General features: G+C 55.9%; 1 protein-coding gene across 1 annotated transcript; it reads right to left on the bottom strand.

The window, feature by feature from the left end:
• Positions 1 to 2,810: 2,810 nt before the first annotated feature.
• ARHGAP26 (Rho GTPase activating protein 26) lies at positions 2,811 to 104,358 on the bottom strand. Its single transcript, XM_030957789.1, has 23 exons — positions 104,205 to 104,358; positions 87,033 to 87,128; positions 86,069 to 86,130; positions 85,672 to 85,743; positions 84,239 to 84,340; positions 82,196 to 82,306; positions 81,874 to 81,978; positions 81,140 to 81,269; positions 80,786 to 80,886; positions 78,362 to 78,456; positions 69,981 to 70,059; positions 54,852 to 54,888; positions 50,028 to 50,093; positions 49,259 to 49,333; positions 44,856 to 44,943; positions 43,733 to 43,791; positions 42,902 to 43,007; positions 29,876 to 30,035; positions 28,378 to 28,516; positions 23,953 to 24,106; positions 8,054 to 8,164; positions 6,077 to 6,168; positions 2,811 to 4,185 (listed from the first exon to the last, which is right to left on the bottom strand). Exons 1-23 carry the CDS (start codon positions 104,356 to 104,358, stop codon positions 4,097 to 4,099), a joined length of 2,283 nt encoding a protein of 760 aa, XP_030813649.1. The 3' UTR covers positions 2,811 to 4,096.
• Between the last annotated feature and the right edge of the window lie 14,045 nt (positions 104,359 to 118,403).

Raw genomic sequence — 118,403 nt, 5'->3', positions numbered from 1 at the left:
GGTGGGCAGGCCCTGGCACAGGGTGCCCAGAGCAGCTGTGGCTGCCCCTGGATCCCTGGCAGTGCCCAAGGCCAGGCTGGACAGGGCTGGGAGCACCTGGGACAGTGGGAGGTGTCCCTGCCATGGCAGGGTGGCACTGGGTGGGATTTAAGCCCTTTCCAGCCCCCTGTGGCAGGGAGATGCTCACCCAGTGGAACCTTCACTGCCAGCCACGTTCCAGCCCTTCTGGGACTCATCCCCAGAGCTCTCCCATCCCCTGTCCCTCCTGCTCTGCTCTTCACCCACAGCTGGCTGTGAGCAAAAGCTCTGAGCCCTCTGCAGATATTTAATTATCTGCTTGCTGGGGTAAGCTGGGTCCTGGGGCAGGGCAGGCCTGGGGGAGCAGCTGATGGGGGCTGTGGGAGGGAGGGGTGGCAGGGACACAGCAGGGACACAGAAATCTCCTGTGGAGATGGGATTGCTCCAGCTCCCCTCACTCCCAGCTCCAGGCCCTGTTCTGCCATCCCCACCTAATCCAAGCCGGGCTGGTCTCCGGGGCACCCGGCTCCTGCAGACTTTTTCCCTTCCTGCCTGCGTCACTGAGTTTAGAGCCCAGGTGTGATTCTCTAGACCCTTTTGTCTGAGGTTTAGAAGCAGAATAAGCTTCATTAGCAGAAGGGAGGATTTACAATCAGTAATAGGTAGGTGCTACCTTGTGAGCTGTCAGCCTCGTGCTAAATTACCTGCAAACAATCAGCTCCTCACCCAGAGAACAGAGCTTTAAACGGCCATTTCTCTAAACACCTCTGCTTTTAATCATTATTTCCCAAAAGCTAAACATCTGAATTAGCCCAAATACACAAACTGTAATTGCTTTGAGGTTTCTGGTTCGTTAGGAGTATCAAACCACCACACACTCACTAACATGTCTCTCCACCCTCAGGCTCTGGCTCTGTGCAGGGGACTTCCCTTCAGCTGCCCCAGATCCATCCCTGTGCTCTGCTGCTGCCCATGAACCAGGGCTGTGGCCTCTTCTCCAGGCAGCCAGGGACAGGACAAGAGGAGATGGCCTTGAGCATCCCAGCCAACCCCAGCGCAACTGCAAACCAAACCCATCCCAACCACAACCCAACACTGAACCCAGCCCAACTAATCCAACAACCCAACCCACTCCCAGCCCAAACCCAAACTCAGCCCAGCCCAACACCAAACCCAGCCCAACACCAAACCCAGCCCAACACCAAACCCAGCCCAGCCCAATCAATCCAACTGCCCCCAAACCCAACCCAAACTCACTGTGTGTTTGTGGAACATCAGCCATTGATGTGAAACATGGCAGGGCTGCACCAAGAGATTCTTCTGATGTTAGCTCCAACAGCCATCATTGCACCTTCTCTTTTTTTTGTGACTGACCAGGGGCCATGGGAGAGGCTCAGCCCACTGGCAGTGTCACCACTCAGCTTTCGTTTCATTTTGACTGATGATTTTAATACTAACCATCAAATGCTGCGTCAGGCTGGTTTAAAAAATATTTCCTACCTTTAATTTCTCTTGGAACAAACCAATGTTTACTACAGTATTAAAGCTGGCCCAAAATGGGAACATTTAGTAAGCGTTCCAGACAAGTTTTTCTTTTTGGAAAATTTTAATTAAAAAAAAATATTCCACTGGCTCTCCTGTAAGAGCAATAACTTCTGCCTCGGGTTGATTTCCTTTCCTCCAGGAGACATCTCGTAAATACATGTGTGTGGGACTTTTGTTCCCAGAAACTCTCTAGGTATCACATCCAAGAGCTCCCAAGTGCCTCTGAAAAGGAATTTACTCTGGTCTCAGAGTAACTGGAGTATCCAAGGAGCCGGAGGGGGACCCTGCACTGAGAGGTTTTGTGGGGACACGGTGGGAGCAGCGTGGTGCTGCTGCTCACACAGCATTGCTAAGCAGGTCCCCAAACAGCCTGTCCCCAGATAATGCCTTTTGGAGGGCTCTTGGCAGGTTTGCAATTCCCATCCATCCCCAGCACTGCTCCAGCAGCATCCCAGCAAGGCAGGAGCTCGGCACAGGACAGCTACAAACACAAGCAGTGCTGACAGATGAAGGATGAAGGGTTTTTTAAAACCCTTTCCATCAGCCCTCCTATCCCTCTCCCAGCCCCAGGGAGGGGCTCTCACACCCACCCCAGGCACCCCGAGGTCCCAGCCCCAGCCACGGAGCAATGCTGGGGCTGGATAAAGCCTGGCCTCAGCCTAAGCCAAGGCTGGATGCAGCCCAGCCCCGTCTGATGCCAGGGCTGGATAAAGCCTGGCCTCATCCCTGGTCTCAGGAAAGCCAAGAAATAGCACAAAAGTTGGCTATAAAATCCAAGGATAGAGATGAACCAGCAACGTGCTAGGGAAACACCGGATTTTATCCCCAGCCTTCTTCATCCAACACCTCAGAGCAGAGACCACGAGGCAGTTTGGGGACCTCACCCCTGCCCAAACCACACCAGCCACCTGAGGGCCCAGAGTGTTCCCCAAGGGGTCAGAGTGCTATGGAGAAGGGGTGATCCCATGGGAATGAGCTGTGCCACCCACACTGGAAAGCAGGAAAAAAAATTAGTGCCTTTTTCCTCTTTTTTTCCCCAAGACAAAAGCCCAGGAAGTTTAATTACTGTGGACAAAAACGTGAAGAAGGCTGAAATTTCAGCTCCCTTCTCTCTAAGTGACACCATTGAGAGAAGGAAGCAGCAGCTCCAGGCTGGGGGTCGGGGGCTTTGGAGCCTCTTGGTGACCAGCCTCAAATGTCCTTTGCTTCTCTCCTTACAGCTCTTCTAAAAATATCAAATATAGATATTTTCCTCATAATATTTTAAGATACTCTATTTATACATTAATCCTTTTAAAAATAAAAAGTGACACATACAGCAATTCAGTCACTCAGAGTCTTTAAAACTGTTACAAAAAGCCACGACATCCATCCCCAGCTCCACGGCCTGGGGGCTGAGACTTTCTTTTTATAAAATATGATTCCAGCTCTCAAAATCCCGGCTCTGCAGCCAAACAGGGCTCCTTCTCCCACCCTCCCACTTCAGCACGACCTGGAACAATGAGGGGTTTGCACTCCCACCCTGCCCAGCCCTCGTGGTGTGTCCATGGAGGCAGGAGCTGGGCTGGGGCAGCCAAAGGCTCCTCCTGGCTCTGCACAGCCCCACCTTGGCCACACCAACAGCAAGGATGGAAATAATTCACCTGGCACAACCAGCACTGCACAGACTTGGCACGGACGAGGCTGCAAGCAAGGGGGGGCTGGAAAACAAGGCTGGAGAGAGGCAGAGGCAGCTCCAGCAGGGCCTGGGCGCTGCTGGGAGCACGAGGTGTCTGTACAGCGGGATTTGGGAAGGGCAGGTACCAAACAGCCAAACAACGGGAGTGGGGTTGGTCTGGGGCTGCAGCAGGAGGGCAGCACGGGCTGCTCACCTCGCACAGACTGAGGGCTCCCCCACAGAATCAAAATCCTGGAAATATAAAAGAGTTTGAGTGGTTTGGTCCAAAGCATCCTCTCTGCAGTGAGCAGGTGCCAGCTGAGCCCTGCCAGCCCTGGGCTCTGCAGAGCCCACCCGGGGCTCACTCTTGCCAGCAAGAGCCACCAGCACTGTGATGGCACGAGGAGGGGACACCTGCCAGGGCTGCCGGCCACCACGGGGGCTCAGCCCCCCTGCCCTTCCCCTGCCTGCCCAGAACTCCCTGGCAGCACTGAGAGCTGTGCTTGGGGCTCCAGGGAAGCACAGGGAGCGCAGGACTCCTCCTCGGTGGGACCCTGCAGGGTGGGGGCCCTGGGCTCCCTGGGAATGTCCCCCTGCAGGAAACCCCCATGGGGCAGCTCCAGCCATTCCCAGTCTTCAGCTCGGCCCCTCGGAGCACTTGGCTGTCCCTGGGCTGGTTTTCCATCGCTGGGATGTGCATTGAAGTCTCTCCATCTCCCCAGGAGCCCAGCAGGGCGAGAGGCAACGTCTGATGCACACGAACATCCACAGCGGGCACAGGGCTGTCCTCACCCCGGTCACACGGGGGCACAGGGGCCTGCAGGACTGGCCATGGATACCATGGAATGCTCAGCAGTGGCTCTGTGCACCCCACAGTTATAGGAACTCCACGTAGTTCTCAGGGATCAGTCCTGTCTTGCCGTTGAGGGTCCCTTCCAGCCAGCCGGGCTCCTGGGATGGGTGAACTGCAGAGACAGGGGAAGGGCACGTCAGACCTTTGGTTTGGGCTCATTTTTAAGGGAACTAACAGAGGTAAAGATGGTCTCCAAGGTCCCTTCTGACCCAAACCATTCCATGACTCTGTGAACACAGCAAGGGGCTCAGGCAGCTCAAGTGCTCTGTCCCTGCTTCCCATGGGACACCTTGGCCTTTCCTTCGCTCCTAACACTCCCTGGGGCTGCCAGGCTGAGGGAAGTGAAGCATTTGGGATAAAAACAGGGGCTCAAGACTTCCTCCTGCTTTGAGCTAAGATCTCATGGAAGTTGGAGAGAACGTGCTCAGCTCCATCACAGGGTAACTCTGCACATCCCGCCTTGGCCTGGGCCCAGCCTGGGAGGGAAATTGCATTAGGGAACAATCCCAGTGGGAAAGCAAACCCTGCAACCTGATTGTGTGCAACCAGAAACCTGATCAGTCCTCAAAAGCCTTTCCTTATTCAATCAACCCCCAAAAATTTGCTGATTGTGCAGGAGGCAGGCCAGGGCTACGCCTGCAGGCAGAGGAACATCCCCCCTCCCACAGCCACGGTGGGAAGCCCGTGCTCCAGAGCTCCTGGAGCTCCCTGGGCTGCTGTGACTCTGCAGCTTGGCCTCACTCCCTCCCTCACTCGTGTCTGGGTCAGTGAACTGGAGCTCTCAAAGTGCCACTGTGCTCCGTGGGTGCTGCTCAGCCCCAAACCCCAGCTGGATCAAGCTGCTGCTCAGCCACGTGCAGCCTCAGAGCAGCTCAAAGTCAAACTGGAGCCTGGCTCTGAGTGTTGCCAAGACCCCTTTGCCTTCACTGGGGTTTGAAAAGGCCCTTGATCACAGCAAGAGTTCCACCAAGCCGGGCTGGTTCTACCTCATGTCCCCCAGCCAACGTGAGCCCCGGCTGTGCTGCTGAGTGACTGGAACACGCTGTGTACTTTTTCCCCTGAATAATCCATTGATTTTTATCAGCAAACATAATGTATTTAATTCAAACTTGTTCTCCTCCTAGCTGCTCTGATTCCCACGGGCCCTCAGAGGGGAGACCATGTTTATTTATAAGATGACTATGGAGCTGCTTTGGAGAAGGATTGTCTTTAATTCACATGTATTCATTCTCCTCCCCTTTCTGCTGTGTTCGCCTCTATATCCCTGGGCAAAAACAGTGCATGTGGTAGCAGCTTCCCAAATGACAATGCTTAACATTTAAAAGCCAAGAATGACTTGGAAAGAAGCAAAAAGTCTTCTCATTACACTGGGATTATAACTAAGCCAGAGCTGCTCAGCTCCATGGGCCACAAACTCTTGGTGCAGGAAACACCAAATCTGAGTTCATTAGTGTGGTCTGAGTGAGCAAAGCCCACCTGCTCCAGCGCTCCTATCCTGAGGGAAAAACCACACGTGGCTTTCCCATCCCCTGCACAAAGCATTACAGCAGCTACCCCGAGTGTTTCTGGTGCTGATATCCAGAATCTCATCTCCCCTGCACAGAACAACTCTGGGAATGGCAAACGCTGGGGCAGGCACAGCTCACCAGGGTCTCCCTGAGCTTAGGGGAGGGGTTGGGAGGCACGGGAGGGTTTGGAGGCCAGGGGGTGTGCAGGGCCTATGGGACAGGCTGGGAGCAGGGCTGGCAGTGCCTGATGAGCCCAGGGGGTGTGCAGGGCTGGCTGTGGCACAGGCTGGGAGCTGAGGAGCCCAGGGGGTGTGCAGGGCCCGTGGGACAGGCTGGGAGCAGGGCTGGCTGTGGGACAGGCTGGGAGCAGGGCTGGCAGTGGGACAGGTTGGGAGCAGAGCTAGCCCAGGCCTGAGGGGCCCAGGGGGTGTGCAGGGCTGGCTGTGGGACAGGTTGGGAGCAGAGCTAGCCCAGGCCTGAGGGCCCAGCACTCACCGTTGTCGAACACGGTGCCGGCCGTGAAGGAGAGCTCGGAGTCGTGCTCGGCTTTGCAGGCGTAGAGCGCGCGGGCCTTGCGCAGAGGGGAGCTGCAAGAGAGGCACCAGAGTGGGCACAGGGCCCCCCACAGCCCTCACAGGGCTGGGCCCCTCTGCTGGGGCTGCTGCTCTGCTGGGCTACCTTGTTGCCCAGGAGGGAGGGAGGGAGACAGCAGCAGAGGCTGAAGGCTCTGGGGATGAGCCACATTTCACCCCAGTGCAAATCCCGGCTGGACTGGAGCCCACACTGGTGCCCAAACAGCACCAGCCCAGCCCAGGGGTCCCCTCCTCTCCTCTAGGCTGGAGCTGGAATGTTCTGTATCTGAGAGGCCATCGCTGACCAGAGGTTGGCACAGAGCAAAGGTGGCAGCAGGTGCTGGCACTGACCCACTGCCCCTGGAACTGCTCTGCCAAACCCATCCAAGTGCAGCTGCAACCACAAGGACAATTTCACAAGGAAGAATTAGCACTTGGGGAAGGTTATTTCAAAACAAAAAGACAAGCAGGTCCGTGAAGAATTTGCAGCACTTCTTTAGAGCCTGTACCTAAAGGTAAAAAAGATTTAACAGCCATTAGATTTTGCTGGAAGTGTCAGTGTGCCCACGCTGCAGGGGAGGGAATCGGAGCAGGGAGAGCCAGGAATGGAGCAACTGCTGGCAGAGAGAGGAAAATGAGGGACCTCAGGGCTCCTCAGGCACAGCACCAGCACACAGAGCTGTCCCTGCACCTGGAATCCCCACCCATCCTTCCCAGCTTTGGGCTGGAGCAGGGCTGGTGGAAAGCTGGGACACTGCCAGGCTGTGGTGCCAGTGCCAGTGCCAGTGCCAGCCCAGCCAGGCCCTGGCCACTTGAGCAGCCAGACACATCCAGCACTGCTGCTCAGCTGGGACACGGCCAAGGGAAGGGAGGAAGTGCCCCAGGAGCTGCTGGGGTGGGGAACAAGGTGTCACCATTCTCAGATCAGTGGTTTACCAATTTTTATCTTTCCAAGGACTTGAAGTTCCGAGTTCCTCGGATGAGCCCAGGGAAGCAGCAAGGCAAGAGCAGCTCCCCTTCACACCAAACTCCAAACCCAGGAGCTGGGAATGGCTTTGGCTTTGCTGCAAAGAGAGCCCTGAAATGGAGCTCTCTCTTCTCCAAATTCCAGCTGCCTGACACGAGCAGCTCCCAAACACTTAAAAACCAGGATGGGCAAACAATTCTCTCACTCCAGAGGGTCCTTCACTGCCGAGGAGGCACCGCTCCCATGGAGTGCTTGAGACCATCAGGTGGAAAACAAAAGGAATTTCCAGGCTCACAGTGCACTCAGGGCACGATGGCATCGCTGGTGCCAAGGGCACAGGAGCCTGGGCAGTGCCTGCTCTGGTGCCACCCCAGGGCACAGGGGGACCCCACGGGGCTGGCACACAGCTCAGCCTGACCCACTGCTCTGGGACTTGCTGGGAATCCTGCCCTGGTTCCTCTGCAGCTTCCAGGAAGGGTTTGCTCCAGCAATGCCCAAGGACCTTTAGCCTGGGCAGAGAGCAGCCTGTGCTACCCCGTGCCCACACCCTCCTGGGATCCCAGACAGGCTGTGGCCGGAAACCCAGGGGTGGCAGAGCTTTCCAAAGGCTCTTTACTCCTCACAGCACACTTCTTACCTGTTGCAGAGCAGAGCAAAGCCAGCACAGCACTGAGCTGAGCTGGGCCCAGCAGTGACACCGAGCACAGCTCCTGCTCCCCTCACCTGGGCTGCAGGCTCCAGCCTGGCTCGGGGTGCTCCAAGGGGCTCTCCTGGGGCAGGAGGCTTTGAAAGCTCCCCTCTTGCTGAGTGCACACAGCTGCTTGGGAGGGCTCGAGCAGGATGCCAAGGCAAGGGGAGTGAAGTGGGGGAAACTGGGGAAATCCAACAGAAACAGCAAAAGCAACAAGAAGCCAAGCGAATTGTGCAACAGACCTGATGGGGGATGAGTCGCTGGACGTAGAGGAGGTGGGCATAGGACTTGATGGCGCAGAGAACATGGGCCAGGACGGTGAGAGGGGTGACGTTGGGCTTGGATTCTGAGGGCTGCAAGACATAACCAGAGACCTTATCAACGTGCCAGCACAGCAACAAACAGCAACCGAGAGACACACAGACGGCAGCCGACGATAGCGAGTGCCTTGGGGATATTCTGAGCGTGAGACACAGCTACAGAATGAGGTGCCAAGACCTTGGGAGTGTTTCAAGGCAGGGTCTGCATTCGTCTGGACAACAAGAGCTGGATCTTCCAGTCAAATCCCACTCCATTGCCCCGTCCATGGCACCTGGCACCCCGTGTGCTGCAGCACAGCCACTTACCTGCCTGTGCTTCCCCCAGAGCTCCCAGAAAGAGCTGCTGGTATTTCTGGTCGTTAATGATGCCTGCGAGCAACCTCCACCCCCTCTGTCTGTCACTTGTGGTGCTCACACATTCAGTGTATAAAAATGGCATTGATTTTGTTCTCCATGTTTTACATCCCTTTTTCCCCTCGCGCTGATTCCTGAAGCCACAGCTGTCAACCGGAGCTGAATCGAGTTACTGAACTGGTAATTGCACACAGAAGTTTTTGGGTCCTTCTAAACTGTTCAATTCAGGTCATTCTCAAGTTCACAAAAAAGCAATTATTGTACCAAAATAGCAGCTTGATTAATTTACTGCTTCTCTGCTTAGCACTCATTGGTATTCCCTACCTAATTCAGATTAGAAACTCCATCCCCGATAAAACACCAGAAATCTCTCTCCACACTGCAAGTGCCTCTGTAAAAACAAGAAGTCTTGTAAAAGCATCATGACTTATGTTTTCTCCTTGAGAGAGGAACAGTACCTCTGATCACACAGGCCTGTGATGAGGTGGGGACAGGGCACAACCCCCAGAATTCTGTCCTTACCCCTGAGCTGGGGTAGAGGGAAGGGATTCAGGGAATGGTGGCTCCAGAACACGTGGAGAACCTCAGCCCTGCAGGAGTTCAGACCAAGGTTTAACCTTCCCCAGTGTCCTCTGGCTGCCACCACAAGGGGATATTTATGACATGGATGCTTTCCCCTTGGAAATTGGACCATCTCTGCTTAAGGCCAAACTCTTGGCCGGACTCCTTGCAGAAGCCGTGTCACTGGATTCAAGAGACACTGATTAATTCCCTCTGAAATTACAGGCGACACCTTTATTATGTCAGAAGATTACACATATAGAGAAATGGATACAGTGAGTGCAGCATGACTTCAACAGAGGCTGGAAGACATGGAATGCTGTCAGGCAGGCTATCATCCCCCAACTGCTCTGCTAATAATCATCACTATTTAAAACAATCCTTCAGCATTCTATCATAAAAACCGTGCATCCTTTGAAAAAGGAGTTTTCCTTGGTCTCTACCAAACCTGACAGCCATTGGTACTTACCAGAAACTCCATCTATCCCCACCCCTAATGGGAGGTGCTACCAAGGTCACAAATCACCCCAAACTGCCAAAATTAACCCTTTAAGCACCACTTCTTTCAAAGAGATGCCCTAGCAATTCCCTTCTCCAAGAGGAACCTGGCTAAGGTGAGACTTGGAGGGGTGATGAACAGGTGACCAAAATGTGGCTGAGCCTGTCCTGCTGAGAGTGGCCACCAACACCCACCAGCCCTCCCAGCACTGTGGCTGTGGGCAGCAGGCTCGAGGTGCAAGAGGCCATGGCACTGGGTGTGCCAGCATGGGATGGGCACACTGTCTGCCACCAGCCCTGGTCCTCTCCACTGCACAAAGGAAGGAAAATCCAATGGTACAGGGCTCCAGGACTGGAAATTGCTACTGCACTTTTTGAGATGAAATCATGGCAAAAGAATGCAGCTCTCATTTCTCCTCAAGGCGCTGTCATCGCTCCACCACTGCGCTCATGCCAGCGGGGAATGCAACCAGCAGGATCTCAGAGTTATCAGGGAAAAAAGCCTGAAAGAACCAAGACTTGGGCCAGCCTGAGAAGTCACCAGGAGTTTGGAGTAGGATTTTGGTGTCTTTGGATCCTTGGTGCCACAGAAAACACTGTGCCCAGCAAACCCATGGAGAGAGCAGGTCACTAATTCCAGTGTGTGCATTGGGGTGTGCAGAGCACCCATCAGGTGCTCACAGAGGAGATGAACATGGTCCTACAGTGACTGAGCTGCTCTGCAAGTCCTTCCAGAACATTTCCTCAAGAAGAACCCATGGACAGCTCAGAACTCACTGGAGCTGCTGCCCAGCACCGACAGACCCTGGGGTATGATGGATATGAAGGGTTCACCTCCCTCCCATGAAATACAGGTATTTATTTTCAAGCTGCTGCTTGAGTTTCACCTTCCTGAGCTTATGTGACTGCCAGACCCAAGTCCTGCCTCGCTGGAGGTGTCAGTGCACAGGAGGGAACGGGCTATCCTGAGGTCTCTGGCGTTTTGGAAAACAGTTTTCTTGCAGGATCCAATTTCCTTTGTTTCTCACAAAAAGAGCAGAGATGGTGAGAGGCTGAGGGGAAGTTCTGGCAGCTGCCTGCAGGCAGCAAATGTCAGCTGGATGGTTTTTTTTCCTTCTTCTTACTCAGGAGGGCTTTGCGAGGGGCTCTTCCTGTTGGGTGCACAGTGGAAACAAAACAGAGAAAATTGCTAAGAACCAAAACCATCAGAAGCAGGAAACAAAGAAATGGCTCAAATTAGTGTCTTCCAAAGTGAGAATGGACCTTTCCCTAGCAGAAGCAGCTCGGGGAACTCCACAAGTCTGTAGCCCAAGGCATCCTGAGGCTCTTGCCCTTCCTGCTGGTCTGACTGTGCCTTGGAAGCAGTGGCTGTGATCCCACTGGGAGGGAGCTCTGCTGGGCACGGGCTGGGCAAGGAGGGCACTGTGCCACAGCACCTGCTGGGGCACCTGCACCTTCCACTCCATGTGTCCCTCTGGCAATCCCACTCTTCCAGCAAACACAGTACTTGGAAATGAATTTAGGAGCTAAATCCTCCTCCCTGCTTCCCGTGCCGGCCGTACACGCTGCCTTTCCCATGCACATGTTTAGTTTGCTGCCCAAACATGTGAAAAAAAGCAGTAACTCTTGTTTCAAGACTCTGCTGGAGTTGCTGGAGGTAAAAAAAAAATGTTTGTGCTCTTTTCTCCTAACCTGCCTCTTTCATTGCTCTTCCTCCCCCAGGCTGCCTCTGGCGCTCCTCAGCCGGCTCAGGTCCCCAGGCATGTGCAGCTCTCAGAGCCCCTCGCAGCAGGTCTCCAGACAACTTCTGCTGCTTTGATCTCCTGGCCGAGAGGACATCAGCTCCACTTCAAACATGTTTACAACCTGTTTATTTTTGTGGAACTCGGGGCTATTTCTGCCACAGAACATCTCAGAGCTATGGACAGGCAGAGCCCACTGATGCATTCCAGTCCTTTCATGAAATCACCTCCAGAATAAACAATATTCCCCTTCTGACATGATCAGTACCTGACTGCAGAAAAATACATCAAGGACCACCAAGCCCTTTGCTCCCTGATCTGTTCCTATAGAACAAAGCTGCGGAACATAAGGTTCTTCTCAAAGGTAACAAGGAAAAAGAAAATTACAGCTTTATGTAATGCCAGAGCACTTCAGCTCTGCTGAAACAAGGACAAGACTGCAGCTCACCAGCAGCCATGGCTCTGTTGCCTAAATGAAATGGGAGGCAGCCTGGGTTTGGGAAGCTGATGGAGCTCAAGCAGTGCAGCAGGTCCCAGCAAAGCCTGGAGTGATGGATGGGCTCTAGGAAGCAGCTCCTGGGCACCCCTGGCAGAACCACCCCAGACCTGACCACCAGCTCACAGGGCTCCAGTCTGGCAGGGCTCTTCTTGTGCTTGGTACTTTAATGCAAGAAAAATGATGTTAAATTCTCTGCAGTGTTACTCTCTGAGAAGCAATGTTGCTGCATGCTCGTTTGGGTGGGAAAAATTTAAAGAAATTTAAAGAAATAAGCAGCTGGAATGGTCTGTGGTCAGTATCACTTGACCAAACTGATCCAAAAAACCTCAAATTCTTCAGTACAGACCTTCCCCACATCTCCATTTACCAGTTCCCCATCTCCATCAGCACAGATTTCAGGATCTTCTTTCCAACAACACGGACGTGTCCCTCTGTAATCCTGATGACACCCAGCACATGGGTTTTCTTGTCACTTTGCTGCTTGGCTGATTTCCCGTGTGAGGGAATATCTCCCTGCTTTAGTCATTTCAGAAACCATCCAAAAGCTTTTCCACTTGACTAAGAGAGAGCCCAGGATGAGTTCTGGCTCTGGGGAGGAGCTGCTGTCCCACATTCCCATCTCCGGGCGCAGACGGATGGTGCTCGATGGTGCAGAGGGAGGAGGTGACAGGTACAGGATTCTGGCACGGAGCTCAGAGCCTGCTGCTAGTGCTGGAGACAGGGAGGGAGCAAGCAGAGAGTCAGCACTGGGAGAATTCTCAGCATGAGCAAGCGCTGCAGGCACTGCAGGAAGGAAGCTGCAGCACCAGCCTGGTGCCAGCACAGGTGTCCTCACGCCAGGTGAGCTCCAGGTGATGGGACATGGTGACATCTTAACAGGGAACAGCGTTTCAGTGACAGCTGCACAACTTGTTTGAACCAGACAATTACAGTACCATCAGCAGACTACAGACCCAGCAGTGGCTGCTCTCACACAGTGCCAGCACTGGGACAGGCAGGGGGAGGTGGGGCAGGGCAGGGAATGGAGGCAGCCACAGCTCCACATGAACCTGCCTGGACAGGACCTGAGTCACAGAATGACCTGGGGCTGGAAGGGACCTTAAAGCCCATCCAGTCCACCCCAACCTCCCACTGTCCCAGGCTGCTCCAAGCCCTGTCCAGCCTGGCCTGGGGCACTGCCAGGGACCCAGGGGCAGCCACAGCTGCTCTGGGCACCCTGTGCCAGGGCCTGCCCACCCTCCCAGGGAAGGATTGCTTCCCAATATCTCACTCCACCTTTTGCTCAGCAGCTGCATTTTCTGCTCCATCAATACCCTCCTCCCTCTTCCTCTCTGCCCAAAAGGCTCTCAGCAGACTCAAAATCAGGCTGGAAGGTTTTATGTTGAACCGAGTGCTTTCAAACTGTGTTAAAGCTCTTAATTATTAATAGAAAAGTTGTAATGTGGCAGCAGGGAGCCAAAGCGGCAGTTTAGGAGGGAAGTGTTGGTAAATCAGGAGCCAGTGTCTTAGTCATGGCTTCTCCATCGTGCCACAGCTTCTAACATGAGATAATGCTGCAAGGCTGGGTGCATTAGTCACCAACAAATTCTGTTTGCAATTAAGCAGAACTCAACAGCCCTCCAGAAATCTCACTCCTCTCTGGCATTCAATGCACTGCAATCTTACATCCCCCTGAAAAGAAAACTCTCCCATCTGCCACCCCAACAGCCATATGGGATCCTTGGAAAACGAAGGAAATTAAAGTCCCTGTGGGATCACAGCTCCCAGCTCAGCTGTGGGGGGTTTGGGAGGATCAAATATTTGAGCTAAACACATCCTGTGCCCCGGGCGGCCCCACGGCGCTGCTGAGCTGGCTCTGCCAGCCACCAGCAGCTAAACGGAGCTGTGTGGCTGAGGGTGACCTCCTTTTGGGAGCTCAGAGCTGCAGGGAAGGGGGGGATACAGAAGGACGCTGTCCTTGCTGCCAGCCACCACCACCTGCCCCGGGGAGGGCAGCCCTGACCCCTGCCCAAGGCTGCGGTGGGTCCAGCCCTGCAGCACCCTCCCCGTGCTGCCCCAGCGCCCTGGGAGCTTTGGGTGCAAAGTGAGGAAATTTGGTCCTTGTTTCCCCAGGCTGAGCCCTCCTCTGGCTGGCAGACCCCAGACGGCCCAAGGCAGGTGATGGGGGATCCCCTGCTCTGCCCCATGTGTTCCCAGGGGGGAAAACAGTGCTCTGCCACCCCCAAGGAGGGCACAGACCTCGGGATGGCAGCAGCAACGCCCCCCAGGAGCTGGCACTGTCAGCTCCCCAAAGGGAGAGACGTTCCTCTCACTTTTTAAGCTGTTTCTGGAAACGACCAGAACAGTTGTTCCCCACTGTAAAAAATTCATTCCTGGCTAAGGAATATTCCCAACATAACTTGATAGGAGGCCACTTCCAGGCTCAGATCCTAACAGAAAACAAAGACAGCTCCTCTGAGCCTCATTAGCACCACGGGCTCAAACTCTCATTTTTTAGTGTGTAAATCTCCTCCCTGCACGAGGAGCCAACACTGCCCACGGAGAGCACATGCAGTGGGAAAAACAATGGGGATTACTTGGGCCTGAGAAGGTGATTTAAGAATAATGGATGATTAAAGACAATGCATAATAATTTTCTGCATTTTCTTGGTTTCCTTGATTTTGTTTCGTCCGTTTGGCCTCATGCTGCTTTGCTCGGCAGCATTCTGCACACACCAGTTACAAAAGCTGATCAGAGCTTTTCTCTGCAAACCCCACAGACCACAACACTGAAACAATCCAACTTGATCATATTTATCAAAAGAAACACCATGTTAGTTCTGTTCTTTCTTTTTCCAACTTTTTTTTTCAGTTGAAACCACCAAACTTTGTAATAACATTTTTGCCTCAGCAGCTCTAACCAGCAAAACTCTCCTCCAGTGTCACAGCTGGGAGGTGTGAGCACCACAACCCTCCCAGTTTACTGGCCCAGCCTCAATTTCTCTCTCTGCCATCAAGCTGGACATGTAGCCTTGGAGAACCTTCCCAGTAATCAAATACAGCAAAGATTAATGCATTCAACTGACTTTTTTTCTGGTTAGCTATTTTTCCACTTCTTTCTGTGTGCTTTCCCAAATCTCCCTGCGCTGCACCCACGGCTGTGCTGTCCAACCCAAGCTCCCCAGCAGTTCCCTTCCCAGTGCCCAGCCAGGACACCTTCCCTGAGGATCCCCCACGCCCAGCCCAGGGCACAGTGCCAGCCTGGGGACAGGCAGGGGACTGTGACAGCTCTGGGGCTGCTGACAATGTCCCAGCTTAGCACTGCCCTGTCACCAGTGTCTGCACAGCAGCCACGGGATTGGGTTACCCCCAGGTGAGGGGAAAGCAGAGGCCTTGCAGCTCCAGCTAATTTAGGAGATTAATTAGGCACAAGGATCCCCTTTCAGAGGAGACACGATGTCTCTGTGAGCAGCAGCCCTGCTCTGCTCAGTCCCTTTGGGGCAACTGTCAGCCTTCTGCAGGGAAAGGGGAAATGGGATGGGGTGGGAGGGGTGGCCCCCGGGGTGGTCCCCATCTGAACCCTGCTCACGTCCCCTGTGCCAGCCCAGCTCCTTCCAGACAGACCACAGGGAGCTCCGGGATGCTTTCAGCACTCCCAGTGCTGTGTGGTGGGGCTGGAGTCCAGCACTGCCTCAAAAACACCCCAGAGCTGTCAAAAGACTTACAAGGGAGAGTCTGGGCCACGTCCCCAGTTCTGAATTTGACCTCCCTGCAAAAAGAGGAACCAGAGAATGCACTTGGCCGTTTCTCTACTATATTTCACCTGAGGTGACATTTATAGGTGGCAGGAAGACCTAATGTACCATCACTCTGCTTTCAGCAGGCTCAATGAAAGGTTTGGCTGGGCTCACACTTGAGATTCTGCCCAAAGGAAACTCAGACATTGACTGAGCAATGGGCTGGGAGCGGAGCTGGATGGGAGGCAGAACACCCCAGGACCCCAAAATCAAAGGGGGGAAGGCAGGCAGGGGAGGAGAAAGAGAAAGAAGAGAGTCCTGGCCAGCAGGATGATGATCCTGAGCTCCACAGAGCAGCTCAGCACACAGAGTGCCTGTGACTGCCCCTGGGAAGGCTTTGGTGGAGCATCTTTAATTCCTGCATCCATCCCCCCACAGTGACTGGGAGGGATTTCAAATCCTGCTCCATTTGAAAGTAAAATTTGCATTAGCCAATATTTGTCTGAAGCAGTTTCTTTGAAGAAGATGCTGCGATCTCCACACTAATTACAGGAATTAGGAAAGCAAGTGCAAGATCTTTTTTTTCCAAGGCTTTCCAGAAAGCTGCGTCTTAAGCATCATGTGCTGCTGAAGTTTAAGGTGCATTTTTAGAACTCTTGCAAGGAAATCTAAATTAATTCAGCTTGCGAGAAGCACCCTTAGATGTTCCCAGAGCATCACCCAAATAGAACAGCGCTCTTCAAAGGCTGAAACATCTGAGGAGTCTCCTGAGGGGCAGCACTGGGAAAAGCTGTGGATGGTGGGAGTCAGGCTGCAGGAGCTGCGGGGTGGCCTGGAGTGCAGAGCCTCTGAAGTTCATCTGTCCATCTGTCTGTCCATCTGTCCGTCCATCTGCAGCCACTCACACACCCCTGTGCCACCAGAGCCCAGAGGAGCCCATGGCCAGGGCCAGGCAGAGGATTCAGAGCCACCCCAAGTCGTTCCTGCTCCCGTTAGCAGAGGGCTCTCAGCCTGACACATTGCCTTTGTTTGAGGGGATGCGATGGAGGAAATGTTTTGATCTATGACCACTGGGTCACATGGGGCTGGCCACAGGGCTGGAGACTCCTTTTATGAGAATATTTGGCTTCACTTTCAAGTTCAATTTGTGGAAAGTTTCTAGACCAAGGGCTGACTGAAAAGTGAAGGAGCTCAAGCTTTGCACAGCTGCTGTGCCAAACTCCAGGGCCCGTGGAGAGCCCACACAGCAGGAAACACATCCCAGCTTTCCCCTGCCAGCACACAGAGATGCTGGGGCAGGCAGGATCCCACTGCTGGGGGCTTCTCTTACCCAAACAGCCTGGAACATCCCACCTCAAAGGGAAATCCACCTCTGCCCTCCCCAAACCGACCCCTGCTCCTGCAGCCCACAGGCATTGCTCCTTTCCACACATCCTAAACTACCTCCTGGAAGGATACAGATGCTCAGAAAATAAATTATTTAAGCACAACACGGGAAGGAATTCATGGAATCCCTAAGGTTGGAAAAGACCTCCAAGATCATAAAGTTCAACCTTCTATATGGAATCTGTACATAGACATGTATATATAGAGATACAGATATAAATTTAAAGATTATATGGCCATCAGCAACTAAGCCTCAAGTATATTTATCTGTGGAGTCTACTGACTTTGCTGCTTGTGTTTTCCATGAGCCAGGTTTAAGGACATTTGCCAGAGCCCTGAATCACTCTGGTTTATGGAGCTTTCTCACTGCAGGCATGATCTAGGACTCCCAAGCTAAAGCTGCTCTAAAAGAAACAAACACACAGACACCCTCACAACAGTCTGCACCAAAAAAAAAATAAATAAGTCACAGGATAGTTTGAATGTTATGTCATCTGGAATCAGCCAAGCAGCAGACTGGGAATTTTAGGAGCTTTTCTCAAGTATGAGGACTGGGAGATAGGCGGGTTCTGTTCTAGCCTGGCAGCAATCTCTGCTCCTCCTGAGCACAAACCAACCCCCGTGTGAGGCACAGAGGATGCCAACCCTGAGCAGCCACACAGGGAGGTATTGAGGGGAGGGGAGGTGAAATAATCGAGCATCCTGACCCTGCCTGGAAGGCAATGCTTCAAGCAGCAGAAGCCTGGGCTGGGGATTGGGGTTGGGGCCACCAGGGCACCTCCTGCACCAGCTCCAGCCATCCCACCCTGCTGCAACCACAGATATTGGGTGTAAAGCCCCCTGTCCCAGCCTGGGAGCACAGCTGGGAACTGGTCTGCTCCTCTTAAAGAGCCATTTAGATAAGGCTGTTCTGGAGCTGCTCTGATTACAAGATTTTACCTAATCCCCCAAAAATGCCATTTATTGTTTGGCGGCTGAAGATCCGCCCCTCGGGGCTGGCCTCGGCAATCCAAACCCAGATTAGGCAGGAGAGCAGAGTTTTGGGGTCTGGGCTGAGCTTGAGTGGCTGCAGGCAGCAGATGGAGGCAGACACTTCCCCCCAGCCCCAGTGTCCAGCTGGGCTCCCCACAGTCACCCAGGGGTGCCCAGGGGACACAGCAGCAGGGGAGGTCCCCAGGGAGCCCCAGCCCTGCTCTGCTGGCCCCAGCACGCCTCTCCCAGCTCTTGGCTTGCTCCAGGGCCACGGTGGCTCCTGGCCAGGCGGCCACAATGCGGTGGAAGGAAGAAGAAACAGCTTTGTTTTGCCCAAAGCCTCGCAATTAATCAAGTTCCTATTTCCTCGCAGTTCCACGCTCCCCACCCCAGGCAGCTCCTGGGGGTGGCATGCCTCCAGCCATGGCAGAGGCACCAAGCACAGGGTTTGCTTTGCAATTCCATGCCAACAGAGAACCAGAAAATGGAATTAACACGAAATAGAAACGTCTTTGCTACAGTGAGAACCACGCAGGGCCCTGGGGTCCAGTGCAGGACGGGAGCCTCTGGAGCAGGCTGGCAGCCCCATTCCTCCAGCACCATCCCCTGGCACCCCCTGGGCACCAGCTCTCCCCAGGAGGAACACAAGGAATCCCAGAGCCATTTAGGCTGGAAATGACCTCCAAGAGCATCAAGTCCCAGCTGTGCTGGATGCCCACCTTGTCCCCAGCCCAGAGCCCCGAGTGGCACCTCCAGCCCTTCCTTGGGCACTCCAGGGATGGGCACCCCAAATCCCTGGGCAGTTCCAGTGCCTGAGCACCCTTTCCATGGGGAAATTCCTCCTGATTTGGACCCCCCTGAGCACAAGTCACTGTTTTTATACTGACACACAGCAAAACAAAACACCAGTGCATTTTCCTGGCCTCTTTCCAAATTAAAGTGGGGCTGAATATCAGGGTGGGAGGAGAGCGGGTGAGAACCCAGGCTCCTCAGGGATAGGAGCAGCTGATTTATGAGTAAATTTCTTAAACAGAAGTCCCAGAGATGCCATTTCAGAGGGACATTCCCAAAGTGGCTGCTGGGAAGGCAGGATGAGGGTGGGACCCGCTCCTGCGCCTCTGCACCTCTAATTGCCATTATTCTTCAGGAATATAAACAACAGGAGCCACCCAGCAGAGAGCATGAAAGCTCAGCAGAAAAGGGCCTGGGAGCACAGGGACAGGAACTGCAGGTCAGGCAGGTGAAGGACTCATTCCTGGCTCAGCACAGCCCCTCTGGTGAGCACAGATGGGCAGCACAGCCCAGCACAGCCCAGCACAGCCCAGCACAGCCCAGCACAGCCCAGCACAGCCTGGTCTCTCCCACAGCTCTGCCCAGCTCCCCAGGAGAGGCACCAGCAGCAGGTAAAGGTCTGTTTGCTCCACCTCACGTGCTCTTGCTTTCATGTGTCCCAGCTGACAACTGCCAAAGAAACCTGCATTTTTAAGAGACCATTTTTCCAAAGAAACCCTAACCTCTCCTGTTTCACCCATTGCCTTATCCCTAGAAGTGTCCAAAGCAGGCTGGACAGGGCTTGGAGCAACCTGGGACAGGAGAAGGTGGCTCTGCCCATGAGATTGAGGAACTTGAAGGTCATTCCAAGCCAAAGCAGTGTGTGGATCCATGACTCTGGGATGGTGAGGGCCTTCAGAGCAGAGCACAGGAACGGAGCAATGAGAGGAAGGTGCAGCATCAGCCCAGTGCCATGGCTCTGGTGTGCTGTCCCCTCTCCCCCTGCCCCACAGCTCCCTCCCAGCCACCTGGAGAAGTCCCTGATAGAGACAGTAATAGCTAAAATTTCTTTCAGTCATGGAAAGAGAAATGTTCAATTTTAACTGGGAGGCCTAATGAAGATTTATTTATGTGGGAATAACCACTCTTCCTTGGAGTAACTGGGTTATTTTTTCATGACCACTAGACCTTAGATCTGCTCCTCATTTCTTTCCATACCCACAGAGGGCAAGAAATAGCCATACTTGGTCAGTGAGAAAATGAAATTAAATGCAAATAGACATGCACTGACTAAATCTGAGTTTCCCAAGGTTATTATTTCTCTAAATGCCAAGTCCCTGGGGTGAAGGAGGGGCAGCATCAGCCTGGGCCAGGGCTGGCAGTGTGGGGGCTCAGCCTGGCCCATGGCCCCATCTCCACCAGTGCCCTGGGCCTGAGGATGGGCACCAGCACTGGGAACACTGGCAGGCCTGGAGGCACCAATGAACATGGGAAGGGTGTTAAACTGGTTCTGTCTCCCGGGCTGGAGCCACCCAGTGACACAGGCAGGGACACTTTCCCCTGTCCCAGGTCGCTCCAAGCCCTGACCAGCCTGGCCCTGGGCACTCTCAGGGATGAGGCAGCCCCAGCTGCTCTGGGCACCCTGTGCCAGGGCCTGCCCACCCTGCCAGGGAACAATTCCTGCCCAGCACCCCATCTAACCCTCTCCTATCAGTATGAAGCCATTCCTTGTCCTCCCCCGAGCTCAGCTGAAGGACACATCTCTGCTAGAGGCACACTGCTTTCTGCTCCATGCTTGGCAGTTTCCTAAGGAAGATGCTTTCTGCAGGGGCAGGATAAAGACACCCAACAGGACACACAAACCAAGAGGACACAGAAACCTGCTGTGAGACCCAGCACTGCTTTGGGCACCATCCCTGCCCAGGCTCTGGTGGCCCTGGTGCCCAGGCAGCTGCAGCCTCAGTGACAGCTCCTGGCACGGGACAGCAGTCCTGCTGACTCACCCAGTACAACTCCTGCCCAGAGCAGTTTTTCCATAAAAATAAACCCAGCCCTAATAAATAAATGCATTCCCATCGTAAAAGCCTGATTGGTGGCTGGGAAGGAAGAGCCTGAGCCCGGCAGCAAAACAATTTCCCTCTGGACTGGAGACTGTGGACTGTGCTCCAGGGAAAGCACTTCAGAAGGAGCCCATTTCCCTGGGGAGGGGACAGGGGGACCAGCACTGAGGTGCAGCTGGGAAGGAGCAACACTCACTCACCAAGGGGATTTAGGAACTGGCCCAGCTCCTGGCAGAGCAGACCTGGGGGATACATGAGCATTTAGCAGAGAGCCAAGGGCTTTTGTAAACAGAAGCTCAAACAAACATCTCTCATTTCACAGATGGTGCTCACAATTTACAGCTGGCACATTTAAAGGCCACCTTGGACACATCGGTGCTCACAGCCACAAATGGGACACAAGAAATGCCCCAGGCCTGCAGGCCTCAACATTTGCACTCCAAGGAGCCTCCCTCTGAAATCCACAGGAGTTATTTCCACAGGAATGTCAGTAGGATACTCTGAATCAATACATCATCAGGATGACCCAGCTCCTTTCCCAGCAGCTTCCCAGTTTGGGTGAGCACAGGCTCCCGATGGGCTCGTGGGGGCTGCCAGGAGACAGCCCCTCCTGAACAGCTCCCCAGCACTGCAGCCCTGGTCCACAGCTACAAATCACAGAAAACTGGGAGGAACACAAGAAAAACCCCACAGTCCTGAAGCAGAGCTCAGGGATAGGTGTCACAGGACCAGCAGAGGATCTGGCAGCGTTTGAAGCAGCACAAACCCCGAGGCACCTCCAGACCCTCCCATGGCCACAGACCCTAAATGTGGGCAGGTAACTCCAGGGCAGCCCCAGAACCCCAGCACAGCAGCAGCAGCTGCCCCAGCCCGGGGCAGAGAGCGTGGCTGCCCGGGGCTGCCTGCAGAGCCCACATTTCTCAGCTGCCTGGCCAAACAGAAGTGTCTTTATGGAGACAGGATTTGGGCAGCCCCGCCGAGCAGGGCCGGAGCTGCTGGACACTGGCACCATTCAGACACCCTGCCCTGGCCCAGCCTGCAAACACAGGGCAGGGCTGGGCACAGACCCACGGCTGGCAGCCTCCTCACCCTCCTCATCCTCACCAAACCCAGCCTCACCGAGGGCAGAACCCCACGGAGCTCTCAAAAACCCAGGCACAGCCCCTGCTCCTGGGCAAGCAGGGGGAGTGACAGCCACACACACTTAGTCAGGATAAAATCAAGTTAGCTGCTTCACTGAAAGATTGGATTAAAGATGTTTGATTTAAATATTTGGGGTCCCAGAGAATATTTACCCTGTGGTAGCCCCCTGAGGATCCATATTTCAAACTTCAGCTCAACACAGACCAAAACCCTGTGTGCTCCTGCATGTGCAGAAATTATAATCACTGGGCTTGTGGAAAAGCACCAGATGCCACCAGCACTGCCAGAGCCACGAGCTGCCAGTGCTGTCCTGCTCAGCCCTGTTTCAGCTCACAGAACTCAAGGCTCTGTAACTGGCACAAGCACCTGGTTGAGTGCCAGCCTGCTCACCTAATCCCTGGGGAACAGCACGGTGCCTCCGCTCCCCAGAGCCCCACAGCTTTAACTCAGCTGTGCTGCTGAATTCCTCTGCAACTTCCCCTAAGAAAGAAATCACTAGGAAGAGGCAACTCGTGGAATCTGAAAAACTGTGAATTTGGCAACCAATCCTTATAAGGTCTCAGCAAGACCCAGGCTCACAAACCTCATTCTGTGATAAGACACATCATTCTTTTCCCCCTTGAAGGATAAACTAAAGCCATCCTGTTGGGGAATGGGATGTGACTGACTCCAGAGCTTCAACCAGGCATGAGAGAGAGAAGCATCTTTACTCTGTATGTATCATATACAAAGCACAACCTTGATTTGGAGGTGTCCTACCTTTGGGTGGTCTGTCCTGCCCCCAGGGCTCTCCTGCTGTGGGATGATCCCCATGGAGCAGGCACAGCACCAAGGACAGGCCGCTGTGGGGCTGCTGCAGCTCAGGGTATAGTGGCAGGAGGATGATGATGGAAGCAGAGCAGATGGTGAAGCTGGATGAAGTCTGTGTCTGTTCCACACTTACCTTCCTGCCTGGGAGAGCCTGGCAGGGCCTGGAGCCATCCTGAATGCCAGAGTGAGAGCTGCACCTCAAACCCCAAACCCAACCCAGCCAAGGCAACAGCTCACCATGCCCACAGCTCCTGTCCCAGCACCCACTGGCACCCAGCTACCCCTGGCATGGCCCAGTGCGGACTGGGAATGTCAGGGCCCATGGGAGGGGGGGCAAGGACAGTGTCCTGCTCTGGGAGGGGAACAAGGACAGTGTCCCTGCTCTGGGAGGGGAACAAGGACAGTGTCCCTGCACTGGGAGGGGAACAAGGACAGTGTCCTGCTCTGGGAGGGGAACAAGGACAGTGTCCTGCTCTGGGAGGGGAAAAAGAACAGTGTCCCTGCACTGGGAGGGGAACAAGGACAGTGTCCTGCTCTGGGAGGGGAACAAGGACAGTGTCCCTGCACTGGGAGGGGAACAAGGACAGTGTCCCTGCTCTGGGAGGGGAACAAGGACAGTGTCCCTGCTCTGGGAGGGGAGCAGTGCTCCCGCCGCCCATCCCAAGGATGCACAGGGCGTGCCTGGAGCTCTGGGAAACAGGCTGCATCTCCTGGAGATCTGAGCAGATCCTCACGTGGTGGGGAGGGGAGCTTCTGTGGGAAAATGCTGCGGGGCTGGCCGGGGCTGGCAGGAAGGAAATTCCCCCAGCGGAGCCGCCATCGCGAGGGCTCCGCCGCGGCAACTTCAGGGACTCAGAAATAACCCGGCCTCCCCAGGGAGGCACTGCTAAGGTCACTGTTTTTTCCCTTGAACTTTCCAGATGAAGGAAGCAATAGCAGAAGCAACAGCATAGATTTGGCCGGAGATCAACTGTACTGACAACAGTCACAGGATTGAACTCAGAAGAAAAGTCCTTTGTGTGTGTTGGAGTTATCACCAGATGGGCCGGGCAGCACTGGGGAGCTCTGCTCAAAAATATTCCACATGGGCAAAGCCATCAGAGCTGGAACCCATGGCAGATGGAACCCACAGTAACTAATTCCACTGCTTAGACTGAGTTTAAAACAGAGGCAAATGTTTGGTGCCCATTAAAAATTCAAATGTTAAATTGTATTCTTCAGCAGACTGCTGAAGTTGAGAATAAGAAACAATTCTGATTAAGGATTAAGGATGGAGAGTCTATAAAGCACTAATTACCATTGTACTTACAGGGAATTTGGCCTGTTGGGCTTAATTACTTCTAGTTCAAGATCACTCGAGTTCAGGCTGGGCTGGGGAGCGCTGTTGGAGTTGAGGAAGCTGTTTGCATTTGAAGAGACGACAGATTCCAGGCTGGAGTTGATGATGCTGTTCCTATTCTCCTCTAAAAAACACCAAAACCCAAGAATCATCAGCTGCCACTGCAGACAAAGTGAAGAGCAAAGAGCTGTGAAGGCACTGAGCATTCCCAGGAAACCCTGTGCCAGTGCAAACAGGGACATGTCCCCAGAGCTCGGTTAGTTACAGACACATGATACATTAAAGCACAAGAAATACCAGGTACTCTTTGGCTCCTCTGGGTTCCAGATGCAGTGAGCACTGAACACACTGTGCATCTCAAAGAGCCACCGCAGCCCAGGCCCCCTCCTCAGCTCTGCCAGGCCACCCAAAATCCCATTAACTCATTTCCAAGAGCCGCCTTTGCCACTGGAGCAGTAATTGCAGTTGTGAGAAGCAATTAGCAACGCTGATGGCACGAGAGCAGCCCTGGGCAGAGAGTGGCTGCTTCTGGGATGCTGCTCTCCTGAAAGGCAGGCACCAGCTGGAAAACACAGAGTCCTACTGCAAGGATACCTCTTTCCAAAATTATTTTTGTGGTGCACAATAACATGGTCTAACCACAACCCAAAAGCATGTAGTGAGAGGGAACCCTTGCTCTCAATCTCTTTAAATTCCACCTCTTTTTGAGTGAGGAGAATGTGCGATATTCATTTGTATCCTGTGCACACATAAAGGGGGGGTAAAAGAGTGCAAGAGGAACTCCTGGGTTGTGTGAAAGGTTAATCCACACAGCAGAGAGGAACTGCCTGTAAAACAGCCTGGCAGGAGGGTTGTCTTGGGGTGCTGGTGCAGCTCTGCCACCACTCCAAAGGGAAATGCCACATCAGCTCTGGAGCTGCTGCATTTCCCAGGTACCTGGACAGAATCAGCACCTGCAGGGCAGCAGGACAGGGCTTGGTTTAGCTCAGGTTGAGCTTATCTTCCAGAGGTGAGCCAAGGATGGGTGACACTGATACATGTCAACGTGTTCTGAAACTGGATTTCATTAATCTTCATTTGCAATGAGCCACCATGGGAACAAGCAGCACAGACATTTCTCTGTCCCCAGCTCTGCAAAAGTTCAACCCTCAGGGCACCAGCACCCTGGCATGAAAAAGATGATCCATGCAGAAGACAAAGAGGGAAAAGTGAAGAAAAGCAGAGTACTGACCTCCACAAATACTGACAGGCAGATGTGATAGCCAGCAGATGAAGCAATAAAGAAATTAAGCTGTCTAAGGACCTAAAAACCCCAAATCCCTCTGTTTTTGCATGGGCCAGAGGAAGTTTTAGGCGGCCCATGGGGGGACACCTGTACACAGCTGGCCGAGCCCAGGGACTGCCTGTGCTGAGCCCAGGCAGCCCTGAGGAGCTGACCTGAGCCCCTGGAGCGTGGACTGACACCAGCTCATTATTTGCAAACATCTCCTGCCCAAGGCTGGAGGCTGGGAATAAGCTCCATAAGCTTGGCAGCTCAGCGTGGATTGTCCCTCTAATCTCCAGAGCAGCCACGAGCCAAGAGTGGAGTCCCTGTCAGCCACAGAGCTGGGAGTGCCTCAGCTCAGGGGTAACGGAGATGAATGGCAGAATCTGAAACTCCTGCTTCATTTTATTTCCTCCTTTTTAAAAGGCTGAAACTGTACTTTGCTTCATGTTTTCGAAAGCTCACGTGAAGGATTCTTTGCTGGAAGATTTGATTTGGTTTTACAGCTGCAGGAGCAGAGCTGCCCATCAGCTCAGGAGCATTTCCAGCCTGCAGAGAAAAGAGCCTTTCACCCCTTACCCAAACTTCCTGTCTCTAGTGGGAAGTCAGGCAGGCAGAGCCACTGGAGCCTCACCAGAGGCTTTGTCTCCAGGAACCCTGATAAGTGATCCAGGGCACTTTGGTGACAGCGACCCCAGAGAGACAAAAGAACTGATAAGGAACAAAATGGTGTTCGCTGTGTTGGTGACACTTGTGTCACAAGAGCTACTCCCTGGGTCAGATGTGGATAAAAATGTAAATGTTTAACAACAAAATAATCACTATAATCATAGATTAATCATGATTATCTAATCTGCTCCCTGTTGTGCTGAACATGATAATTTTTTACTTAGACACAGCTTGGTATGATGAATGCTAATGAAAACAGAAAGATACTGGACTTTGATGAACAGGTTTCAAGTGATGGAAAATCCACTGTCCCACTCTACTTCTTTTTAGGTCAAACTGCTCCCAGTCTTAAAAAATGTGCACCCTGCTCCCATTTAGAACATTTCTAGCTTCAATTTCAATTTTCAATTTCTGTGCTGCTCAACTGGGCTTGAGCTGCTGCCTAAGCCCTTGTGCTTCACCCTGACTTCAGAGCCGTGGTCTGTCTCCAGACCAGTAAAAAAGGAAAGGAAGAAGAAGAGAAGAAGAAAGGAAATCTCACATATTTCTCGTGATTTGCAGCAGGGAAGGCAAATAAAACAGTAGTGGCTTCCCAAAGACACAGGAGGTTATAGACTGTCAGGAGGAACACCAAGAAAATGCTGCTTCACATGGGAATGAATAAATAAATGCAGAAATAAAGAAACGAGCTCAGTTCCTCTCCCAGGCATGGGGAGGATGGCACACGGAGCCCAGAGAGCCTGGAGGCTGACAGGCCACTGCTTAGTTAGCAGCAGATAAATTACTGGGGCTGAAAGTTTTCAAAAGCAGCGTTTGATATTTGAGGCTTCACCGAGAGTCGTCCCACACCATTTCCAGAGCACGCTCGGGGCCACCACTGCTTCCTCAAGCCCACGCGGATCTTTCCAACACCTCCGAAAGGAGAGTGCCTGGTAGTTAACAGTAACCTAATCAGACAAACCCACGTGTTTGGAGAGTCAGCAAAGTCCACAGCAGCCACTCTGTGCACCCTGGGGAGCTGGCCATCCCCAGCCCTGCCCTGCTCCTTGCTCCACTTGTGCCGTCCTGCTCACCAGGAGACTCTCCTGCTTTTTTACCAAACTGGGAGAGCTGCCTGTGTGCAGCTGGCTGGCTCCAGGAGCACATGGGCAGGAAGAACCAGAGAGCTGGGAATTGGGTTTACTCTGTAACATGAAACAACAGCCTGAGCAGACACATTTCTGCCACCCCATGAGCAGGGCTGGGGTCTTGGCTCTTTCACCCAAATATCTGGAGCATCAATTAGTGACAGAAATGGAAAGATGAGCTCCAACATTTTTAAACTGCCGTGGTACATAATCCTCAGGAAAATGCCGAACCTCCTGGCCGAGTTTTCCTGTCTGTAAAAGGCAAAGTGCCCGAGGGCATCCCAAAAGGGCTGCCCTGTGGTGGCTGCCCTTGCCACAGGTGTGGCACCGCGTCCTGGCAGCTGATGGCAGCGATGACGGGCCCAGGAACATGAGAAGGGGACACGCAGGGGCCCGTCAGGTGGGGAGGGGACAGCAACACTTTATCCCGTGCTAAGGCAGCCTCATGCAGAGCCCCAGTTAAGGGCTTGGATGCCAGGAGAGATTCCACTCCCCACCAACACGACAGCAGAGGAAACCAAAGCCTGACCCTGTTATGGAATCAGCCCTTCCACTGACAGCAGGAAAACTGCAGGGGATGGCAGGGGATGGCAGGGCAATGGCGGATGGCAGGGGATGGCAGGGCAATGGCAGGGGATGGCAGGGCAATGGCAGGGGATGGCAGGGGATGGCATGGGGATGGCAGGGGGATGGCATGGGGATGGCAGGGGGATGGCAGGGGGGATGGCAGGGGATGGCAGGGGATGGCAGGGGATGGCAGGGGAATGGCAGGGGATGGCAGGGGATGGCGGGGAGGCGGGCATGGCAGGGGATGGCAGGGGATGGCAGGGGATGGCAGGGGATGGCAGAGGATGGCAGAGGATGGCAGGGGATGGCAGGGGATGGCAGGGGATGGCAGGGGATGGCAGAGGATGGCATGGGGATGGCAGGGGAATGGCAGGGGAATGGCAGGGGGATGGCAGGGGAACGGCAGGGGATGGCAGGGGAATGGCAGGGGAATGGCAGGGCAATGGCAGGGGATGGCAGGGGAACGGCAGGGGATGGCAGGGGATGGCAGGGGATGGCAGGGGAATGGCAGGGGAATGGCAGGGGCAATGGCAGGGGATGGCAGGGGAACGCGGGGATGGCAGGGGATGGCAGGGGATGGCAGGGGATGGCAGGGGATGGCAGGGGAATGGCAGGGGAATGGCAGGGGATGGCAGGGGATGGCAGGGAACGGCAGGGGAATGGCAGGGGATGGCAGGGGATGGCAGGGGAATGGCAGGGGAATGGCAGGGCAATGGCAGTCTGTGAGGCATGGCTAGGGCACAGCTGGAGGGCAGGGAGGGCACTCACGCTTCTCGTTGGGCTGGGCCGTGTGGAACAGCGTCAGCGGGCGCTCGCTGCACGAGGGAGGCTTCGACTCCGTGCTCTTCTTGCGCGATAACAGCAGCTGCGAGTTCGACGCCGGAGCCTCTGGCACCGTGTTAAATATCTGTTAAAATAATAAACAAGTTGTTCTTTGGCATCACCCCATGGAACAGGACAGCTGCCCACCTGCCTGGGCTGCACCGCTCCCCAGCGCAGCCTCTGAGGAAGACACGCACTCAACAGGGCAACGTTTTGGGGACAGATTCCTAAATTCCACGTTTCTACTCTGCCTGCACTCCTCTTTTTTTCACCCAAGATGCACACTGCAAACTGTGAAGAACTCTGGCACTCTGCTGACTTTCTGGGGGTGCAGGTGATGATGGGCAGCCCAGACAGACCAGCAGTGTCCCCCCTGTGCCCCCACTGCATGAGCCCGGCGCCCACGCTCCCACGGCTGCAGACCAGCTTGGGAAAGTCTTTGCAACTTCCAGCTACAGCTGTCAGAAAACTGAGTAATCACATTTTTCTCAAGGGGATGAAATTTTAAAACTGCATGAACCCGAAGGGCAGCAGCCTTGCTGGTTGCTGATATTTGGTTATGAACTGCTCCTTTTCTAGATCCCACAGGCTCAGAGAAGGGCAGTGACCCCTCCAGACCAGCTCTCTCAAAGCCTCTCTCCATTGCTGAGAGTCCATTAAACCCATTCCTCAGTGTCCTTCCTGCTCTCCTGCCCCTGCCAGACAGACAACTGGCACAATCAGGCTTTCCCAATGGGAAAAGCACACGTTGGCACAGCTCTCTGCTAAAGACAGAACTGGATGTGGACTCGGAGCCATGATGCCACCCCAGCCAGGGCAAGCTGCTTTCTACTTCTGCCTTCGCTGCCCAAATGCACAAATCCGTTACTCCTTTCCAATCAAAACCAGACTAACAAAAGATCATAATCAGGGAACTGGCTGCATTTAGAAGAAAATGGTATTTTTTGAAAAGCACATGCAGCCAGGGAGGGATGGCCAGCACCTCGGCCCCACCGAGCCACCACTGCTCCACTGGCAGACCCCAACATCCATGGCCAACAAACACAAACACATCAGGATTCAGACCAACACTGGGGATAAAGCCAGTAGTGGATAAACCCGGATTTAGTCAGCAAAGCAGGAGCCAGCTGAGGTGTGCATCTCACTGAGTGCTTTAGCACTCATCTCTCTTGACACCAAAGACAAATTCCCAATAAACAGCGGGAAGGGGGAGAAAGGGAATTTCTGTGATGGAATCACAGCCATGCAGCCATAAACAAGGCTGGCTACCAGCAGCACTGGTTACACAGGCACAGCCCAAGAATGAGGTGCCAGCTGCCCCCTCCCCAGCACAGCCCCACCGTGGTGCCACTGGCCATGGGGAGAGAGGGGGCTGCCATGGGCAAAGAGAGACCAATTCCTTTCCATAAACCCCTGACATGAAAGAAGCAAGGGAAGCCATTACCTTCTCATGGTTTTCTATCAAAATCTCAATCACAATGTTCTGGAATTTGATGTCCATAATGGCAGCCACGGTTTCCTCTTGAGGTCGCAGCAGCGTCGGCCCAAACACCACACCCAGATTAGCAACAGTCATCAGGTTCTGCTTGTGATTATCTGCAACTCTGGGAAAAAAAGAGAAAGAGAATGAAGTAGGTGATGGAACTAATCCACAGGGAACCCCCTCCCTGCCCTCCCTGGCTCGTGGCTGGCACAAGGCTCACAACCTTGTTTACATTTTTCACGCTCCTGGTGAGCTCCTTGAAGGCTCAGCCATGTGGAAAAGTACAAATTTAACTGTTGTGTTCCTGGGGACCTCTCAGCCCCCAGGAATTGACTAATCCCATAAAACCTCAGCCCCACGCCAGCCACTGAGCCTGATGCTGCAAACCCCTCCCAGGAAAACATCTTGAATCATTAATGCTTAAAACCCTTCTGAAAACAAATTGTTGGACCTCTGACACATGCTGCTCTCCAACTCAATGAGTGACCTCATATGTTCCAAAGGCCAATTCCTTCCCAGCCATTCCAGCACCAGAGGTCAGTCCCCTCTGGCCCAGCCAGGCTGCTGGGAGGCCAAGATGGGGCTTTGCCCCCAGATCCCCACGTGTTCCCTTCTCCTGGCACAAGATGGGGACCCAGGGACACCCAAGCCTTCCTCCTCACCACCTCCACCTCCTTCAGCTCACAGGAGGGCTCGGAGCAGCTCAGCAAAGTGAAGCAGCTCACGCTGAGGATGGGGCACCCTGCTTATGGTGTTTGAGGGGTTACCCTGGAGCAGCTCCAGCTGGCACCTGGTCTGAGAGGGCCAAAGCCCCAGCAGCCCTAACGGGACACATCCTGCGCTCTGCCTCACCCCCAGGGGACACAGCAGCAGGGACACAGGCAGGCATCCCTCAGCCAGGCTGGGCTGCAGGTGCTCAGCTCTCCAGGAAGGATGGAGCTCACTGGGCACCCTGGGCACTGCTGGGACACCTATGTGCCCCCTGGGCACTGCTGGGACACACCTGTGTGCCCCTGGACACTGCTGGGACACACAGGGACACGTGTGTGCCCGTGACCTGCAGCGCAGCCCTGCAGCCCCAGGAGTCTTTCTTGTGGTTTGCTCCTGACCTCTTCAACCAGGAAATGTGGTGGCTTCAGGCTGTGTGCTCACACAGTTGTAGCCTGAGGGATTTTTAGTGTCGTTTCTTTCTCTTTCTCTCCTGTTTCCCTGGACAGATGCAGCAGGCCAGCACACAGTGAGGCTCAGACCCACTTCTTGGACTGACCCTAAAATTTATAGCTGTGAGTTTCTAACATTGATCTTGGGGTCAAGACATCTGTGTGCAAGCTCAGCAGATTTCAGCAAACCGCAAGCCCAGGCTGGCCAAAAAGAAAAGATGCTTTCCATCCTTTTCCATCCAAATCTCACCTGAACAGCAAAGAACTCATCCCTACACACAGCTCCTCAGGCAGCAGACAGGGGCACATCACAAGAGGGGCTCAGGGCTGCTGGCTCAGCTCCCCCAGCAGCAACACCAGCCCTGCCCACTGCCTGGGCAAGAAGCCTCACACTGGTGCACATTTCACCCTGGGAACAGGCAGAGTGTCCCCCCCAAGTGTGCACCTGGCATCCCAGCTCAGAGTGGGGAGGTCCTGGCCAAAGCCCTCGGGAGCTGGGGGGACCTCCCTTCACCCATCACTGCCCCACTGCCGGGAAGCTCTGAATGCTTAATCAGCCTGCAGGAATCCCTGGTGGCAGTAATGGCTGGGACAGGTGGGCTGGCCTGGAGAGGGCTCTGCCACAGAGGGGACAGCATCACCAGAGGGGACAGCCCCACAGAGGGGACAGCATCACCAGAGGGGACAGCATCCCCAGAGGGGACAGCATCACCACAGGGGACAGAATCACAGAGGGGACAGCATCACCAGAGGGGACAGCCCCACAGAGGGGACAGGCTCACAGAGGGGACAGGATCACCAGAGGGGACAGACTCACAGAGGGGACAGCAGAGGGGACAGCCCCACAGAGGGGACAGCATCACCAGAGGGGACAGCATCACCAGAGGGGACAGCATCACCACAGGGGACAGAGTCACAGAGGGGACAGCATCACCAGAGGGGACAGCGTCACAGAGGGGACAGCATCACCAGAGGGGACAGGCTCAGTACAGGTGAAGTGCTGCTCACACCCAGCCAGGCTGGCCATCCCCACCCCTGGACAGGCACAGAGCCTCTACCCATCCCCATCCCCATCCCCATCCCTATCCCCATCCTCATCCTCATCCTCACCACAGCCAAGAGCTCGCCCAGCTGCTCATGGCCATGCCAGCACTGCTAAGCTGGGAGGGGAAACAAACTGTCCTGAGGGAGTCACAGCCTCATGGAGCAGCAAGAAAGGCAGAACAGGTTCAATAAGAAACAATATATACTAAATAATACTTAAATACTAAATAATACAAATAATACAAATATAAATAATACAAACCCACCTCCCCCTCCCACCCACATCACTCACAAACCCCAATGACATTTTTGCATTGCAAAATTGCATCTCAGACACACATTCACATGCTCCTAATTGGACATGGAAAAACGCAGCTGCAGTCCAAATGGCTTTCAGAAGCATTAATAAAATAATAATTTTAATGATCTTCTGTGGTTAGTAAAACAATGTTCATTTATAAAAAAACAACTGAATTGATCTAAGTCGCACAAAATGAGGTGCCTCCATTTCTCATTACCGTTACCATGTCCTACATCACTCTAATAAATTGCACTGTCATCAGCTCATTACAGGGAGGCAGCTGAGCGTGGTCCTGGCAATTATTTCAGACTGGGCTATTAATGGCTTCCCAGGCAGGACATGGTCCCAGAGCACCAGCCCAGGGCCTGCCCACTCACCCACGGGGTGCTGGCCCTCGCCTCCACCACCACACCCTGCTCAGAGTGCTCTGCTGTGCCCCTGGGGCGTGGGAGCTGTCCTGCAGCTGTGCAATCTGGCTCCTTTCTGGAATAAACCTCAGGGCCACATGAACTCCTGCTCTGCAGCCCGGGTACTTTTCCAGCAATAGCCATCCCTGTACCAGGTCACCACAGCCGTGCTCCAAAACATGATTCACCTTTCACATCCTTCAAATTCCCCATCCATTACCCACAGGATAATTCACTCTAAATTATACCTCTTCATCATCCTTTGTACTAGGAAATAACGCTGCAGTTTCTAAAGATGGCTGTTCTCAGCCCAAAGTGGGCTTAATGCTGGGGCTGTTCAGCAGGGACTGTCAGTGCCATTCCTGAGCTGCTCTTTACAAGTTTTCCAAGCAGGCACTGTATTTTCCTTTTAACCTGCTGTTTCCTCCCAGCCTTGATGCAGTCTGAGAGAACTGCACTATCATTGATCTCTGTGGGTCCTTTTTCTGCTCCCCACTTTACAGGAGCCACCTCCAGCACAGGAGAAAGCAACAACTGATGGAGGAATGTGCAGAACCTCTTCACTCCCCTCCTGCTCACAGCGGCTTTGGGACTCTGGGCTGCTCCTTCTCCTGGCAGCACACGATGGCTCCCTGGGGACCAGGGGAGATCAGCCTGGGGGTGTGGGACAGGCAGAGCCCCTTTGATCTTGGGGTCAGGGGAAGGTCTGCGCTCAGCACTGCCTCCCCAGCCAGCAGCTGCACCCAGACCTGACCCAGCTGGTGCAGCCCCAGCAGTGCTGGGCTCTGGCAGCACCCAGCTGGTGTCACTGGGACAGAGCCCTGCCATGGCCTGGGGACAGCCCAGCCCAGGCAGCACCGTCCCCAGGCCATGCCCAGGGTGTCCCTGGACACCGCTCGCTTCTCACTGCCTTCCTGCACAACAAAGGAGAGCAGCAGCGGAGTAAATCCATGTTGGGTGTTAAATTAGATTATGCCCGGGTTGCCTGGATACTGTGTAATCACTGCCACGACCAAACACAATTTAATACGGGGTAATTGGTAGCCAAGGTTCAGTGCAGGGGAAGCAGGGAACAGTAAATGTTCCAGTGTGGTCAGAGCTCCTGTGGGTGCCACAGGGGCTCCTGGCTCTGCTCCCACAGAACTCCTGCCTCCCATGTCTGGAATCACTTCCTACATGTATTTTATATATGTATTTATATGTATGTATAAACTACCATGTGTTTATTTTATATATAAACACGTATTTTATATATAGAATGCATGCATCTGAATCTCAGCCAGAAGTGCCATTATTAGTTCAACTATCTTCCCTGATTCAGAACAAAACTCCTGAGCAAACAGCCATCTGAAGGGAACAAAAGGAAAGTCTGGAGTGTTTCTATTTCCATGCCTGGGACAAACATTTGCAATCAAAGTGCTTGTTGTGGCTGGCCTAGCAATTCCTCATAGGATAGAAAATAATACACCTCATTCCTCTTGCCACAGGTGAAAATCCATCCCCTGTCTGCCACCACCACAAGAGCTTCTGTTTAATGTGCAAAGCCAGTCACACAGAGGCCAGCAATCCCCAAAATTATTGAGGCTGCTCTGGGCAGTTTGGTAGAAATTGAACACCTTTGACTCTGCACATACAGGGAAGGGGAAAAGCAGAGGGAGTAGAGGCAGCACAGTGGGTGGAGAGGCACCTGTGGCACCAGAGCCACCAGCCTGGCTCCCACAGAAGTATCTGCAAAGACTCATGGAATCATTTAGGTGGGAAAAGCCCTCTAAGATCACCAAGCCCAACTGCTTCCCCAGCACTGCCAAGGCCACCACTAAGCAATATTGTCAGGTGCCACATCTGCACAGTTTTAAATCCCTCCAGCAATGGTGACTGCACCACTTCCCTGGGCAGCCTGGGACAGGGCTGGACAACCCTTTCAAGGAAGGCATTTTCCCTAATATTCAACCTGAACCTCCCCTTCTGCAGCTTGAGGACATTTCCTCTTGTCCTGTCACTTGTAACCCAGGACAAGAGGCTGACTCCCACTCACTTGCCTCCAATCTCCTGTCAGGGAGCTGTGCAGAGCCACAAGGTCCCCCTGAGCCTCCTTTTGTCCAGGCTGAGCCCCTTTCCAGCTCCCTCAGCTGCTCCTCATCAGCCTTGTGCTCCTGACCCTTCCACAGCTCCCTTCCGCCCCTGGGGCAGCACAGAGCACTGAGCCTGGGGAGGCTCAGCAGGGCTGGGCTTTGTGCAGCACACACAGCTGGGACCCCTGCCCTGGCAGCCCTCACTCCCAGTCCATTAAACCTCACCAGGAACGGACAGACAGATGGACACAGCAGCCTGAGCACACACAACTGGGGGCATTTGTGGGGTACAACCTGATGAGCTCTGGGAGATGCTCCTGGGTGCATTTTGCACATTACTGGGGCTAACTGGGCTGGGGCTGATGGGCACAGAGCTGGAGAGGGCAGAGGGGCTGGGTGGGCACCCCTCAGCCTCCCCCCTCTCCAGGGGGCTGCGGGAGCCTGTCCCCAGAGATGGCAGCCCTGCAGCTCCCTGGGGTCACTCACCTCTCACTCAAAGCCACGGTGGGTTTCCCAGCTCGGGAATGTGTCTGATGGCTGGAAACACAGCAGGTGTTTATTGCAGGAATGTGTGACTGGCACCCAGCACAGAGCTGGTGAAACCAGTGATGCAATTCCAGCTGCAGCAGCACCCACTGGTGTGCCAGGCAGCTAAATCAGTCAATCACACATTCCTAAATCGTTCCTAAAAGGCACATGTGCATGGGAGGAGGTGACAGGGACACTGGTCTGCAGTGGCTGCTGGCAGACAGCCGTGCAGAAGCAGGGAGCACAACCAGCTCTGCTTCATCTGGTGTTCAAAAGCCACGTGGATGTGGCACCAGGGCACACGGGCTAGTGGTGGCCTTGGCAGTGCTGGGGGAGTGGCTGGAGATGATGACCTTAGTGGGTTTTTCCAACTTTAAAGATTGCATGATTCCCAAGGCAGAGCACACAGGCACAGAAATTCCACACTCCCACCCTGCACCACCATCCCTCCATCCTGCCTGCTTAGCCAGGACATGCCTGCCTTCCTCAGGCTGCTCTGGATGCAGGGGGCTCTGCAAGGGCCAGAGGAGCCCAGAGCAGCAGCAGCAAGCTGGGCTCACTCAGGCACACACTGGGAACTGGGGCCATGGGAATGTGGACAAACCCCACTGTCTGCAGCCGGGTTTGAGCCGTGGGCTCATAGCTCTGCAGCCTCCCCAGCCCCACCGCTCCAGAGAGCAGAGCCAAGCCTGAGCAGTGCACATGGAGGCCAGCACATCACCAGGGAATGACAAAACCTCCCAGTGAAGACAAGGGGAAACTTGCTGAACGCAAAAGCCTTGCTGCTCTCGGGTTCCCTGCTCAGCGGGGACCAAAGCTGTGCCTGCGCTCATTCCGGGCGCTCTGACTTGCTCCAACAAGACTCGCTGCTTCTCCTGGGTGGATCTGGCCACAGCTGGATGCTTGGGTTCACTCCCAGGAAAAAAAAAAGGGGCTCATGTTGCACTGAGAAGACACCGAGGCCAAATGTGAGGTTCAGTATCAGTGAGCCAGATCAGCGTGAATACCAAACGTGCTGCGACTTGCAGGGAAACACGCGGGAGCTCAACGCTGCTGCGGCTCACGCTTCCCTGACTGAGCCACAGGGGTTTCCAAAGCCATCCTCTGCAGCTTTGGGCAAGCTGAGCTTGAGGGGGCACCTCAGAGCGACCCCAGCCCTGCTCACCAACCCTCAGCCCAGGGCTGAGCGGCACCGGGCTGGCAATTCCCTGTGCCCGGCACGGCAGTACTGCAGGTTTCCACTGACACCCTGGTGAAAGCCACAGGCACGGCCAGAGCTGATGTGAAATGTCACCATGGTTTCCACCTGCACAAACACAGCCAGCAAAGGGGCCTCAGGCTCAAACACCCCTGGGGAGGGGGCTGGAACAGGGCCTGCCATGGCTGCAAACCGTGCCACTGTACCCCAGTGCCAGAACCTCAGCAAAGCCCTGCTGCACCGGCAGGTTTTCCTCCAAAACCAGACCTCAGTGGTGCTGTCACACTGCAATAACAACCCCCCCTGGCCGGCAGGGCAAGGAGAGCCCGACACAGCAGGTCTGGGTTAACAAGGAACCCTTTGAAAGACCTGCCGGCACGGCGAGTGCCACGCCGGAGTTACAACCTGCTGCGTGGAAAAGAGCCAAAGTAAACGGGCTCCCAGAGAGCCTCCCGGCAGCAGCAGCACTGGGGTGAGCAATGCAGCTCCCACATCCCCACAGGAACCATTCCAAGCCAGAGCCAGGTCCCAGGGCCACGTGCAGGAGGTGCCGGTGCACACCTGCACCTTCGCACGAGTGCAGCGGCCACAGGAAGAGCAACAGAGGGGGGCTGACCTTTTTTTTTTCCCTTAGAGGTATTTTGGAGCTCATTCATGTCATAAATGCAAGGCTGGAGCTCATCCCTCCCAAATACTGAATTCCTAGAAGACAGTGTTGGAAGAAAGGGAATGTAGGAATAAGGAGCTTTCAGAATTAAGGATGTGAACAGCAGCAGGAAAAATGCTTCTCTCGCCTTCACCAGTGGGACAAGGTGCTGCCCAGTGACTGGAACCACCCCTCACTCCCCCAGTTCTGAGCCCCCTGCCACACACACATGGGCTGGAACGAGATGGCCTTTAAATGTCCCGCCTAGCCCCAACCTTTCTGTGATTCTGCAGGCCAGGGATCACTCAAACATCCTGGCAAAAACTGCAGCTCAAAGATATCTTGGCATGATAAATGGTGATTTCCAGTCTCCTTTCTTCTGCTGAAAGACTGTCTGACTAAAATCTCTCTAGCTGAGTTTGGTTCAGTGCTGGGTCTGCTCATACAGAGCAATCAAAGGATGTGCTCATGAAGCATCTCCATCCCACTCTGTCTGCGGGGACGGTGCAGACACCACCGGGGAGACTCCAATCAGTTATTGGAAATCTTTTGCTCACTCTCAATTCAATCTCTTTCCATATCCAGTTTCAGTTTCACTGTGATAAACAATTAAAAAATTATGTGCTATCAACAACCTCTACCCAACAACACCAAGTTCAGACACAAGCCCACAAGAATTCACACTTGAGAAATGCAAAATGCCTGGTGGTGCTCCTGGAGATCCAGGAGGAGCTCAGCAGAGATGTTCAACCACAGAAACTCCCCAGCAAACCCAGCAGGTGCTTTGTTATGAGCTGCTGAATCATCATGCCAGGTTGCTGATGCCAGCTTTAGTCCAAGACCCCATTATCCTGTCTCCAGACTTGAGCCTTGTGCAAGATGTGGGTGCAAAAGAACCTAACAAGGGACGGCAGGCTCTGGGGCACATTCCCCTCCAGTTAAAATCTGGAGAGCCTGCATGAAATATAAGGAGCTTTTAGAAAAGCATGGAAGGAAAAGCTACCAGCACCCACACAGCTGCTCCAGGGACAGTCCAGACAGAGGGGGTTAAAAGTTCATTTGCAGAAGCAGAACAAAATCTTTAGCTAATTTACACGTTACAGGAAGCCAAGCCCAAAAAACCCAGCGTACACCTACAGGGCTTTTTGTGGTGGTTTGTAATTCTGCAGAATGCTATATTAAAAACAAAAGCAGAGGAGTGAGAGGGAGGCAGAGCTGGCAAGGGCAGGCACAGAGTCCTGCAGGGCTGTCTTGCCTCTGCAGAAGCATCACTGGCTCCTCCACCAAAACACCTGAGGGAGAGGAGAGCAAAGGGGAAACCAAAGGTGCTGCTGCTCCCCACAAGGCTCTGGCACCTCCAGCTCCAGAGCACAGATCACAGAATCATGGAACAACAGAATGGGTTGGGTTGGAAGGGACCTTAAAGCCCAACTCATTCCAACCAGGGAAAAAGGAAAAGGGGTAAAAGAGCACAGTGTGAACCTGACCCAGGACAGGCAAGCCCCAGGCAGGATTCTCCCTGTCCTGCAAGGCAGCATGTGCCTACAGGGAGTCTCCTTCCACATCACGTCCCTTTTACCACCCACAGGAGCACCCAGATCCTTTGGGTCACTTGAACTCCAGGGCTTTGCCTGGATCCAGCACTGCCATGACCCAAAAGGAGCAGAAACAGGCACTGGGCACAAAAATGGCATTCCCAAAGGCAGCAAGGAGGCCCATTGCCTGGCCCGGCCACACCAGCTCAGACAGCTCCCCGTTTGCTTCTGGCAGCCAAAGCAGGCGAGCAGCCCACGAGAGAGGGGCATCTCAGAGGCCTCAGTGGCTCGTGGAAATTTCCAGAACGTCCTGGACAAGAATGACTTACTGGAAGCAATACATAAATCAAGCCAATGAATAGTTACCAGACAGCAGCATAAACAGCTGCCACGGGGATGAAATCAGACCTGCTGTGCCAAGAGGCGTCAGCCTCCTTGCCGGCTGCACCTTTGGGGGAAAGCAGCCCAAGGAAGAGCACATTCCTGGGGGAGCTGCCACCCCTGGCCCTGCACAGGTGCCCTGCAGGGTCCTGTTGGGCACAGAGGCAGCGTGGTGGGCACTGGAGCAGCTCCTGCAGGGCAGCGTGGCCCTGGCACAGCGTGGAGCTGCTCACACCAAGCAGAACGAGCCCTGCTGTATCTCTAGGCACAAGACCTGGAGGAATTTCTTCTCCTCCTTTGCCAGCAGTGCCTGGTTGAGCAGCGAGCCCTCCAGAACACGCCAGGCTCCGTGTCCAGCCCCTGCCCCAGTGGGGGTTTTGCTGGATCCCCATGAGCAGCTGCCCTGCAGAGCCCATGGAAACCATGGCCCTGATAAACAGCAAACAATTTGTGCAGGAGATAACAATCGCTGTCATCTTGGTTAAAACACGTAAACTAGAGAACACTGCCACAGCAAAACCAAAGAGAACCAGCCGGTGTTGGCCAGGCCACAGCTGGGAGTGATTAGAGATAATTAATTCTGCTAAACACACGTACACCCAGCTCGGCTGCAGCCTCCTCCGTGCCCTGACCTTGGCACAGGAGCAGTGGGTGCGTGGATCAGGGCCTGTGTGGGGCAGTGCCAGTGATGCCAACCCACAGAAGGGTCTGGGAGCCCCACAGAAGGGGCATGAGCCTGGCACCATCTGTGCTGGAGAACCCGGACCTGCTGCCACAAGAGCAAAGCAAAGCTCAGGTGTCAAATTATGGCCATGCATGAAAAATAATTCCCCAAATGCTTGAAATATAATCAGAGTGAAATCCCCCTGCTCTGCACCTCCACAGCATTGACTCCTGGGTGAGAAAGTACACTACAAAAGAAGGAGACAGGGATGATATTGCAGGTCCACTGACAAAAACGGCAATTTTTGGCAACCAGCTCCACTCCAGCAGCAGCCCTCAGCCCGGCAGTACCACAGGCACCTTGTTTCACTTTGACTTATTTGGCATTAAAACAAATTGGTTTAATCACAGAATCCCAGACTGGCTCAGGCTGGAAGGCTAAAAGGAGCAGGGATGGGGACAGCTCCTGCTCTCTGGGCCATGGAGAGCAACTGCCTGGACATGTGGACATGAGGCAGAAAGCAGCACAAATGGGCTTGAAGATGCAGTAAGAGGCAGAAATTGAAATAATCAAAATGCTCTTTATTCTCTACCCTGTCTGTGCCTGTTCCTGAGATTTGTCCTCTCCCTCCTCTGTGCCTCTCTCTCTGCACCTCAATTCTGTGGCCCCCAGGTGCCACGGGACCCACCACAAGGGCAAGGGCACTGCTGAACCACCTCCAAGGCACTTAGCCTGTCTGATACTGGGCTTAATAATTGCTATTTTTGAACATTTCAGCTTTCTTACCAGTTTTATTACTGCTAACAAAAACTGCAGCTTCATCACATGAGGAGCCCCACATCCCCCATCAGTGCAGCAGAGCACGCACACCCCAAAAACAGAAGTCTGAAACCACCCAAGACAGGCTCTTTCTTTACTTGACCGACTCAGCCCAAGTTCTGGTTTTAGTGTCAGAAATCTCCACAGCAAGACTGTGAGAAATATTTTTTTAGCTCATCTGATAAACATGCAAATCTTGATTATTCATACGTTACTTAAAATAAAAAGCCCAGACAGAAACAGATGAGACAGAGCCCTGCAAGCAGTGCAGCCCAGCTTGGCAGGGGCAGCCAGAGGCCCTTGGCTGTGCCCCTGCTGGCTGTGGGTGCCCTGCTCTCAGCAGCACCAGACCCAGCAGGTCCCACCCTCTGCAGCATCCCCCCGGGGCAGCACGGCCCCTCCCTCCAAACATCTGCTGCAGATGTGAAGCTTTCTCTCCATTCTTGTCTTGAATCTGGCTCAGTGGCACTGCAGCCTCAAGCAGCCCTTTTAGAGAGTATGGGACACAAACCCTGGCGCTGGCTGCCCCATGGGCACTCCTGGGTCAGGGCAATGGGCACTCCTGGGTCAGGGCAATGGGCACTCCTGGATCAGGGCAATGGGCACTCCTGGGTCAGGGCAATGGGCACTCCTGGGTCAGGGCAATGGGCACTCCTGGGTCAGGGCACTGCTCCTGGGTCAGAATGCTGCTCCTGGATCAGAATGCTGCCCCTGATCAGAGCAGGAGCTGCAGGAGCAGCCCCAGAGGGATGCTGTGAGCCCACACCCGGGGCTGGCTGTGCCTCTGCCCCCCCAGCCCAGGATCCCCCAGGAATGGCACCAGGGCTGGGGAGCTCAGCAGGCTCTCGCTCCTCAGCTTCCTGCCTTTCCATGAGATAATTTTTTTCCTATTAAATAACACTATGAGCTGTTTCTCTTCCTAAAATAGCACACACCACCACACACACTGTTTGTTTGGTTTGAATTCCTTCCCCACTAAAGCAGCACAAACCCCACTGTAAACCTGACTCCACATCTCTACTCCACCACCAGGTTTTTCCTTTAGATGGAATACACTGGAGCAATTACAGATTCCCTGCACACACAAAATCACAGAATCCCAGAACAGTTTGGGTGGGAAGGGACTTAAAGCTCACCCAGTTCCACCCCTGCCATGGGCAGGGACACCTCTCACTACCCCAGGGTGCTCCAAGCCCCATCCACCCTGGCCTGGGACACTTCCAGAGATCCAGGGGCAGCCACAGCTTCTCTGGGCAATCCCGTCTGGCTGATGGGTGCACCTGGAACCACGGGGCCTTGGCTTCAGGCTGTAAATGCAGAAGGTTTGAAACCAACACCTAAACCAGCCATTTGGTTTGTAACAGCCTTGCCAGGGACCCCACGGAGCAGACGCCAGACCTGGTGACAAGAAAGCATCTGGAGTTGTGTTTAAGCCTATTTCAAGGATCATCTGTTATTCTTTCTTTAAAACAGATAACCTGGACTCTTGCAGATCTCCTCCTGAGCAGTTATCCCGATTAAGTCATTCCCCAGCTCTCCAGCCCTGTCTCAGCCCTGCTGCTCCTGCAGCACCGGTGCAAACAGCGAGGGCAGGTCCAACCCTGCAGCCTTGAGGCTGCCACAAACACCCGATGATGCTTTCACTTCTAAAACACTAATCAAAGGTTTCCATGGGAACCTGCAGGAGCAGGAAGAAGATGGGAAATTACAGGTCAGCTCTACCACCGAAAGAAAAAAAATTATCCCATTCCTTCGCCCTCGCAAAGTTTCAAGGTAACACAAAAATATTGATTCATCAGGGTGCAGAAAGGCAGAAAATATACCCCAGAGCAGTCATTTGTTGCACCAAGAAATCACTTTTAGTCCCTCAATGGCAGGTTTGCACTGAAACCACGTGAGGAGCTTCAGCTCCGCTCTGCCTCCTGGACAGCCTGGGGAGCCAAACCCAGCCCAGGCCATCCAAAGCAACACAAGGTTCCCAGGAGGGAATGGGTTCCTGGTGCTTCCATGGGGCTGGGGCTGGCTGGGCAGCTCCTGTCCCTCATCCCTCCCTCCCTCACCCTCCCTCCCACCCCTCTCGCTCTCTCGGCCCTCGGCTCACTCACACACGCGTTTCCCGTTGCCAACCAGAAATGACTCAACACCACACACACACAAGGAAACTTTTCCACCACCATTAACTTTCAGAGGAAATGGAAAAAGGAGAGAAAAACACATCAGTCATAAACGTACTTTGCCAAATGGTTCATGAGCAAGTGCAGCATCTGCCTGTTTTTCTCCGGGAGCCGATGAACGAGGCTGTGGATCTCCGACACCCTGGACTCCTGATTCTCTAGTTCTGCATGGGGAACAGAAGATGATTTATCTCCACATTAGGGGGTTGTTATGGGAAGAGGCCTAACGCTGTCCCTGACAGACATGCCAGGGAGCAGCTCCATCCCACAGCCAGGCACTGCAGATGCTGCAGTGAGCTGAGAGCAGACACCACGTGAACAGCATGGTGAGCAGGGCAGGGCTGCCTGCAACCAGAGCGGTTCCAGGGATGGGAATATGGGCACATTCCCATGCTCAGTGTGCCCAGTGCAGGCCAGGCTGGAGCATCTGCTGCTCCACAGGCTGCTTGGGTCCATGGTGCCAAGTGGGAGCTGCTGGAGGAGGCCAGCACGGCCATGGCCATGGGGCCCTCCTGACATCCCACCCCCATATCCACAGGCTGCACGACTGCCAACAGAAAATCCCCTGCTCCCAGCAAAGCCCCTTCCCCTGGGCAGTGAAGGAGACACAGCCCAGATGTGTGAAGCAGCAGGGAGCCCCCCAAAGCCCCCCAAATCCTGTGGTGCAGTTCAACAGCAGCTGATGGTCCCAGCCACAGGAGATGTCAGCACTGCTCCTGGCACTGCCAGCGCTCCCTCCTCCTCCTCTGTCACCCCCAACACCAGCCTGCCCCAGCTCCAGCCCTGCTCTGCTGGCCAGGACCAGCGCTGGGGAGGCAGCAGGGCAGGGGGATCACAGCCACTGGCAGAGAGGCTCCTCTGTGGGAGCCATAAACACCAACAGACTCACTCGCTGCTTTGATGAAGCTCCTTTGAAACTGGTACATCATCAGGGGCCCCGGGAGCATTCTGGAAGATAAAAAGGAAACAGGCACAAAACACATCTGAGGAACACAATCCACACTGAGAAAGCTTTGCCCCTACAATAAACTCAGCTCTGTTTTGAAAAGGGCAGAATTAAGCAACACCAACTCTAATTAATTCCCCCATCAGAAGGAGTAAGATCTATGCAAGGACCTTTGATTTATTCACCACTAAATTAATCTTTAATTTTAGCATTCCTTCAGTAACACAGCTTCAGTGCATTGCTGAGCCCATGACTTCCAAGGAACTTTGAAAAGAAATTGAAAAGATAAACAAGCCTAGCTGTAAAACTTTCCCAATCCCCATTCCCACTGTCCCCTCCCACTGCTGCATCCCTTCAGAGGGACGCACTGGTGCTGCCCACATTCCTCTTTGCTTAGCCAACAGCTCAGACTCTGGAGCAAAGGTTGCCAATCATGCAAAATTCTGTGATTTTCTAGGCTGAGATCCACCAGGCTAATTACCCTTATCACCCTAATTGGATTTAGGCTCTCTCTTGTGCTCCCTCAAACACAACCCAGCACACAAGAGTCGCTGAGAGCAAGGAGCTGCGGTCACAACAGGTAGGAGCACGTTGTGGATAATGAGATGCTGCTGGCTGCCAACACCCAGTCCTGTTGGGAAGATCCCCAGGATGATACTGGCTCGCCTGACACAGAAATCAGAGCTACAATAAAGCTCAGCACCAGGTCTGGAGAAGCTCTTCAGCCCCTGCCCTTACACAGCACTGCCCTCCCCTTCTGCCACGTGCTCAGAAGGTGGAAGTCCACCGGGAAAAGCTCAGAGAAAAGCTTAAATCAAGGCAGGGGATGCAAGAATGAGCTTTTAAAATCATGTCTGTATAATATGTGCATCTGCCAGAGCCGAGTGTGCTCCCCAGATCCTACTCAAACACACTGGAAAGCCAGGGAAAAGCCAGAATAAATTCCCTAAGAGCAGTTCCTGCTCTGTCTCTATGAAAGTGCTGTTAAGGGTCTGCAATAACAGGCAGTAAAATCCCAGGCCAGCACCAAACCCCTCCTGAAGCCAGGTGAGGCTTTTCTCCTCACCTCAGGTACGTTTTCAGTGCACTAGTAATGGTCTTGATCTCCCACTCTGCACAGATCTCTGTGTCTGTCTCTGTGGCTGTCTTGGGGTCTATGGAGAAAGACAAAAAACAATAACTGAAGGAAACTGAAGACAATTCCAGCTGGTGCCAGCTCAGCTGTGTGGGGACACCATCACACCCCACTTTATTTGCTATTCCCAGCTCAGGACATTTCTGCAGGGGTGTGTGCGGGCTGCAGGACAGGCCAGACTCAGTGACATGGGACAAGAGAAGGAAAAGAGAATCCTCCATCCCAGGCAAGGACAGGGCAGTGTGGCTTGGAGTGTGCCAGGACACCGGGCACAGCAGGGACAGCCAGGCACAGACACAGGGACCAGGGACCCTCCTCCCCACAATGGGCAGCATTGTCACCCTGCAGCCACCTCCCAGCTCAGCCCTTGGCTGGCAATTACAGCCACAGCCACCTGCACAGCCACCTGCACAGCCACCAGCAGTGGGCTCAGGGACACCACTGACACCCAGATGGTGACAGCTCCCAGCTGGGGCCAGGAGCACCAAGGCAAGGCCAGGAGCACCCAACCAAGGCCAGGAACACCCAATCAAGGCCAGGAGAACCCAACCAAGGCCAGGAGAACCCAACCAAGGCCAGGAACACCCAACCAAGGCCGGGAGAACCCAACCAAGGCCAGGAACACCAAGCTGAGGCCAGGAGAACCCAACCAAGGCCAGGAGAACCCAACCACGGCCAGGAAACCCAACCAAGGCCAGGAACACCCAACCACGGCCAGGAACACGAAGCTGAGGCCAGGAGCACCCAACCAAGGCCGGGAGAACCCAACCACGGCCAGGAGAACCCAACCAAGGCCAGGAGCACCCAACCAAGGCCATGGAAAGCCCAGCATGGAAGTGCCCGTGTGCTGATCTCTCCTGCCTGGATTCTGCTCCAATGGTCTTTGCTAACTCCATCCTGGAAACTCAGCCAGGATCCTGCTCCCAGCTGAACCCCCCCTCTGTGGGGTCCCTGGTGAGGGTCCCCCCAGTGCCAGGTGTCCCTGGGAGCCTGGGTGCCAGGGCTGTCCCCAAGGCCCAGGGTGACACAGCCACAGCTGCTAACACCATCTGCTCCCACAGGCTCAGCTCGGGGGCTTTTTGCCTCTTCACAGACACAAATAATGCACCTCTGAGTTTTAAAGCCCTGTGTAAGCATTGGGCAATTTTTAACCTGCTTAAAAGAATGCTGTGAATAGAGCTCAGCTTTCCCTCAGGGCAAAGGGTTTATTTTAATTTTAAAAAACATCAAGAGGCGCTTGGAAAGGTAAATACGTAAGAAATGCATATTCACACAAAGATCATGTGTGTCTCAGCAGTCACACAAATGACCTCCATCCTCCTGACTCAATGCCCAGGAAACTTCTACAGCACTGCCTTTGCAAGGAGAGAATTTTAAGATAAGGAGTCAAGATCAAAGTGTGGCATAGTAAAAAAAAAAACTAACAAAACCCCCCAGAAGTTCCATCTTTTTTTTACAAGAAACTTTTTACCCAAAGCAGAGCAAACAGTGTGTCTTTGCAAAGGCTCAGCCAGCAGTTTCTAGGCAGGATCATGGAACACGAGGTGAAATTCCACAGTGGGTCCCATGAAAGGGCTCCGAGCAGTTAATCAGCCCCCCTTGACCTCCACATTTCTGAGTCTGCAAGAAGCTGCAGCAGCTGCAGCATCTGTCCCCAGGCAGGGGGGCCGTGCCAGCCCTGCCTCCCACAAGGACACACGTCCACAGGAACTGGGGCCACGGGGAACCAGGGGCTGGAGAAGCACCCACAGCCACGGGCAGCATTAACCCTGCCGCTGCTTTAACCTTGCTGCCAACCCCTGCTCTGATGCCTCTCACCAGTTTCTCCAGGGTGAGGGGCACAGCCCGGGGAAGCACCTCATCACCCCAGTGGGATTATCAGGGAGAGGCTCCCAAGAGCCTCAGGGATGACACATCCCAGCAGTGAGGGGCTGGAAGGAGCCCCACTCCCACTCATGGCCCATGTGGCAAAGGAGCACGAGCAGCTCAGATGCTGTAACTCACCTTCTGCAGAGTTCAGACCTGCTGGGGCCCCACTGTGCCACAATAAACCCTCTCATGGGAGCTCCCACGGATGAGAGTTTGGTTATTTGTTGGGTTTTGTCCCATTATTTGTCCTCATTTTGATGGCACATGGTACCAGTGAATGCTGGGGAGAGGATCTGCCCCCCACCAGCCCTGGGAGCACCCCCCAGTGCATCACCCCAATCCAGACCCCGACAGGATCTGCCCTGAAACCCAAGGCAGGGGCTGGGGCTGCCCCTGCCCCAGCAGTGCCCTCCTGCAGGACCCCTGCCAAAGCCCTTCCCAGCAGTGCCCTGACAGCAGCTCAGGGAAACTCGATCTTTTTGCCATTTCAGCTCTATGTGAAGCAGTGAGGCTGCCCACATTCATTTCTAAATATAAGGGAAACCTGACAGTGGGAGCACAGTTTGGCTCCTCCATTCACGAGGAGCCCGAGGGCAGCGAGAACAGATGGGGTTTGACAAGGGACACGTTTCCTGTGACACTGACTCCACACGCAGCCCAAACACCAGGGGTGATGGAGATTTAATCCCCCACAATCTGGAGAAATTGCAGAGAGTCATGGGTTCTCAAAGCACCCCAAGGATGGACAGACACCACGGGGGATTCCCAAAAGGGGTCCTACTGCCAGCCTGACTCACCCCCAGCAGGGCTTCCAGCCCCACCAACCAAGGAGGACACACCAGGACAAAGGAAAAGCACCAGCCATTTATCACCTCCTCATGAGACACGGGGGCGACAGCTGAGTGGCTTCAGTGGCTGAGGAGATAATGGATGCTGGATGCTGTCCAGAACTGAATCCCTCCCAGCTCTGCAGAGCTCCTCACCCAGGCCAGCTCTGCCATCTGTCACAGCCTGGGGACTGACACCAGCACTGGCACCTCTGTGACAGGAGAAGGGGGTCCGTGGCCCTGCCACCTGTGGGATGTGGTGATGAGCATCACTGAGGGCCTGGCTGTGACCTGCCAGGACCTGCCCCGGGGCACCGAGCCAGGCTGTTTCTGTCAGCAGCGCTCCTGGTGCTGTCCCTGTGCCCACCCTGTGTGCCACAGGACACTGCTGGCTCCCCACAGCCCAGGGCACCTTCACATGCCCAGCCTGTGCCAAACTCCTCCAATAACAGCACCAGCCACCAGTCCCGTGACTGCAGTGAACTTTCCAAATGCCACAAGAGCAATGAGGTCCCCTGCACCCGGACTGGGAGCTGTGCCCTTCCACTCCAGTCACCTGCATTATCTGTTTTCCACAGGTTAACACTGACAGCTGTAACAGCCACCGTGGGCTTTGCTCACTGAACACCTTAATGGTGGCAAAAGGAGGAGAAACTGGAACAGGAGAAGGAAAAGATGTTGAAACACAACAGATGAAAACCTTCTGCAAGAAGAAATACGCAGAGAAAGGAGCACTGGAGTTTTGTGAGGACAAGGAAAAGGAAATCATGTAGAAAAGGAAAGACAGTAAGTGAAGGGAAAGAAGATGAGCAGAAATGCCACGCATTTTCCCCAAGGAGTAACAAACACATTCAGTAGTGCACTAACAAATCAGTGAGCATTTGTTTCCCTATTCCTGCAGCTATTTCATCCGTGGTTTTGCCAATTCTGAGCAGCATCACACAGGACTGGCCAAGGGCAGCTGCCCTGCTCCAGCCCAGCTCTGCTCTCTCTTCCACTGTTGTGTCTCAGGCATGTCTGGACAGATGGACAGACGGGTCCGGGGCTGCAGCTGTGGGATGGAAATGCTGCCCGTGAGGTCAGGGCTGAAGTGGTTCTGTCCCCACAGCCAGAGCAAACCTCTGCTGTGCCAAGACCCAGCAGCTTGGAGCATCCAGAACTGCAGGATCCAAGGCCTCAGTCACAAGGGAAACACATGCTGGAAAACTTTGGGCAAGACTGAGATAAACAGGCACAAGAAAGTCCGTGGGGAAAGCAAGAACAGCCACAGGCAGCATGCAACATCCAGAGAAAATCATTTCAAAGGGTGCTGGGAACAAGGGGGCAGGTAGGACATGAAAAGCCAAAGCTTTCAGCTATTTCTTTGAAGATTTTGGTTTGCATTTGGGAAGGCTGCCAGAGCTCAGAGCACGTGTGAGCAGGACACCAGTGAGTGCAGCAGGACCTGGTGAAGCCAGTCCCACACGAGTCCTGTCCTACCTTCAGACCTGCCCACGGTGCCCAGGACCTCCCGGCCTCGACACGGTCCTAAGGGCACAGCCACCACCATTAGGGACCCCGACAGGAGCCTCTGCTGCTGCCTGGCAAGGCCTCCAAGCAGCACAGCCCACTTGCCTTTACCCAGCTCCAGGCACTCACCCATCAAGATGCTCAGCAGCTTCTGCACCCTGGAGTTCACCCCCACGATCCGGTAGAGCCCCTGCTCATTGATCCCTGGGAAAACAAGGAACCTGTCAGCACAAGGTCACAAGAGCTGCTGAGATTGCTTCCACTCCTTTGCCTTCTCAAAGAGCAAAGCCCATGAAACCTTCTCACCTATCAAATACAAAGCCACAGCAGAGGGTAACATTTGGGGCTGATATCAAGGTTTTCACGAATCCTTTCATTAGAAGCGTTACCCCAGTTAGCTCAGGAACAAGGATCTAAGCACACTTTTCCTCCTTCCCACAGCCATGGCAGCCCCAAGCAGGATCTGCACTTAACCAGGACAATCTGGGAAAATTTTACTGTGTCAAGCTTTTCAAGTTGAGGTCTGAGCCCTCTGCATCTGACCTCCCCCTGCGGGGCTAGGACAACCCCACCCGTGTACAAGGAGCCTCACAAGAGGTTTTGGGGACACAATCCCACAGGAGAGGACGTGCTTGGCAGCATTCCTGCAGGAAGGATGCTGAAGTGAGCACCCCCTTTGCACACCCAGGGTGTTATGGGCTCACTCTGCCCCATGTCTGTGAGTCCTGCTGGCCCAGCCGTGGGGCAAACGCTTCTCTCATCAGCCCCAGCACGTTGTGGGCTCATCTGATGTGGGTCCCAGGGCTCATGAATCATTCTGTCCGTGAAAAGGGCAGGAAAGCAACTGCTCCACTGCCAAGAGCTGCCCCAGAGCACGCCCAGCCCGAGGCTGCCCTACCTCTTGTTTCCACAGCGTGGATGCACTTCTTGATGATGCTGAAGCCGATGCTGTCCAGCTGGGCAGCTGCAGGGAAGGGCAGAGAGCAGGGTGAGCAGCTGGCAGGGCAGGCCCTCACAGGGAGCACCAGGCTCCTGCTGAACCACCCCAGCAATGCACCACTGCCCAGACCAGCAGGAGATAAATGAGGCCAGAAAACACAAGTACAGCAGTTTGTACCAGCTGTAACCCGGGCAAACACAGACACTGATCAGCATTGCAGCCTCCACATCCCTCTGAACCAAGCCCTGGGCTCTGCCAGGCATCTACCACTGCAGATGGACAAAATTAATTTAGGATCAAGGTGAGATAACCCAAATTTGTCTGGAAAGTTGACAACGGGTTGCTTGGAAAGGAATGAAATTGGACATTTGGACACAACAAATCCCTGAAAATGGCACATGAGGTGTCTTACCTCTGCCCAAGAGTGAGAGCTAAAACACAAGAGTGAATGGGATATACAACTCAATTCACCTGTGCCAGTGCAGGATTTCACTTCTAAATTCAAGGAATTACTAATCCAGGGACCCCAACAGCTGCTGGAAGAATTCACCCCACAGAGAGCTTTCCCCACTGCCTGGAGAACACTGCCCACAGCCAGCTATTTGTTATGGAAAATTAGTTCCTCCCTAGAGAAAGGTTTGGAAAACCTTCCACGGGGCAGGAGCCCCTCAGGGAAGGGTGGGCAAAGGCTCCAGACCCCAGGAATGCTGTGATGGGAGAGACACAGCTCGTTCAGGGCAGGCAGGGAGCAGAGCCCAGGCGGGCAGTGCCCTCTGCAAGGCACGTGCAGCTCCCCCCTCCCTGGCATTGCCCTGCTTTCCCCTGCCAGCTCCCAGCCCCTTCCTAAGCCCTTGCCCTGAGTCCTCTGCTGGGGCTGGGCTTTGTCTGATGAGCGGCACGGGACCCACAGCAGTGCAAAGGAAAACAGCTCCGTTCTGTTTTTCTGGGCAAGCAGGCTGCAGTGCTGAGCCAACACAAGCACACGAGTGCAGGGTGCCTGTGCCACAGCTCGTGAGGACAATGCAGAGGCTGCAGGGCCCTTTGCTGGGCACCCTCAGGGCTCCCAGCACGGCTGCAGCACAAACCCAACGTGCCATGCATCAGCAGGGCACAGCTGCCATTCCCAGGCCACCGACAAACACAAGGGTACCTGGGCAGCTCAAAACCATGCTGTGGGAACTGTCCTGCTGCAGCAAACCCAGGTCAGCAGGTCTGCTCAGCCTTGGCACGGTGTGACCCTGACCTGTGGGCATCCCCGTGTGCTGCTGACAGTTTGGATCACTGCCTCAGGCTCCCTGCCAGCCCACCCCACAGACCAGCAGCTTTCCCTTAGCCCCTTGCCCGTTTGGGTCCCCAGGGCCAGGCTGGACAGGGCTTGGAGCAACCTGGGATAGTGCAAGATGTCCCTGCCCACAGCAGGGCCTGGATCAGCTTTAAGGTCCTTCCAGCCCAACCCATTCCATGATTCCATAACCTGCAGGTTGTCCTGGGGCCAGGCAGGGCTGGGGTCCCACGCCCCTGCAGCAGGAGCAGGAGACCCAGCAGTGCCTCTGGGTGAAGTGACCTGGCATAATCCCCCTGAGCACAGGAACAAGCTCTTCCACTCACTGTCAAGCTCTGGATCAGGAAAGGATGGGATTTATTTGCAGTAGTTATATGCAGAAATAATATCTGATTAAATTTCCAAAGTGCCTTTATTCATCCTTAAACTGAACTTCTAATGAGCATTGTAAAAGCTTGGTTTCCCCTCTCTCAGAGCATCTGCTCTTTATCTCAGCCATTTACCACATGATTCAGCTCAGCAATGGCCCAGACCAAAGGCAGATCTGGACCTGCTGCTGTCCAGATCACAGATCCATGGAATCCTCTGGGTTTGAAAAGCCCCCAAAGTCATCAAGTGCAACCACTCCCCCAGCACTAACCTGTGTCCCCACAGCCACATCCACATGGCTGCGAAACCCCTCCAGGAATGGGCACCCCCTGCCCTGGGCAGATGTGCCAAGGCTGGACAGCCCCCCCAGAGAAGAAATCCTCCCTGCCTTCCAATCTGAGCTGTCCCTGCCTGGCTGAGGCGGGTGGGAAGAGCCTCCCTTGAGCTCTCCCTGCCCAGGGCAGGCGTGAGGCTCAGCTCCAGGCCACCACACGGGTCTCAGGCTCTTCCCCCAGCAGCAGCCAGTGCCCAGGGAGCTGCCCTGCCCAGGCTGGGACCCCTCCAGGAACACTTCACATCAGCACAGGTGACACACACGCCTGGACAGCAGCTGCTCCCACACCCCCCCAAGCTCATCTGACCTTCAGCAGCATCACGTTCCAAGGGCTACTCAACTGCTCTCATCCCGTTCTATTTTTGCCTGGCAGATTATTTCTATTTAATCCATTAATTCCCTCCTTTTACACGGGTGTGACATCTCAGGGTAAAGGGAAGGGGGCAGGGGGCTGAATCAGCTCTGTCAGCCTGGCTCCAGCTGTGTGTCAGGGCAGGGCAAGGTCAAAGCAGCTCCTCTGCCTCCTGTGCCATGCAGACGACCTCTGGCTTGGACTCTTTCAAAGACATTTTGGAAATAAGAACCACAGAGGAGGGGGGAAATCACGAAGCAGAGAGCAGAGGAATGAGCTTTCAGGTCTCACCAGAAATGAGTTTTCAGGGCTCTAACTACCAGTGAGCTGCCAAGATTGGGAAAGGAAGATGGAGGGTCAGATTAGGTTAGAGAAATGGAAGAAGTTTTTTACAATGAGGGTGGGCAGGCCCTGGCACAGGGTGCCCAGAGCAGCTGGGGCTGCCCCTGGATCCCTGGCAGCACCCAAGGTCAGGCTGGATGGGCTTGGAGCAAACTGGGATGGTAGAAGGAGGGGAAGAGAGGAGCTTTAAAGCCCTTCCAACCCAAAATATTCTGTGATTCCATGACTGTGATTGCTGGGAAGGGCCAGAGCACCCAGACAAGGGCACAGCAGACAGGGCAGCCAAAGGGACTCAGGAGTGGATGTGGAAGATGGAGAGTGCAATGGTGGGAAGGAAGGGAGAGGAGGAATTTTGTGCTGTTCCATGCAATGAGCACAAATGGCCTGGAGGATTTGTTTCCATGGAGCAGGGCAAGTCCTTCTGGTTAGCAAAGTAGGGCATCCAAATTCCCCTGGCTCTCATGGTTCAGTGACAGCACTCAGCCCCTCTGCTCAGCCTCCTCCCCCTCCAGAGCACACCAGATAAATCACCCACAGGCCCACGGCCATCTGGCCACACAGCAGGACAGAAACCCAGAAGCTCTGCAAAACTGCAGCGTCCTGAAAGTGCCACCAGAGCACGGGGAGGCACTGCCAGGCAGGAGCAGAGGTGTGAGGGTGCCCGGGTCAGGAACTGCATCCAGACCCACTCCGTCCCCACCCACTGCAGGTCCTTACAGGGAAACCCTGGATCAAGGGCTGCTGGCAGCCAGGCAGCTGCTGGATGGATTTCAGTGCCTGGGAGGCAGGCAGAGCTCTGAACAGGGGTTAGTGAGGCTGCAGCAGCCAGCCCTCTGCCCACACCAGCCCCAGCCCAAGCACAGGGTGCAGAAACACCTTCAGCCAGGGGTGCCAGCCTGCTCCAGAACCAGGGAGGACACTCAGGGACACACGGGGACACACAGGGGACACACAGGGACACACGGGGACACACGGGGAGGACCATTCTCATTTTTAAGGGAGACCAAATGGCCTCCTGAGCCAAACCAGCGGGTACAGAGCTGGCAGAGCTGTGTGCAGGGACAGGGAGCACAGACAGCTCACGGAGCTGAGTCACCCTGGGCTCTGCACCCCACAAACTCCTTCTGGCCCCGGGAAAAAGGGAGCAGGGGAGCTGCTCTGGCAGGGCTCCCTCCCCAGGGGCTCTGGGCACGCTGCCCTGAGCTCTGCTGGGTCCCCTGGAGGCACAGAGCAGGTGAACAGGCAGGGAAAGATGGATGTGCAGCTGATGGCAGAGAGCATCCGAGGGAAGGGGAAACCACAGAGGGGGCAGAGACTGCTCTGTGCAAGGGCTGGAATGGGTGTGAGGAACATCAGCTGCAATTTATACCAATTACTGAGAGAAATGCTGAGGCTGCAGATGAAAATGTCGTGTCTGAGGCAGCACCAAAATGAACCAAGCACTGAACAGCGACCCAGGCCTGGCCCTGGCTCTGAGGGAAGGAGGGAAGGGACTGGGGCTGCAGAATTGCAATTATGGCAAATCCAACCTACTGGGAAATGGCTCCATTAAGGGTTTTAAAACACAGGACATAAGAGGCAGGACCAGGTGCAACTGCTCCTCTAGGAAGAAAAACAAGCGCTTTCCTGACCCAGGGTTTTGATTGCCTGAACTACAATAAAAAGATTTTTATTTTTAAGGGCTCTTGTTGACAATCTTGACAAGGCAGGACCTCCTTACTCCTGTATTTCTGCTCCAATTCCCCCTTGGAAAGACTCACCCTGCACATTCTGGCTCAGGGAGAAGAGCTGCCTGGTCCCAGGTGTCACCTGATCCCTGCTGAACTTCAGGAGAGGTCCCGAGGTCACCCTGCAGTGCCACTGGGGTGGGGACACGGAGTGGGCAGGAGGGGACACACCCTGAGGGATGCAGGCACTGCCTGGCACTGCTCTCCACGGCCCCAGGTCCCACCAGCAGCTCTCTGCCCCTGGTCCCTGCTGGGTGCCACCCTGGGGTCCCCACACCGAGCCCTGTCACCCCCAGCCCAGGATCACCAGCATCTCCTGCTGACCCTCCCACAGCTCAGCCACCTTCAGGGCTCAGGCTGGAGAAGAAATACTCACTGCCTTCGCTCTGGCTGTCCTTGTTGGAGTTGTACACCTGGAAGACACAAGCAGAAAGCCTTGTGAAGACCCCGGCTGCAGCTGGTGCCACACAGCGTGGCTGCTGCCAGAGCTCCCCCAGCAGGTCCCCAGACACCACCACGACCTCCTGCACACAAACATTGGGCTGGCCCAGCTCGGGAGTTATTTAAAATACTGACTGGGACAGCTCTTGAAATAAAGAATGCAAATGGGACGGACCAGGTGAAAACAGAAATTAGAGGCTTAAAAATGGAGGTGGGGTTGGACTGGATGACCTTTAAAGGTCCCTTCCAACCCAAACTGTTCCATGATTCTGACTCCTCTCCTGAAAGGCACATACAGAGGATGTAAACTTAGAGCAAAGCAGGCAATTCCCTCATGGGCATTGCAGGAACCTCTGGTAGGTGCAGCTGGGGCAGGGAGCAGGCACCACCCTCCTCAGGTGCAGCCTGAGCAAAGAGCCAGGCAAAGAGCAGGAGAGGAAAAGAAATGTCATTAACTTAGAGAGCACAAGGGGTGCAGCAGGATGAGGCACTGAGTGCATCCAGCCCTGCTCCCAGCACAGCCACCACCAGGGCTCCAGCCCTCCAACATCCACACTCCTCCTCCCACCCCACCACCACAGCTTGGCTGCTGGAGAGCAAAGGGACATCTCAGCAGACACAGTAAAAAGGGAAAACACTGGCAGAAGGTTTTAATCACCATGTGAGGGCACTTGAAAAGCCCAGGATAATACCAACAGCAGCTGTAAGAAGATCAGCCCTCAGACAGGTTGCATTTCTCCAGCTCAACAGAGTAAAATGGTTTAGAGTAATCCTTCAGTGCTCACCAGGAGCGCTCCCACACGGCCCAGAGCTCCAGCAGCACCCTGGATGTGGCTGAGGGGGCACAGGAACAGCACCCAGGGCTGTGGGCAGCAGGGCTGGGAGCCCCTCCAAGGGGAGCTGCCTGCATCACATGCTGCCTCCCAAAATAGCCAGCAGGGCAAGCCTCCAAAGGCCATGTTGATAGCAACACCAGCAGCAACGGGGGAGGCTGAGGGCAGGGCTCTGCTCCAGCATCCCAGCCTGGCACCAGCAGGAGCTCTGTGCTTCCCCAGGGTCCCTGCTGGGGGATGTCCCCCAGGAGCTCCATCCAGCTGCAGGACGAGCCTGGGGGCTGCCTGGGATGCCCTCAGAGGGTCAGAGCCAGGCTCAGGCACTGCTGGCACTGCTGGCACACCCTGCTGCTCACCCCCAGCACCAAAACCACCCAGCAGGGCCATGTGCCACAGCACATGTGTCACAGATGTATTTTATGAAAAATGCTTCTGCTAAGATTCTTCTCCTGAGAAGCTGAGAGGCCTCAGAAACGAAATGCAAACAATGGTTATCTGCTGCTGTGGAATGCAACAGGTGCATCTGTGATTGGTGTCATGTGGTTGTTTCTAATTAATGGCCAATCACAGTCCAGCTGTCTCAGACTCTCTGGTCAGTCACAAGATTTTATTATCATTCCTTTCTATTCCTTGCAAGCCTTCTGATGAAATCCTTTCTTCTATTCTTTTAGTACAGTTCTAATATATAATAATTTTCTTTTAATATAATATATATCATAAAATACTAAATCAGCCTTCTGAAACATGGAGTCAAGATTCTCATCTCTTCCCTCGTCCTGGGACCCCTGTGAACAGCAGCACAGGCACGCCAGCAGCAGGGCACATGAACAGATCCCTTCCCTGGAGGTGACCCAGCCCCAGGCCATTCCTGAGCTGGGCACCAGCCTGGGCACAGCAGGACGCCTTGGACCAGCTCCACCACCCAGCACGTGCTCGGGGAAGCACAAACCCAATGGAGCAGCTCAGAGCTGGGCTTTGGGCAGGGACTGACCCCTCCAAGGAGCTCCTTCCCTCTCCCCCTCCCAGGACACCTGGCTGTGTAACACCACACCAAGCAGAGAGGATTGTTTGCAGAGAAAATCCATCAGCCACATCTGGCAAGCGGGGGATGATTCAGCAGCAAAAGCAGCTGCAGTCAGCAGGAGAGTTCTCCTCTAGGAGCAGTGTTTATATCAAGAGAATTAAATGAGTGGAAAGAGGGAAGGAAAGCACCCGCGGGCTCCCCTGGCAGCAGCGCCCACCACAGCCAGCCTTCCCCAGGGAAGGTCCCCTCCAACCTCAGAGCCTCTCCTGGGGGCTCCCAGCAGGAACTGGGGCTCAGCCTGTCACTCAGAGTCACCCAAACTTGGGATCACTCACAGACTTTGTGCCCTGTCACACACACACACAGGTAACACTGAACACAGCCAAGGGTCAGGCTTGGAGCACCCTGGGGCAGAGGGAGGTGTCCCTGCCCATGGCAGGGTGGGATGAGAGGAGCTTTAGGGTCCTTCCAACCCAAACCATTCCAACTCCTGGTGCACAGCACAGCAGCTCCAGGGACATCCTCTGCCTGCACATTCGCTCTTCCAGTCTGGATCCATGAAACAGCAGAGGTTGTTATCACCAGAGACTGCCCTTAAAACAAGGGAAAAGGGCAGACAAGGAAACACAATATGCCTTTGCCATTAATTGCAAAGTGTGCACACAGCAAGAGGGAAGTTTCACACAAAGGTCAACAGCAGCCATAAAACACAGAGACACTGCCACCCTACACCATCTTACCAAGGACAAACCTTTTATCCCTTGTCTCTGTTAATCCACTAACACAACTCTACACCAGCAGGGTTTTAGCCAAGCCCCAAGTCTGCAATATCCCTTCCTTTTCCAAGAAATACTTCTCCTATTCTGCCTCAAGTCTTTTAGAGGGAGATTTTTCTGGGTAAGAGAAAGTTTCCAAGTCTGAGGAAAGGGCTGCTGCATAAGAGCTGCAGGAGTGAGGCTCCTGCAGTGGCCCAAGGGTCACCCCTGCCCTGCTGGACCCCTTGGGCTCGTGCCTTGGCAGAGGTTCTCCTGCCCAGCCTGGCCCGGGGATGCTGATATTCCACTCCTTCCAAAACAGCTCTGATAACAGGCAGGGCTTAAAGCAGAAGATGCACTTGAAGATTAAGCCTCACACATGTGAGTCAGTTCACAGACCAAGCTCCCCCTGGGAGAGGGTCAGAGTTCTACAGATGTTCTTGCTGTTCCCACACCACACAGAGCACCAAACCCCGGGCTGCAGCACCTCTGTCCTGGGAGAGGTGGGCTGGGAACACCTCGGAAAAGCTCTCCTGAACCCTCTTGCACACAACTGCCAATGCTGCATTTGACTTCCCTGCCCTCAGCCCCTCTCTCAGATGTGTCTGCACCATTGCCATGCCCAGGCTGTGGCTGCCTCACACACCCAGCCCTGGGCCAGGGGGGCACCAGGGGACAGCACAGTGCCACTGCCAGGGTGACAGCATCCAGCACACAGCGCTGGGAGCTCTGCCCAGCACGGGGCAGGCAGGATCTGCAGACACACACATCACCCTGTCGCAGACATCTTCTCATGAAAATCCTTTCCTTAGGATTTTTCCTCCTGAGAAGCTGAGAGGCCTCAGGAACAAAATGTCAACAATGGTTATCTGCTGCTGTGGAATGCAACAGGTGCATCTGTGATCAGCCCATCTTGGATGTTTATAATTAATGGACAATCACAGCCCAGCTGGCTCAGACAGAGTCCGAGACAGAGCCTTTGTTATCATTCTTTCCTTTCTATTCTTAGCTTAGCCAGCCTTCTGAAGAAACCTTTTCTTCTATTCTTTTAGTATAGTTTTAATGTAATATATATAATAAAATAATAAATCAAGCCTTCTGAACATGGAGTCAGATCTCCGTCTCTTCCTTCAACATAAGACCCCTGTGAACACGGTCACATCACCCAGCACGGGCCAGACAATAAAACACCAATAAATGAGTGTGTTCTTATGCCCACACGCTGTTTGTCCTGTTGTTAACACACTCTGGAGGAAACAACCCCAAACCCAGAGAGTGTCTCGTGAAATAAAAAGCTTCTTTCACTTTCCAGCATTAGTCACTGACAAAGGGTGGGAAATCAGAGGGAAGAATCATTGCTGGGAGGTGAAGGGGCTGTGGCCCATGGACACGTGTGGGAACAGGCTGGGTTATAAAACTCCCAGAATTGGGACCAGTGACTAACTGGAGACAAATCCCTGCCCTGCAGCACTGCCATGCTTCAGCATCTCTCTCACACTAATATTCCCTTTTGATTGTATTTCCAGAGCCAAAATATCCTCCCAGGCAGTTCCAGAAATGATGCGTATAGAAAATATATCTATAGAGATAGTACAAAACTTACAGACCTTGATGTCTTGTACTTTACTTTGTTTTCTAAACTCCTACTGTAGATAATCAAATATCCTGAACAAAACCAGATTGTACAATTTTTTTAGCAGAAGCTACTGCTGCTTCATTCCTGCAGGATAATTGCTGTCTGGAAGCTTAAAGAAGACCTTTGCAAGCTATTATTGAAAAATTCCGAGATGCATCTGTAAGTAATCCAAAAAGATAAATTTTATGAGAGCAGTTACAACTCATGACTACTTTGACACTTGCACTATGCTCAATGATGAACTTGATATTTAAGATAATTCATCGAAGAACCAGTTATTTCCTTTGCTGAGACATTTCACCAAGTGCATGCTGTGTTTGCAGAGGAAATGGTTCTATAGGGATGATTAAGAGCTCTGAGATGTTGGAGGCTGTGCTAGAGGAACACACGGCCCAGGAGGCAGCTCCTGCTCCCCTGGGGCCCAGGGATGAGCTGGGGTCACCCCTCACAGCCACTGCTGGCTCCTGGATCCATGTCCCAGCTTCTCATGGGCCAAAGCCTGGGCAGGAGCAGCAATGCAGGCGCTGCACCTGCTCCTGCCCCCTCCAAATTCAGTCCTGCCACCACCACACACCCCACACTGGAGCTGCGCATCGTGCAGACGTCAGCTGTGGATTTTCCTCATCAGAAATCCTTTGAAAGACACCATCTGGAGCCCCAAACACTCCTACAGCCCCTGACAGCCACCATCTGGAGCCTCAACCACCTCCACAACCACTGATCGCCATCGCTGGGAGCCTAAAATACTCCTACAGCCACCAAGAGACACCACCCAGAGCCTGAAACACCCCTCAGACACATCCAGAGCCTGAAACACCCCTCAGACACCACCCAGAGCCTGAAACAGTCCAACAGCCACTCTTCATCATCTGATGCACTTTCTGCTTGTGCACAGATAAATCATGATGAATTCAACCCATCAGTTTTCCAACCTGATCCTAAACAAACTTTGCACACATGACGTGCAGAGAGCAAGTGGGTATGTGAGTGGTCTGGGATGACACTGGGCTGTGGGAAAAGGAAAGGAAAAGGAAGTAGCTGGGGTTGGAAGGGGAACTACAAAAAGATGACGTTGCATAATTTCATTTTTATTTCCACATTTCAGAGGTCACGCTGTTGCCCGTGGTGCTCATTAACCTCCACAAGACACGGGCTATGATTTCCTAAGGCACTTGCTTCGTTTTAAGTTTCATTCACTTTCCTTTAAAATGCAAAATGGCCCAATCTAAGCTGCCTCCCTTGGAGGCTGCAGTGTTCAGCACAGTTCCCAAAATCCTTCAAATTCCAACACCGGCGTGTGATTCTGCCTGATTCCTCTAAAATCTAGAGGAAAGGCTTGCCCAGCTGCTCAGAGGAAAGAGGGGTTTCAGGAAAGCTGGAGAGCAGGAGCCAGCAGCCCTGCTTTGCAGACAGGGGGATCTCCACGCAAGGAGGATTTCAGCTCCAAGCCCTGGCGTGGAAGATTCCACCTCACACTCCCTTCCCTGGTGCTGGGACCTTCCCTCCCAGCCAGAGTTTCCATTTGGACTCTCAGAATGGGCCAGTCCTGCCAGAGTTCCCTGGTCTCCCTGGGGGAGAGGGGTGTTTGCAAGGTCCAGAGCAATGGGAGGAAATGCTGCAGTGTTATGCAATTTCCTTGTGATTCATTTTCAGAAATCCTCAAAACAGCCAGGAATGAGTCTCTCAACTCTCAGCTCAAGAGATGCACAAGCCCAGGGGGTATAAATAGATATGACATTCCCTCAGAACTGGTAGCCCAAGTGGGCTGGGGAGCCATGGGCAGGAGGAGCACAGACATTCCACACGAGTGTTCTGCAACCCTTTTATAAGGGCAAATGGGCTGGAGAGCAGAGCTCCAGCTGCAGCCTGGCCACCCTGGCTGACTCGGCTGCTGCTGGGTGTCTGCAGCACCCCATGGCTCACAGAGAGCCCTGCCCGAGCAGGGAAAGCTGGGGATCCCACACATCCCTCTCCACACCTCAGCTGCCCTGCAACAGAAGGAACAAGCCTTTCCTCCTGATGCCTTCCTCACCACGACACCAGGGATGTTCCTGGTCGTGTCCCCACAGCCCCCAGCCTGTCCTGCAGGGCCCTCCATGGGCACAGGGGTGCCCACAGCAGGGCTGGAGCTCTGAGATGGCACAGGCCTGGGGCAGGGGGCACCCTGTACCTGTCCCTGCAGCAGCAGGAAGGGCTCAGGGGAAGAATGGAGAGAAGGAAGAAGAGAAAAAGGAGATGGACCCTCCAGACCTGCCCCTGAGCTCAGCACTGGGAGCTGCTTCACTGGGACACAGCCCTGGAGCAGCAAAGCTCATGTACAAAAAGCCTGTTTCCTTGTTAAAAGCAGGACACCTGGCAACCTTGATGAAATCAGCCCTTGTTTCTGGCTCTGCCTTATCAACCCTGTTCTATTTCTGTCTGAGAGCCAGGTTTTCGTACTACAAGCAGGATTTTCAGAGCTAGACTACACTGTGTTGTGGTTAGAAATAACCTGCCCTGCTCTGAGAGCCAGAAGGATAGAGACAGGAGTATGATCTCTCCCAGCCCACAGCCCTGCAAACCTCTCTGCAGCAGGAGGGGAGGGAAAATTATGCCTTACTTTCCCAAGTGGAGAACTTGGCAGGGCAGCAGAAACCCACTGTGAAATGCTGGTTTATGTCATGCAGACGAAGCTGTTCATTTGGAAGAGGGTGGCCAGGGACCCTGGCAGCTCCTTCCTTCCTTCCTTCCTTTCCTCCCAACCTACTGTTCATCCCAGTCAGAGCCATCTCCCACCTCGTGTCCCCTTCCTCTCTCCTGCTCCTTCCTTCCAACACAAATTCCAGCTTCAAACTTGTACCCTGGGCCTGATCAAAGGACAGAAAAGAGAAATCTATCACAAATGCAGCATCTGGGGGACTTGAATCCCCTACATGGGTCTTGCTCCTCTGTCTCTGGGAGCTAGCTAAAGGATGGTTCTAATTAACAGCAAGCCCACATTTTATTACAAGTGCAGGCATTCCCAAGGGCCCTGGAGCCGAGGCCAGCCGGGCTCCCCGCCAGCCAGCTGGGCTGCTGAGCTCAGCGCAGTTATATAACCCTGTTTGTCACCCAAGGAAACAATCACCTGGGTCAGGACTGGGGGAAAACCACCTGGGTCAAACTGCCAGCTTGCCACGGCTCACACAGAGCAGGGAATGCAGCAGCAGCCCCTCTGGGGCTGTGTGGGAGCGAGGGGAGCCGAGCGTGTCAGACGCGCGGCAGCCTCGGAATAACACAGCTAAAGGTCAACTGCCCCAACAAAATACATTTCTGGAATAACTAAAGCGCCTGGAGTTTCCCAGAGCGGCGTTTCTAAGCGGGTCCAGCGAAGCAGACATGTTGGGACCACTCAAATAACTGATTAAAAGTGAAAACTTGTACTGCTCTAAGCTTCCCCCAAGTTTTCTGGGATGCTTGAGCAACAACTTGCACATCCTCCTCCGGCAGCTCTGCCTGGAGCCCGGCCAGCACACACGCCCTTCCTCCTCCCAACGTCTGCTGACGAACACGGGCTCTCAACACATCAAAACCAGCCTAATTTTAAATGACAGTGTCATCTTTATTTTTAAAATAACTGTAACACAGCCGTGCCTGGCGTTCCTCCTCTGTGAAAGAGGTTTGACACTGCCCGGCTGCTCCGAACAAGGGCGGTGGCTCCGTGCCAGGACTGCCTCAGGCACCACTGCCTGGAGCTTTAAGGACTGGGACATCCCTGAGCTGAGACCCCTTCCAATCCCCCTTTTGCACCTGGGGACACGTGGAGCAGCACAGACCCTGAGCTCTGGGGAAAGCAGCAGAAAGGGGACACAGTCCCATCCCTCCTCTCCCAGAGAGACTTCTTGAAGCCCAGGGTGGCTGCAGAGGTTTCTTGGCAATCCTGGGATGTGGCACAAGGTTCTTCCCTTGGACCTGGGGGCCAGCCCAATGGGGCTTTAAAGGCTCCTGCTGTCCCTCTCCAAAACTGCAGCAGCACGTTTATCCCTCTCCAGACAGGACCAGAAATTCCACAACACTCACAACCTCCCTGGGAAACCCTCAGCCCCGCCTGGACCAGCCCAGGGGCTGCCAGCACTCCCCACCACCACTTCCACCATCCAACAGACACTGGTGAGAGACAGCATGGGACACATCCACCCTGCCATGGCCTGAGCCTGCTCCTGCCTGCTCCTGATGCCAGTCCTGCTCCTGATGCCAGTCCTGCTCCTGATGCCAATCCTACACCTGACCCCAGTCCTGCTCCTGATCCCAGTCCTGCTCCTGATCCCAGTCCTACACCTGACCCCAGTCCTACACCTGACCCCACTCCTGCTCCTGATCCTGCTGAGCCCACCTCCACACATGGATCTGCCAGGAATGACAAAACCAGGGTGAACAGAGAAATAAAATTATCAAAACAACAGAGTCCAAAGACCTTCTTCTGGGGCTGCAGCTGGGAGAAGAAAAGCCCCTGGGTGAGGGAAGGTGGCGGGGCTGCAGCAGGACGGTAAATCACTGCTTAAAACCAAATGTAAGACCCAATAAAGGAGGAAATAATGGAAGAGGCTGGCTTTGTGAGTCACTGTAGCATGAACCATTTACTTTAATTTTTAATTTAAAGTAGGAAACAATACTCTAATAGTCTATTTAAATTGGCAGGGAAATTTGTTCTCCCAACATGGAGCTATTCCCTGAATTTCTACATGTTTGTTCAATTGCCTGATCAAATCACTCGAAGCAGAGGTGATAAAGAGAGGAAAGTGAGTGTGCTCTCTTTGGTCTGTCACTCCAGCTGAGGCTCTGTGCCTCCCTGCTGAGGCTGCCAGCATGGCTGCAGGGTGGACAGCACGTTCCCACCGAACCATGACACGAAATCACTGGATGCAAGCACCCTGCTCCCTGCCCTGAGGCTGGCTCACCTCTCTGGGCCCAGGCTCACAAACAAGTTGCTGCAAGCAGCTGCTCCATCCTGTTCCACATCTGTGCTGCAATCCAGGTTCGATTATCCCCGTGGCCCAGGCACTCACAGACCCAACCCACCCCTCAGCACCACGCTCACCCCAGCCTGAGTCCAAAACCCACCTGAACACACCTGCAGCAGAGCTGGTGGCTGCCCCATGTAGGAGATGTGTGTTGTGCCATGTGCTGTGGCCCAGGACCCACAGCCACATCCCCAGCCCTGACCCCTGGGAGCTCCTCTCGGGGTTATCAGCAGTGACAGGAGGAGATAAGTGACTGTCACTGGGTCCCCACCAGAGGCAACATCTCCCAAAGGGACAGCAAAACCCAACTGGTGTGCTGGGACCAGCCAGCCCAGCATCCAGGCAAAGCCAAACTTCCCCAGCCAATTTCTGCAGCACAGGCCCCAAGGAAGAGCAAGGAATGCATTACAGACACGGTGAGGTATTCACACCAGAGACAGGAGCTCTGCTCTGCTCCTGGACACCCCAACAGCACAGCTGCAACAAGAGGTCACTAACTTGCCAGAACTGGGTGGGACAGCACTTTTAGGTGTGTAAAAGCAATCCAGAGGGCTCTTTTCTCTTTTAAAACTTATCTATAATGCTTCTCTAAGTATTTTTCTCTGAAACAGCTTCTTAAGCAGAGGACAAACCCCAGCAGCCACAGGGACTCCAGCTGGGCGAGCCGTCAGCCACTGAAGCAGCAGTTGCTGGAACCAGGAATGAAAGCCTGAAGTCAAGGCTTAAGACCTCACTGGCTTAAGTGCTTTAGAAGCAAAATAAAAGCTAACAAACTCCATGTAAAGTTACTGCTATTACAGGCTTAAAGGGTTACCAAACAGGAGAGGGAGAAGGAGGGAGCAGCAGCAAGAGCACATGATCTGAGAATAACACGGAACACGCCATGGACTGTGCTTCTCTGGGGATCCTCTGCTACCACCTTGTCCCCAAAAAGGACAAAGAATTTTTTGGGGAAACAACATTGAGCTGTGGGATGCAAAAAAAGCCAAGCAGGGGCTGCCCTGGGCCAGTTTGGGTCCCAGTGGGACTCAGCATCACCACAGCTCCCTGCACTGGGGGTGGCACCGATGCCCCCAGAGCACGGAGAGACTGAGCTCCAGGTCAGGGAAAGTTCACTGGGTTGTCTGGGCCGGGCAACAGAGCGCAGGCAAAGAGAAGCAGCAAACAATACAAACTTAGACATAGGAGTGGGCAGAGTGGGGAAAAAATGTTCTGTTCGCTAAAGAGAGAGACAGGGAGATGGAGAAGCAGCAACAGGAATGACTCAGGTCATAGAGAACAACAAAAGAAATCTGCTGTAAGCAAACAAACCCAGGCAGGATGAAGGCCATGAAAACCTGCAAGACAGAGTACACAAAAAAACATATTTCCCAGAAAGCTGACGAAAACATGTCTGTGGGATTGAGAGTATAATCAAAGCTGAGCATGAAAAGGGCTGTGAGGAAAGGCAGAGCAGAGGCAGGCAGGGAGCAGCCCCTGGGAGAGCAGAGCAGGGAACACGGCGATCGATCGCGCCGCTCTCGCCCACGGGCTCCCCGTGCACAGAGCTCGGGCCACAGACACCGTCTGTGCCCAGAGATGCTCTGGGTGAGGCTTCTCCTGCCATCCCTGAGAACTGACATGGACTGAATTCACAGGATAGAGCAGATCTGCAGCTCCAGTGAGTCCCAGGGCAGTACAAGGGGTTGGGAGGTGACCAGCGGGTGCCTGTCCTTCCCCCTGCAGCCACACTGGGACTGAAGTCCTTCAAGTGAATTTATTTTTTGAACGAGCCAAAGTAACAGGAATGCCGAGGTTGAAAGCACTGGAGTGAGTTCAAAGGACAGCGTTTCCACTGGGAAATAAATCTCTCACCATTTTGTATAATTAGACAAGGAAAACGAAAAACTATTCCAGAAAGAATTCCCAGAAGCAATATCCAAGAAGGAGGTGAGAGGTGTGCTGGGCAGGAATGTGGGGCTGGGCTCTGCTGTCACTGCCACAGGAACACGGGTGGCATCTCCAGAAGCAGGGCTGGAGGAGCTCCAGGACCACCGACAGATGTGCCAGGACCACGGACAGATGTGCCAGGACCACCGACAGATGTGCCACCAGGGGCACTGGGACAGGGGCAGGAGCTCCAGAGGCACATCCAGAGCGGCACCCAGCCCATGTGGAGGAGCCAGCAGACCCCGAGGGGACACGCTGCAGGAAGGAGAGGCAGAGAACAGGGGAGGGACACGGGAGGGACACGGGAGGGACACGGGAGGGACACGGGAGGGACACGGGAGCCTTGGGGCTGTGAGTCTGGGGACACAGCCGGGAGGTGAGCGCTGTCCCCACTCGGAGCAGCCCCTCAGCCCCTGGTCACATCGCTGCCCGGGGCTGCGGGTGCGGTGTCACCTGGGGCACAGGTGCCGAGAGGGGCCGGTCTCAGCTGCCATCTAGTGGGGAGCGGCCACGGCTCCGGCACCGCTGGGGAAAAGCCCTCCCAGCCCATCATCCCCACCCTGTCCCCAGCCCAGAACACCGAGTGCCACCTCCAGCCCTTCCTTGGGCACTCCAGGGATGGGGATCCAACCCTCCCGGGGCAGTTCCAGTGCCTGAGCCCCCTTTCCATGGGGAAATTCCTGCTGTGCCCACCCTGAGCCTGCCCTGGCCCAGCCTGAGGCCGTTCCCTGTCCTCCTGTCCCTGTTCCTGGAGCACAGCCCGACCCCCCCAGCTGTGCCCTCCTGGCAGGAGCTGTGCAGAGCCACAAGGGCCCCCTGAGCCTCCTCCTCCACACTCATTCACCACAACCTTACCTACATGCTTACCTTGCTCTTTGCCACAAGACACAGCCCAATTTGTGCCTCTCCTAAACCCACAGCCCAGCACAGCCACCATCAGCCAACAGAGCTTTTATTCCTGACTCAGGTTCCAAGGAAGTTTCAGAATCGCCCTGGCCTCCACCACATAACATTTGCAGACTGCAACAGCAGAGGAGAAAATCCATAAGAAACTGATCCTGAGTATCTTAACAAAACCAAACACCGCTGCTCCGCCATGGAGTTAGCAGTTTCTCCTGTTTCCAGCCTCTGCAACATGGAAGAAAACCCAAAGTCAACACGGGGGCTTTATCCAAATGAATAACAAGTGGTAAGAGTTAACAGCGTGATGAGGGCTGTCTGGAGCTGCTCTGACTGTGAGACACAGCGTAAATCTTCTCAAGTTGTGACAAACGTCTTGGCTAATGCAGCCACATTCTATGTTTAAATCTCACTAAGATGTAATTTGACATTTGGGTTTACTTTTTTCCTTATAATTAAGAAACAAACTCCAGTCCGCGCTAATCTCTGCACAGCCTGAATTTGCTCATGGAATTACCATCCCCACCGTGCCAATCCTTCCCCACACTCTACAGTCAAATCAAAGGAAAACCAGACATTCTTTCCAGTAGGGTTCTCTAGTTACAGAAGTACAGTCAAAGCACAGGATGGATATTTCTAGGAGTCCAAAGGTCAAATCCTCATCTCTTGCTCAAGGAAATCCCCGTGGAATAGGTAACACGAAGATAACGCGCTGCACCCTGGTGTTGTAAGATAAGAACCCAAACAGAACAGCCCACAGCTGCATTTTTGATGGATGGAGGAGGATAGCTGAGGACAAGGAGCTGCCTCCTGTGTCAACACACTCCACCTTCAGCAGCAAAGTGTCTCCTGGATCCCTTTCCATGCAGGCAGCATTCCCATCGCTCCCGCTCCACACCTGGAAGGGCAGTGTAAGCCATCAGCAATGAAGTGCCACGAGGTATGGCATTAATGCACAGCCACAGCCCTGACACAGTGCTGGATGAGCCAGCTGCCCTCAGCTCAGCTGATGGGCACGATAGGGGAGAGCAGCAGCACGCAGGCGGCACCACCACCTGTGGGGCTTGGAAGGAGCTCTCATGACCAGATTCTGGAACAGGATAATCCAGACAGCCCTGTCCTGGTTGCTCCACTGAACCTTTGGCATGCACAGCTCTTTGCAAGCACGCAGGATGTGTGTCTGCACCTCTGCAGAGTGGCTCTGCTCCTGTGCTGCACCCTGGTACCATCAGCAGCACACGCACAGCTGGGTGACCGCTTTCCTGCAGCTCCCATGGCAGCTGAGTGGCTTTGCCATCCCTGCCACAGCAGCTCCCAGCAGAGGTGGGCAGTGGCAGGCAGGTGGGCAGGCTGGAGGAGCACAAGACTCCATTCAGATGAGGAGCAACAGTGCCATTTTGTATCTGAAGGAATGGTGCCACCAGAATCAAGGCAGGGGTTGTTTAGGAGGGATCAAGACAGCTGGCACCTGCAGCTGGAGAGGCACCCTAGCTGCCCCAGGGGTCAAGAGCCAAGGGTGGACGAGCAGGCTGGGCCCCTTTTCAACAAGTGACAGAAAAAGGGAGCAGAGGCTGTCACAGAACCAGAGAATCATGGAATGGTTTAAATTGGAAGGGCCCTTAAATCTCATCCAGTCCTACCCTCTGCCCTGTCCAACCTGGATCTGGACCAGCGATGGGGCAACCACAGCTTCTCTGGGCAGGTGTAAATTGGAACAAGAGAGGTTCAGCCTTGGGGTCAGGAGGCCAGGGAAGCAGCTGGGCTGGAGCCCAGGCAGGCTGTGCCCTCTCCTCCCTCGGGTGCTCCCAGCTCCCGACCCAAGCACCCTGCTCTGAGCAGGAGGTTGGACCAGAAACCTCCCGAGCTCCCGTCCTACCTGAATTACCTGATGGATCTACAGCCCCAGGCTGGGACCTGGCTGCAATCCACCACGCAATCCTTTCCCTGAAATGCAGGGCAGCACCTCCCACACGCAGCCTCCCGATCTCCCAACTGCTGCACGTTCCAAAAGTGAGCACTTGACCAAGTCCAGCACTCAGAACAGCCTCGTGTGTCCATGCCTCACCTGGCTCCAATGAACATTTCTCCAGACAAACAAGAACCTTTCCATGGATCTGGGGCAGGGGGGTCTGCTCAAACCAGGTCTGTGGGAGCAGGCTGTGCTGGGTGGGACACCCTGCTCCCTGCATGGGCTCTGCTCTGACTGACAGAGCCTGGCTTGAGCCCAGTGCACAGACACCCACTCCAAAGCCACAGGGGCTGTCACAGAACAGTCCAGGCTGCTCTGGCTCTCCACATGGCTTCTTTTCTTATCCCAAAACGCTGCTGGCCACAGGCACAGAGGCCACAGGCTGTCCTGGCTGCTCAGCAGTGCCGTAAGTGCCACGGGAGAGTCACCACACGAAGCCAGGACGGGTCACACCGTGACCCCAGCACCCCCTGAGGGACCTACTCAGAGCCAGCCAACGCTCTTCAAGCTGACAGTGAGGTTTGCAAACGCATTCCAAATAAAAACTAACAACAATGAGTTTTCTGCAAACCTCCAGAATCCTTTCCAGAGGTGAGGAAGCCTTTGGCACAGCAGGAGCAAACATGAGGAACGGGGGCCACACTCCTCCGCTCACACGAAACGTCCAATCCTCCAGCAGACCCAGGAACGGCTGCCAAGGAGCCGCGGGACTCCAAAAGCCCTGGAAATCTACATTGCATTTTCTTCCACTGCTCTTTTTGCCGTGTTTTCCTTTCAGCACGGCAGAGCAGCATGTTTGTGCTGGCCAAGCCTACCCTCCTCCTCTCCACCGCACCTCCAAGCAATCCAAGCACGGGAGATACAGTATTACCTCAAATATTTAACCAAGGGATTAAAGGATTCTCTTGGCAGGAGGCAGAAGCTGCCCCACGGTTACAGCTCCCTGCCTGGCTGGCAGGCTCTGCAGGGAGCGCTCTGCCCCGGGCTCCGGGGGCTCACCGCCATGTTCTCTGCTTTGTGCCCCAAAATCGCTGCTCACCGGCTCCCGGCCGTCCATGGCCTCCATCCAGAGCCGCCGGTCCTCCTCCGAGAGCGCCTGCATGGTGATGACACCGGGCCTGCGGGAGAAAGGGGACGCCGTCAGTGAGCGCAGGACGCGCAGCCAGGGTGGCAGAGATGAATCTTTCATGAGAGGGAGAGGGAAGGAGCACAAGCTCCCTCCTGGGCAAGCCCCAGCACAGGAGGACAAAAGGCATGGACACCCTGCAGGTCCTGGCCAGGGTCAGCAAGGAGCAGAGGGCATCTCCAACAATCAACGCACCTTTCCAGCGGTTTTGTGCGAGAGCTGGGTGCCAAATTCCTCCTCTGGCCCTCGGCCAGCCAGCTCACCTGCACCGGGTAAAGCACGTGCATGCAATGGCAGAAGGCAAGGAAGGTAAGCGAGGAAGGTAACCAAGCAAGCAGGAGCCCCACACATCCCAGCCCGTGTCTCAGCAGCACCAGGCTCACAGAGGAGACCTTCTGCTGGGCACAGTGTTCATCCCCGAGGTGTCTGTGCCCTCATGGCTGTGCCAGTCCCCTGGCCCTGTCTGCACCCTGCTGTAAGACACAGCAGTGGCAGTGACACGATGCTGGCCCGTGTCCCCCTCCAGGAGCAATGCAGGAGCCCCAGGTGCCCAGGGTGCTGCTCCTGCCCCCAGCACTGTCACACACACCACAGCCTTGAGCTGCCCTGCCGACCCAGTCTCCAACAAACAGCCCTGGGACTGCTCATTTACTGTGATGAGAGGGGAAAGGACAGGCCTGGGTGCTGCACACACAGCACAGGAGCAGGGACAGCAGTGGCACTGCCCTTGCCCGAGGGCCAACGCCACCTCCACGCTCCTCAGTGGACGCTGTGCCCGCTCCTGGACCACCCTTTCCAGCAAGGAGACAAACCTGCATTAGCTGCTCTGTGACCAGCAGGGTGAGGATGGATTTGACAGAGTGTTTGCACAGCCTCAGGTGTGGTGGGATGGGAACACGGAGGGTGGGAGCTGTGACCCGCACCAGGGGCTGCCATCCCTCTGTGCCCTGCTTGGCTGTGAGCTCTCAGGATTTCCATCTCCACATCCCAGCCCATCCTGCAGCCTGGATCCCAACACGCTCAGCTGGCCAAGCCTGCTCCTCCCCAGCCTTCTGCCTTTGGGCTGGTCTGCATCCCCCCAGCGCTGCTCCCGGGCTCAGGCAGGCAGACATACAGACAGACAGACCTGTCCGTGTGTCTGTCTGCCGCTGCTGCTCCCAGGCACGGCAGCCCAGCATCCCCGCAGGAGCACAGAGAGCAGATTCCCTGGCAACAGGGACACACACACGGGGGGGCTGCTGGGCTCTCTGCCCGTGGGGCTTCAAACACTGACCTGTGACAGCACAGAGCCCCTGGTGCTGCTCTTCCCAGCCCAGCAGAGCCTCTAACACTGAACTGTGACAGCACAGAGCCCCTGGTGCTGCTCTTCCCAGCCCAGCAGAGCCTCTAACACTGACCTGTGACAGCACAGAGCCCCTTGTTCCAGAGCTCTAGCACTGAACTGTGACAGCACAGAGCCCCTGGTGCTGCTCTTCCCAGCCCAGCAGAGCCTCTAGCACTGAACTGTGACAGCACAGAGCCCCTGGTGCTGCTCTTCCCAGCCCAGCAGAGCAGGGGCTCCGCAATGGCACAGGAGTGCTGCTCCAGTGCTGCAGGGCACAGGGAGGGAGGGAAGGGAAGGGGGATTAAACCTCAGGAGCTGCCAACCACCTGCAGAGTGAGCACTGAGCACGTAGGCTCTGTTCCCTACTCGACCCCCAAAACCTGATAAAGGTGGGGAGAGGGGTGATTTCTAACTTGAACTTCCCAAGGGTGGTTCAGCCGGAAAACGCGAGCTGCACCAACACTCTGCAGATGCCCTTTGGTCCTTGATAAGAGTCTGTAAGAAAATTAAACTTTAACAGGGGCTCTCAAGAGGTGGGCTTGGCCCCTGTGCTGCTGCTCCGTGGCACGCACAGGCCAGGGACCGAGGATTAACCCTTCTCCTACCTGCACTCCCCATGCAAGCAGCCCAGCGCTCAGCAGGCACACGGCAGCTCAGCCCTGTCCCACCAGTGGAAGCTGTGCCCAGGTCCAAAAACCAGACATAATGTGCTTGATCTCTGCTAATCCCATTGGTGAGTCAGTCAATACTCACCAGCTTAGTGGTTTGGAAGTTTACTCACTTAGGAGGGAAGAGGAAACCACTTAACCATCGCCTCATCTGAGAGGGAAAATGCTCCACATCCAGCAGCAAATATGCTCAAAACACTGCACAAAGCTCCTTGTTGTGCAGGTACAAAGTGACTCAAGAGCAGTCTCTGGTACCTGGGGAGCTGCAGTGGCCACTTCAGCCAGGGCTTAGGTCTGACTTTAAGCCAGGCTGCTGCTGAAGGCACAGACACCTCAGTCAGAAAGCCCTGGAAGGGCTCTAGCTCAGCCAGGGACACACAGGAAAGCAAATACTGGCATTTCTGTCTCTTTAGCCAGAGAAATAGAACAGAGAAATTTAAACCTTCCATTCATGGCATGCTGGGCACTGGACTCCAGCAGAGCAGGGTCCCAGAGTGGCAGTGCTGGTATCTGGAGTGCCAGCTTCCCTCAGCACAGGGCAAAGAGGTGATAACAGCAAAATGTTTGTTCTGCCTCTGAGCAGATAACAACTCCTCGGGCTTCACTTCAAAGTCAAACTTCTTTAACAGCATGAGGGGAGGGGCTGTGAAACTGAATCAAACCCAATTTCCATTGCAAATAGCCCTGCATTTCCTCCCCCAGTGTTTATTTGCCAGGGCACCCATTGCATCACTTTCCTGAGCAGAACCATCTTCCTGGCTGTGACAAATTTAAAATGCACCCACACATTACGCCTCATTCATTACGTTGGCCTCACGGGGTTCATGTGCTCCCGGCCATGGTGTGGCATGGATCCTGCCGCACGGGCTGAAAGTAAGTCCATGTGCTCCCCGCGGCACAGCTCCGGTGTTTAGCACTGGATACACTCGGACACAGCTCCAGCAGCACATGCCAGCAGCTGGAAACGCTGCTGGAAACACAGCTCCATCCTCAGCAGCCCCAGGAAACACTGCTGGAAACACAGCTCCATCCTCAGCAGCCCTGCTGGAAACACAGCTCCATCCTCAGCAGCACCAGGAAACACTGCTGGAAACACAGCTCCATCCTCAGCAGCACCAGGAAACACTGCTGGAAACACACAGCTCCATCCTCACCAGGAAACACTCTCTGCACACAGCTCCATCCTCAGCAAGCCTCCTCAGGACCAACCCCTCCCACAGCCATGCTAAAGCCCTGCTCTGCTCTCCTTTCCCAAAAGATTCACAAAACGGATCTGTCCTCGTCCCCTCACCCAACAAATGAGCCCAGATACTGGGGGTCACTCGTGCAGGTAATTATTTATAAAGATAACACACAGTAAATACAGATTTTGCTGTGGGGCAGCTCCCACCTCCTCCCAACACACAGGATGTACCTGGGCCCAGGTGGAGCCAGCCCACCCCAGCCAGCCCCAGCTGTGTCACCAGGACAGCAGGATGCCCTCCTGGAACCCGAGCTCTTGTGGCAAACACACCAAGGACCTGCTGATTCACTCCCAGGTGCTGCATCCCACATTTCCACCTGCACTCCACATTCCCCACCACACCCCTCTGCCTTTTTCTGGGACACAGGGAGGGGAAGGGACATTTTGGGATCAGAAGAAATCCATTTCTAAATGGGGTGAGTGTAGGAGGGTGAGACTAGAGCAGAACATTGCAAACACTTAATAAGAAAGAATATTTTCAATATGCTACAATCTAAAAATGGAAGATTTTTTTCCATATGAGACCACACAGGAAATTTGAATTTTCTCAATATCTCAGCTTTTGTGACAAATGGCCTGGCCTTAAGGAGCTGTGACTAAGCACACTGAGAAAATGAGAAACTGCAATAGCTTTTCCTTCTTCCAGGAAAACAAACAAATAAGGAAAGCAATAGAAACAGATAAGAACTTCCAACTGCTGTAGCAGCTTATCACAGCGAGACAATCTAAACTGCTGATGAAAACACACAGGAGTGCATTAATAACAGGGGCTGAGTGCACAGAGATGTTCCCAGAGCAGAGCAGAGCAGCCCTGACAGGACCCCACAGCCATGGATGTGGCACCAGCAGCCAGATGTGGCCCCAAAAAGCTGGGGAGCAAAGCTGGAATTAAGGGGGAGATTGACCCCAAAATGCTGGGGAGCAAAGCTGGAATTAAGGGGGAGACTGGCTCCAAAATGCTGGGGAGCAAAGCTGGAATTAAGGGGGAGACTGACCCCAAAAATGCTGGGGAGCAAAGCTGGAATTAAGGGGGAGACTGACCCCAAAAATGCTGGGGAGCCAAAATGTGGCCCCAAAATGCTGGGGAGCAAAGCTGGAATTAAGGCAGAGATTGACACTGAGCTCAGAAAGTCAGGGTGCCCACACAGAGCTCAGAGCACCCTCAGTACAGCACCAGCACCCCCAGTACAGCACCAGCAGCACCAGTACAGCACCAGTACAGCACCAGCACGCCCCAGTACAGCACCAGCACCCCCAGTACAGCACCAGCAACACCAGTACAGCACCAGTACAGCACCAATACACCCAGTACAGCACCAGCACCCCCAGTACAGCACCAGTACAGCCCCAGTACAGCACCACCCCAGTACAGCACCAGCACCCCCAGTACAGCACCAGTACAGCACCAGTACAGCAACCAGCCCCAGTACAGCCCCGCCCCCAGTACAGCACCAGTACAGCCCCAGTACAGCACCAGCAGCACCAATACAGCACCAGCAGCCCCAGTACAGCACCAGCACCCCCAGTACAGCACCAGCAGCCCCAGTACAGCACCAGCACGTCCCACAGGGGTCAGTGCCACCGTGGCTCCCGTGGCCACCAGGGGAAGGAGCCTCATCCCTCTCTGTGCCAACCCGTCCCTCACTCCCTGCGACAGCCCCCAGGCTTTGCCTGAAAGGTGGCTGGAAAGGTGACCCCGGCAGAGGCACAGGGACAGGCTGCACCCACTGCGGCTCTGCAGGCACAGGGACAGCAGGGCTGGGCTCACCTGGCAGGGGGAGCAGGGACAGCTCCTGCCGCTGTCAGAGCGCTGCACCCTCAGGTGCACTCCCAGAGCAAGGCCAGCAGCCCTCCTGGGATCACCATCTGCTCAGGGCAGCACCTGCAGGTGCCTGGCAGCCCTGCCAGCCCCATGCCAACCACCCAGCCCCTGTGCCAGTTCTTCTTTCAGGAAGAATTTCCCCATGGAAAGGTGGCTCAGGCACTGGAACTGCCCCGGGAGGGTTGGATCCCCATCCCTGGAGTGCCCAAGGAAGGGCTGGAGGTGGCACTCGGGGCTCTGGGCTGGGGACAGGGTGGGGATCAGGCAAAGCCAGGACTCAGTGGTGTTGGGGGTCTTTTCCCACCTCAGAGGCTCTGGGATTCTGGCTCTAGAGTCCCACTGTGCACCAGGTGTGGTGCCAGTCACCCTGGGGGCACCCACAGGGCAACGGTGGCACCTGCAGAGTTCACTGCTCTCCTGGCACACCAAACCCTGCATCTGAAGAGCTCCTGCTCCCCTAAAAGCCAGCTGGCACTCAGAAGCAGTCTGCTTCTGGCCCAGAGCAATGACCTACATTATCCTAAATGACACGGCCTTTGTCACCAGCCAAATGAGATACTCCTCCTCCTCCTCCCCAGGCTCGTTCTGTAAGACACTGGCTGACATCCCTGCTCACCTTGTTTACAAACCTGATTTAATGTGCAGAGACTACAAACAAGGTTAGTTACTGAAAAAAGAGCATTAGCAGTAAAACACAGCGGCCAGCACGCTGGGGGTGTGTTTCAGACAGACCCCAGAACACCATTTGGGCTTAATTTTGCTGTAAGAACACAGTACAATACTTCTAACATGAGAGCTATTTGTAAATGCCAGGGCCAGGTTGGATGGGGGTTGGAGCAACCTGGCCTAGTGCAAGGTGTCCCTGGCCATGGCAGGGGGTGGAAGGAGATGAGTTTTAAGGTCCAACAGAAACTATTCTGGGATGCTGAGACAAGGAAGCAACGCTGTAATAACAGATCAGGCTCCAGATTTTCAGCTTGGTTGTGCTGAATCATCTTTACAGGAGAAAACCACACTTTTTTTCCCACCTAGGGAGGAACAGCTCTTGGCTGGTGCTATTTAGGGAGTTCCTGCTGAGCTCCAGCCCCCCGCCCGCGCTGCCTGAGCTCCCAAAATGCAGGGCTGACCGAAGTTTCTGTGCAGTGTCTGAAGCACGGCCGAGGCTGCCACCTCCAGGCTGCCTGAGAGCTGTGGGACAGCCGCAGCCCTGGAGCTGATCTCCAGCACACCCTGCACCGACAGCAGGACCTGGTGGTGCCCAGACCTACCCCAGGAGCAGGGAGACAGGCTGGGCACAGCACAGCCTCTTCCAGCCACAGCAAAACTTGTTGTTTCCTCTTCCTCTTAAATTTATCCTGGGAATATCCAATATTTTAGCCATCTAATGACAAATTCTGATACCAAGAGGATGCAGAGCTGCCGGTATATTGGGGAAAACCAGCTTTTTCCTTCAGGTGTGTCCTGCTCTCTCAGGCAAATCCCTGCAGCAGGAATGTGCACGTGAAAGGAGAAATTCCTCAGGTTTCCCCTTCCTGTGCTACTCCGCTGCCATGACTTACATGGAGCATGCAGATTTCTGGAGCAGCTCCTGATCCCATGCCTGGCAGGCTCCAAACATCAAGGGAAGCTTCAGCTGCCTCTGAACACGCTGAAGAAAATTATTGTGGCTCCATTCTCCTTCTCCCGCTTTTTAGTTTGATTTTTACATTATAAAAAAATGTCCTCAGGGCACAGCAAAAAAAAAAATTTCCTGTGTCAGCAGAAACACCGCAGCTTTCTGGAGAAAAGCAGAGCTCCAGAGAGTGGGAGGCAGCCCCAGGTTATGTCCTGCCTCAGCCAGCCCTCCCTGCCACGGGCTGGCACCAAAACACTGCCCAAGCACAGGCTGCACAGGGAGAGGCACCAGGGGTCATTCCAGCATTATTCAACACCCAGATTTTAATGAACTTGGGTTTTTCTGAGACCTCCAGGGAGTTCCTGCAGATGGGAGGACAGCTGGACAGGCACACAGCTGGGAGAACACACTGAGTGCCTTTGGAGCAGTGAACTCCTGCAGCGAGGGAGACCCCAGGCAGTGACTAATTCCTCCTGGAATAGCAACACCAGCCTGGCTTTCCTGTTTGTGTGTGTAAGCCACGCATGGTGCCAGCTGATATGGCAACAGCTCTCACTCCAGGTGCCAGAGATTGAACCCACACACACCTCTGGTCCAGCTGCTGTGTGGTAAGTCACAGCAGAAGCGTTTTCCTTCTTCAGGAAAAAGGAATGAAAGTGCCTGGAGGCACGAGCCAGAGTCCATTATCAGCGTCCATGATGAACCAACCAGTAACAGCCAGCCCAGGAGAAAAGCTGACACTATTCCAGCACACACCCAGTGCTGGAAGAGGCAGCACATCCCTCCAGAACAGCCACAGAGCACCAGGCTGGCAACCCTCACCTTGTGTGGCCAGAGGCTGCAGAAGTGCTAAAACACCCTTAAAGTCAGAGAGACTTGAGTCAGAGAGGCTTGTAAACCAAAGCACTGACTCAACACACAGAGAGCACCTGGCTGGGAAAGCTGTGACTCCGTGGACTAATGCTTTCCACTCACTGAGGTGTGAGTGACAGAGAGGAACTGCACAGGAACTGTGCCACAGCCAGGAGCAGGAGCACAGAGCAGGAGCACAGGGCAGGAGCACAGGAGCACAGGGCAGGAGCACAGGGCAGGAGCACAGGGGCACAGGGGCAGGAGCACAGGGCAGGAGCACAGGAGCACAGGGGCAGGAGCACAGGGGCACAGGGCAGGAGCACAGGGCAGGAGCACAGGGCAGGAGCACAGGGCAGGAGCACAGGAGCACAGAGCAGGAGCACAGAGCAGGAGCACAGGGGCACAGGGGCAGGAGCACAGGGCAGGAGCACAGGAGCACAGGGGCAGGAGCACAGGGGCACAGGGCAGGAGCACAGGGCAGGAGCACAGGGGCAGGAGCACAGGAGCACAGGAGCACAGAGCAGGAGCACAGGGCAGGAGCACAGGGGCAGGAGCACAGGAGCACAGGAGCACAGGAGCACAGGAGCACAGGAGCACAGGGGCAGGAGCACAGGGGCACAGAGCAGGAGCACAGGGGCAGGAGCACAGGGGCAGGAGCACAGGGGCAGGAGCACAGGGGCAGGAGCACAGGGGCAGGAGCACAGGGGCAGGAGCACAGCCCTTCCCTCCCCAGGTCAGCACAGCCCCAGCAGCCTCCTGGCAGCACTCACCGATCCACAGCCTCCACATCAAAGCAGAACCTCTTCTCAATGGTGTCTGTTTTCCGCCGGGTGCAGGATTTCAGGGTGACAGCTTCATCTTCCCCCTGAGAAGAGACAAAGTCACAGCTGAGGCTGAGGACAACCAACAGCCACAGGCCTGTCCCCAGCTGTCAATGAGCAGGTTCAAACCTGGGGGGATCTGGCAACATCACCCTGCTAAAAATATCTGTTTATATCTCTGACAGGAGGACTTGCCTTTTTACCCTTATTTAGTCCAAAACCTTTCAGGAGGAGCCTTCCCTTCAGGGTGCCCACCATTCAATCTGTGCATAAAGCACCACACAACCCATTCTCCATGTGGGCAGGTACTGCTGGACCACAACTTTTGGGCTAAATCAGCTTTATTTTCCATTGCTGAACAGCACTCCCCAGCCCTGCTGGCAGTTTGCACTCCACGCTGCCTTTTTGGCAGCGCTGTGCACACAAGGACTCCTAACAGGAGCAAACACGTCTTAAAATGTTTATTGTATAACAAAGCAATGACAAAACCATTCTCCCAGCCCGAGAATGCCTCTCTGCATCCAAGCTGCACTGGATTTCCGGAGGGCTGAGCAGCAGGATCTGTGAGCACTGCTGTCCTCTGCTGGAGGGAATCCTGCCTCAGCCCCTGCCAGCACAGACACTGCTGCAACTGTGAAATTCCACTGATGACTTAAGAGAAAATGAATTCTGAAGGAGTTCCTGGAGACAGACACTTTCCTGGGCTCTCTCTGCTGTTCCTGATGACACCTTGGCTGACCACCCTGTTCCCTGACATCACCATTTTTCCAGGAAACATATTTAGAATCACTTAGATTGGAAAAGACCTCAAAGATCACAGAGTCTGAAAGTTGCCCAGAACAGCCAAGCCCACCACTAATCCATGTCCTCACGTGCCACAACCACACATCCATTAAATCCCCCCAGGGAGGGTGACTCCATAAACTCCTCCCCAGAGCCGCCACCATTCAGCTCCTGGCACCCAAAACCCTCCCTGGCCCTCAGTCCTGCCCATGCCACCACGATGGCAGCTCTACTGTGGCCCCAGCCTCTCCTGCTTGCTGCCCATGTTGCAGGCACTGCTGCAGATGCTCTTCTGCTGGGACTCTGAACCTGCCCCAAACCCAGCCCTAACCTCAGCCCCTGCTCCAGCCACTCCCCAGAATTCCCAGCCCCGAGGCCCAGGGCTGCTCCATGCCCAGGTGTCCATGGTGGTCACCACTGACAGACCCTGGAGCCCAGCCAGGGCTGCCCCAGCACGGGCAGCATCTCATGGCAGGGTGGTGCAAGCCACAGGTGGAGCACAGCCCTGGACAGGGGCTCAGCCTGGCCCTGGACAGGGGCTCAGCTGCTGCCAGCACAGCCCTGGGTGCTGGGAGAGCCCTGAAATGAGAAGGGACCAGACAAAACACAGTGCAGCCACTGATGATTACAGGGCTGGGATATGTTAATGCTGAGCTATAATGAAGATGCTCCAAGGGAAAAGGAAATTAATTTTAGAAGCTTCCCTGCCCACAGCTGGCTCCCTGTGCCAGCAGGAAGCCGTGTGGGAGCCTGTCCAGCTGCCCCAGGCTCTCCCCAGCAAGGGGATTGTGCTTGCAAACTGTCCCAGCTGGGAACTCTGTGGAGGGGTCTATTGTTCCTGCTGTACAGAGCAAAGGCAGCCCTGGATACACCCTGGGAGCGCTGGGACACAGCCCTGGGAGCACTGGGACACAGCCCTGGGAGCACTGGGACACAGCACGGGCTGGCTCCCCACACCCCACACCCACTGCTCCCCCTGTTCCTCACACCCCTCGGGGCCAAGGGGAGCTCCAGGCTCTGCTGTGGCTCTGTCCAAAACAAAACAACTTCATTGGCCAAGTCACAGCATCATCAGAGACTCACTGAATGGTTTGGGCAGAAAGAGCACTTGGAGCTCATCCTGTTCCTCTCCCTGCCATGGGCAAGGACCCTTCTACTCCACCAGGCTGCTCCAAGCCCCATCCAACCTGGCCTTGGACAAGTCACAGGCATTGGAGAAGGAGCAAAACAATGAACAGGTTCTGCTGTCCGTGCCTTGGAGCAGGAATGAGGGACTGGGGAGCAGCAGCACCCATGGAGCTGGAGTGTGGTGGGTGCACGTGGCTGGCAAAGATCTGTGGGCTCTGGGGGGTTCCTGTCTTTTCTTTCTCAAACCAGGTACCAAGCTCATTCCCCATGTGGCAGCCACTCAGCCTGGAATGAATGTGACCCACTTCACTGCCTTTGGGTCACCTTGCCAAGAAGGTGACACAGTTTGAGCCCTGGGAGAGCCTGCAGCCAGCAGTGCCACGTGCTCCCTGGCAGGACACAGCCCTGCTCCCAGGCAGCACCCACTTATCCCTTTCCCTCCTGCTGCCAGCCCTCACTCACCCCTTTCCCTCCTGATTTCTGGTCAAAGGGCACCATGGTGATGCGCTTGGATTCCCTCTGGTAGGTGCAGTAATGCTTCACCCAGGAAGTCCCAAAGTGACCTGCAGAGCAAACACAGGGGTCATGCCCACAACAGTCCCAGTGCCCTCCCATCAGACCCTGCTGTGTTTGACCACCACTTCACATGCCAGGCTCCTGTACCTAGCAGCCTTCTGTGAGGCACTGGCAGGATCCTCCCCGGCTGCCCCATCCCCACTGAGTGGGCCAGTCCCTGCTGCCAGGGACTCTGTGCCTGCTGGATCAGCCTTTGTGCCCCTGTCCTGGCCACCCCCAGGCTCCCAGCCCGACACCTACGCTTCTCCTGCACGTAGAGATAGCCCTCCATGGCGTAGGGGCTGATGTTTTTGTGCTCGTGGGGATTCTCCTTCATCTTCTTCATCAAAGCTTCGACCTCTGACCTTGTTCCTTCAAAGCGGTTTCTAGTCTGCAAATTAAAACAGGAATGTCCTTCCCAGTGCAGGGACCTGGGCCTGGCTCTGCAGGGCCCTACAGCCCTGTGGGAAATGGCCTGGGGAGCCCAGCGGCAGCCACAGGGCAGGCTTGCTTCCTGGGCCTGGATTTTAGCTAAAGCAAAAATATTACAACAATTGGCAAGGCCTTCCAGAACTTTAAGGGGGCTTACAAAAAGAGGGAGAGTGATTTTTGACATGGGTCAATAGTGATAGGACAAGGGAAATGGATTTAAACTCAAAGAGGAGAGATTTGGATTGGATATTAGGAAAAAATCCTTCCCTGTGACGGTGTGAGGCCCTGGCACAGGTGCCCAGAGCAGCTGGGGCTGCCCCTGGATCCCTGGCAGTGCCCAAAGCCAGGCTGGACAGGGCTGGGAGCAGCCTGGGATCATGGAAGGTGTCCCTGCCATGGCAGGGGTGGGATGAGATGGGATTTAAGGTCCCGTCCAACCCAAACCAATCTGAGATTCTGTGATTAAAATACACCAGAAGGTGAGGCGGCTCTGCAGACACTGACAGCGGTGGGCACAGGGCACAGGGACACCCTGGGCACAGGGACACCCCAGGCACACTCACATTCTGGATGCTGATTGTCAGCTCTGTCTTGAAGTCACTGAAGTCCTTTGCGAGCTCGTAGCCGTGGTGGTAGAACGTGAAGAGCCCCTGCAGAAAGGCCAGCAGCTGCATTGGGAAAGAGCAAATGGAGATGGTCAGTGGAGACCCAGAGCTGCACCCAGAGGCACCAGCGCTGAGGGGAGGGGGCCCTGCAGCCCCCCGGGGTGAAGGGGCTCCCTGGTGGGCCCTGTGAGAGGGGCTGTGGGGTGAGGGCTCCCCATGACCCCCTTTCACCACAGCAGCCCAGTTCTGTGCAGGCTGAGCCCGACTAGAGCTCACTTACAGGTTCCACAAACTCAAACATCTTCCTCTCCTGGACCTCCTGCACCTTGAAGACATATTCCAGGGAGACCTCGTAGAAGTGCTGCCGAACCAGGTCCACCTGGCTGTCTGCCTGCAGCGGGGTGGAGGGGAAACAGAGCTCAGAAACAACCAGAGCACACCTGGCTCTGACGGGAACACCCCCAAGCACAGCAAGCCCAGCTCCAGCCCCCGTCCCAGCTGGACAGATGGCACAGCAATACACATAAACCTGATCCATGTGAGCAAGCCCTTCCTTCTGCTGAGGAAAATGGGTGTGTGACTCACGTTCTCACCTCCCCAACAGCTGGGTACAAAACACGCAGTAGGGGTGAGAAAAATGGAAATCACTGCGAACTTGACAAGAAAAGGCAACTCTCCCTTTTCTGGAAAGCACCCCCCTCGCCAGGGATGCCACATCCACAGTTCACAACTCCACACCGAATCCTCTCCCTAAGGTAAGCCCTCCCTCGGGGGGTGTGAGCCACACAAACCACGGACACTTCCCGGGCACGGGGGAACAGGAGCCAGCCCCTGAGCTGGAGCTGCTTCCAGCGGGCTCCTCCTGCCCTCCCGGCAGCAGCCCGAGCCAGGCCCGGCTGGGAGATGCCACCAGATGGCACCAGATGGCACCAGCAGGCAGCGCTGCTCCAGCGCACCGGCACGGGTCCGGCACCGCGCACCGACCCCGCACGCATCCCGCGCTGAATCCCGAACAGAATCCCAAACAGAATCCCAAACAGAATCCCAAACAGAATCCCACACACATCCCGTGCTGAATCCCGAACAGAATCCCGAACAGAATCCCAAAGAGAATCCCAAAGAGAATCCCAAAGAGAATCCCAAACTGAATCCTGCACCGACCCCGCACACATCCCGTGCTGAATCCCGAACACAATCCCAAACACAATCCCAAACACAATCCCAAACACAATCCCAAACTGAATCCCAAACTGAATCCCGCACACATCCCAAACAGAATCCCACACTGCATCCCACACTGCATCCCACACTGCATCCCGAACTGAATCCCAAACAGAATCCTATGCTGCATCCTGCACACATCCCCAGCTGAATCCCAAACTGAATCCCACACACATCCCACCTGCACCTCCAGGCAGCCCCCCAGGGCCATGCTCTGTCCAGGGCACAGGCTCACACCTCTGGCAGCCACGAGTGGATCCTTCCCTCCCCAGCCAGAATTCCTTCCACTGCCTGTCCCATATCAGCATCTCAAACACAAACTAAACCAGGCTCATTTAAAAGCCACCATTCCTTGGGACACATGGGTGTTATTTACAAACCCCAAGGACAAGGCTGGCTTGCAGGCACATCTGGCCAGATGCTGAGCCCTCCTCAGCCCTGATTTGCTGGAAGATGACCACCTGCGCCCCAGGTATTTCTGCTCTGCTGGGCACAGTCCCACCACCTGGGTACAGGAGCCCACCAGTGCCCCCAGTAAGGGACAGGCAGCACACCAGCACCATGCCCAAGGGCAAGGACACACATCCTGCAGGACCAACCCAGCTCTGGGCCAGCACAAGGAATTCCAGACTTGAAAGAAGGGATTGAAAACTCAGCACACTCATCCAGCAGGAGCACTTGTCACCACAGCTAACCACGTCCTGATTCACTGATGGCTCCTAAAGAGTTTAAGGCACTAAGCCTGATCCCTCCTCCCCTGGAGCACAGAGCAGAGCAGAGCAGAGAGAGGAGACCAGACATCCATGATTTGTGCTGGCACATGGGAAGCCTGCAGCAGAACCAGTTCCTTTCTGTTACACTCTTTAATTATAAACCCTCTCTCCTTTTTGATTGCTATCCATTTTGGGATCTCTCTGATTTACTCACCAAGAAAGCTCCATATCCTTTCATTACAGGAGAAGGGGAAAACCCAGCACCCGCAGCCAGAATGAGGGAAAAGATGAGTTTACAGCCAGGAGAACCATTGTTATAAACAGTGTGAGGCATTCAAAAAGCTCTCCACAGTCACAGCCAGACATGGAAACTCAGAGGTTGCTCTCACCTCCTGAAGCTGGGATTCTTTCTTCTTGGAAGACAAGTTCAAGTGCTTTTCTAGGACACCACAGTATTTCTCAGTCTCCTTGTCGTATTTCTTTTTGGCATCCTACAGAACAGGACAAGAAGTGTGACACTGAACACAAGGGTCCCAGAGCAGCTGTGACAGCATCCCTGTGGCACTGGGCAGGATGGCAGTGCCAGGTGGGAGCTACCATGAGACAGGACGTGGGGCAGCAGCCGGAAGCAGGTGAGGCTGCTTTTATCTGCCAGCATCAGCAGCTACAGGAAAGCAGCTTATGCTGCCAAAACCCACAGCTTGAGGGAACCCCTCCTCTGTTCCTGGGGCCCAGTGCTTGGTAAAACATCCAGATCCAGGTCCAAAAGCAACAGAGTGAGGAAAGTGCTTTCTAAGCAGAACATGGTCACAATTCCACATCCCACCCTGCCACCCCTCACAAGAGATTCTCCTCTGTGCCACAGGGGACAATGACACAGCACCTCAGCTCTTGGTGGCAGCAGCATTAAGGACACCAACTTCACTTTCCTTTGCACCCCTGTCCCAGCCTGGCCAGCCCAATGCCAGGCCCCAGTCCGTGGCAGCAGGTGTGTTCTGCAGGACCCCTCTCTGGGTTTGTAGGTAAGCAGGTGTGTGCTGCAGGACCCCTCTCTGGGTTTGTAGGTAAGCAGGTGTGTGCTGCAGGACCCCTCTCTGGGTTTGTAAGCAGGTGTGTGCTGCAGGACCCCTCTCTGTGTTTGTAAGCAGGTGTGTGCTGCAGGACCCCTCTCTGGGTTTGTAGGTAAGCAGGTGTGTGCTGCAGGACCCCTCTCTGTGTTTGTAAGCAGGTGTGTGCTGCAGGACCCCTCTCTGTGTTTGTAAGCAGGTGTGTGCTGCAGGACTCCTCTCTGGGTTTGTTTCCAGCTGCACTGGGCACTGCTGCCATGCAAATGCAGCCCTGGGAGCTGGCATGAGCTGCTTGCAGGCAGCAGCAGGTTGTTATAACAACAGGGGAGCCACAGACAGCAGTTTTCATTTCAGAACAAAGGCAGGAAAGGAAGGGGGGGGGCCAGGCTGTCTCATGGCTGCCCTCAGCCACACCGGCGCTTCCCCGTCCTGCCAGAAGCGTCCGAGTTCCCCTGCAGCCCCCAGCCTTGCCTTGGGGTGAGGAGGGCACCCTGGGGGACTCAGGAGAATGTGAGCCCCTCCAAAAAATCCCAATTCTTCCTTGGAGTGAGGAAAAAAGTTCACTTTGGCTGGCATGCAGTTTTTTGCCCTCGGCACGTTGTTTGGCTGTGGGTGAACTCGGAACACTGAGGCACTCCCCAGGAGCCAGATCACCCCGTGTCCATCCCAGAGCAGCCCACTGCCTCCTCCCATGCCCGAGCCCACCCTGCAGAGTGCCAGCCCGTGGCCAGCTCGGGGGGCAGTGGCTGGGTTACCTTGGCAGCCCCAATCTGCTCCTTGCGGAACTTCTCCAGCGGCGTGATCAGCACCTCGCTGGCGTTCTCGATCTGGGGGCAAAGACAGGCACAGCTCAGCTGTGCTGCTCCACAGCCTGTTCCATGGGAACCCTGCCAGAGCCCCAGACACCCCCAGGCTTCACCCCTCTGTCTCTGCACACCTGTGACCCCCAGCACCAGGGCAGGCTGCTCTCCCACAGCAAGACTCCATTCCTGATGCTTTCCAAGAGTTTCCCCACCAAGCCACCCTCTCCTTCCTCTGCCCTCCCCTGCAGCTCCGCCCCAGGCGAGGGAAGGAGCACGGGGGCAGGCAGTCACTGTCACCACGGTGTCCCAGGTGCCACCACCCCTGCTCCCAGGACAGCTGGGGCCGTACCATGCGCATCCGCTCGTCCTCCAGGTTCCGCAGCACCGTGGCAAACTCCTGCAGGGACTTGGCTGGAAGGGACACAGTCAGCATTTCACATTCAGTTCTTAAAGAAAGGAACTGCACAGAGGGTTTTGTCTGTGTTTGGGGTGGGGAGGTTGGGGTTTTTATTATCCTTGCTCTCTCCCTAGAAAGGTTCCTGCTGCCTACAGCTGGCAGCAGAGCATCCCCAGGACCAGGCTTCCTCCTCCAGACAGCAACATCCTCAGCTCAAACCTGCCCTGCCCAACAGTCTGTCACCAACCAGCCCCAGAGCACAGCACTGGCCTCCAGCCAGGCCCAGCACACGAGGGGCAGCTCCCCAGCACGGGCACAGCACCAGGGAGGCCTGGATGAGGAGCTATTTCTGCTGAGAGGCTGGGCACCAATAAACAAGCCAAGTTAAATCAGGGCTAAAGCTTCTTTGCTCTCCTGGCTCCAGACGATGTGCACAATAAGCTCTAAAAGTTCAGCTGGGGCAGGAGCAGGAGGAGAGAGGAAGAGGCTGAAGCCACTGCCCAGTGCCAGGAGAAGCTCTGGGGCAGAGCCAGGCTTAGCTCAGAGAGCCTTGCCAGGCTCGGCGCTGCTGATTCCCCCAAGCACAGGATCCTGTGTGACTCTGCTGCTGCCCCTCTGCCTCAGAGCACAGCCCCTTGCAGTGATCCTGCCACAAGCACCTCCAGATGCTCCTCTCCAGTGCAAAACATCCAGCTAACTGAGGTGGTTTCAGACACAGGCAATCTTCTCCCTTTCCCGTCTGGCAGGGACAGATTTAGGCCAAGAGGCAACAGGGGATTCCCTGGGGGAGGCTGTGCTGCTGTTGAACCAGGAGGAATAAGGCATTTCCAGAGGGCACCCAGACAAATCCCTGGTGTCCTGGTGTGTTTCCCTCGGTGCCCTGCTCGGGGCTGGCCCCAGGAGCAGCAGGACTCACCTATGCAGATCTCATCGTCGGTCTCAGCGTCACCAATGCAGCGGAACTTGAACTCGTTGAGGGAATCCGCGAACTTGCGCTTGGCGGCCGACAGGTCTGTGGGAGCAGGGAGAGCAGGGACATCACCAACGGGAAAGGGCCCCAGCAGCAGGATGCAGGCATGATCCCAGCCAGGAAATGCCCACAGAGAGACCCCTGCCCCAGGGAAGCCCCAGAGCGCTGCCCTGCTGCACCCACCCCGGGGACGGCTCCGTGGGGTCCCTGTCAGCACCCCCAAAATACCCTACAGGAGATGGCACTTCAGAATAGCCAGAGAGCCACCCCAGAGCTCAGACACAGAGCCATGGGGCAGCAGTGACACACAGTGACACTGCCCCCCAGGAGATGGCCCCTCTGCCATGCTCCTGGCATCAGGGAAGGCAGCAGCACAGAGCTTTGCTGCTTCCCGAGCTGCAGGTTCCCTCTGAGATCTGCATCCTATTAAGTTCTTACTCACAGTGACCTGAGTGGATCCAGGATTGGCTTTTCAGGCCAGCCCTGTTAACCTGGCACACACAGACAGTCCTGGGGCCACCAAAGGCACCGTGTGGCTGCAGCCCTGCCCGTGTGAGGAACTCACAGCGCTCACTGCCCCGTGCATTTCTTCACTCAAAGCCCAAAATTCCCGGGTTTTCCCCTTTCCCAGCACCGGTGGAAAATGTGTGTGCACGCAAAGGCCATTTCCTCCTCTCAGACACCACAGCCAAGAGATAACCACAGCAGAGTCCAAGTGTTTTGCTTTCCCCATGGGATAAGGGAGCTGGCAACTTTCTCCGAGCATCAAAGCTGTTTTCCCAGTATTGCTGCTGACAGCCCTGGGGTTAATCCTGCCCAGTTCAGTCCCGTTGCCTCCACACAAGTGCTTCCTAAGGCAGCAGGAAATCACCCAGCCAAGGCAGGCAGGGAGAGGGAAATCCCTGGGAGCCTTCCCAGTGGAAAAGTACAGAGGGGGCTTCTTGGAGAAGGTTCACACATAACAGGATTTGCACTTTGCTCCCTGGAGGATGGAACAAGCATGGCTTTTACAGCTTTTACACCCTTCCTGTGCCTGCAGCTGCCAGGAGCCTCCACTGGCACCCACAGAAGCAATGGGTTTTGGGGAAACTTCCCCAGTGCTCCTGGGCAGGACTGAAAAGAGGGACTCAGGAGGGTGGGAGGGTTTGTTCCAGCTCAGCACAGGGCTGAGCAAAGGGCACTGGAACAGCCCTGTGCAGCTCTCCCTGCTCCTTTCCACGCGCCCATGCTGGTGCCAGCAGCAGAGCAGCCTCCTTCCCTTAGCAGAGCTCATTGGAGCAGCCCCAGGGGCTCTCACCCAGACCCTCCTGCCTGCCCTGGAACAAGCACAGAGATGATGTTAATGCTCTAAGGAGCCATTTGCTCTCCCCCAGCCCCTGAGCCCTTGGCCACATTCCATGTGCCACATCCCACCTGAGCCAGGCCTGATGTGACACCCCTTGTGCCACCACTGGCTGGGCAGGACCCCAGAGCTGGAGAGGCTGCTGGAGCACAGGGATGAACACCTGGGGGAACTGAGCTCCCCAGCCTGGGGCAGGGCACCTCCCCAGGGCCACCTCCCCAGGGCCACCTCCCCAGGGCCACCCTCTGCTCCACCTGAGAGTGAGGAGCAGGTCAGGGCTCTGGGACCAGGCATGAGCCAGAGCAAAGCCAGGAAGCCTCTGGAGCCAGCAGCACTGACAGCAATGGCCCACGGTGCTTATAAATAGGCAGGGGAGAGGGAGATAACTCCTGCAGTGACAGTGATAAAGGATAAAATTAGCAGCAGGATCAGCTAGAAGAGGAGAGAGGGGCACCCATGCCCACCCTGGGGGCCCCACTGTCCTCCCCAGGCCACTGTCAGGCCACCCATGCCCAGCACCCCCTCGTCTTGCAACCCCTCAGCTGCATTTTGGGACAACAGCCCTGCAGGGGAAGCAGGAAGGCACAGGGAGAACAGGGCACCTCCCCAATGATCCTGCAAAGGCTCAACAGAATCTGCTGCTTCCTCTCAGGCACGAGCAAAACCACCCAGACCTGCACATGAGTCACAGCAGGGCTGCACCAGGGGCTGGCAAGTGTTCCTCCCAAGTTCTCTGCTGGCTCGTTCAGCCAACCACAGCATCAGGGAAAGTCACCACAGAAAGCCTGAAAAATCCTTCTGCCTGAGCAACACAACCAGCTCAGGTCGCAGGTCTCATCATCATCATCATCATCATCACCTCCCATGGCTCCCCTGGGCTGGTGAGGATGGGACAATCCCTTCAGGAAAGTCCCCTTGACAGAAAACTGGCACACTCAAGCCCAACTACACAGCTCCAGCAACAGCAAAATGCCCTGTTAAAAGTGATGCATCCTCCCCATCCACTGCATCCTGCACACCCACCCCAGGAACAGCGGAGCAGGGACAGCTCCCAGCAGGTCAGAGGGCAGCAGCCTTTCCTGGAAGCAGCCTCAGATACCCAGATAACCCCTCTGGCTGTCCCTGCTCCCTCACACCCAGCCCAGGGCCCACCCCACTGTCCTCCTCCCTCTGCAGCCAGGGAATTGCTGGCTGAATTCCATCCCAGCTCCCACCTCCAGCTCCAGGGCTCCCCCAAACCTGCCTGAAGGGGCTTCTCCAGCCCCAGGAATCCTGCAAGGATCAGCAGCAGGGAGCACCTCGTGCTCCCTGTGTCCCTCCTCCTCCTCCTCCTCAGCTCAGACTTTCTGGGAAGTGGCTGCTGTTACTACAAGGAGACTGAAGTGGTTGCTTCTTACATTAAAAGCCTCTTCCAAAGGAATTTGGAACTACTGCAGAAGGCCATTTGTAGAAGGATTGTGTCCTGATTTCCCACCCCTCCTCCATGAGTGCAGCACCCTGGGGTGACCCCACTGAGCCACGTCTGCAGCCAGCACCCCAGAAACAACAGGCAGGAGCCACAGCCCATCAAACTGAGATGTCAGGAGGACAAACGTCCCCCTGCCAGGTCCTGCTGCCTGGTCCCGTGTAGGGAAGATCAGGTCAGCCAGGGCACAGCGAACCTGCTGGCTCAGAGAGGGGGGGCTCTCCCCAGAGCTGACTCTGCTGCACAAGCTGGACACAGCACAAAGCTCTGCCTCAGCTGGGCCCAGGACAGGGCCAGCAGCAGCAGGAGGGGTGGCTCAGATTGAAGACAAGCCTGCTGCTGACTCTGGCCATGAAGGGTTAATGTGCTGCAGAGGGGGAGCAGAGGATGCTGCTGCTGGGGCTCGGGGCTCTGCCAGAGGCTGTGCTCACACGGAGCAGGATTTCTACACTTCCTGCAAAGAAAACTGCTTAATGGCCCATATTTACTGTTCAAGTGGACAACAGGAACTGAGCCTCCTGCCCCTTCCTTCCCCCCAGCAAAGAGCAGCAGGAACAGCAGCTCGGGCTGTCTGTCCGTCCCCTGCAAGGCCCTGGAGAGGGACAGGAGGACAATGCCACCCCCAGCAGCAGGGCAGACCTGGGGATCAGCACTCCCAGCCCTCCTTTGGCTGCAGGGAGCAGGACACAGCACCTCCCCAGCTCCCCAGGGCCAGCCAGGACGGGTAATCCAGGGAACAGCCACTCTAATCAGCAGCCAGATTACAGCCTGCCTTTGGGAGGCTGCCCAGAAAGCAGCAATATGGTGTCTGTGCCCACAGCCAGCCAGGGCTCAGCTCAGCACCCCTTCAGGGCTCACACAGCACTCCTGCAGCTCAGGGATGCCCAGGGAGGGGCTTTGGGCAAGGTCAGAGCTGGGCCTGGCCATGGAGCACTCTGCACAGGACAGTCACCCAGCCTGGCCCCACAGCTCGTGCAGGAATCCAGCCACAAGAACCTCGTGCAACAAGAACCCCGTGCCTGAGAGCAGCGTTTGCAGCTGCCAGTCCCACCCAGCCAGCCCCAGCCCCAGCCCCAGCCCCAGCACCACTGGGGTCAGCACCAGCGTCAGGGCAGCATCACAGAACGCTTCATTTGCTGCAGAAGGTTTAAATTCCCTCTCTGCGCTTCCCAGCAAGGTCAGCAAAGCCCTGCTCCCGTGAGACACCGGCCTGGCCCAGCCCCAGAGGCACCTCCATGCAGAATTAGCGCTGATCTGTTCATTTAACAACTTCTCCACCAGGTGGTTGGGGTTAATCAGTGATTGAGGACGGGATGGCAGCTGCTGGCAGGTTCCCCCCCTGAATCATCATGAGCAAATACATAAAAGCAGATGGGCAGAGCCCACCCCACCTCCAGCACAGCTTCTGCCACCATGTTCTGCACCACAGCCCGTGGAGAGGCTGCCACAGTTTGGCACATGCCACAGGGCAGCGCTGGGCACTGCTGCCAGCCCAGGAGAATGCTGGGCACTGCTGCCAGCCCAGGGCAGCACTGGGCACTGCTGCCAGCCCAGGGCAATGCTGGGCACTGCTGCCAGCCCAGGGCAGCACTGGGCACTGCTGCCAGCCCAGGGCAATGCTGGGCACTGCTGCCAGCCCAGGGCAAGCGGCACTGCTGCCAGCGGCGTGCTGGGCACTGCTGCCAGCCCAGGGCAGCGCTGGGCACTGCTGCCAGCCCAGGGCAATGCTGGGCACTGCTGCCAGCCCAGGGCAGCGCTGGGCACTGCTGCCAGCCCAGGGCAATGCTGGGCACTGCTGCCAGCCCAGGGCAATGCTGGGCACTGCTGCCAGCCCAGGGCGCTGGGCACTGCTGCCAGCCCAGAGGAATGGTGGGCACTGCTGCCAGCCCAGGGCAGCGCTGGGCACTGCTGCCAGCCCAGGGCAGCACTGGGCACTGCTGCCTGCCCAGCATCACTGGGCACTGCTGCCTGCCTAGCATCCCCGTCTGCCTGGAGCCCAGGCTCAGCTGGCCCCGTATGGCAGCGCTGGGCACGGGGACACAGAGCCCTGTGTGTGCTGAATGGCACCATTGACGGGCTCCAGCAGCACATCAGACCTCAGCAACACGCTCAGGACATGGAGTGTCTCACAGGATTTTAACAGATAAAGGTTCTGCACTTTGTGAAAAACAAAGTTGTCCCTTGGAAGGGCTGCCTGGCTGCACAGCTAAAATTATCCCTCCTGCCCACCAGCCCAGCACCCCGGGCACGTCATCGTGCCACCCCCAAATCAATAATGCTCAGACTTGTCTTGGGAGCTCTGCCAGGCCAGGACGCTTCTGCAAAGCTTCCCAAGCTTCCTGATGGAAGGCACTGCAGATCCAAGGGAAACGAAGCCAGCAGGACCAGCAGGGCCAGCCCGGTGTGTCCAGTGTGACACCCTGCAGCAGGGCCAGGGCTGCAGCAGCACCAAGGCAAGAAACCACTTCCTCCAACTCCCACTGCTGCAGCCACCCTCCTGTTTTCCCCTGTTTGAGGGAGGTGATGGTCAGCTGGAACCCCTGGCCCTCTGCCCCACTTCCTAACCATGAATCAGCCCTGAGCCCAGCGCTGAGCCTGCCCTGCCACCGAGGCAAAGGTCTCACAGCCTCCGTCCATCCTTCCTGTTCAGCTTTTCTTAGCACTCACCCACCAAGTCACTGCAACAAAGCCACTCCCGTGAGTCAGATCCTTGTCTCACAGCGGCTGAGACACTGCAGAAGCCCAGCTCATGCAAACAGCTCTGCCTTTCCCCCTCAGAGTGTCACCAGGGCTGGGGCACTGGCAGGAGAGAGGCTGGTCCAGGCAGCAGGGATGGGTTAATGATGCAGCTGATGAAGTGTCCCTGACACAGTTAATGAAGTGCCCCTCACCAAGGGTCCCACCTGGAGGGAATTCAGCACTGGGCACGTGAACCATCAACCTCTCCATCCCACCAGGAAAGGAAGACTTGGGAGACTCCCACCTGTCCTGCATGGAAACCCTGGAGGATGTTCTCCCCTTGCCCAAACAGGACTTTTCTGCAGGAACCCCTCCAAAGTGAAGTGGCCAGCACGGTGTGGCCCTGCCCCTGCATTAATCAGGTTATTTTAACGAGCTGCAGCAGCTCCTGACTCAAACACCACTGTGGGGAGAGTGGACAGAGGTGCAGATGCCAGGAGGGATGAAGGGCAGTGATGGCAGCTGGAGTGACCAGGAGCTCTGGTGTGTGCACCACAGGTGCCAGGCAGCACAGCCTGCCCTGCCTGCAGCCAGGACACGCAGGAAACAAAACCCAGGAATGATGTAAAGGACCCTGGAAAGGCTTCCCATTCCTGGAGAGCCTGAGGAGACAGATGTCTGCAGCTGCAGGAGGCACAGCCCAAGGAGTCCTCACTGCCAGCAAGGAGCACGGGGCTCAGAGAAACACGGGCATGCCAGAGCCCTCCTGGCAGCCCTGGCAACCACTCCATACCCCAGGATGGCCCTGGAAGATCAGGGGCCCAAAGCCAGGTACCTCCACCCTGGCAGGCAGCCTCCAGGCTGACCATCCCGGTGCAGAGATGTAGCACACGGGGTCAGCAGAACCCCAGCACTGAGCAGAGCCCTGCCCAGGGGCTTCCTGGTGCTCTGCACAAACATGGCACATCCCAGTCCTCCCACAGCCCCAGAGCATCACTGCCTGCAGCTCCTGAGGGGCACAGCCCACCCCAGCACAGGGCAGTGTCCCCCGGCTGCCATCCCCAGGCTCTGAGCTGACACCGAGCGTTTCGTGCACTTAGCAGCAAAACAAAATGAAATGGGACTTCTCCACTTCCCCACCCAGCTCCCATGTCTGGCACTTTTCCCTGTGCTTATTTTTGTTCACATCCTGGTGTTGTTTTATGGCAGAACCCCCCGGCCTGTCCCAACCTGCAGCACAGAGTCTGCCAGGCAGGGAGCCAGGCAGCAGAGCCACAGGAGCTCCGGTGGGAGCAGGCACGGGCTCTGAATAAAATCAAGTGCAAATATTCACCACTCCAACACAGAGGAGGGATGCATCCAAACAGCAAACACAGGAACAGCTTAAGTGCCTGGAAAACATCAGGGACATGGTAATGAAATGGAAAATTCCCACCCTGGCTGGCATTTCCACGGGCAGCCGGCTGCACCAGCACACAATGTGAGGAAGCAGCACTGAAAATCCCTGTGTCCCAGTCAGGCCAGGGATCTGGGCACAGTGCTGGCTCAGAGAGAGAGATGTCAGAGCTGCTGAGCACAGCTGTCCCACTGCACCGAGTGCCTGACCTTCAAACCCCAATCCCTGACCGCTATTGCCAAAACCAGGGGTTTGAATATCACATTTCCCTCCACCTGCACACTGCCCCACTGCCACTGCCCCAGGCCTTACACCTGTGAGTAAAGGTTTTACTCAGAGCTCCCCATGGCCCCCAGCTCCCTCGCTGGGGAGTGCAGGTCAGTCCCTACCAGCACAACACTGCTCCAGTAACTGTAGCTTCTCCTCCAAGCACCAGCAGAGGTTCAGGTTGGGCATCAGGAGAAATTTCTTCCTGGAAAGAATGGTCAGTCATGGGAAGGGGAGGTGGTGGAGCCCCCATGGCTGGAGGTGTCCAAGGAAGGACTGGATGTGGCACTCTGTGCTCTGGGCTGCTTGACAAGGTGGTGATGGGTCACAGGTTGGAGTTGATAATCTTGGAGGTCATTTCCATCCTCAATCCCTGTGTATCTCTGTGATTTCTCTCCAAACCCTGGCACAACCCACGGGAAGGCTGCAGATGACTTTACCCTTGTTACCACAATATTTCATCGACTGGAGCCTGGAATCACATTTCATTAGGACAGAACGCCCTGCCCGAGACAGCTAATCGATTTAGAGGACACTAATCCAGAAGAAATTTGCTCCTGACCCAGGCAATGCCCATTAGTGGAGCAGAAGGGGGTCTGGCGGGGGGGCTGTGGCAGAGCCCCTGCCAGAGCCCGCCAGGCAGAGCAGATTGCCTCAGGCGCTGGCCCTGCTTCTGGATTAGTTACTTATTAAATCTCATTAGCCAATAGGTGGGCCACAGGGAGCTCCCTTCATTTCCCAAGGGGCAGGCACCAAAGCATTGGGGTCCCCAGGGGACAATGGGCACAGAGACCCTCCTGGCACATTCCAGCCAGGCCGTGGCACGGGGCAGTGCCTCCCCTGACCCTTGTCCCCATCCCAGAGCCAGGGCAGGGGGCAGGGTCAGCTCCCAGCCCCTCCGAACTGTTCTGCACAACCTCCTTCCTCCTCCTCCTCCTCCCAAGGAGGCTGCGGAAATCCTTTTGTCGCCGGTGCTCCTCCACCTCAGCTGTAAGAACAGGAAAAATCCCACTGTGCTTGCAGGAACATCAGTGGCAATGAGTCAATTTTTCCTGCTTGGGCAGGAAAAGAGAAATATAAATTAAAATCTCTAGTGGAGCTTAGGGAGGCACGCAGGGTGAGGACAGGGATGCACAGCCCAGGGTGTAGTACAGAGCCATGGAACAGTTTAGGTGGGAAAAGCCCTCCAAGATTCTCACATCCTGCTGTTCCCCCAGCACTGCCAAAGCCAACAATCACCATTGTCGTCATCTGTAAAACCCCTCCAGGATGGTGACTCCACCACTGCCCTGGGCAGCCTGGGCCAGTATCTGACCACCCTTTTCAGGAAGAAATCACTGCCTTTAACCTGGGCTTTCCCCTGGAATTCATGGGAGAAATACCCAAAGCTCTGCTCTGCAATGGTTGGGTTTTTTGTAAAACATTGCTTAGCAACCAGCACTCAGCAAGGGCATCGCTCTGGACAGACGCTGCTTCAGCGAGAAAAAGAATGAAAATCCAGCACAGGGACAGCCTAGCAGGCAGTGCTGGGAAAAGGCACACGCCAGCTCTTTTTACAGGTCACTCGGCGCAGAGAGCCCTTCACACCTCCCTCACTGTGCATCACGGAATGCCACACTGGCCTGGGTTGGGAGGGACCTCAAAGCTCATCCCATCCCACCCCTGCCATGGGACACCTTCCACTGTCCCAGGCTGCTCCCAGCCCTGCCTGAGGGTGCAGGGAGGGCTGAGCAGGCAGCCCTCAGCCCTGGCTGTCCCTGGTCCCTGCGCTGTGCCCGCCGCTCCCCGTGCCAGGGCCAGATGGTCCGGAGGCTGCTGTGCTGGAAACCCGCCTGGCACCACGGCACAGCATCCCCTTCCCCCTCAGTCCCACAGCACAGACACGCAGTCCCCCTCAGTCCCCAGGGCACAGAGCATCCCAGCACACCCCCTGCACCCTGGCGTGCCAGGACCCCCCAGCTCCCACTGGGAGCCAAGGCAGAGGAGCCAATTCCCAGCTCCTCCAAGCCACGCTGGAAACCACCCTTGCCATGAACATCCTTGCCATGAACAGCCAGGGTGATGCCCTAAAGATCTACCTGGTCAGAGCCCACGGGCCCAGGGCCACCAGCGCTTGCACGGAGCAGGTGGAAGCACCTTTGGCATGGGGAGCATGCCAGGAAAACAGAGAAAACATCCCTGTCCCAGGAAAACATGGAAAATACACCTGTCCCAGGAAAACTGGGAGAACATCCCTGTCCCAAGCAAACAGGGAAAGCATCCCCTGTCCCAGGAAAGCAGGGAGAGCATCCCTGTCCCAGGCAGCCAGGGAAAACACGCCTGTCCCCGGCGGTGACAGCCGCTGGCGTGCCCGGGGGAGGAGGAGGGGATGATTCACAGCACAGTGAACAAGCTGTGCAGGTTCCAAGCTGTGCAGGTTCCTACGAGCTCCCCCTCGCTCTGCCTCCCCTCCCACCCACCACGGTCACGCTACAGCGACTCATCACAGCCCGGAAAAGCGAGGATGAAGTAACCCAAACCAGCCAGGGATGCCTGGCACAGCCTGTCCCCCTGTCTGTCCCACTGCTGGGTGCTGCAAAGGGGCCCAGAATGCCCCAAACCAGAACCACATGAGCACGGTTGGCTTGGCCACACTGGCACTGCTGCCCCTCTGCCACATGCAGGAATGCCAACCCCTGAGCAGCCCTGCCCTGGTTTGTGGCTCCTGGGCTCCAGGGAGAAGCACACCCCGATTTTAGGGTGCAAATAAAGGGGTTGGTGGTCCCCCTGTGCCAGCCAGGGAGGGGCTGGCACACAGCAAGGGCAGAACTGCCTTGCCCCATGCCATCCCTGGTACTGAATCAGCCAGGGAAGTACCACATGTGCCAGCCTGCAGAGGGCACAGGGACAGCACAGGGACAGCACAGGGACAGTGGGCACCGTGTGCCAGCCTGCAGACAGCACAGGGACAGCGGGCACCTCCCAGCCTCCACAGCAACCATGGGAACGGCATTTCCTCACTGAGATTCCCAACATCACTGCGAGCTGCTACAGCAAAGCAAAAGGAAAAGGGGAAATCTAAAGAGCCCTCCACTCCCAGCCCACATCCAGGGCACACAGGTGATGTCACACATGCCACAGGTGATGCCACACAGGCCACAGGTGATGCCACACACCTCTGGGTCTGGCAGCACTGCAGAAACAAATGGAGACAGATGATTCAAGCTGTGCCAGCACATCTGCAGCCTTGGGTAAACAGCCTCCTGACCCAAATCAGGCACTTCTGCTCCATGCTGGAAGCATGAGCAGGACACAGCTTGTGGGTGCCTCCTGGTGCTGAGGGCACACAGGGACATCCAACGTGGCCCTTCACAGCCCCTGCCAGGCCCCCCCTGCCCAGAGTCCCTCCCTGCACACAGGGGTGCACTCTCAGTCTCCTCCAGCTCTGGCAGTGCCAGCCCCTGCCCCTCAGAGCTGCCGCCCATCCCAGGCCATCCCCTGCCATCCCAAAAGGCTCAGCAGGGCCCTGCAGCTCCTCTGGGCTCTGTCCCCATCCCTGCTATCAGGACACGTGCCCGGAGGTGCTCTGTGGCATGCTCCCAATTAGAGAGAGCTCCCAGCCCTGCTAACGAGCCTTCTGTCAGCACAGTGTAAAAGATGGAATCATGAACAGGCTCTCCTGCACACCCAACCCTGGTGCTCACGGGCTCCCTGTCAGTGCTGCTGACAGCCAGACCCAGCTCCAGCCCAGCCCCACGCCCCACAGCACCCACCCAGTGCCTCCTGCAAGACCCCAGGAGCCCAGCCTGCCCTCCCTGGCTCCCTCCATCAGCCCCCAAACCTGCCAGCACTGTGGGGTCATGGCTGGGGTGGGATCCCCTGGGAGATGGGGGAATGTTCCCTGAGGATACAGGGAGCACTCCTGCGTGTGAGGATCCTCCTGCACGGACCACAGCCACAGCAGTGCACGGGGGGAACCACTGCAGCATCCAGCAGGGAGAGCTCCCTCTGACACTCGGGCAGAGCTGGGTGGGACAAGTGTGCAGCCCATGGTGCCAGCCCTGCCAGCCCTGCTGGTCCCTCCAGGGCTCACAGTGCAGACCCACCATCACCAAGAGCACCTCCCGAGCAGGAATGTGTTCCTGCTGCTAATTTCCACTAGGGAGGAAGAGGAGGATCAGCTCGTGCTCAAACTGAAGCACACTATTATCACCTGTCCTGTCCCTCATTTGAATAAAATCCCAGACAAGTTATTACAGATGTGGCTGCACAAGCCACACAGGTCATGCAAAGGGGGAGAAGTCCTCGGTGCCTCTGGCTCTGCTGGTGCAGGACTGGCTGAACCATAACCATGTCCTTCCTCCACAGCTCCAAGTATTCCCTGCACCAACCATTTCCTACAGGAATGAAGAGAGGGAAATGCACCCTGACACAGGAGAGCCTTGTTACACATTACACCTCAGCTGGGTGAACAAAGCAGGAAAAAATCAAAGGCAATCATTTTACCAGCCAAACCCAAAGCCACGTGCTTTCCCTGTGGTTTGCAAGGCAGAGCGAGAGCCCAGCGGGGGCAGAAAGGGACCCTCCCTGCCCCTCCAAGCATGGAATGAGCTCCTTGGGAAAGGCAGGGATGTTCCAGGAAACCCTCCCTGTGGCAGGGCAGCAGCTCCCAGCACTGGGCAGGCACAGGACAGTGCCAGGCTCAGCCCTGGGCAGGCTCAGCCCTGGGCAGGCACAGGAGGGTGCCAGGCTCAGCCCTGGGCAGGCACAGGTGACCCACCTGGGCTGCCCCAGCACCCTCTCTCACAGCACAACCCGAGCAGGATGAGTGCCAGCGGTCACAGCAACCCAGCCAGGTGCTCACTGCTGGTTCTGCACCCTCCAGCAAGCACAAGGCTCCTTCTCCTCCAAACTGGAGCCTGCAGAGCCCAGCGCTCTCCTGCCTGGGCAGAGCACAGCTCTGAGCACTCGGGTTTGCACCTGCACAACCAGGGGCTGCTCCTGGAAAGGCCAGACCTAAACCTGTGCACCTTGATCCCTCTGCACCAAGGTGGTGAGAAGGTCTGGGCTGTGACTCTTTTCTTCAGGACCAGAAGAGCGAGAAGAATGAAAATAACATAAGATGGGCTTTGGATTCCTTCTCCCCAGCACCAAACACCTGGGGCACAAGGGCCTGTCACCCCAGACGGCAGCAGGTCACAAAGCAGCCCCAGGATGGGATTGTGCTCAGCACAGCCAGGGGCTTTGTCCCTGCAGAGGCACAGCAGGGCCCTGCAGGCACAGCAGCCTGTGCTCTACCTGCCCTTTGCCCACCCAGCCGGGGGCACCGAGTGAGCTGAAGCAGGGGCCTGGGGAGCAGGATACAAAAACAATGACAAAGTGGCAAAGTGGGCAATCCCCGTCAGTTTCCTTGTCACCCGCCTAAGCCTTGTTTGTGCCAAAAGGAATTAAGCAAACACTGGGCAAAACTTTCACTTTCGCTTCTGCTGCAGATCCAGGGGCACCTCCACCCAGGACAGGCACTGCCACCCCTCGCCAGGGGCACAGACACCTCATAAAGGCTCAGTGTCACCAAGCAGCTGCAGAGACGTGGAACAGAGCCCGTGAGCAAGCACATCCCTGAGTCTGGAACACCAAGAGCACCACCAGGAACCAGCCCACTGCCCGTTTAGAGCTGCACAGCAGCCTTGGAGCAGGATCTGCCCAGGAAACACCCCAGAGCTGCAGCAAAGCCCTGCTGGCATTCCCATGGCAGCAGCACAGGATGGCGCAGGCACACAGGGGCAGCTCATTAAAGTCACACCCTGCAGGCACACACAGAAGGGACAGCACACCTCTGTGACAGCAGACCTCAGCTGGGAGCAGGGGCAGCCCGAGCTGCCCCCACAGCCACAGGGGACATGCTGGGGGGCAGAGCTGGCATGGGACCTGTGGGACAGTGCCCAGCATGTGCCCCGGGAAGCCAGTGGGGCCAGAGGGGCTCCCAGGCACTGCAGGATGCAGGTCCAGCCCAGCATCACCCCTCAGTCCTGTCCCTCCTCGCTGAGCTCTGCAGCGACCTGCCCAAAAAAAGGACCCAGAACACCAAACCAGCCCAGCTGTGCCCTTCCCGTGGGAGCCCAGGGCATGGCACAGCCCCATTGGGACCCAGCCCGTGTGCCCTCTGGGGAGGGGGCCCACAGAGCCAGCCCAGCCCCAGCACACAAATTGCAGTTTGTGCCGTGGGAGCACGGCAGCAGCCAGGGCGTGGACAGCTTTGGTGGCTTCAAATTAGTGCCTGGGAGTTGGAAGAAGGAAAACAAACCAGCAGAAACGTGGCAGGGCACCAGGCTGCGGCCAGGGCCTGAAGGGGACAAGAGCCCCATGGCCAGCGGGACACGGCGCCCGGCAGCACAGGGAGGAGAGGAGGAGGAGGGTGCCAGGCTCAGCCCTGTGCTACAGCACGGGGGAGGCAGTGGCTGGCAGCCCTGCAGCCCCACATCCTCTATCCCTAGGCGGCTGCTGGCTTCCCAAAGCGAGCTGTGGGCACCTCCCCATCACCCTCTGGGTGCCCGGGCTCAGCTCCCCCTCCGTGCCAGCGCAGGGGCTGCAGGTGATGCCAGCACAGGGACCAGCCCCTGGCCGCCTGCCTGGCTTACACAGGCACAGGGACATGCAAAGGGATCAAATCCTTCAGCATCCCTGCTCCTGATGGTCACCACAGCCCCCGTGCTGGAGGGAGAACGAGTTTCACGGCATCCAGGCTTCGAGTTCATTATTTATGTCACACTTGAAGTCTCTGCATCTGCAAAACTTTCTGAATAATTTATGGATGGTGGATCAGGGAGGAAGAGGGACACGTTTTGCTGAAAACCAGGTCACTGAATACCAGCCAAGCAGCAAAGGGAGACAATGGAAACAGGCACAGAAACTCGCTGGGGGAAAAAGATCCAACGGCATTTATGTACACACAGACACACACACTCCAGAGATGCCCTTGGCATCTGAGGATATTTAGCAAGACCAGCCCTTCAGCAAATGAGGATCATTTTCAACCTTCTGAATTTATTCTTTCTTCTCAGGGAAGGAGAAAGTGCTGTGAATCATTCCTATTTCTCTCTGTACCTACACAGAGGGCAAAAGCAGGGCAGAGCAGCCCTTTCACCAAACCCTGGCAGAGACTTTGTGCCATGTCCTTACCCCAGCCTCACCATCCCCGCATGCCCGTGCATTGCTCCTGCCCAGCTCTGCACAGGGCTCTTCCTCCCTCCTCATCCTCCTCCCCTCAGTGCCCAGCCCCAGCAGCCCCTCAGCAGCACACAGTTACACGCTGTCCCCACGCCTGCCCTCAGACAGAGGATGTGAAACATTCAGCAGAAGAGGCAAGAGGAAGGAAAAGGAGAGAGGATATTGCCAAGACCTCACGTAACTCTGGCTGCAGGCACTCACTGCCCAAGGGCCCAGAGACCCCCAGAACCCCCCACTCACTCACAGGCAGCACGTCCTGAGCCTGGGGTCTGCTGCCCCCAGCCTGCCCAGCTCCACAGCCACGAGTCACAGCAGCTGGGGAGCAGCATGGAGACAATGACAGCGAGATAAGGCCACCATGCCCAGCCACGGGGACACAAACCAAAACCACCTGGAAACACCACTGAAAAATAAAAGCTGGCTAAGAAAAGCAAACCCCTGGTCACAGTCAGGAGTGGCCCCAGATGTGCACAGGCTCAGGGGGTGACATCCCAGCCCCTGCAGCAGTGACACAGACACAACAGCCAGCAACAGGCAGCACAGCAGCTCCTCACCCCTGCAGCATCTCCACCCCTGCTGCTGGGCACTGGGGTGGTCTGGAAGGGCTCACACAACACATCAGACCTTGGAGCTGCCACACCGAGGGGGACACAGGTGGGAAGAGCCGGCCCAGATCCCACCCAGCACCAGGGATCAGCCGGAGCCATCACAGCCCCACAGCCCCTGGAGTCACCCCTACAGCAGGAGGAGGATGCACAGAGGGCCGAGCATCCCAGCCAGGGAGGGGACACCCCTTCCCAGCCTCCCTGCCCCACACGGCCCAAACGCTCCCCCAGAGCACCTGGGGCCACCACGGTGCCACACGTGCCAGGGAGGTGGCACAGGGCAGGCAGGGCAGGCACTGATTTACCCTGCAGCAGAATCAGCATTATTCCTGTCCCTGCAGCCTGGCCACCACTGGAACTCCCCCCAGCCCTGTGCAGGAATTAAGGGCTAATCCAGGAACACATTCAATAGGAGCTACAAAACAATTCAGCCATAAAAACATCCTTATCTCCAGAGGCCAGCGAGTGTTCTTCCTGCCCGTGCAGCACAGCCACGGCCATGGCCAGGGGACAGGAGCCCAGAGGGGCTCACAGCACACCCCAAAACACTGCACACAGCGTGCCCAGGGCCAGAGCACAGCCAGCACCTCAGCCAGCACCTGCTGCAAGCTAATTGACTAAGCCCAGAGACATCTCAGGACTCAGCAGCTCACTCCCAAAATGTATTTTCTGTGAAGAGCAGCACTGTAGGATTTGTTCTGGGGTAAAATGAATGCTACAGGCAGGGCCAGGCACTGCTGCCTTCAGCAAAAGCTCCACAGCAGAACACAGCTCAGACCTGCAGAACCATAAATGCACCCACAGCTGTCGGGTTTGAGATTCCTTTAACCCCAAATGCCAAGAATTGGTACAATGGGAGTCCCTGTACGCCAGATGTTACCAGCTGCTACTTCAGCACAGAGGAACTACACCCATGGGGCTCGCTGGGAGATCAGAGGGGAGGGAGCAGGAGCCAGCCCTTCTGGGAACGGACAGGGCGCTGGGAACGCTTCACCTGCCCGTGCACCCTGGGGTGACCTCGCTGTCCCACAGCCCCACAATGACCCCGGCCAGGCTGGCTCACGGCAGGTGATGCTGCAGGGGCTCCATGGCACCTGTGTTTGTGACGTGCCCCTGTCACCCCATGGCACAGAGCGGTGACCACGTGTGCTGCCAGCATGCTGGGTACAGGCACCCCTGGATAGAGAAACGCCCTGTGATTTGGGCCAGAGACACTTTAAAACAGAGAAAACCCCAATGACCCCATGAGAGCACCGCAGAAACACAGCTTGGGGAGCAGAGCACCCGAGGGCACAGCCCAGCCAACGCTGGCAGCCATGCAGAGGTGTCCCCAGCCCCGGCCGCGGGGACAGGAGCCAGCCCAGCCCGGGCATCAGGGAGGACCGGGACACTGCCAGCCACAGGTGAGGGTGTCCCCAGCCCCGGAGCCACAGCTGCAGCGCTGCATCCACCTCCCACCCGGACCGCTCCTCCCCGGTTTGCAGCCATCTCCGCTTCCCCTGGAGACAGAGAACAGCCCTGGAGGGGCCCTCTGGTCACGGTCAGGAATGGCCCTGGAGGGGTCAGCCCGGCACAGCCACGGGGGGCTCCGGGCATCCCCACCCTGGGCAGACCGGGGACAGAGGACAGCCGGGGGACAGGGGAACCAGGCACCAACCCATCGCCCCAAAAACCGCCCCCAAAGGATGCGGCCCCCGAGGGCCAGGGACCGGGACCTGCTGGGCCAGGACCAGAACCACACACGTGCCAAGGGACCACGGCCACGCACATCCCGCTGGAGCAGGGCCGGAGCCCGGCACGTCCCGATGGATGCACCCTGATGGAGCACACATGCCTGGATGGACCGGGGCAAGGCCCGTGCGTGTGCTGATGTTCCAGAACCAGGACCGCGCGTGTGCCCACGGACCACGGGCAGCACATCCCGGAGCACCGTGCGCGTCCCGCCGGACAGGAGCGGGACCAGGAGCAGGAGCAGGAACCGGAGCAGGCACGGCCCCGTGGCCCGGCCCGCAGGGGGGGTCGGGCGGGCGCGGGTGGTCCCGGATGGAGCAGCCCCGTGGCGGGGGCAGCGCGGGCCGGGCGGGGCTCGGCGGGCGGGCAGGGCCGGGGCCGGGCGGGGGTCGCGGCTCCGCAGGGCCGCCCCCAGCCCCGCACTTACTCTTGAGGGCGGCGACGAGCGACTTCCCGTCCTTGATGAGCTCCTTGATGAACTTGTTGGTCCTCTCCAGCTCGGCCTCGTGGAAGCGCAGCCGCTCCCGGAACTGCGGACTGTCCAGGCAGCACTCGCTGAACTCCAGCGCCGGCAGCCCCATGCTGCCCGGCACGGCGGGGGCGAGCGCGCAAAAATCCGGAGAAGATGCAGAACGGAAGGGCTTTCGGGGCGAGGCGCGCGGCCGCCGGGGCGGGCGGGCGGCGGGAGCGCGGTGCCGGGCCAGGCCGAGCCGAGCCGAGCCGGGAGCGGGGCCGGGGAGCGGCGGGAGCGGAGCCGCGCGGGGGCGGAGCCGCTGCGGCCGCGCTGGGGCCCCGCCCGGGCCGGGCCCGCCCGGGCCACGCCCCCCGCACTGCCGACCAATGGGAGCGCGCCGCCACGGCCTATCCCCGCCCACTTCGCCCGCTCGACCAATCATCTGCCGGGGCGGGGCGGGGCTGTGCCCTCCCCGCCGCTCCCGCACCTGGGCCGGAGCCGCCGCTGCGGAGCCGCCTCTGCCCGGGGCGGGCCCGGCCGTGCCCTGCCCCGCTCCCCGCGGGCCTGCCCCGCTCCCGTCCCGTTCCCCGTGACCCTGCCCGGCCCCGCCGCCGGGAAACCCGCGCCCGGCCTGCGGGAGCGCCGCTCCGGCCCGTCCCGCGCCCGGCCGGGAGGCGGCTCGCACGTTTCTGCTCCCATCATCGCACATCTGTGCGGGAGATTATCGCCCGGGCTTAGTGGTGTGATCTGAGAGAATGAAGCCGTAATCTCCTGGAAGGGCTGGATGTGGAGCGGCCGCGGGAGGAGCTGTGGGGCCCTGTCCCCGCACCGTGTCCCCAAAAGCATCGCCCCACGGACGATGCTGTCAGCGCTTCCCTCCATAGAGGATGGATGCCGTCACAGCTCCCCCCAGCCGATGGCTGTCGCCGCACACACAGCCCCGGTGGCTTCTCCCCACAGCCCTGAGGAGCACGCCAGGAATGCGGCCCGGGCTCGCCGCCTGCTTCCCCGGCCGGGAGCTCCCCGGAGCGGGCACAGAGCAGCTGCTCCTCCCCGCGGGGCCGGGGCGGCTGATCCAGGACAAGGGGACACAGCGCCAGCATCAGCGCCATCCCCGCGGGCAGGGCACGCCCCAAAACAAACCCCAAAATAAACCCGGCACCAGCACCGGCACCCAGGCGGGAGCGGAGCGCCCCAAGCCCCGGGCCGGAGCCGCAGGGCTGCCGGCGTGACCTGTCCCTGGGGCTGGGACCTGTCCCCGGGGCCGGGACCTGTCCCTGGGGCCGGGACCTGTCCCCGGGGCCGGGACCTGTCCCCCCGGGCTCTGATCTGTCCCCCCGGGCTGTGACAACCAGCCACACCTGCGGACAGTCCCCGAGGGGCTGCGATCCCCGTGCGCCCCGCTGGCCCCGAGCATTCCTGTCAGCCCAGCCGTGACGGGCACCGGGCCAGCGCTCCCGGAGCTCGGTCCTGCACAAAGCTGGGGCTGGCAGCACGGGCTCCGGCCACGCCTGGCGCTGAAAACTTCATCCACCTGTGTTTTCCAGCGGGAGCCTGACACCAGCTCAACCTTTTGTCTCTGTTTGTTCAGTCCTCTAAAGCACGATTCTCTCCATCCTCACAACACAGCCTAATTCAGGCTGAGTCACCGCCTTCAAATATGGCTTGTGAGCCACATTTTTTTGGATGAGGCCTCCTAATTATAAAAAAGGATGTAATACTAATTACACGCTTATCTTGTAGGCAGGATATAAAGTTTAATGAGCTGTCATTTACGCCATATGCACACAGCCCCATAAAAGCATGAGATGTTATTATTTGGATTATGCTCCCTAATTCTACCCTGCACAAAGCCACAAGAACACTATTTTGGTTTTATCCTTCTCCATCACCATTGTTCATACTTAAAAGCGCTCCAGCACTTACTGCTAATAGAGAAGATTAACTAGATTTATAGGACACCGCCTTAGAGAATGCAAATATCTGGGGCTCAAAATTGAATTTTTTTCAGCGCTTTTCCAGAACCACAGAAAATGATGATGCCTAGACTGTCATTTTCTGATGAGGACAGAATCGAGGCCATACAAAGCTCTGCCACACATGAAGCACCACACATACCACTGGAAGCAAGGCCTCAGGCAGGCAGTGAGGAACCTTCTCCCCTTTTTCTGGCTGCATTCATCAGGAGACACTCGTTGTGTTTGAGCTCCAAATGTGGGAGCAGGGCAGCAGGACTGGGGAGGAACAGCCATGGATATCTTCCAGCCCCACTTCCCTGGGATTGTGCATCCAAACTGCAAAAGAATATCATAGAATATCCTGACAAACAGCAATCATCAAGCCCAGCTCATGGCCGCGCACAGACACCCCAAGAATCCCAGCACATTCCTGAGAACGTTTATCACCAAAGGGAAAAAGAAGCAAACAAACACCCCAGACTTGCACATCCTCCTGCCTGTGGATGACAACAGCTTGCATCCCTCTGGAATCCCTGCCATGTTTGCCTGCTTTGATTTATCGTTTCAAGCAGCTGGGTTGTCTCACCCCAAGCGAGCTGGGTCAGCTGGACACGATGTAGGAATCCAGCAGCACAGGACAGAGCCCTGGCCACAGCCAGTCCTCCTGCCAGCCTCTGCAGGGCTGTGCTCACACACCCTTCCCACAGAGCGGAGCTGTGGCTGCCCCAATCCCACACTCCCACCCCTGAGCCGTCCTTGACCACACATTAGCACGTTCTCCCTCACTCACCAGCCCACATCCCACAGCTCACTCACTCTGGGAACATCTGCAGAAAACTACTCCAGCATTAAAATATAAAAAAAAAAAGAGAGAGAGCAGTTTCTACCTAGATTAGGTGACTCTGGATCAAATAATTGGGGGCTGTGGAAGGAAGGGGCAGCCTGCCAGAGGGCAGGGTTAGATGGGATATTGGGAAGCAATCCTTCCCTGGGAAGGTGGGCAGGCCCTGCACAGGGTGCCCAGAGCAGTTGTGGCTGCCCCTGGATCCCTGGCAGAGCCCAAGGCCAGGCTGGACAGGGCTGGGAGCACCCTGGGACAGTGGAAGGTGTCACTGGGTGGTCTTTGAGGCCCTTTCCATCCCAAACCAGCCTGGGACTCCCTCCCTGCAGTAGCATCAGCTCAGCCCCAGCTGCTCTCCCCAGCGTTATCTCTGGGTGGGTCCCACAACCAGCTGGATCCGACCGGTTTGTTTGAAAAACAGCAATTCTTTCCAGAGTGAGCTTTCAGCTGGATCAGCTCCCTGATCTGAGCGCAGCATCCTCCACCTCCGCATCCCGTCCTCACGGCGGCTGCACTGTCACTGGGTGCTGTGACACATCCGTGGCTAACGCGGCGCAAGGAGCCCCTTCTCCTCCGGGAAAGCTTTCTGCCAGTCAAGTTCAGCAATCTGGGAAAGCTGGGGTGACAGCAGGAGCGGGAGGTGAGGAGCCAGCCCCGTCCCCGTCCCCGCACGGCAGCTCCAAGCCCCGCGGCAGCTCCCGGCCCCGTGCGGGCACCTCGGGGCCCCCGAGCCCCGCGAGGGGCTGCCCGGAGCTCAGCCCCCGCACACGGAGCCCGGGCCTCGCCGGGACATAAACCCTCACCCCCGGCTCTCCTCGGGGCATCTTGGACATAAACCCTCACCCCCGGCTCTCCTCGGGGGATCCCGGACATAAACCCTCACCCCCGGCTCTCCTCGGGGCATCTTGGACATAAACCCTCACCCCCGGCTCTCCTCGGGGGATCCCGGACATAAACCCTCACCCCCGGCTCTCCTCGGGGGATCATGGACATAAACCCTCACCCCCGGCTCTCCTCGGGGGATCATGGACATAAACCCTCACCCCCGGCTCTCCCCGGGGGATCTCCGAGCCTCCCTCCAACAGCTGCCCCATCCCAGCAGCGTTCCCACCCTGCAAAAACCAGAACCCGTGTTAGAGGGCCAGGGAGGGTGGAAAACCACCCACTGGGTCACTAATGCATTTCACCAAACCCCATGAGATAGCAGCAGGCATCCCGACTGCCAGAATGCAGGAGCTACAGCAGAGGTTTCCTGGAATTGCCCTCAGGCAGCAATGTTCAAGGTCTACTTGTTATGTGGCTGTGTATCACACTCACATCTTCCTTGCTCCCAGGACTATTTTATTGGGCTAGACACAGATGAGGCATTGTAGATGGCAAAAATAAAACAACCCTGCTCCAGATAATCCATTAGACCACCATAAGGAATGCCCTTGAATTGCCCATTGTAAAGCAAAGGCTGTGTGTTGACCTGTTGTACTGACAGCCCTCCAAGAGGGCTGATCCTTGACCTTGGACCTTTCCTTGGCTGTGAATGCAGCTCTGGGGTAGACACCAAGGGCTTTCCCTTCTCCTGTGCTATCCTGAAGTGTGCTCTGGGTATATTCTTGTCTGAAACCTCTCCATGTGACTGCAGCAAACAGCCTTGGTGACACCTTCAGCGTGACAGTGCCCCCTCCACCGAGCACTCACGAGTAGAACATGATTTCAGATATAGCTATTTCAGAGTGGAACAGTACTTTTCCTCACTGCGTTGCACCTCTCACAGTCACACATGAATTTCCACCCCCTCAATTCCTTTTTTTCCCTTCTGCAGCTCACTTCTCTCCTTGCCCCTCAGGCAGATTTGCAGGGGTGGGTGAGACAGACAGGAGACGGGAACGGCAGTGACACAGCTGAGTCCCTGCAGGGGGACAGCTCCCCCCGAAATGAAAAGCAAACTGGGCTGGGGTCTCTGCTCCCAACCCCTCTCCCGCTCCCAGCTCAGGCTCGTTAACCTCCCATGAATTTTTGCAGGACTCATCATTGCCACTCGTGCTGCCAAGTCTGCCCAGACACCACAGGTTTGGAACTGGTTTTGGAACTGGTTTCCTGTTGAACGGAAATATCAGTGCCATCTCCTGTTAGTCAGCCTGTGGTGCCACAGCCATCCCCACATCCAGCTCCTTCCAGGTCCCTGAGCCCGTGTTCATGCCCTGGGCCGTGAGTTCCTCTCCCCTGCACGGAGCTCGTTGCTGTAACCACAGCTGAGCCTCTTTCAGCTAATTGGCTTCACCTCCTGCTCGTGCTCTGCCACACTCACAGCCGCCTGGACCTGCCCAGGGCCTCACTGTGCCACCTCTGCCAGGCTGGCACGTGCCTCTCAGCGAGCTGGAGCGCCAGGGAGAGCAGGAATCTCAGGACAAACCCCCAGGCTGTGCACCGAGGGGAGCTGTCTCCAGAACAGGCACATTCCCTTTCATTGCCCTGGCAGGTGTCAGAGCAGATCCAGCAGGACCCAGCTCCATGCAGGAGGCACAGGGACACTGCTCAGGCTGCAGAGAGGCTTCTGGTGCCTTCAGCCTGTGGGGAAGGCTTGTTTCCTTGGATTCCTTGTTAAAAATAGGAGAAAACTCTTCGGCTGAGACCCTGGGCAGCTGTGTGTACCCCTGGCCCTCGAGCTGCCCTGCTGCTGTCACACTGCACGGGTGGCACTTCACCCAACTCCGTAGATTTTGGGCACAATTCCCCTGAGTGTTGCTTGTCTTCCCCAATTTCAGGGGCAGCTTACTAACATTTTTATTACTTCATTAAGATTTAAATTGTGCTCCAACACCTGCAAACCTCCCTCCTCCAGTCCAAATGTGTGACCCCAGCCCTGCCTGCTGGCAGAACCCCAAACCAGGATCCTCCTCAGAGCACAGGGGTACCCACAAACCCCTCTGGCTTTTCCAGCCTGATGCCAAGTTTGACTTTTGTTTCCAGGATGGTCCTCAGGGTGCTGCAGCCTGGCTGCCTCTCTCAATGTCTGCTTTGTGGCCCCTGTTTCAGTGCTGGTATTGATGACCAATGATCAAAGGCACTCTGAGCCTTATGTGGAAGCAGCTTTAGAATTGCCCTGCTGGGGTCTGTGCTCACCCTGCTCTGGCCAGGAATGGCACATGGAGTAACTTACAAATCAGAGTCATGATTTTAAAGAGCAATGCCTCAGTGGGGGATTGCAGAGGCTCAGTTCTCCAGCAGCACAAATCCCCGTTTGACTGGAGCCACAGTGACCCTTCTCTGTGTCCCCTGGGAGCAGCACTGCCACTGTAAATGTTACCAGGGCTGTGCACACGTGTGGGGCAGAACAAAGCTCTGCATTACCCCCACTGGATTATCACAGCCTGGGTCACACACCAGGAAGGCAGTGGCTGCAAGGTCACAGCTCCTGGAGATGTGATGAAGATGAAGATGAAGGTAGGACATTACTGGGTCAGGGAGCTGGCATGTCTGGAGCATTTAGCACATTTAACATGATGCAGGAAGAATGCACAAAGGAACTTGATAGAACAGTGTGGGTTAGAAGGGACCTTCAAATCATCCAGTTCCGACCATGGCAGGGACAACTTCCGCAGGACCAGGCTGCTCCAAGCCCTGTCCAACCCGGCCTTGAACACTTCCAGGGATGGACAGCCACAGCTTCACTGTTTTCACGTGTATTTGTATATTTGCTCACCTTCCAGGCAAAGACAGGCTCCGTGCTGCTGAAGATCACTGTCCCCTTTCTTATGGTCCAGGTTACAGCTGAGAGGAGGGTGGGCTTCCTGCACCATCATTCCCTTCATCCCTGATCTTCCACTGTTCACAAGCTTCACTAGGTCCTTTTCCATCCAGGCATCACTGGCACAAGGATTCTGCAGAGCAGATATTTAGCAAGGGAGGGGAGGAAGGGAATCCACTCCCTGTGGCTGCCAGAGAAGTGGCAAAGGAAACATCAGCACAGGTTCTCAGGGAAGTCCTTACTGACACAGAAAAATAAAAGCAATACATAAGTGCAAAGAGTTCCAAGCTCAGGATTTTTTGGGTGAATTCCTTAAGGGGGGAGGTGGACACACAGCACACAGAAATACAGAAAACCCACAACACCTCACTGCGATAGAAACGTTTTTGAAAAAAAGAGCTGGCCATAGATGTTCTCTAAATTCCCTGGGAGGAAAAGAAAAGGCCTGACAGGTGCATTTTGGGCAGTGACAAGGCACTGAGCAGCTGGCCAAGCTACAGTTAAACACACAAAGTCAGAAACAAGCTCTCAGTTAAATGGAAAAGTGAAATTAGTCACGCCCCTGGGAGTCACTGCAGTGCAGGAAGCTGAAATGGAAAAGTAAGGGAATCAAAGGCTATGAAATTGTCAATGATATCCATGGAAGAAGTATTTAAATAACAGGGTTAATTATAAAGATGACAAAGTTTCATTGTCAGGAAAGGCTGAACAGTCTGCCTATTCTTGCTCTCCTTTTGGGAGAAATACAAAATCCCCTCAAAGGCCCAGCCAAGCCACTGCCACTCATTTCCTCTCCAAACACAGAAGATCAGCCTCTCTCCATGTTCTGCAGGGGAGCTTTGGTCTGGGAGTGCTCCGTGGGTGAGCACTCCCACAGGTGTGGCACAGGGGCTGTGGGGAGGACAGGCACCCCGAGGATCCGGGGCTGTGAGTGCCTCATCCTGTCCCAGAAAACTGCCCTGTGTCCCTTGGAGATGGAGCAGCAGCAGGCAGCACCCAGAGGGGCACCAAGCCCAGACCCAAGGCAGGAGAGCCTTGGGCACCCCCTGCATTAGACACCCAATGTCCCATCGCAGAGCCCTTGGCCCCACAGGAGCTGGAGACACATCCCAGAGGCTCCAGGGAGGGCTCCAGGGATCCCAGTGCTCCCAGGCCGGGTGACCAGCACAGCTGCTCCAGGCAGGAGCTCTGCAAACTGGAAGTGGGCAGAGCAGCAGCATTTCTAGCCCAGCCCAGGCTGGATCCAGCAGCACTGAGACCCTGCAGCTGCTGCCCCTCCCAGCAGCACCTGTGCACAGGTGAGAGCACCTGAGAGCACCTGGGAGCCCAGAGACACAACAGGCATCCAGGAACATCCCATCCCACCCCTGCCATGGCAGGGACACCTCCCACTGTCCCAGGTGCTCCAAAATCCAATGTCCAGCCTGGCCCTGGGCACTGCCAGGGATGCAGGGGCAGCCCCAGCTGCTCTGGGCACCCTGTGCCAGGGCTCAGCACCTGCACCACAAAAAGTTTCAAGGACAAGCCCATGCCCAAGGATTCCGTGGCTGAGGAGGCAGGATCCATGCCAGGCAGATGGGGGCTGCTCCTCACAGGCCCCTCTGGAGGGGTGTGAAGCCATGTGAAACCTCCAACCGCTTCACTGGGGTTATATTATCACAAGACAATTCCAAGGAGAGGAATGTTTTCCCAAAATTTGTATAACCACTGGAAAAATGTCACAAACCACTGTGAAATTGAGCTGAAGCTGTGTTTCCAGGAATTAGAAGCAGAAGTTCCCAAACCAAACTCTAGTTTCCTTTCTGGAAGGACTCCAGAGGTGTCTGCTGTGCATTAGCCCTGGTGCAGCCCGTTCAGGGATGGAAGCTCTCCCTGTGTAAATAGCAATTTCCTCCTGCCGCGGCTCAGCCCTCAGTGCTCCCTCTCTTTCTGCCTCTGCTCCTGGAATCTGGATGGAGATTTTCCTCTCCCCAGCACTCAGAGACCAGCCCTACACATGGGCCACTTTACAGCAACTCCCTGCTGTTAGCTTCAGCGCAAATCGTTTTCATTCTCGTAATCAGGCAAGGCCACTGCCTTTCCTGCATAAAAATATCTTCAAACAGCTTCTCGAAATTCCTGTGGAAATCCCCACGAACTATCCCAGCCGTGCCCGGAAGCCCAGACAAAGGGTTTGTTCCTGGGGCTGGGGCTCAAGGAGCCAGTCCTGGTTCTCCCTGCCTGACCCTGCACCCCTCGGTGTCCCTGCACCCCCTCAGTATCACTGCATCCCCCTCAGTATCACTGCATCCCCCTCAGTATCACTGCATCCCCCCGGTGTCACTGCATCCCCCAGTGTCGCTGCATCCCCTGTGCCCGTGTGCCTCAGCCTGTCCCGGGCTCGGCACATCATTTGTCCCCTGCTCTGGGCTGTCAGGGGACACGGAGCGGTGGCAGTGCCAGAGGGTGACAGGAGGGTCCCCAGGGCCGGGACCGCTGGGGAAATCCCCGGAGAGCCGAGCCAGCCGGCCTGGAGGGGCAGGACGGGCAGGAACGGAGCCGCTGCAGCCCGGCTGACTTACAAGAAAAGGGAAGAAATACCAGAAAGCAGATTCACATTTTAAAGTTAATGACTATAGGAAGACAAACAAGAGCCGGGAGCTGTGCCAGCCTGTCCGGCAGCCCGCAGGACGGGCGCTGCGGCTCTAGCGGTGAATTCAGGGCGGTTCTGTCCCGTCCGGGGATGCGGCTCCTTCCAGCCCGGAGCATCCCAGGCCGGAGCTCGGCGGAGCCCCGGGGGCAGCAGGACCGCGCCGGGCACGGCCGATGCCGCCTCCCGCCCAGGGCCGGCTGTGCCCGCAGCCCCAGCGGCTCTGCGGTCCTGCAGCCCCCGAGGAGCAGCGTGGGGAGGGACACGGCCCCAGTGACACCAGGGACTGTCAGCCTGGCTGTGCAGGGTGGGACAGAGCCCCAGCGACACCAGGGGCTGTCAGCCTGGCTGTGCAGGGTGGGACAGAGCCCCAGGGACACCAGGGGCTGTCAGCTTGGCTGTGCAGGGTGGGAAGGTGGCAGCTCAGGTGTGTGACATCCCTCGGTGGCCCGGAGCTCCCGAGGAGGGCGGTGAGGATGGGCAGTGCCACTCCAGTCCTGACGCAGGGGAGGCACGGCCAGGTTCTGGTGCCTTGTCCCGGGTCAGCCCCATAGCACAGCCCCGGGCCAGGTCCTGCCTGTCCCCCATGGTGGCCTCGCCGGGCCGGGGACGAGGGGACAGGAGCTGAACGTGAGGCGGCAGCTGCGGAAGCAGCAGAACAAAGTTACCCTCATCGTCTCCATTATTTTCCAGGGACAGATTTGACCTGCCCCAGGTGCGGTGAGAGGTGTGCTGGGCAGCCCTGGGGCGGGCACAGAGCCAGCCCTCGCACCCAGCCCGGGCACTGCTCTGCCTTGGCTCTCACAGCGCTGCTGCCAGAGGAGGTGCCCTTGAAAGGTGCAGATAAAGTACTGATGCTGGGGAGCAATTCTGTCTGCAGTTAAAAACACCCGCTGTCTGCAGAGCTCCTCATCCCATACCTGCTGTGAGGGCACTGTCCCCGGGCTGGGCACTGCCCCCGGGCTGGGCACTGCCCCCGGCCCCGCCAGGCACTGCCCCCGGGCTGGGCACTGCCCCCAGACTGGGCACTGCCCCGAGCCAGGCACTGCCCCGCAGGCACTGCCCCCGGGCTGGGCACTGCCCCCGGCTGAGCGCTGGGCACTTCCCCCGCACTGCCCCCGGGCTGGGCACTCCCGACTGCCCAGCAGCCTCCGGGGACTGCCCGCCCAGAGCAGCCCCGGGGCATCCCCACCCGGCGCACGCACCACTGCCCACTCTGCCTGTGCCCAGCTGAGTGCCAGCTTGCCAGGATCAGTATGGAAATGCCCATAGCTGTCTCCTCTCCAGTCCTGCCTCTCAGACAGCAGTGGTTCCTTTCCCTCCAGAGCTGTCCCCAAACACCGGTCACAATTTCCAGTTATCAGGTCTGGCCCTGTTCATTCCCCTCCTGTTCTCAGCCCTTTGCTGTCCCCACCCCATGGCAGATGCAGGAGGGCCGAGGACTGAGCTGATCTCATGCCTGTTTATATTCATGTGGCTTCTGAGATTTGGTTTGGAACCATAAAAATATGTTATTTACTGTACAATTAAATATTTGTTTCCTAGAGGGTCGGACGTGGGTGAACTGCAGTTTCTACAATACCCTTTAAACATGACTTGCACTCTTCCTCATTGCCTTCCTTTTTGTACCTTTAATTCCCTCACTCCTTGTGCCTTTATCACCTGCAGGGAGGTTTGCCAGGGACTTTACATAGCAAAAAATTAAACAAAAAGTGTGAAAATAACAACCCCAAAACACAAATGCAGACTATTCCTTAATTTCTCAGGAGTGCTTTCCCCACACATACACCAGCCCAGCCTGGGCGCCCAATTACCGTGTTGATAATAGGTGGTGGCAGTGCTGTGACACACTGGAGCAGGCTGTCACAGCCTGTGCCTGCAGATTATCTGCCTCACCAGCCCTTCCCAGGGCGCTGTGTTTAGCTCTGGTGGCTGCTGTGTCCAGCAGGAGCCTGGCAGGGCAGGGCAGGGCAGGGCAGGGCAGGGCAGGGCAGGGCAGGGCTGGGCAGGGCAGGGCAGGGCAGGGCAGGGCAGGGCAGGGCAGGGCTGGGCAGGGCAGGGCAGGGCAGGGCAGGGCAGGGCAGGGCTGGGCAGGGCAGGGCTGGGCAGGGCAGGGCAGGGCTGGGCAGGGCAGGGCTGGGCAGGGCAGGGCAGGGCTTCCCTTGGCACTCCCGTGTCCCCAGCAGGGTGGCACACTGCTCCATGGGCATGGGACCATCTCAGGGCTTCTGTCAGGCTGCCCACCTTAGATCCATGGTGAGGTTGGTGGGAATGTCCTGTGCATGGCCAGGAGCTCCCATCTGCCCATGTTTGGTCCATGGTGTGATGGGTGGGAATGTCCTGTGCAGGGCCAGGAGCTCCCATCTGCCCATGTCTGGTCCATGGTGAGGTTGGTGGGAATGTCCTGTGCAGGGCCAGAGTTCCCTTCCAGCTCAGGCTCTTCCATGATGCTCTGATTAGGTGACTCCGAATTGTTCTGCTTTTCAGACCTCCATCTCTCAAAGCCAGTGCAGAAGCCCAGCTGATTTCCCTCCCTCCCTGGCAGCAGGGGAGTTTCCATCCACCCATTCAGCCGCGGCCAGCCGGGGGCAGGGCACAGCCCGGCCCCGCACAGCCCCGCACTCCGCGCCCAGGACAGGCCAGGCTGCAATTCCCCGCGTTAATTGCCAGGATGCCAGCGCAGGGGAGAGACAGAGATTCCTTTGTGCCGGCTCCAAATGCCTCTGTTCCAGGAGAATGGCTCACAACCGACCTTGCTTTGTGTGCCCAGCCCCGGCTTGACAGTGTTTGCACAACTAGCTGGGCTGACAAAAACAAAATGAGGAATTCTTGGAGATTTTGGGCAGTGAGGTATCTCCTGCAGCAGCCCTCAGACACAGCAGCCCCAGTTCTGTTTTCCCCATGGGTTCAGATCAGAAAATGCAGAGCTGCAATGAGCGGAGCTGACATTCCTGAGCGAGCCCCCACGCCGGGGTCCTGGGCTGCCCTCCCTGCCCTGCCTCACCCAGCCGGGGAGCAAAAACCTTCTGAGGCAAAGAAACATCCAGAGGGGCACACAGGGAGAGCTGGATCCTGCAGGTGCACCCATCCTTGGTGCAGCCAGTCCCGCCAGCAGTGGGAGTAAACAGATAAATATAAATACAAATAAATAAACACAAATCTGAATACAAATACAAACAGTGTGAGTTGTCCCTGCCCACGGCAGTGGCTGGAACAAGTTGGGCTTTAAGGTTTCTTCCAATCCAAACCATTCCATGAGTCTGTGATCCTGTGTTTGGCAAGTTTTGGAGGACTGGGATGAGGGAATAGCAAACGTGCTCGTGGGATCTCAGCAGCTCTTGGGACAAGGCTGTGGCAGTGGATTGCTGCTGGTCGTGATGGAGCAGGAGCTGCAGGAGGAGACATCTCTGGGAAGCAGGGGAGGAGGACAAATGGATTCTGTCAAGCTAACTTGATCTATTTTTAGATAAAACTGTAATTAAGTCAATATTTGATAACAGCAGGAACTTTTAAGGTAATGGGGCTTCTGTTACATATCTAAATGCAACATGGCACATATTAAATGAATCAGCAGAGGTCTGTTTTCCCTGGAATGTAATTACAGGAGAGGCCTCCTGGTCAGGGTATCCAGGAGAGCCCTCTGGGAGGCAGCTCTTGACTCTGAGCTAATGCCCAGCGAGTAAACAGCGCTGGGGTCAGTGTCTCAGGTCATTTGTTAAAGTACAAAGGCTGAGAGTCATTCCTCAGGAGGGGCTGCTCCCTCCTGGGAAACAGGGACCTGGAAACTCCAGAGGGATCCTGGCCAAGGAGCCAGGACTGAGAGTCACGTTCACGACCACGGCAAGGACAAACAGAATCGCTGTCCTGTGTCTGCCTGGGACAGTGACACGTTCTGGCAGGGATCAGGGGGAGCAAGAGGATCTCAGTGAGGCCCAGGCTCCTGCCTGGCTCCCAGGGGCAGAGCCCTGACCCCACCTGTGCTCACACAGGAACAGAACCCACACCTGGGGCAGCTGCAGCAGATTTGGGAGCCCCCAGAGGTTCCCTGGGCCACCAGATGTCCTCTTGGTGTGACACCAGCTGTGCACAGGGACGGCTGCACCCGCTGCCGCTGGCCCAGAGCAGCCAGCTCTGCTGCCACCCAGATGTGCTCCAGCTGTGGATGCTGCACCCTCACCTGCACGGCCTCAGATGTGCCATGGCTGCCAGATGTGCCACAGCCAGACCAGCTGTGCCCCAGCTCCAGATGTGCCCCCTGGCAGGGCCATCACCCTCCCCTTTGCCCTGTGCCCCAGCTGTGCCCGTCCCCATCCAGCTGTGCCCGTCCCCTTCCAGCTGTGCCCGTCCCCATCCAGCTGTGCCCAGCTGCGCTGCTGCGGTTCCGCGGTGCCCTCTGGCGGCCCCGGAGCCTCCCTGCGCCTCCCTCCCTCTGCCGCGGGGTTTTCCCGGCCCATTTTATTCACCTCTTCCTTCATTAAAACCTCTGTTGCCTTTATAAAGTGGCTTTCCTCCTCTTCACTCTTCAAAGATTGTTGAAGGGAAAAGTGGCTTCGTAGGAGTTTCTGGTCACCAAAATCCACCTCGTTAGAATAAACACCCTAATTTGGAGAGACTGCAAGAGAAAAGCTTTGGCCCTGGTGAGAGTCCCCCAAAAAGAGAGCACTTGGTAAGTGTCAAAGATCAATTCCTTATTTCACATAAAACTGCTTAATGAGAAGCAGGAATAAGAAAACAATTAAATAAGTCTTTAATACAAACAATACAATTTAATAGTTTTACATATTTAATCTACATTTAATATATTTGTCACATACTTAATATATAGAATATTTTGTTAAAAAATAAATACTCAGAAATAGGTTGAAAAAATAAGTGACGTTTAATTTTTGGACCTGAATTTTTCACATCTGCAGCCCAGCTTTGGGATGACCCATTTCTCTGTAACCCAAATCTCACCCACCTCTGACTGGAGGCTCTCGTGGTGGGTCTGTCCTTCACCTGT

The sequence above is a fragment of the Camarhynchus parvulus genome, chromosome 13, assembly GCF_901933205.1.
Source record: "Camarhynchus parvulus chromosome 13, STF_HiC, whole genome shotgun sequence".
Taxonomy (NCBI): domain Eukaryota; kingdom Metazoa; phylum Chordata; class Aves; order Passeriformes; family Thraupidae; genus Camarhynchus; species Camarhynchus parvulus.
Note: the sequence above shows the minus strand (reverse complement) of the source record. Positions and strands in the feature narration are given on the sequence as shown.

Coding starts and splice junctions, on each gene's coding strand:
- ARHGAP26 (XM_030957789.1), bottom strand. CDS start 104,358: ATGGGGCTGCCGGCGCTGGAGTTCAGCGAGTGCTGCCTGGACAGTCCG. Junction 81,270..81,873: donor TGACAATCAGCATCCAGAAT/GTGAGTGTGCCT, acceptor TTTAATTTGCAG/ACTAGAAACCGCTTTGAAGG. Junction 70,060..78,361: donor GATGTGGAGGCTGTGGATCG/GTGAGTGCTGCC, acceptor TTTCTCCCGCAG/GCCCGGTGTCATCACCATGC.